The sequence below is a fragment of the Choloepus didactylus genome, chromosome 20 (genome assembly GCF_015220235.1).
Source record: "Choloepus didactylus isolate mChoDid1 chromosome 20, mChoDid1.pri, whole genome shotgun sequence".
Classification (NCBI taxonomy): domain Eukaryota; kingdom Metazoa; phylum Chordata; class Mammalia; order Pilosa; family Megalonychidae; genus Choloepus; species Choloepus didactylus.
Genome location: NC_051326.1, coordinates 28121192 through 28265370, shown reverse-complemented (window position 1 = coordinate 28265370; position 144179 = coordinate 28121192). Strand labels below are relative to the sequence as shown.

The 144179-nt window shown below is 46.4% G+C and overlaps 2 protein-coding genes across 2 annotated transcripts; one reads left to right on the top strand and one right to left on the bottom strand.

Moving 5' to 3' along the window:
• The first annotated feature begins 27891 nt into the window (after positions 1-27891).
• LOXL2 (lysyl oxidase like 2) lies at positions 27892-121749 on the top strand. The gene is made up of 14 exons (XM_037813045.1): positions 27892-28043; positions 59865-60310; positions 65593-65768; positions 80166-80377; positions 84608-84830; positions 87676-87859; positions 95438-95589; positions 102089-102256; positions 104903-105068; positions 107421-107664; positions 113963-114078; positions 115177-115313; positions 118426-118537; positions 119301-121749. The coding sequence occupies exons 2-14, from the start codon at positions 59956-59958 to the stop codon at positions 119378-119380; spliced, it is 2325 nt and encodes a 774-aa protein (XP_037668973.1). The 5' UTR covers positions 27892-28043; positions 59865-59955; the 3' UTR covers positions 119381-121749.
• R3HCC1 (R3H domain and coiled-coil containing 1) lies at positions 121299-129844 on the bottom strand. Its single transcript, XM_037812777.1, has 9 exons — positions 129840-129844; positions 129357-129781; positions 128971-129097; positions 128393-128530; positions 127040-127649; positions 125924-126096; positions 124543-124613; positions 122998-123093; positions 121299-121604 (listed from the first exon to the last, which is right to left on the bottom strand). The coding sequence occupies exons 1-9, from the start codon at positions 129842-129844 to the stop codon at positions 121474-121476; spliced, it is 1776 nt and encodes a 591-aa protein (XP_037668705.1). The 3' UTR covers positions 121299-121473.
• Between the last annotated feature and the right edge of the window lie 14335 nt (positions 129845-144179).

Here is a 144179-nt window from a genome sequence, read left to right as displayed (position 1 = left end):
TGATGGTGCCGGGGGCAAATGAATGTATACTTTGGATCCTTGGATAATTGTATGTTGTATGGTATGTGAACAATCACAATAAAAAAAAAATGTAAAAAAAAAAAAAATCAATTGACCAGAACCCTCGATCTTGGAGCTTGCTCATATGAAACTTGTTAATGCACAGAGGAGGGGCTAAGTCTACTTATAATTGTGCCTAAGAGTCTTCCCCAGAGAACCTCTTTTGTTGCTCAGATGTGGCCTCTCTCTCTAAGTCAACTCTGCAAGTAAACTCACTGCCCTCCCCACTGTGTGGGACATGACTCCCAGGGGTGTAAATCTCCCTGGCAACATGGGATGTGACTCCCAGCAATAAACCTGGACCCATCATTGTGGGATTGAGGAAGACTTCTTGACCAAAAAGGGGAAGAGAAATGAAACAAAATAAAGTTTCAGTGGCTGAGAGATTTCTGATAGAATTGAGAGGTCATTCTGGAAGTTGTTCTTATGCATTATATAGATATCCCTTTTTAGTGTTTTAGAATAGCCATAAGGAAATGTCTGAAACTGTTGAACTGCAACCCAGTAGCCTTGATTCTTGAAGATGATTGTACAGCTATATAGCCTACATGGTTTGACTGTGTGATCGTGAAAACCTTGTGGCTCCCACTCCCTTTATCCAGTGTATGGACAGATGAGTAGGAAAATGGGAACAAAAATTAAATGAATAATAGGGGATGGAAGGGGTATGGGATGTTTTGGGTGTTTTTTTATTTTTATTTTTATTCCTATTTCAAGGGAAGTAATGAAAATGTTCAAAATTTGTGATGAATGCACAACTCTATGATGGTACTGTGAACAACTGATTGTACACTTTGGATGATTGAATGGTATGTGAATATATCTCAATAAAATTGAATTTTAAAAAAGTATAGGCAAAACAAACAAAAAATCAGTTGACCATAATTGTGAGGGTTTATTTCTGAACTCTTAATTTTATTCTATTTGTCTATTTGTCTGTCCTTGTGCCAGTAACATGCTGTTTTGATTACTGTAGCTACAAAGTAAGTTTTGAATTTTGTAAGTTTGAGTCCTCCAACATTGTTCTTTTTCAAGATGATTTTGGCTATTCAGGGACCTTTGCCCTTCCATATGAATTTCATGATTGGCTATTCCATTTCTTCAAGAAAGCTGTTAGAATTTTGATTGGGATTGCATTGAAACCATAGATCACTTTGGGTAGTATTGATATTGTAAAAATATTAAGTCTCCCAACCCATGAGCACAGAAGATCTCCCCATTTATTTAGGTCTTTAATTTCTTTCAGCAATGATTTTTGTTTTCCATGTACAAGTCCTTTACATCCTTGGTTAAATTTATTCCTAGATATTTTATTCTTTTAGTTGCTGTTGTAAATGAAATTGTTTTCTTCTTGATTTCCTTCTCAGATTGTTCATTGTTGGTATATAGAACCACTACTGATTTTTGCATGTTGATCTTGTAACCCACCACTTTGCTGAATTCATTTATTAGCTCTAATAGATTTTGTGTAGATTCTTCAGAATTTTCTATATATAAGATCTCATCATCTGTGAATCAGGAACATTTTAGTTCTTCCTTTCCAATTTGGATGCCTTTTATTTTGTTTTCTTGCCTAATTGCTCTGACTATCACTTCTGGTACAATGTTAAATAGTAGTGGTAAAATAGACATCCTTGACTTGTTCCTGATCTTAAGGGGAGAGTTTTCAGTCTTCCATTGTTGAGTATGATCTTAACTGTGGGCTTTTCATATATGCCCTTTATCATGTTGAAGAAGTTTCCTTCTATTGTTAGTTTTCTGGGTGTTTTTTTTTTTTTTTTTTTTAATATCAGGAAAGCAGGTTGGATTTTCTCAAATGCCTTTCTGCATCAGTTGAGATGATCATGTGATTTTCTATCCTTTATTCTATTCACATTGTGTTTTATATTGAATAATTTTCTTATGTTGAACCACCATTGCATTCCCGGAATAAATCCCACTTGGTCATCGTATATAATCTTTTCAATGTTTGGTTTACTGGTATTTTGTTGAGGATTTTGATTCTATATCATAAAGGATATTGAGCTGTAATTTTCTTTTCTTGTGATTTTTTATGGCTTTGGTATTAGGGCAATGCTAGCTTTATAGAATAAGTTAGGAAGAGTTTCCTCTTCAATTTTTTGGAGTAGTTTGAGAAAGGTTGGTGTTAATTCTTTGAGTATTTGGTAAAATTCACTAGTAAAGCTTTCTGGTGCTGGACTTTGTTGAGAGATTTTTGATTACTGATTCACTCTCTTTACTTGTCATTGGTTTGTTGAGATCTTGTATTTCTCTTGAGTCGGTTCAGGTAATTTGTGTGTTTCTAGCAATTTGTCCATTTCAGCAAGGTTATCTGATTTGTTGGTGTGCAATTGTCCTTAGTATCATTTTATAATCCTATAATTCTTTTTATTTCTGTAAATCTGGTTGTAATGTCCCCCATATCATATCTGATTTTGGTTCTTCGTGTCCTCCATCTTCTTTCTTTCTTTCTTTCTTTCTTTCTTTCTTTCTTTCTTTCTTTCTTTCTTTCTTTCTTTCTCTCCCTCTCTCTCTCTTTCTTTCTTTCTTTTCTTTCTTTTTTTTTGTCAGTCTATCTGAAGGACAGTCAATTTACTGATCTTTTCAAAGAACCACTTCAGTTGCATTGATTCTCTATATTTTTCTATTCTCTGTTTCATTTATCTCCACTCTAATCTTTATTATTTCCTTCCATATGCTCATTTTGTGTTTAGTTTGCTCCCCTTTTTCTAGTTCCTCCTGGTGTGAGTTAAGTTACTGATATGAGATTTTTCTTCTTGGGTCATATGGTTTTCTGTCTGCAAACTCTTAACTCTGCTCTTGTAGTGCAAAGTGGACCATAGGCAAAATGTAAATGAATCTGTGTGGTGTGTTCCAATAAAGCTTTTTTTTTTTTTTAAAGAAACAGGTTGTGGTCCAGATTTAGCTCACAGACAGTGGTTTGCAAACTCTTACGCTAGACCATGTAGGGAAGGAACTTCTTCATCTAGAATATCTAAAATAGCATCCTTCGCCTTTCCTTTCCTTCCATACTCCTCTTCTGCATTCTAGACCTTTATTTCTATTTCCTACCAGGTGTCACCTAGATGTCCTATAGGATCCTGAAATTCATGTCCAAATTTGAACTCCTTGTCCCCCACACCTCCCTCGTCTATATGTTAGCTGGTAACTCTGACCAGACACCTGGCACTCATTCTAGATAATTTCCCTTTTATTACCCCTCACTCTTCATGTATCAAATCCACCACCAAAATCTCTCTTAAGCCTATCTCATTCTCTCCTTCCTTAAGTTAATATCCGTTTTATCTTTCACTTGTACTATTTCAGTAGCTTCCTTACTGGCCTCTCAAACAGTGTTCATTTCAACCCCTTCTAATCTGCCACAAGAGTGAGCTTTCTAAAAGACATTTGACTTAAGTTTCTCTGTGGCTTCAGGACGAATTCAGAGACCTTATACTGACCCTCTGTGGTCTCATCCCCTACCTGCCTCTCCAATCACTTCCTTTCTCAACTTTGCTTAGCTGAGCCAAATAGGGTTCCTGAACAATAGGGTTCCAAATAGAGTTTGCTGTTGCCTCAGCCTTGAATGTTTCTCTATAGGGTCCATACAAAAAGATTCTTTAATATTTAGCTCAAATATTACCTGCTCTTGGGAAGACTTGATTAACTGTGCTCATACTCTTCTTTCTGCTCCTGTGGCACCTTTTCAAAGTATTTATCATTACTAGCATCTGTTTATGTCCCTTCACTACCTTCACCCTCTGCCCCACCCCCAAAACTAGAAGCTCTTCAAGAACAGGGACAATGTGTCGTCTTTATTTATGTGTCCCTGTGGCCTAGCATAGTGCATCATTTGTAGCAAGTGTTTAATGAAAAAAGCTTAGCGTTCAGAAAGCTCTGGTCTTGGTGCAGAGTTAGAAGGCTTGGTTTGAACCCTGGCCCTTCCATTTCAAATGTGGCCTTCAACAAGTCATTTTACTTCTCTGGACTTCAGTATCCTCACAGAAAATGAGAATAAAAATTCCTGTTATATCTCCTTTATGGATATATAGGAGATATACATATATCTGGACAAATATAGAGAGTTGTTATAGTCATTCTTTTCCAATCCAGAATTTTATTTCCTAGTTTTTTTTTTTTTTTTTTTTTTTTTATATAAGGTCCAGGACTCAGCCTCAGTTATCCTACCTGCAGAGTTTCCTCTTAGCCTGACCCAGAGACCATGTACATCCCTGCTCAGCAGCTGGAGGTCCACCTGCTGTACAGCTACAGAAAGGGATGCTGCCACCTAGTGGCTTATTTAGGAGTCATTTTATTGTGGAAGCACAGAGACGGCATATGAATTTACAAAGTCATAAAGATGGAAAATGCAAAGCTTTCCACTGTCCCTCTCTTCAAATGAACTTCTAGAGGAGAGCTAGAGAGATGTGGCTGTGTGGACAACAAGTTCCCCTGGAATAATACAGCTGAAACTGTATTATCAAAGCAGAGTTTGGCTTAAGACCTGGAGAGCTGAGGAAGGAAAAAGGGCATGTGATTGCCAAGATGGTTTAGCTTGACAGACCTATCCCTCAGTCTCACCCATCTGGATCCTAACCCATGGCTATGAGGTGTTGGTGGCAGACTGGAGAGAAATTAACTTCAATCGACAAATTGAAACAATAGGTATTTATTCACGAAGCATCTTCTAGGAAGAAATGGTTCTTATGATGAAATGGTTAACTGGTATATTGTGGGACTCCTCCTTATCAATGTAGGGAAACTAGTATGAGAAACTGACAAATTTACTATCATAGTAGAGGAATTTAACACACTTCTCCCAGTTATTGATAAATCAAGGAACAAAAATCAGTTCATTTACTAAATTTAAATAACATAATAAGCAAGTTTAATATAATGGACATTTATGGAACACATACTTTTAAGCACATGTGGAACATTTGCAAAATTTGAGCTTCAGAAATCTTGAACAATTATTTGCACATTTTTGACCACACTATCATTAGGTTGGAAAGCAACAAAAGATAACTTTGAAAACTCTAAGTATTTGAACATTTTAAGACATTTCTAAGTAACTCATGTGTCAAAGAAGAAACCATATTAAGAAAGAGAACTGAGCATTAAAGAAATATTGTCTCAAAATTTGTTGAATGCAGCTAAAGATGTGCTTAGAAGAATATGTATATCTTTAAATGTATAGTAGAAAGCACAAAAGATAAAAAAAATTAATGCGCTAAGCAGAAAAAGAACCTTGGAAAGATGTCCCTGATGTATTTTTAGGCAAAAAAAAGAAAAAGTAATAGGAAGCAAATAATAAGCACAGAAATGAGGGGATCAGCAAAGCTGAAAGTGGTTCTTTGAAAAGACTTTTAAAATAGACAAATCTTTGACAAGATCATTCAAGAAAAAAAGAGAAGGCCAAAATAAACAATTTTAGGAATAAAAAGAGATATGGCACATATTTAAAAGATAACAGAGAACTATAAGCAAATTAATGCCACCAAATTTGAAAACCTAGATGAAATGAACAAGATCTTGTAAAATATAACTTACCAAAGTTGATTCAAAAAGAAATAAAGAACTTGAACGGTTGTACGTTCATTAGAGAATGAATTAGTAATTTTATATCTCCTCACCAGATTCAGGCAGTTTTATAGGCAAGATCTACCAAATACACAAAGAACAAATAATTCCAAGGTTATGCAAACATTTCTGAATAATATAGAGAGAACACTGCCCAGACATCAACAAAAGATCAAAAGGCGTACAAAGAAACAGGAAGAGATGGCGCATTCAAAGGAACAAATTAAAACAACAGAGGAAGCACAAACATTGGAATAACTAACGCTTCATCACATAGAAATGCTTTTAACCACAAAAACTGGGAATAATCTGAATGTTCATTTACAGTGGAATGGTATAATAAGTTATGAATCGCTACAGATTATTGCAGTTATTAAATAATTAATTAGGCTTAAATGTATTGCCTTGGAAAGATGTCTCTGATGTATTTTTAAATAAAATGAACAAGTTGCAGGGTAATTTTTATACTATTAAACCAGCTTTTTTAAAAAAAGTATTTATATAATCCATACGTTTTGATATACTTGTATGATACATCAAAGAATGGAGTTATTTATATTAGTCCCTCTTGGCTATATTTGTTGCAAATATCTTTTCCCAGTTTATGGCTTGTGTTTTCACCTTCTTTAAGCTGGATGTCTTAATATGGACAAAAGTTCTTTTTATTTTAATTTTTTAAAAATTTTTTGAATTTTTTGCTTGAGATTGTTCATATACCATACAATTATCCAACGATCCAAAGTGTACAAAAAATTGCCCATGGTACCATCATATAGCTGTGCATCTATCACCACATTTAATTTTTTTTCAATTTTTAGAACATTTTCATTACTACAGAAAAGAAATAAAGACACACGCAAAAAAGGTAACTCATATCCTCCCATACCCCTAACTACCCCCTTTCCATTACTGATTCATAGGATTGGTCTAGTACATCTGTTACTGTTAATGAAAGAATGTTAAAATACTACTAACTGTAGTATATAGTTTGCAATAGGTATATATTTTTTCCTATATGCCCCTCTATTATTAACTTCTAGTTATAGTGTCATACATTGGTCTAGTTCATGAGAGAGATGTCTAATATTTGTACAGTTAATCACAGACATTGTCCACCACATGATTCACTGTTTTATACATTCCCATCTTTTAACCTCCAGCTTTCCTTCTGGTGACATACATGACTCTGAGCGTCCCCTTTCCACCACCTCCACACACCATTCAGCACTGTTAGTTATTCTCACGATGTGCTACTATCACCTCTGTCCATTTCCAAACGTTTAAGTTCATCCTAAGTTGAACATTCTGCTTATAATAAGCAACCATTCCCCATTCTTTAGTCTCGTTCTATATCCTGATAACTTACATTTCATGTCTATGAGTTTACATATTATACTTAGTTCATATCAGTGAGACCCTGCAATATTTGTCCTTATGTGTCTGTCTTATTTCACTCAATATAGTGCCCTCAAGATTTCTTCATCAACCCATTTTTTTAAAAACGGTTTTGTTCACACACCTTATGTTCCGTCCTAAGTAAACAATCTATGGCTCCCTATATAGTCACATATTTATGTATTCACCACCATCACCACTATCTGTATAAGGACATCTCCGTTTCTTCCACAAAGGAGGAGGAAGAGTCAAAGAGGGAAAGAGAGGCAGGAGAAAAGAAAAAAAGGAAGAGAGAAAAACAAAACATGACAGCTAGGAAACAACAAAAGTAAAGATAGCATTAAACTAAAGTAGAACAAAGAGTCAAACAACATCACCAATGGCAAGAGTCCCATACCCTTCCCCTATGCCCCCCCCCCATATGCTTTTAGCTTTGCTATATTGCCTATGTTATATTAAGGGAAGCATAATACAATCTTTCTGTTAACTATAGTCTCTAGTTTGCCTTGATTGTATTTTTCCCCCATCCCACCCCATTTTTAACACCTTGCAATGCTGATGTGCATTTGTTCTACCTCATGTAAAAACATATTTGTACCTTTAATCACAATCATTGAGTACCTTAGGTTTCACTGAGTTATACAGTCCCAGTCTTTATCTTTCCTCTTTCCTTCTGGTGTCCCACATGCTCCTAACCTTCCTCTTTCAACCATATTCAAAGTCATCTTTGTTCAGTGTACTTACATTTCTGTGCTATTATATCCCCAAATTGTGTCCCAAATCTCTCACTCCTGTCTTTCCCTTTCTGTCTCTAGTGCTTCCTTTAGTGTTTCCTGTAGAGCAAGTATCTTGTTCACAAACTGTCATTGTCTGTTTGTCAGAGACTATTTTAAGCTCTCCCTCACATTTGAAGGACAGTTTTGCCAGATATAGGATTCTTGGTTGGTGGTTTTTCTCTTTAAGTATCTTGAATATATCACCCCACTTCCTTCTTGCCTCCATGGTTTCTACTGAGAAATCTGCACATAGTCTTACCAAGCTTCCTTTGTATGTGATGGATTGCTTTTCTCTTGCTGCTTTCAGAATTCTCTTCTTATCTTTGATGTTTGATAATCTGCTTATTAAGTGTCTTGGCATAGGCCTATTCAGATCTATTTGGGGTACGCTGCACTTCTTGGATCTGTAATTTTATGTCTTTCATAAGAGATGGGAAATTTTCGTTGATTATTTCCTCTATTATTGCTTCTGCACCTTTTCCCTTCTCTTCTCCTTCTGGGACACCCATGACACATACATTCCTGTATTTCATTTTGTATTTAAGTTCCCAGAGACGTTGCTCATTTTCCCATTCTTTTCTCTATCTGTTCTTTTGTGTGTAGGCTTTCAGTTGCCTTGTTCCCTAGTTCCTGAGAGTTTTCCTCTGCCTCTTGAGATATGCTGTTGTATGTCTCCATTGTGTCCTTCATCTCATGTGTTGTGCCTTTCATTTCCATAGATTCTGTCAGTTGTTTTTTCAAACTTTCAATTTCTACCTTATGTATGCCCAGTGTTTTCATTATATGCTTCATCTCTTTTGCCATGTCTTCCCTAAACTTTCTGAATTGATCCAGCACTAGGTGTTTAAATTCCTGTATCTCAGTTGAAGTGTAAGTTTGTTCCTTTGACTGGGCAATAACTTCACCCCTCCTAGTGTAGGTTGTAGTTTTCTGTTATCTAGGCATCTGGCCTCCTTGGTTGCTCCAATCAGGTTTTCCTAGACCAGAACAGACTCAGGTCTTGGAAGGAGGCAATAGTTTCAGATCCCCCTGAGGGTGTGTGTTAGAAGATTGGTACACCCTGTGAGGCCTCAAGTCACTGTGCTTTTCTGCCCAGCAGGTGGTGCCTGTCAGCCTCTCACTCCTGACTGGTGTAAGGAGGTGTGGCCTGTGGCTGTTTTCCCCCAGGCTCTGGGGCCTGATTCTGAATGGAAGGCAGGTAGCAGAGCTTGGCACCACCTCTTTCCTCTTAGGGAAGATATACCCCCTGGGGGGAGGTCATTTGCATTTGAATAGTCTCTGATTCTGCTATCTCTACCCTTGTCTGGGTCTGAGTGCTGGGAATGGAAAATGCCTGAGGCTTTCTCCAATGAGCCATAAAAGGGACAGAAAGACCCCCTTCAGGGTCAGTCTGTGGTCCCCCTCAGTTTCACCCATCGGCCAGAGACAGCACCCAGTCCTCTGGGCTCCCCCTCCCTCCCAGAGAAGTTCTCTGGATTTCCAAGATCAGTTATCACCAAAAGCCTCTGTCTGCTTGTTGGGGATTTGTAGCTTGAATTGAGCAGTCCATGCTTGTTAATTAAAACCCCAGTTGGAGCTCAGCTGAGCTATTATTTGCTTTCTCAGAGAGTGCTGCCCTCTAGCACAGCAAAGCTTTGCAGTTTGGGGGAGTGCTGCTCTCTAGGGCTGTGAAGCTTTGCAGTTTGGGCCATGGGAGGAGGGGGCTCCTGGCTCAGATCTGCAGTTTTTACTTACAGATTTTATGCTGCAATCTCAGACATTCCTCCCAAATCAGGTTGGTGTATGATGAGTGGACAGTCACATTTGTCCCCCCACAGTTATTCCAGATTATTTACTATTTGCTCCTGGTTGTTTATTAGTTGTTCCAGGGGGACTGACTATTTTCCACTCCTCTCTATGCTGCCATCTTCCTCCCTTTTATTTTAATTTCTTACTGAAAATTAGAATGCAGTAAAATTTTAATGCAGTAAGTTAATAAAGAAAATTTATTAATTCTGTGGTTAATGCTTTTGATATTTAGTTTGAGGAATTCTTCCTCACCACCATGTCAGAAGGGTAATCATTTACCCTGCTCTGCTACCCACCTTCCATTCAGAACCAGACCCCAGAGCCACAGGCCACACCTCTTTACACCAGTCAGGAGTGACAGGCTGACAGGTGCCACCTTCTGGGCAGAAAGTTTTCAAATTTTGACTCTGACATTTATTAATACCTCTGGAATTAACAGTTTGAATGGTGATAAGTAGGAGTCCAATTTCAATTTTTCATATGGATAACTAAATTTCCCATCTCTATTTATTTAATAGTCCCCCCCCACCTTGATTTGTTTTGCCATCTGCCACATATCAAAATTCCATAAATGAGTATGATTGTTTGCGGGCTCTCTCCTCTGTTTCATTGTCAATTTGTCTATTCCTATGCCAATCCCATACTATACATCTTTATATCTGGTAGATCAGTTCTTCCCACTCCATTCTTCTTCTTAAGAAGTATCCGGACCCTTCTTCATCCTTTGCTTTTCTTTGCCATCTATAAAGTTTCTGTTTGATTTTTACCGAAATGGAAATAAGTCTATAGATGAATTTGGGGATAATTAACATCTCTGTGAGATTAAGTTTTCCTAATCCATAAACATGAAATGTCTCAAAAAGAGATGACAAACAATCCAGAGAAAAGTGGGAAAATAAACCCAAAGATAAAATGAAACGTCATAGAAGAAAAACACATGTGACCAATAAACATTGAAGAAATGGTCAACTTCACTAGCAACCAGGGAAATGCAAATGAAGAACACAGTGGAATATCACTTTGCATGAATTCAAATGGCAAAAATTAAGATGTCTGTGTTGATCAATGGAATCAAATAGACCCTCAGATCTGTGGTCAATTGATTTTTGACAAGGTTCCCAAATCCACTAAACTGAGACAGAATAATCTTTTCAATAAATGGTATTGGGAGTACTGGATATCCATATCCAAAGGAATGAAAGAGGAACCCTACCTGACACTGTATACAAAAATGAAACCAGAGTGGATTAAAGACCTAAATGTAAGAGCCAGTGCCCTAAGACTCCTAGAAGAAAATACAGGGAAACATCTTCAAGACCTGGTGATGGGAGGTAACTTCTTAGACCTTATACCCAAAGCACAAGCAACAAAAGAAAAAATAGATAAATGGGACCGCCTCAAGATTTAATACTTCTGTGCTTCAAAGGATTTTGTCAAATGGGTGAAAATGCAGCCAAATCAATGGGAGAAGATGTTTGGAACCCGTATATCTGATAAAGTTTTGATATCCAGAATATATAAAGAAATCTCATAACTCAACAATAACAAAACAAACAACCCAGTTACAAAATGGGCAAAAAACATGAATAGAAATTTCTCCAAAAAGGAAATACAAATGGCTACAAAGCACATGAAAAGATGCTCACCTTCACTGGCAATTATGGAAATGTAAATCAAAACCACTATGAGATATCATCTCACACCTATAAGAATGGCCACTATTAAACAAACAGGAAACTACAAGTGTTGGAGAGGATGTGGATAAATAAGATCACTTATTCACTGCTGGTAGGAATGCAAAATGGTAAAGCTGCTGCTGAGGATGGTTTAGCAGTTCCTCAGAAAACTAAATACTGAGTTGTCCTACGACCCTGCAATTCCACTACTCAGTATATACTCAAATGATCTGAAAGCAGGAACACAAACAGACATTTGCACACAAATGTTTATGAAGGCATTATTCACAATTGCCAAAAGATCGAAACAATCCAAGTGTCCATCAACCAATGAATGGATAAACAAAATGTGGTATAAACATACAGTGGAATATTATTCAGCAGTACAAAGGAGTAAAGTTCTGAAGCATGCAACAACACGGATAAACCTTGAGGATGTCATACTGAGTGAAATAAGTCAGACACAAAAGAACAAATATTGTATGATTTTGCTAATATGAACTAATTATTATATGTAAACTCATCATAAAACTTGGAATATAAGTTATCAAGAGACAGAATTAGGCAAGAGAATGGGGAGCAGTTGCCTGATATGTACAGAATTTTTAATGAAGTTGAACTTAAATGTTTGGAAGTGGATATAGGTGACAGTAGCTTGTTTTGGGGATTATAAGTGATAGTGCTGAATTGTCAATAAATATGGTTGAAAGGGGTGGTTTAGAATCATGTATGTCACCAGAAGGAAAGCTAGAAATTAAGATATGGTAATGTATAACACAGTGAACTTTTTGGTGCACAATGTATAGATTAACACTACAAATATAAATAAGTTCTTTCATGCACTAGAACAAATGTATAATAATTATACAAAGAGTTAATAATAGAGTGATATATGGGGGGAAAAGTACCTATTGCAAACTACAGACTATAGTTAACAGCAATATCTTAATATTCTTTCATCAACAGTAACAAATGTACCACAACAATACTAGGGGTCAACAATGGGGGTGTGCCGGTTTGAATGTATTGTGTCCCCCAAATGCCATTATCTTTGTGGTCTTGTGGGACAGACGTTGGTGCTGGTTAGATTTACTTGGAATGTGCCCCACCCAGCTGTGGGTGATGATTTAGATGAGATGTTCCCATGGAGGCGTGGCCCCGCCCATTCGGGGTGGGCCTTGATCAGTGGAGCTATATAAATGAGCTGACTCAGAGAGAGAAAACTCACTGAGTGCAGCTGTGAGTGATGTTTTGAAGAGGAGCAAGCTTGCTAGAGAGGAACGTCCTGGGAGAAAGCCATTTTGAGTCCAGAGCTTTGGAGCAGATGCCGGCTGCCTTCCTAGCTAGCAGAGGTTTTCTAGACGCCATTGGTCATCCTCCAGTGAAGGTACCCGATTGCTGATGTGTTACCTTGGACGTTTTGTGGCCTTACGACTGTAACTGTGTATAACCCCCATTTTATAAAAGCCTATCCATCTCTGGTGTTTTGCATTCTGCAGCATTAGCAAACTAGAGCAGGGGGGGATAAGGGGTATGGGATTGTTCTGGTTTGCTAATGCTGTCATTAAGCAAATTACCAGAAATGGATTGGCTTTTATAAATGGGGTTTATTTGGTTACAAAATTACACTCTTAAGGCCATAAAGTGTCCAAGGTAAGGGGGTACCTTCACTGAAGAATGGCCAATGGCATCCAGAAAATACTCTGTTAGCTGGGAAGACCCATGGCTGGTGTCTGCTCCAGAGTTCTGGTTTCAAAATGGCGTTCTCCCAGGACATTCCTCTCTAGCTGCAGCTCCTCAAAAATGTCACTCTTAGTTGCTCTTGGGACGTCTGTCCTCTCTGAGATTCTCCAGAGCAAAAGTCTGCTTTCAAAAGTCTCCACAGTAGTCTGGACTCCTCAAGATGATTGTGTAACAGTGTAGATTACAGGGGGTGGCAGTGTGCTTATGAAAACCCTGTAGATCACAATCCCTTTATCTAAAGTATGGATGGATGAGTAGAAGAATGGGGACAAAAACTAAATGAAAAATAGGGTCGGGGGGGGATGATTTGGGTGTTCTTTTTTACTTTTGTTCTTTATTCTTATTCTGATTCTTTGTGATGTAAGGAAAATGTTCAGAAACAGATTGTGGTAATGAATGCATAACTATATGATTGTACTGTGAACAGTTGATTGTATGCCATGGATGATTGTATGGTATGTGAATATATTTCAATAAAACTGAATTTAATTTTTTAAAAAAAGTCTCCAAAATGTCTCTGTAAGCTGCAGCTCCTCTCTTGGCTCCTGTGAGTTCTTCAAAGTGTCCCTCTTGGCTGTAGCAAGCTCGCTCCTTCTGTCTGAGCTTATATAGTGCTCTAGTAAACTAATCAAGGCCCACACTGAATGGGCAGGACCACACCTCCATGGATATTATCTAATCAGAGTTTTCACCTACAGTTGGGTGAGTTGCATCTCCATGAAAACACTCAATCAAAGAATTACAAACTAATCAACACTAATATGTCTGCCCACACAAGATTAAATCAAAGATAATGGCATTTTGGGGGACATAATACATTCAAACTGGCACAGGGGTATTTTGGGCTTTCTTTTTTATGTCTATTTTGTTATTTTTCTTTTTGGAATAATGGAAATGCTCTAAAATTGATCGTGATGATGAATGCACAACTAGGTGATGATACTGAGACACTGATTGTATACTTTAGATGGATTATATGGTGTGTGAATATATCTCAATAAAATTTGCAGTAAAAAAAATTAAGATGTCTGATATGCTTTACAGAGAAAGTGGATCATCTGGATCATGTATAACTTGCTGGTAGGAGTGAAGCTGGAACAGTCACTTTGGTAAACAATCTGGAATTATTGTGTATATTTGATATTTATACATCTCTGGCCCCAGAAATTGTAGGGGTTGTAAAAAATTCAAATTTGGGCATCTGGGGTCCAAATTAAAATGCATATACTTAATACTTCTTGATACTTCTTACTGCAGCACAAGAATTTAGGGGAAGAGTGTTATTTTTCCTTCATGACCATAATGTTCAAATTATTACACTGAACTTGATACACCTACAAAATGTAACCCAGGGAGAGTGTGACATCAGCCAGATGGTAGAGTAAGATACTCTGGGCAAATGCTCCCTTTCCCCCAACAGAAACAGTGAAAAGACAGAAATGAAAAAAGCCAAAATGGTCAGAACCAACTTCCCCAGAATTCTGGAAGGTTCTTAAGGGTAAACAGCACCAAGTGAATATGGAATCAGGAAAAGGAAAGTATAAAAATGGTAGGAAAGCTGCAGGACTCTGTCACTTGTCCTGGCTCTCCCCCTTCCCCAGCTTCTGGCAGTGGCCTGTGTTCCAGGGTGGCCATACAGGTTCCTAGTGCAGGCCCCAATTAGTGTGTCTGCATGTCTGCCCAAATCCATTCCCCGAAACTCTGACTAAAGATGATTGTTAGTTTGGCCTAACCTGGAATTTATGTAAGGCAGAAAAACTGGGCACAGAAGCAATGTGGAGAGTGGCACAGATCAGAGCAAACCACAGCCTCCAGGGGTGAAATATTGTGGCTGAGACATAAAATTCAGCCCCTGGGACCTGGGAAGAGAAGCTGGAGAGAGCTTTTTTGGAAGAGGAACTAAGATATCAAAGAGAATTTGTGTATACCAGGGAATTTTTGAAAGCTACCACATAGGTCTGGAGCAAATGAATACAAAGAAAGACTGGAGAAGAACCTAAGTATTCTTGATGGCCTGATCTATAAGCTCAGTATATACTAGGCTAAGAATTAATGGAGAGCCTCAACACTGAGCCAATCTACACAACAGCCTTCAACAATGAAAGAGAAGGAAGGAAGGAAGGAAGGAAGGAAGGAGGGGGCCAAGAAAACCTGGAGAAGGGGGAGAATCTGACTTCCGAAGTTGCAACATCAAAATAATCAAATGTCTAGACTTCAACAAAAATCACAAGGCATACAAAGAAACAAGAAAAAATGGCCCATTCAAAAGAACAACAAAAAAAGTGAAAAAGTGAAAGAGACTGTCCCTGAGGAAGCTTAGACATTGGAATTACTAATCAAAGACAGACATTAAGTCAACTTTCCTAAAGAAATTCAATGACGTAAAGGAAAACATGGACAAAGAACTAAAGGAAATAAGAAAAATGATACATGAACAAAAGGAGGAATTAGACATTTTCAGAAGGAAACAAACAAAAATACTGGAGATTAATAGTACAATAACTGAAATGAAAAATTCACTAGAGGGGCTCAATGGCTGATTAGAAAAGGCAGAAGAAAGAATCAGTTCAAGATAGAACAGCTGAAATTATTCAGGCTGAGGAGCAGAAAGAAGAAAGAATGAAAAAACATGAACAGAGCCTTAGGGACCTGTGGGACACCATTAAGCATACCAACGTACACATTATAGGAGTCACAGAAAGAGAAGAAAAAGAGAAGGGCAGAAAGAATTTTTGAAGAAACAATGGCTGAAAGTTTCCAAAATTTGATGAAAGATATGCATATACAGATAGAAGAAGTTCAATGAACTTCAAATAGGATAAACTTAAGGAGATCTACACTGAGACATGTTGCAGTCAAACTATCAAATGCCAAAGACAAAGAGAGAGAGAATCCTAAAAGCAGTAAGATAGAAATGACTCACCAGTTATAAGGGATCCTCAATAAGATTAAGTATTGATTTCTCATCAGAAACTATGGAGGCTGGAAAGCAGTGGGTTGACATATTTAAAGTGCTGAAAGAGGATTGTCAACCAAGAATTCTATATCTGGAAAAACTGTCCTTCAAAAATGAGGGAGAAATCAAGACATTCCCAGATAAACTAAAGCTGAAGGAGTTCATTACCACTCCTACCATACAAGAAACACTGAAAGAAGTCCTCCAGCAGAAAAGGAAAGGACGACAACTGTAACTTGAAGCCATATAAAGAAATAAAGATCCATGATAAAGTTATCTACATGGATAAATATAAATGCCACTATAATTATATTATTGGTTTGTAACTGTACCTTATTTTTACTTGATCTAAAATACAAATGCATAAGAAAATCATCATAAGTCTGTGTTATTGGGCCCACAAAATATAAAGATTCAGTTGTGGCAAGAACACAAAGAGGGAGGGACAGAGAGGTATAAGAGCAGACATTGTGCATGCTATTGAGTTAAGTTGATATCAAATCAAATGTGATTATTATAGATTTAGGATGCTAAATGTAAATCCCATGGAAACCCTAGATGGCTAATGAGAAGAAAACAGTAGAATAAGACTAAATGGCCAGAATTATGTATGTTGAGCCTCAGGAAGCTGAGTTATTTTGTAACAGCTCAGGTGGCTCCAGGAGCCCTTTGAGGGAAAACAATTCCAGTTCCCAACATGGAAGTTAATGTGGAAGAAAGGGGACCCACGTTCAAAGACCGATGTGTTGGGTCGAGGTTCCCTATGATGGTCTCCTAGCAACGAGGGGAGGCTGATGACTGGAGACAGGTCTCTTTGGACTAAACCTGGGCCCCAACTGTTGATTTTCCTTGGGTTTCTCCCCTCTTAAAGATCACCTAATAACTCTGAGGCAAATTTCACTCTTTAGAGCATTTTCACATTTAATTTCTTTGGCTTTCTCAACAGCTCTGTAAGGTACATGGGGAAGATGTAATTATTTCTCAATCTACAAAAAAAGAAAACCAAGATTCAGAGAAAACAGAACAACACCATTTTTATAGCCAGAAGGGGCATTCATTTGACCAATGCAACCCTTGTTTAGTGAGGAGAAAACCTGGGACAAGAATCCAAGTGCCCTCCACGACACCTTTCAGTCACTCTGGGGAAGCAGCTCTGGCTTCCAGAGAATGAGGATGAAAAGAGAGATAATATCTTAGTATTATAATGAGAGTAGTTTGATCCTGTGGGCCCCCTTAAAGGGTCTAGGGACCCCGCAGTGGTTCTGGGACCACACTTTGAGACAACTTCTACTCTACAGCCTTAGGGGCCGCATGAGGTACATCCACAGTGGGTGGCGACTGGAGGACAACCAAGGCAGTCGCCAAGGAAGAGGCAAGTGTGCTGGGGAGACAACCTCTGAGCTCACCGCACTTCTTAGGGTATCTTCTGTGCATCAGGCAGTGGGAGGTCAGAGAGCAAGGCCCTGAGGGCACAGGGAGGGGGCCCGGGTGTGAGGCAGATGAATGTATCAGTGGAGGGGAAGGGACAGAGAAGCAAAACCCCTCAGGGTCGCAATGTTGGCCGTGGACCAGAGACCTGGGGAGGAGGCACCCCTTGTGGTCCCTGCTGTTTTGGAGTCCAACACTGTAGGGATTGGGGGGCTTTTTTTCTGCACAGTGGCTTCCTCTGAGGTTCCCCCCTCCCCAGTTTCTGGCTGGCTGGCCCTTTAAAATAAAACAAGGGCCCACTGCTTGCTGGTGCTGGTCCTCCTGCCCCAGGAGCCGGCCGGCAGGGAGAGCGGGGTTTGCAGCTGCCCTGCCTCTCCTGTGGTGCTGAGCTGGGCTGGGCACACAGAAGCCTCATAAATACCAGTGGCTGGAATGGCAGGGAGGCGGGCTGTGTCCTCAGCCAACCCCGCATCACCTGGGCAGGCAGCTGGACTCCTTTCCGGGAGACCAGCGAGCCTCTGCTGGGCTGCGGCCTGGAGCGTGGGCCCTGCCAAGCGCCAGCCCGTACCTCTGCAGAAAGGCTTCCATTTTTGTCTGGCACACCCCCTCACTGCTTTTGCTGCGTCTTTGAGACAAGGTGGTCAGAGTTGGCAGAAGCCAGGTGTCTGGGAAGGAACTTCGAACCAGTTTCTTTTTGTGCTACCCCAAAGTCTCCCCCTTTTCCCAGCAAGAGACTTTCTAGGTGGAGGAGACAAGTGGGAAGGTGAGGGGAGGAGCAAAAGTATAACGTTGGCAAAGCCCCTCTTCAGGACCCCTCATGCCACATGCTGTGCCTTTTCTGAATTCCCAGGTCCACTCTATCCCCACTCCCTGTTCCCGGATTTCCTGGGCTCTTCCTCGAGGAAGAATTATGCTGGTTTGCCAGGTCTGTGTATTTCTCATGCCACTGCCACCTGCCCTAGACTGGAAGGCACTGTCCCTTCCTCCCTGCCTGGCTAGTCCCTACCTTCCTCTCAACTCCTGCACCCACCCACCCAGCCCCTCGTGGATTCCATGCAGTCCCCAGGGAACTCTCCCATCCCTCTAGTCTCTGCTCACTACATGGTGCTGGGCATTTTGCAGTGAATCTCATGCCACTTTGTTTTGTTATTTAATGTCTAAATGATCTTCTCTCCCAACTGGAATGTAAGCCCCTTGGGAACTGCATCAAGTTTTATTCATTCCTAGCACCTCCCCTTTCAAATTCTGCCCATTCCAAACATACACACAGACTCACACACTCACACCCATGCACACACATTTATGCACATACACACACTCGCACATACATGCACACACACAGGGAGGTACAATGACACTCAAGGGGCTCAGTGAGAAACACTCAACTTGAAGCACATCTGTATCAAACATGTCACCTCTGTGTAAATTGTTTAAAACTAGCTGACATCTGCCACGTGCCAGGCACTGCCCTGAGCACTTCACATGCATTATTTCATTTCAGCCTCACAAGAATCCTATGAGGTACTTTCCCATTTTACAGGTGAGAAAACTGAGGCACAGAGAGGCCTTGCCTCAGTTCACACGGCTAGTCAGTGGTGGGGCTAGGATGCAAACCTTGGCAGTGTGGCTCTAGCTATTGTGCTCTTAACCGCAGATTATATGGTGGTGCCCTTCCCCAGACCATTCTCATCTTAAAAGAGGACATAATGGTGCAGATGGGGGTCACTGGGGTAGGCCAAATTTCCCCCTCCTCCCCCAATGATATCCATATCCAATCCCTGGGATCTGTGAATGTGCCCTTATTTGGAAAAGGGTCTTTGCAGGTATAATTAAATTAAGGCTCTTGAGATGAGGAAATCATCCTGCATGAATCAGACAGGTCCTAAATCCAATGACAAGTGTCCTAAGAATTACACAGGGGAGATTTGGCAGAAGAAGAGGAGGCAACGTGTGGAGTGTTGTGGCCACAAGCCAAGGAAAGCTGCAGCCAATAGAAACTGGAAGAGGCAAAGCACAGATTCTGTCCCAAGGCCGTCTGAGGGAACACAGTCCCAGCTGCCCCTTGATTTCAGACTTCTAGTCTCCAGAACTGTGAGAGGATAACTTTCTGCTGTTTAAAGGTAACCAGTGTATGGTAATTTGCTATGGCAGCCCCAGGAAACTAATACAGGCACCAAAAGGACTAACTTATAAGTCAACTTTACTATGGAATAATCTAAATAAAATTTATCTATTTTAACTGCTCAGTTTGATGAGTATTGGACAAATATATACCACAAGCAAGAAATAAAACATTTTCATCACCCCAGAAGTTTCCCTCATGCTTCTCCCCAGTCAGTCCCCACCCAACCCCAGACCACTGCTCTGCTCTCAGTCACTGTCGTTTAGTTTTTGCTTTCCTAGAGTTTCATATGACTGAAATCATACAGTATGTTACTCTTTGGTTGTTGACTTCTTTTGCTCAGCATACTTTTTAGATTCAACCATACCATTGCATGTATCAGTAGCACATTTCAAAGGGATTAATTTTTAATGGCAGGATTTCAGATGCTGTAATCCCCAGGAGAGGAGAGGATGCTTTTTTTGTTTGTTTGTTTGTTTAGGAATAGAACTTTCCTTTGCTCCTCAAATGGTACTAACCCTGCTCAGGCTTCGAGGCAGGGGAGACCCTGGGTAATAGGCTAAACTCGAACAGAAGGGGATTCCAAGCTCTGGAAGTTGTTGGAGGGGCCGAAGAGCTACCCCACAAAGGGCAGGTGAGTCATAGAACCGTGGGCTATACTTTTCTTCTTTACAGCATGTAAAAGATTGCCCTGCTTTAACTTCTTCACTAGAAAAGGATCTGAGATGCTTTGAGCTTCTCCAAGTAAACTGGTTTGTGCCCCCAAACATGCTGCCAGTAGGATGGTTAATAGTAAACTAAGGAAGGGGAGAAGAAAGAGATGGGAGAGGATTTGTCCACATTGTGGGACAAAGAATGATTTCATCTCCTAGAAAATAGATTTTATGAACGAAATTACACTTTTTTAAAGATGAAACTGTTGTGTTTCCTGGAGGAAAGGAGGAAGAATCCCGACCATTCCTGACATAAACATGCACAGTTTACAATTACACTTTTTGAGATGCGGGACTCTTCTCGGTCTCAGGAGACCTGGGTCGGGGTCTCAATTCAGGGCGGTGCTAACCCCCTAGGGACCGTGATGAGGTCGCACGCCTCTCTAAGTTTCTGGTTCCATAAACGAGGGGCTTGGACCAGATGCTCTCAAGTTTCCCGGTAGCTCTAAAATCCTGGTGGTTTTGAAACTTGGCCCTGAAGAATGCGAGCGCTCATTGCTGTGAGAGCCGTGTGCCACTAGGGGGTGCTGCCTCCTAGGAGGAAGCCGAAGTCCCCGTTCCCACCCGCCTCCCCCGCGGGGCTCACACCCAGAAGTGGTTGTGATAGAACATTGCAGGCTTGTGACGAAGAGAAACACGGAAGCCAGATTAAATAGAGTCTGCAGCCTCTGGACAATGTAGGATCACCAAAGTATGTGAACTATGCATTTCTCAAAGGTGGGGCCACCAATTTGACAATCTAGGAGTGGGCTCTGTCTCTGTCACTCTGAGGGGCCAGGAAATGCAGAGCACGGACTTTACAGGAATGAAAAGGGGAAACTCCCTGTGGGGGCATGGCCTGTATGGTGCGGCTGGCTGCAGAGTGCCTGTGGATGAGGTCACAGCAGCCAGCCAGACATTTGCTCAGTAACCAACCTCATTCCTTTAACTATGACCCCCTCACCCAGGGCCAGAAGCAGACAAACCCAAGGTTAACGGAAAAGACACAAAAGGTGGCTCTTAGCTATGTCACCTAAGGAATGCAATGGGAGCGGAACCGTGGGTTCTGGTTGATAAACGAGGGTTTGTATTTACTCTTCTCTTTCTCCCTCCCCTCCCCTTTTTTTCCCCTTACTGAAAAAAAAAAAAAATACTGTCTGGCACAGATTATGAAAATCATGATTCCCAATGGAATCTGTGCTGTCCTATTTTATTGAAATTACATTGAGTGAAATAGCATCAGGCTTAAAATAAGAAACAATCTCCAACTCCCACAGCTGTTCTTTTTATTTTCCTTCCTCACTTTCCAAAGCTACACCCCCGGGGACTTGTGTTCCCAGCTGCTTAAGCTCTAGTATAAAGGCCTGATTTCTAATGGCAACCGCTAAAACATTTTCTGGGGGTCCAGATGCCCAGGAAAGATCTCCTGGCACTCCCCTCATCATCCCCACCACCATTTTCCTGCTGGAAGTCTGGTGGCCTAGGGTGTAATCAACTGTCTTTCTCTCTCCAGGAAACAAAATTTTGTTCATGTACAGGGTGCCCACCATGGCTTCAACCCACGCTAGATACTATTAGGAAGACCAAGATGTCAAAAATTCCTGCCTTGGAGGGGTTTTGCAATCTGTTTGGGATTATTCTTATGGATAATCAAATGTCAGTGTCAGACATAATGGGTGAAACACACTCAGCCCTACCTTCTTTCCTGTTGTCCACACAAATATACTTGCCAGACCGTATTTCCTGATCTTTGACACATAAAATATTATGACTTAGGCAAATAAATTCCCAGCAGAGTGGTAGAGATAACGCATGCCTGGACATTTAAAGACAGGGGAACTGAGTCAGGGAGTGTTTCCCAGAGGAAGGAAGACTTCAAGTGTGGCTGGGCAGTAGTGGCTGTTTCAGAGGGACAGCCCAGTTAATTGGCACGTCCTTCCTCATGAGGCAGCTCATTTCGTGCTCTGGTGTCTGACTCGGCAATGCGTCAGACAAGGACAGAAGAAGGCTGGCTCTTGAATTGGGAACATTCCTGAATAGAGACATTTCTGTCTGTCTGAAAGTCAGTATTGAAGCCCAGGGGGCCTGTGAGATGGTCAGTTGGGAAACTGTGGCGGAAGGAGTGGTATCAGGTAGAGAGGGCGCGGAGATCCGCCCCGAAGGAAGTCGGCCAGGTCTCCACAGTGGACAATGAAAAACCCTGGGCACAAACTTGCTTTTTTCTCTTTTTTTTTAAATTGTAAAAACAGCATTACAGCATTAAAGGCAAACAGTAAAGCACTCACATCATTAGATCACACTAACATATTTCTTGTCCATTTTCTGGCACCTTTTGGCTTTGTTCAAGCTTTTACAGATTTTTACAATCTGCAATGATAGGGAAGCTGACAACATGGATTCTGATTTTTCACTTTGCTTGTAGCTTCTTAAGTATTTTTATATTTCCAGATATGCCTTATAATTATAGTTTTATTAGGTGTATAATATTTTATTGTATGAATATGCCACAATTAATTTAATCATTATCTTAATGTTTAATATGTATGGTATTTCCATTTTTTTGTTCTTTAATGCTTAATGCCTCCTACATACACTTCAATCTTTTGAATTACTTCCTAAGAATACATTCCCAGAGTACCATTCCTGAGACACCATTCCTGAGACAAAGTGTCCCTCTTTCTTTCCTTCTCTTGCCCTTTGACCTATATTTCCAAATCACTCTCCCAAAGGGCTGGCCCAATGTTTGTTGTTCGAAGCGCTGGTGTTCAAGTCACCACAAACTTTCCAGCATCAGGCTGGTTGTTTGTTTGTTTGTTTGTTGGGGGTGGGGGTTCTTTCAACTTAACAAGTATATAATGTGGAGCCTCTTCTAGCTGTCCATAAATTTGAAGAATTAGCTTATCCATTCTTATTAGTATAGGTGATTGTTTTGGTTTCCTTTGCTGCTCAAGCAAATACCATGCAATGGTTTGGCAGAACCAATGGGAATTTACTGGCTTATGGTTTTGAGGCTAGGAGAAGTCCAAATCAAGGCACCATCAAGGTGATGCTTTCTTTCCGAAGACTGGCATTCAGGGGCTGGCTGCCAGCGATCCTTGGTCATGGCTCTTCTGTCACATGGCAATGCACATGGTGGCCTCTCTTGGCCTGTCTCTGCTCTTCCAGGTTCCCGGCTGCTCCCTCTGTGGCTTTCTCCCTTTTTGTCTTTTATTCTGCTTATAAAGGACTCCAGTAATAGGATTAAGACTCAACCTGATTGACGTGGGCCACACCTTAACTAAAGAACCTCACTGAAAGGTCCTAATTACAATGGGTTCACACTCAAAGGAATGGAGTAAGTTTAAGAACATGTTTTCCATAGCTCCAAACCACCACAGTGATCATTAATAATACCAGCTCAGACTACTTCCACCTCAATTGTGGGTTATTGGCTTTCCAGTGTTTTCAGTTCAGTCTGATTCACTTCAACAAACACTGAATGCCTGCAGTCTGTGGAGGGCACGCTTGGGCCCCCAAGGAGGATCTGTGACAAGGACTCATGGTTTCTCTGCACAAGGAGCTTATAATCCTACAAAAGAGATAAAACAAATACATGAACAACTGTAATAAAAGTTAAATAGTGATAAATAGCTCAGGCATGAGACAAGTGCTGTGGATCGCAGAGGAACATGGCTTTCTCTGCTGGGCTCTTCCATCCTCGAGTGTCACATGCCCCCCACCCCCAACTCCCTCCAAGCCTCTGCCCCAGTGTCACCTCACTGCTGACCTTCCTTTGCTCCAGAGGGAATAGCCCCCCACCCCATGCTTCCTTCACCTTCTATCCTCCTTACACAGTTTTAGTTTCCTTCATAGCACTTGTCACCACGTGATTCCCATTTTGAATATTTTTAATGTTTGGTTGCTGTTTGTTTTTGTTTTGTCACTCTCCCCACTCTGGTATATAAACTCCATGAGAGCAAGACTGATTGGAACATTCGCCGGGGCTTCATTTGAGCCTTAGGTTATATTTCCTGGGACATGCAGTGCCTGTCGCAATGTAAATTGGTCCAAATTTTGTACAGTGATGTGGCAATACAGCTCAAGAGCTAAGGAAAAAAATAGAGTATTCCGCACCCTTTGACTCAAAATTCCAATCCTGGGATAATTCCAGTGGCCTCTGCAGTGGATAGGAGGGTGCCTCCCCTCTGCCTGTGAGGGGTCTGTAGGTCTCTGAGGGAGATGCAGGGGGTCGGCAGCAGAGCAGGGCCTGGCAGCACCGCATGAGCAGATGTGATAACAGCAAAAGTTTATTGTACAAGTACCACATGCCAGGGACTGTTCTAAGCCCCTTATGTGCACCCAGCACATTTATTCTTCTAGCAACATTTTGCTTGAAGTGCTTCTTACAGATGAAGCACCTGACAGGAAGGGAGTCACTTGTCCAAGTCAGTAAGTTATGGAGTCAGGATTTGAACGCAGGTATTCTGACTTCAGGAGAGTGCACTAAATCCATTTTATAGCACTGCCTTTGCAACAGTGCAGGACCTGGGGTGGGAGTGTGGTGGGGGGAGAGCTGGACATATGGACTTACAGACATAAGGCATGTGGTCATAATCTTATTACATCTAGAACAGGAGTCTACTGTTTTCCTGATTTAACAAAAGTACATCAATAAACTACTCTGTGCAAGTTTCAAATATTCATTTTCTCTTTGGAGTGGGGGCAAAGTGAGGAAGGGATTGACCCATGGAGGCTTCCAGTACCAGGATGGGGCACTTAGTACTCGCAGGAGGGGTCAGGTACCCTTTAGTTATCCCAACTTGACCACCTGCCAACTCTGTGACTCTGGGAAAATTACTTAACCTCTCTGAGCCTCAGCTTCCATGTCTGTAAGAATTAGCAGCAACCATATAGTGGCTGCTCAATAGATAAAACTTTCATAAGGATAATTGTCACGGTATAATTTATAATTGCAAAAAGTTATAAACAACTTGATATCCAATAGTGGGGAAATGACTGTGTAAAACATGGTAGTTTTAGACCCTGGGAGAGTCTAAAACAGTTAAAAACTACATTGCAAAGTGCATACAGAATAATGTTGTAATAAAAGCTGTATATAAAAACTGTATCTACAATTTGGCTTAAAAATATCCAGAAGGAAATATCCTAAAATGTTAGGGGTTTATTTATGGGCATTACGACATTGGGTGAAAAGTTTCTACATTATACTTTTTCACATTTTCTGAATGTTCCACGAGGAATTTCCTTTTCTTCATAATCAGACAAAACATTGTTTACAGAATTGGTTTCCTTTCCTTTTATACCTTAGTGGTTAATACTTTAGCAGGAAGGGGCAAGACTAGAAATGGAGTGATCAGAGGGAGGGGAGCAGGGAAAGGAGAGAGGGGACAGTTTCTTTCCACTGTCATTTATTGAGCATCTGCCATGTGCGGGGTTTGTGTAGGGTGTGCACAAGGACAGATTTGCAGGGACCTTGACACTGAGATCTCAAAGAAAGAGATGTCTGCTGAGCAGACAAGGCAAGGGAACAGCAGGTGCAAAGACCTTGCAATATGAACCAGTGGGAAGAGTTGGGGGACAGTAAGTGGTTCAGTAGGGCCTATGGGGGAGAAAAGAGAATGTGCCTGGGAGACAGGTGAGCTAGAAATGACCCTGGCAGGCCTGTAAGCTGTATCAAGGAATTCAGATTGCATCCTGAGGGCCCTGGAGACATAAGTGGGTATTTTTTTTTCAATAAAAATTTTTATTGAGATAATTGTAGATTCACTGGCAGTTGTAAGAAATAATACAGAACTATCTCTTGTACTTTGCCCAATTTCCCCCAAAGGTGACATTTGCAAAGCTTTAGCTCAATATCATAATCAGGATATTGACATTGATACAACCCGTCGATCATATTCAGATTTCCCCAGCTTTACTTGTATTCATTTTTGTGTGGGTGTGTTTTCAGTTCTGTATAATTTTATCATCTGTGTAGATTCACGTGCCCACCACCACAGTCGACACACTGCAGAGTTCCCATACCCAAAGGGTCCCCGTGTTGTCCTGTTGTAACCACACCTTCCTCCCTCCCACCCACTTCTTCCACTGCAGGGTTTTGAGTAGGGAAGTAACACGGTGAAACCTGCACCCATGGGGGGTTGTTTTGGCTGTGACCTGTGGAGGGAGGGTCCAGTTGTGGTAAAGATTGGGATTGGGGACAGCAGCTGCAAGGCCATTAAAATAGCCAGGTGAGAGAGGCAAGGAGGTCTAAGTGGGGATGTGAATGGGGGCAGGTGGGAATTACTAGAAAGTAGGGTAGAGAAGTAAGAAATGAAAGGAGGGAAGGAAAGAGGAGGAGGGGAGAACAGAGGGGGAACAGTGTAAAGGAAAGGGCAATAAAAGGAAAAGAAAACCCAGTGCCTACCGGGTTTGCTGATTGATTCAAAGTGGAGGGTGAAGAGGAGCCCGAGAAGACCTCATTGCTGCCTCAGAGACTCGGGGGGGTTGGGTTGTAAGTGGCAGTTGCCAAATTTGGAACTTGCTAAGTTAGTGGTGGCCTTGGGGATATCCAGAGGCCCAAGGGGAAATGTCCTGGTGGCTGGTGGATTTACAGCCCTGGAGCAGAGGAGAGACATGCGGGCTGGTGCTGAGATTTGAGCTACCACCCGTCACCGCTGGTGACATGGCGTTTGACAAGGGAGAAGAGAAGGGGACTGAGGTAGTTGCCAGAAGAATCAACACCCTAATGCAAAGGACAGAGTCTGACTAAGAGGAGTTTTCAGTCCCCGGGGGTTCTGCCTGCACAGAAGCCCACACTCCTGTTCAAAAGCTCCTGGGCCTCAGGACACTGGCCTGCTACAAACCGGCCCCTTGTTTCAGAGCTGGCTGCCTCCAGCCTGGCAAAACCTCACTCTTGCTTAATGAGCCCTGGGAATGTGCACAGACCTCCCCTCCCACTGCCCCCAGTGTGAGCCAGGCATGGAATGTCGGTCAGAACCAGGAGCCCTCCTGCACAATACACACCCCCTAGCTGGGACTTGTTCAGCCGCCTGAGCACTGGGCTGAGGAACCTTAGAGGTCACTGAATCCAAAGCCTTCAGTTTCCCAGCGAGAAAACTCATCCCTGAGGGGAGAGAGGCTTGGCCATGGTCGCTGATGGGATTTGCTGAAGGGAAGGGGGCTGCTTTTTTCTCATATTCAAGATGTGTTTTTTCCCTAAAGGAGAATGGGAAGAGGAAACCCAGGTGGGATGGATTCAAGTTCCTGAGCGCTCGCGCAGCAGTTTTTATTGAGCATCTACTGGGCGCCAGGCCCTGCTAGACTCTGAGGGTAAGGAGATGACTTAGGCTCTAATACAGTACTAATTCTGGTGAAGGACGTCAAAGGGTTAAGTTCAGGGCAGCGTGGAGGGGGACAGAGGAGTCACCCCAAGGAAAAGCCCTCTCCCTGGCCTTTCAGGCTCCGGAAATCTGGGCGCGAAGAGCCTGGGAAGAGCTGGCCCGCCAGCGCGCAGCCTCCCCCGCAGAGCCCCTGCGGCCCCGGGAGTGGCCGCTCTCGAATTACAACAAAAGGGGCTGGAGGCCGGACCCGCTGCAGCGGCCGCCTTCGGGGAAGGGGGTGGGTCCGGGGAGGGGTTTGCCGTCCGACTCCAGTTAAAAGTACTGGGAAAAGAGTCAGCCGGCGACTCCAGCGCTCGGCTTCCTAAACTTGGAGCTCGCGTTCTGCAAGGGTCAGAGAATTCCGCTAGCCTCCGCTGCTTGGGAAAGAGGGTTTAGGGCCGCAGAGAGGGGCCACCGTGGAGAGCCCGGACCCAGCCAAGCCGCCGCAGACCCCTGCCACCAAGTAAGAGCGCTCCCTGCGCTTCCCCCTCCCCACGCACTTCGCGGGAAAGAGGGAGCGTCGGGGTGGGGGGCGGTGGTCTCCAAACCCCATTCACTACAGGGCCGCCTCTCAGCTGAGACGGCCTCATCAGAGGGAAAACCGGAGTGATGCGAGGAACGTGCAGACTAACTGGTTGCTCTCCGGACTCGGGCGGACCCACCCAGCCCCACCTCCCCTGAGCCTGGCGGGGCGACGCATCTGGCGCTCCTCGGGGCGATGCAGCTGGCGCGCTCCTTGGTCGCCAGCGGCGCCGGTGGGCAGGCAGGACAGAGCCAGTCGCGCCTCGGTGCCCTAGGGGGTGCAGCGTGGCGCCAGGGGCACTGGGGGCTGTGACTGTGCCGGGAGTTCTGAGCTCGCCGGGGACGGGGGCGCCCTGGAGCGGCCTCCCGAACTGGCTTTAGGGAAGTGGAGCGCGCGGGTTGGGGCGCAGGGGGCGGCACTGCTGCGGCGCCTGGGAACTCTTTCTCCCCAGTCTTCCGGAAAGGTTTGGTTGAGCGCGGGAGCGCCTGGAGTCCTGCGGGCAGAGTAGCGGTCTGCACGCCGGTGTTCACTCCCAAGTCGTCCTTGCTCGTCCGGGGACCAGGGAACCTCTCTTATCTCCCTCCTCTTTGTTATCACAGAGAGACCCTGGAGTGGGAAAGAACCGCACAAGTAAACCCACGGATGGTGGTTGCGGGACATCCCAGCGCCGGCAATTTTTACGCAGGCGCTTTGGCCACTGCACCTCCCCCCTCAACCCCACCCCACCCCCCTCGGCACCGCCCGCCACATCTGGGAGACCTCCGGGTGTAGTTCCTTCCCGAAGTGTCCCTGTACTGAATAGAAATGATTGAAAGAAATAAGGGAGATTCTTTCCTCTCCATCACCCCCCACGCCAACATGGCAAAGACCACCAAAAAACAAGGTGTAAAGGGGGCCTGGGTGGAACAGGGGTGGTGGTGGGGAATACTGAACCTCTCAATAGGACTAGGAAACCTCAAGTCTTTATGAGAGGAGGACATGTGTTGAAGTCAAACTGCCCAGATCTTAAAAATCGGTCCAGTTGTAAGTGCTGAAGCTCAGGGCCTTTGGATTAGTCAGTGTGGGGACTGGAACCCAGATCCCTTACTCCAGGCCTCTCCCCTGCACCACTGTTAGCCTATCTGTCCTGGAATTCCAAAAGCCCATTGTTTACTTATGGTGCGGTGGACAAAGTATTGTGTACTTAATGGTTAGGGATCCGGCTTAGAACAGAATAAGAGTTCATTTTCCTGGTCAGTTCCCAGACAAATGAATGAATGACTCACTGGACACTGCGATGGTTAAATAATTCTTCTCCCTCTCCAATTTGCCCTTTCCTCCTTCCTGGTCTCTAGTATCTGTCCCTGGGATGACCACCAAACATGACAAAGTATATGCACCCCATGGGTCCCTGGCGGCTCTCAGGGCCACCTCATCCAAGGGGATTGGATCCAAGTGTGTGTGTGTGTGTGTGTGTGTGCATGCATGTGCATGCGCATGCAGGCTTTTGTGCAGCTGTTTGTCTTCCTGTGACCTTGTGTTAAAAATGACTTGGTCTAAGGTCACTTAGCCATTAAATGACAAGCTGAATATGAATCTCATGTCTGAAGGCAGCAAAGCATGCACTTGATATTACAGATTAGTTGACATTTTGATGCATCACAGGCATAGGAGATTCTGCAAAGACGCCTGCTTTTATCTGCTTTCCAGCTGGGCTCCTTGACTGGCCTTTCCTGGCCTCCTCCCAAGTCCTTGTCCTCTGACGGCTCGATGACCAATGTGGAAGGGCCTTGTGAAGGAAACAGATTTTCTGTGGTCTAGAGATGACCATCTGTAAAGCATCCTAATGTCCCAGAAAGTTCTGTTCTGTTTATTTAAAATTGTTTTTATCCTGAAAATTTCGAATATGCACAAAAGTAGAGAGAAGGGTATAATGACCCTCCATGAACCTCTCACCCAGCTTTGATAATTATCAAAAATTTGTCACACTTGCATCATTTATCCCTTCTTTCTTCACTGAAGTATTTTAAAGCAAATCTCAGACATCATGCCATTTATCTCTGTATTATTTCAATGATCTCTAAAAATATTAAATAACTGTAATGCTAATGTAATGCCTTATAAAATTAATAATTCTTTGGTATTATATAATACCCAGTCCATATTCAAAAATTTCCCATTTTTCTCCAGTTCTGTTGGTTTGTGTCATTGCTTACGTTCAAATTGTGTTATTCCTTTTAAACCACTTTTATATCCACTATGCCATTTGATTCTTAACAACATCCCACAAAATAGCGAGGTGGGTGTTATTGAATCATTTTGCCCTGAGGAAACTGGCAAACAGATAAGACATCCAGATTACAGAGCTGGCAATGGGACCTAACCCAGCCTCTTCATTCCTGGACAGCAGTGGTTCTGTTTCTCTGTGCTGCTCATGGAATATCAGTTTCTTTGTGAAGAGTTCATCTTAGCTCTGGCTTCAGCCTGGGTTCATCACTTCCTATGCACCTGCTGTCAGAAATCCCTGTGTAAATATTTAGTCATTGACCATTTGGTGCTTGAGATAAATAGTGGCAAAGTTAGGAAGCCTGGGTTTGTTTCCCAGCTTATTGACTAACTGTAAGAAAGCAACTCACCTCTCCAGGACTCAGTATTGCCCTCCCAGATCCAGGGAATGTTATCCTTCATTAGCTGGCTCCTAGGTCTGAAAGTAGGATGTGTAAAATAATTGCAGCTGGAATTCCTTGTAGTAACAAAGGCCCCAGAAAGAGGTCTAGTTGAGACCACTCACCTGCCTTGGAGCACTGCCTGAGTGTGTTGGCAGCTGGCATCTTCTGGCTGAAGCTCCTAAATTCTGTGCTTAAGAAGAGGAGCAGAGGCATGGGCTTCTCACCCAAGTCCCTGGTTGATGGACAACTTTATTGATTAGTCTGATAAGAATATAGAACATTAGAACTTTTTACTTCTAGCATTACAATTACTTGTGTTTTGGAAGTTTGCTTTGGAAATGAGGTGATAAAGAAATTTTTATACCTTATTAATGAGACTCATGAGTTGGAATTCTCTTTTCTTGGCAGGCTGTATGAGAAAAAGAAATCTCTTGTTACCCCACTCTTAGATTTTCTGCTGTTATGTTTGTTGCCCTGAAATAGAGAATGAATAGATCCTCCGTAAAACAGCCACGTAGGGACAGAGGAGCAGGTTGATCCAATCCCATTATTCAACTGTAAGAACTCAAAGGGACAAGGCATTAACCTTAAGCCATGCTGTCTTCTGGCAGCCGTAAGTTCTCTTCCCCTTTAGCTAATAGGCTGTCTCTGTTGGGAGGAGAATTTCTAGGTGATTCACATCAGCAGCTGCAGTTGCAAAAGAGTTATTGCTTCCTTCATGTTACAGTTTTGGGGGCCTATAGGACGTATAGTTCCCCACTCCCAGGGGAAAATGGCTGCCTGGATTTAGAAAAGAAGCTTGTAATTATTATTCATATGCCTTTGGAGAAAGGTGTTGGCAGTCAGTCAACATGGCAGTGCCACACAGACCCACATGCACCCAGACCATGGGTGGGCCTTGAGGCCTCGGCTGACATGGCCTGAGCCTGCCCTATGCAGGGCCACAGAACCAGCAAGACTAACAATTGTGGGCTGCAGAGGGAAAGGCCAAGCCAACAACCACAGCGACACATCAACGGCAAATACACTGTTGATCTTCTAAGTCTTCAGTTTTGTCCTGGATGAAGCAAGACTTCAGAGACCTCTTGCCCTAGTGATTCAACAGATTCACTCTGCTGTTGGATGGGGGAATGCTCAGCAGTGACTACAACCTGGCCTGTTGTGTTGACATTTTTGAAATGTTCCAATACTCAATGTAAAAAGCCATGATAGTGGCTCTTTTACAACTTTACCAATTATAGAAAAATGATTTTCCCCCTTCTTTATAGAAATCTCTCTCTCTCACACACACACACAGACACAGACACACACACACACACATGTGCACAGACACACACACCATCTGCATTGGAGAAGTCTTTAGTCACCAGCACCATCATTTCAGCATACCACTTATTTGAGGATGATAAGGCATGATGTTGTCATTTTAGATAAGTTTTCTGTCCAGCATTTAAAAATTTCATTTGTACTTCCCCTGTGGGAAACAATATGACCAAGCAAGTTGTGTGTGGCAAAGAAGTATATAGTGCAGAGACTGACCCAGCAGATAATAAGGATGTGATTTGGATCAGTTAATAAGTTCTCCTGTCCAAGGCTTTCTGATTCCTTCACCTGGGTGAAATTTATATTATATGCAAATGAAGATGTTTTCTTTTTAGTCTTTTCATAGTCAGAATCCTTGCTGGACAAGCAGACATAACTGCCCCAGAGGATGTGTCTGTGGCAACAGTTCTTGTATGTCCTCTTTGTAGTGTTGCCAACAAAATGCTGAGTGTTTCTGCAAAAATAATGTGGTTTGCCTATAAAGGGTTACTCTATATGAAAAAATAACTTATATTATGATTTGTGAGCAGCTTAATTTGCTCAATTACTTTATAGTGTCCTTCTTGAACTAGGATCCATGAACTTCCCCCTCTCCCCCCAGCCTTGTCCCAGGGCACACATTGGTGTACAAGGATAAACATTAGGACATGATTCCAGAGTGCCTGCAAGATTCAAAGATCCAGTAAGAAAAATATTTCCCTACATATCTTTCTAAAACAAAGATAAAATTGGGTAAAGTACGTTTTTAAGTAAAACTTTTTAAAATTGAAGAACAACATACATATGTAAAATGGCAGCAACCCTAAGTATACATCTGGATGAACTTTTACTAAGTGAACATGCCTTTAGAACTACCATCTAGATAAAGAATAGAATGTTACCAAAAGTGCATGCATTTTAAAGGTAAAACGTGCTATTTCAAATACATTTCATGCCTGCATCCAGCTGCTTCAACTACTCCTCAAGATCTTGGGATTGGATGCTCATTTTCTCTGCCAGAGGGGAGTTGGAAGAGATGTCTGAAAAGCAGTTTATAATCTGGAAGTCCATGAGATTAGTTGCGAGATTTAAGCAGCTTCTCTCCTTCAAGCACCTAGGGAAGGTAATATAACCTGCCTGGGCTTTGCAGGTTTCCAGGAGGCCCTGGGTTATTTCAGACGTGCTCTACCTGCTGCCTGGTTTGCTGGTCTCCCCCCACTTACTGAAGCTTGTACACCTCGGACACCAGTACTAGGATGCATTCTTCCAGTATCTCCTGCTCCCTGGGCTCGGGGCTCATACCCATCTGGCTGGGACTCCTGCTCTTCTGTCAACTTCCGTAAGTCTTAAGAACTGAGTGAAAAACTCTATGGCTATGTCCTGCCTTCCTGTCTCACTTTCCATCCTCCCTCCTTCCCTTCCTGCCTGGTCCTCCATCTCTTCTTAACTGAAATGATTGATTAGTGACTTGCTTTGTGCCAGACACCCTGTCAGGCACCGCAGGAGACACAAAGATAAATAAGGCATGCTGTTTGACATGTGTGTTTTAAAATAAATCTCCAGACAAGCCTGATATTCTGATGCTTGGTAGCCAACCCACATGGTGCCCTCTCAGTGCCAACAGCAGCCTTAGGGCACAGCCAAAGAATTTGTGGGGTTTGGGCTTGTTGCAACACAGATGGAGAGAGGAAGAAAATTTGTCAGGTTATCTGGAATGGCAAAGACTGTGCTCAAGCATGCCCATAACTAAATCTTCAAGAATAATTCTTTAAAATACTTTTAAGCTGCCTTGTATTCCAGTGGTCTGTCTGTCTGTCAGCACTCTGATAAACATGATGCTTAGGGGCTATTTTAGTGATTAAGAAGGAAAAACTAAATTTTAGACAGCAGTGAAACTCTGTAGGGTCTGTAATCCTTTTCATCGGCAGTTGGGATTTTCTTAAATTGCTATTTCCCAGGTGCTTTTTCTTCCCTATAACTCTCGAAGCCATGCCCCGATATCCACCCCACTCCCACCACTTGCTCAGACTACCTGCAGCAGTCTCCTAACTGGCCTGTCTTCCCTTGGTCTTAACCCACATGCAGCCATCCTCTATACAATAACCAGAGGGACCGTGCCAGAGCTGGGGTTGGCAGGGTTTTTCTGTAAAGGGCCAAACAGCAAATATTTTAGACTTTGTGAGCCATACAGCCTTTGTTGCACCTACTCAATTCTGTCATTTTCGTATGGCAGCAGCCACAGTCAGTACATTTTAAATGAATGTGGCTGTGTTCTAAGACTTTATTTACAAAACCAGGCAGCGGGCTGGATTTGGCCCACGGACCGTAGTTTGCTGATCCCTGCTCTAGAGCACAGATCTGCCTGCATCATCCTCCTGCTTAACTTCCATTGGCTTCTCATCCCCCAGAGGAAAACCTCACATTTCCTCATGGTCTCTGCGTCCTTTTCCATCCTCACCTCTTCCACTTCACACCATGCTCACCCTCCCAGTCCTGCCACTCTTCATACTGCAGTTCTGAACCACACATGGTTTCCAGGAGGCCCTGGTTATTTCAGACGTGCTGTACCTGCTGCCGGGTATGACTGTCTCTCCCCACTTACTGAAGTGTGTACACCTTCAACAGCCCAGTCTCCTCTCTGGTCCCCACCCAGTCCCCTCACTTGCCGTCAGATGGTCTTGGCAACTTCCCCTTGTTGAAGTCATTTGACCTTAGATATATTAGTTGATTTTTGGACTTTAAGTTCTAGTCCATTGGTCTAGATGTCTATCTTTATGCCTGTACTATACTGTCTGGTTTACCATTGCTGTATAGTAAGTTCTGAAATCAGAAAGTGTGAGTCCTTATACTTTGTTCTTCTTCGAGATTGTTTTGTTATTCTGAGTCCCTTGTGATTTGATATGAATTTTAGAATCAGTGTATCAATTTCCAAAAAGAAGTCACCTGGGATTCTGATAAGGATTGCATTGAAACTACAGATCAATTTGGAAAGAATTGCCATTTTAACAATATTAAAGTCTTCTGATCCATGAACATGGGATGTTTTTCCATTTACTTTGATCTTCTTTAATTTCTTCCAACAATGTTTTGTAGTTTTCAGAGTATGTTTTTCACTTCGTTTGCTCCTAAGAGCTTTATTCTTGTTGATGCTGTTGTAAATGGACTTTTTTAAAATTTCATTTTCAAAATGTTCATCACAATTGTATAGAAACACAATTTATTTTTATATATTGATCTTACCTTGCTAAAGTCATTTGTTAGTTCTAATACTTTTTAGAGGCTTGCTTAGGATCTCCTATATACATGTTTGAGTAGATTTTTTTTTTTCATTTTTATTGAGATTGTTCAGATACCATACAATTATCCAAAGATCCAAAGTGTACTGTCATTTGCCCCCGGGTACCCTCATACAGCTGTGAATCCATCACACTTAATTTTTGTTCAATTTTTAGAAACTTTTCATTACTCCAGACAAGAAATAAAGTGAAAGATGAAAAAAGAAAAAAAGGAAAGGAAACTCTAATCCTCCGCATCTCTAACCAACCCCTCTCAATTGTTGACTCATAGTATTGATATAGTACATTTGTTACTGTTTATGAAAAAATGTTGAAATACTACTAACTGTAGTATATAGTTTGTAATAGGTATATAGTTCTTCCCTATATGCCCCTCTATTATTAACTTCTAATTGTATTGTCATACATTTGTTCTGGTTCATGAAGTGATTTCTAGTATTTGTACAGTTGATCATGGACATTGCCCACCATAGGATTCAGTTTTATACATTCCCATCTTTTGACCTCCAACTTTCCTTCTGGTGACATATATGACTCTGAGCTTCCCCTTTCCACCTCATTCACACACCATTCGGCACTGTTAGTTATTCTCACATCTTGCTATCAACACCCCTGTTCATTTCCAAACATTTAAGTTCATCCTAATTGAACATTCTGCTTATACTAAGCAACCACTCCCCATTCTTAAACCTCGTCCTATATCTTGGTACCTTATATTTCATGTCTATGAGTTTACATATTATAATTAGTTCCTATCAGTGAGACCCTGCAATAATTGTCCTTATGTGTCTGGCTTATTTCACTCAGTATATTGCCCTCGAGGTTTTGTCATCAACCCATTTTTTTTTTAATATGGTTTTGTTCACTCACCATACATTCCATCCCAAGTAAATAATCGATGGTTCTCTGCATGGTCATACATTTATGTGTTCACCACCTTCACCACTATCTATATAAGGGCATCTACATTTCTTCCACAAGGCAGGAGGGAGAGTCAAAGAAGGTAGAGAGGCAAAAGAAAGAGGAAAAAAACAAATGACAGCTAGGAAGCAGCAAAAGGAAAAATAACCTTAAATCAAAGTAGAATAAAGAATCAGACAATACCACCAATGTCAAGTGTCTAACATGCCTCCCCTATCCCCCCCTCTTATCTGCATTTACCTTGGTATATCACCTTTGTTACATTAAAGGAAGCATAATACAATGATTCTATTAGTTACAGTCTCTAGTTTATGCTGATTGCATCCCTCCCCCAATGCCTCCCCATTTTTAATACCTTGCAAGGTTGACATTTGCTTGTTCTCCCTCGTAAAAGAACATATTTGTACATTTTATCACAAATGTTGAGTACTCTAGATTTCACCAAGTTACACAGTCCCAGTCTTTATCTTTCCTCCTTTCTTGTGGTGTCTCACATGCTCCCCACCTTCCTCTCTCAACCGTATTCATAGTTACCTTTGTTCAGTGTACTTACATTGTTGTGCTACCATCTCCCCAAATTGTGTTCCAAACCACACACTCCTGTCTTCTATCACCCTGTAGTGCTCCCTTTAGTATTTCCTGTAGGGCAGGTGTCTTGTTCACAAAGTCTCTCATTGTCTGTTTGTCAGAAAATGTTTTGAGCTCTCCCTCATATTTGAAGGACAGCTTTGCTGGATGTAGGATTCTTGGTTGGTGGTTTTTCTCTTTCAGTATCTTAAATATATCACACCACTTCCTTCTTGCCTCCATGGTTTCTGCTGAGAGATCAGCACATAGCCTTATTAAGCTTCCTTTGTATGTAATGGATTGCTTTTCTCTTGCTGCTTTCAGGATTCTCTCTTTGTCTTTGACATTTGATAATCTGATTATCAAGTGTCTTGGCATAGGCCTCTTCATATCTCTTCTGTTTGGAGTACGCTGCGCTTCTTGGATCTGTAATTTTATGTCTTTCATAAGAGATGGGAAATTTTCATTAATTATTTCCTCTATTATTGCTTCTGCCCCCTTTCCCTTCTCTTCTCCTTCTGGGACACCAATGATATGTACATTATTGTACTTTGTTTCATCCTTGAGTTCCTGGAGACATTGCTCATATTTTTTCATTCTTTTCTCCATCTGCTCCTTTGCATGTAGGCTTTCAGGTGTTTTTTCTCCAGTTCCTGAGTGTTTTCTTCTGCCCCTTGAGATCTGCTGTTGAATGTTTCCATTGTGTCTTTCATCTCCTGTGTTGCGCCCTTCATTAGATTCTACTAGTTGATTTTTTGAACTTTTGATTTCTGCCGTATACATGCCCAGTGTTTCCTTTACAGCCTCTATCTCTTTTGCAATATCTTCTCTAAACTTTTTGAATTGATTTAGCATTAGTTGTTTAAATTCGTATATCTCAGTTGAAGTGTACGTTTGTTCCTTTGACTGGGCCATAACTTTGTTTTTCTTAGTGTAGGTTGTAATTTTCTGTTGTCTAGGCATGGTTTCCTTGGTTATCCAAATCAGGTTTTCCCCTACCAGAACAGGCTCAGGTCCCAGAGGGAAGAAATATTCAGTATCTGATTTCCCTGTGGGTGTGTCTTAGAAAATTGCTCCACCCTTTGATGCCTCAGGTCACTGTGCTTTTCTGCCCAGCAGGTGATGCCTGTTGGCCTATAATTCTTGACTGGTGTGAGGGGGTATGGCCATGTTCCCCTAGGCTCTGGAGTCTGGTTCTGAATGGAAAGGGCCCCATCCCTTTCCTCCTAGAGAAGACAGACCCCCCAGGTGGAGGTCATTAGCATTTCAGTGGTCTCGCTCTCTGCTTGTGCTGTCTCCACCCTTCCCCGAGTCACAGCCCTGGAAACTGAAAATGACTGGGGCTTTCTCCACTGAGCCAAAAAAGAAACAGATAGTCCCCTTCAGACCCAGTCCAAGGCGACCCTCCGGCTTTCCAAGGTCAGTCATCACCCAAAGCCTCTGTCTGTTTTTTGGGGATGCGTACCTGTAGTGAGCAGTTCACACTCGCTACTTAAAACCCCAGTTGGGGCTCAGCTGAGCTGTATTCGCTTGCTGGGAGAGAGCTTCTCTCTGGCACCACGAGGCTTTGCAGCTCGGGCTATGGGGGAGGGGTCTCACGACCTGGTTCCGCAGGTTTTACTTACAGATTTTATGCTGTGTTCTCGGGCATTCCTCCCAATTCAGGTTGGTGTATGATGAGTGGATGGTCTCGTTTGTCCCCCCCGCAGTTATTCTGGATTATTTACTAGTAGTTTCTGGTTTTTTGTAGTTGTTCCAGGGGGACTACTTAGCTTCCACTCCTCTCTATGCCACCATCTTGCCCCTGATCCTTGAGTAGATTTTAAACAAACAGTATGCATTTAAGATATGTGCTGGCTGAGACTAGGGAACAACAAATACAAAGGCACGGAAGTATGAAAGCAGGTATCTTCTGGGAACCACGAGCAGGTCAGCGTGGCTAGAGCTCAGGGTAGCAGGTTGAACCTAGTGATTTTTCTGCTAAAGAGAGTGGAAGCATCTTATAGCCAACAATGGAAGCCATGCCCTGTCCAGAGATGTGGTAAGAATATTAGAATCACCCTTAGAAGGGGTCCCAGGAGAGGCTTCTGATCAGCACTGATGACAATGGCTCATCTCTGGAGATAGCTGAGAAATTCTGTCCCCCTCAGTTAAAATAAGAGCTTCTTGTTCCCTTTGTATATACACTACCCTGTGGATGCCATTATGCTGCAGAATGATCCCTGCTGACCCAGGACCAGCTGGCATTGTGCAGCCGAGGCTAGCCAGCTTTGGTGATGTGGCGGCTGGTGCCTGCCGCTCTTGCTCACTGGGCTTCTGAAAGGGAGCCAGAGCTGCTTTGGGCAGCAATATCTAAGATCACAGGCTCCTAATGGACTCTAGACGAGCACTCCCTGCCCTGTGCCCCCATACAGCTAGACATTTCCAGTCGAGTCCAAGATGTGGCCGTGGTCTCTGTAGCCGGCTGTCCCTTCCTTCATTGGCTCCTCATTGGGCTTGGCTTTCATATGAGCACAGGCTGACGAATCGACTGTTGGCCCAGGTTTCATGGCTTGGAATGTTTCCTTGGCCTGGCAGCTTCTGGAGGCACAAAAGGTGTACGAAGCCAGGGATGAGTCCTGCTATGATGAGACCTACCTGAGGCCCAGGGGAAGCTGAGAGATTGGGGAGGGTTTCATCTACGACCTGGGCTTAGGAGTGTCCCCCTAGCCACTTTTGAGGAGCCAGCTCTTAGAAAAACTGAAGTTTGTACACCTCCTCCAGCCCAGTCTTCTCTCTGCTTTCCAACCACTACCCTCACCTTACCCCCAACTGCCCGAGCCCCTCCCTGCCCCAGGGTCTGTGCCCTGGACCAACCCTCTGCACTCCCCCTTCAGGAATTTGCATGCAGTAGGCAGTGTCCTTAACCGCATTTCTGCCCCTGGAAACATTGGACTTGCTTACAGCGATTAGATTGCTCACCACTTTTGCTTACCATTCCAGACCTAGCTTCTGTTCTGCTCCTGGTGCCTGCCTTTTATGGACTTTAACATCTCCCTCAAAGTGGAATGGAAATTCAGACCAACTTGGCTTCTGATTGTTAGCCCTGGGAAGCAGCGTGTCAGTGTGTGTGTGCGTGTGTGTGTGCATGTTTGTGTGAGAATGGTTAAAACCTGCTGCCTAAGTGGTGTGCTAAGAGTGGCCAATGAGTATAGTGTCACCCCCTCCTGGATTTTTTCCAGGTTGCTCCTGATTTTATAAGTCTAATAGCACTCGCCATGAGCCCGTAATTCTTCTGGGCATTTTACACACACTTCTTATTTAACCCACAAAGACCCTAAGAGATACAGATATCCTCATCTCCAATTGCAGAAGCCAGATTTGAACCTGGGACCAGTCTCAGAAGCCAGCACCATGTTCTACCCATTATTTTGTATTATCCTGTAGTCCAACCATGTCTCATTTGAGGGAGGAGGGGTGGATTGTTTGAACTCCAGCGGACATCCTCGCCTCACATCTGTTTCCTCTATCACTCTAATAGCATCGCCAGCAAGCAGCAACACTGATTTTGGACTTTCCCTGCCCCTTTTGGGCTATGTGGTGCCAGGCTCAGGGGACTGTGGCTCTTACTCACTCAGTCTCAGCAGAGGCTTCTGCAGGGACCACATTCTTTTCAGATCAAAAAGTGCTAGAATGTTTCAGCAGGAAGGGATCCTGGAGATGGACAAGGCCAAACTCCTCACTATATGGAAGAGAAAATTAAAAAGCTGCCTGCTGTCCTCTAGCTGTGTAGATCCTAGAGCTCTGTCATCTTAAGAGGCTGTGGTCTGCCGTTGTCCAGCCCTGGTCCTTAAAGAGGGTCCTGCTGCAGGGCAGTGACTAAGGGCTTGTTGTCCGGTGTGACAGCGTGGGCTAGCCAGGGCACTACAGCCCTTTCTGGGCATGGCTGCCCTCACTAGGAAGTCTGGGCAGCCTCATCTCCTCCCCTCCCTCTGCTCCTAGTGAGACTAGGATCTTGGCCTGCTGTCCCTTGTTTCGGAACCCATTTTTTTTTAATTTTTTAAAAAATTTTATTCTAGTAACATACATACAACCTTAAATTTCCCCTTTTAGTTATATTCAAATATATAATTCAGAGGTGTTAATTACATTCACAATGTTGTGCTACCATCACCACCATCCATTACCAAACCTTTTCCATCAACCCAAACAGAAATTCTGTACCAATTAAGCATTAATTCCCCATTCCTCACCCCCACCCCAACCCCTGGTAACCTATATTCTAGTTTCTGGCTATGTGAATTTGCTTATTCTAATTATTTCATATCAGTAAGATCATAAGATATTTGTCCTTTTATGTCTTGCCTATTTCATTCAACATGTTGTCTTCAAGGTTCATCCACGCTGTTGCATGTATCAGAACTTCATTCCTTCTTATGGCTGAATAATATTCCATTGCATGTATATACCACTTTTGTTTATCCATTTATCTGCTGATGAACGCTTGGGTTCCTTTCGTCTTTTGGCAATTGTGAATAATGCTGCTATGAACATCAGTGTGCAAATAGCTATTTGAATCCCAGCTTTGCAGTTCTTTTTGGGTATATACCTGGAAGTGGGGCTGCCAGATTACATGGTAATTCTACACTTAACTTTCTGAGGAACCGCCAAACTGTTTTCCACCATGACTGCGCTATTTTTACATTCCCACCAACAATGAACCTAGTGTGCCTATTTTTCCACATCCTCTCCAAACTTGTTACTTTCCTTTTTTGAGGGAAATTTGAATGAAGGGAAAGTTAAACCCTTGGTCTCAGCTTACCACCTTGAATCGGAAGCTGCTTTATATAGTCGAATGCTGTCATTTCTTTATTTTGTCCCTTCTTTCCTTCCTTCCTTCATCCATCCATCCATGTTGATTGAATGCCAACCATGTGTGCCAGGCCATTTCTGGGCACTAGAGGTGCCAGTGATGAGCAAAACTAAGTTTCTTTCCCTTATGGAGCTTACGTTCCAGTGGAGAAGAGAAACAATAAACAGATTACCAAGAATATAATCACACAATGTCAGATGCATCTCTTACAGACACTTTATTTGGCTTTTGCTTTCTAATTCAATCTCAGAGTTTCTGGCAGGCACATTTTAAGTGTATGAAAGTATATGATTAGCCACCCTAGAAAACAGACTGGTCAAAATGAGATTCCACCCAGAGCCGAGGTGGACTGTGGGGGGAACCCTGATTGGTCATAACAAATTATGCCAACAAAGGCCTCTTTCTGGAGGCTAAAAAAAATTCGGCTTTAGGCCTACCTTCTTACCATCTCGCTGTGCCGGGAGCAATACCACTCTGTGGCCAGAAATAGACGGTGGAATCTTTGGCCAGGGGCCAAATGGGGCGCCTTGGCCAAGCCTGGTTTCAAAGTCTCCATTCTTGTCTAATGAGGTTCAGAAGAGCACCGCTCCCCACCCGCCCCTCCCGCCCACCTCATTCTCCGCGCACCCCCCATTCACCCAAGACAGCCATGGAACACAGGAACGTCTTCCAACTGGGGCCAGAAGCGGCACCGGACCCCAGCTGTGAATGACAGCCATTCACCCCTCCCGCGCGGAGCCGGAATCCCAGGCAGGGAGGGCGGGTGGCAGTGCCCCACCCCGTCCCCTCGCCCCCCATCGATCGGAATGCCGGCATTCGGCAGAGAAGCCGCGTGGGGCAGTGCGTCTGGGTGACGGAAACCAGCGGAGCCGCGCCCTCCACTTTCACCTGCGCGGCGCGCGCGTCCTTGTGCGGAGCGGGGCGCTGTGCCTGCCCGGGGAGCGGCACGTGGGTCGCGCTGCGCTTCCTGTTTGAGGCGGGCAGGACCTTTACCGGAAGCTCAGGGCACACGATGTGGAGTACGTGCTGGGAGGACTGAGTCGTTTCTTTGCCCACCAGGGGCCTCGGACGCCTGAGGTCAGTCACGCAGCGCTGCCGCCTGAGCCAGGCCTGCTGAGCGAGGGTCCTCTGCCCCAGCTGTTCTTGCTGAGGGGGCAGTTGTGAGGGGCAGGTTGTGTTAGAGCCGTTGGAAAAGCTAAACGCACTCGGCACTAAGCACAAGTACAGCGTATAGTTCTTACCATGTGTTTTCCCCGTTATCTGGGCCTGATTTGTTATTGACGAGGAATCAGCTGGTCTCACCCAGGTTTGATTGGACTGGGTGTCAGTGGTAAGAGTCCATGGTTTGTTGTATTTAAGAATGGATTGGGGAAGTCAATAGCCACTTGGCTTTTCAGAAAGTATTGTTAGGTAGGGGAGTTCTGCAACACAGAATTCCTCTTTGCAGGTGGATGATGAAGTGATTCAAAAGTGATTGCTTTCCAGATCTAGTTAAGACTAGAGCAAATCAGGCCAAAGAGTAAAGGTTGAAACTGACTGTGTGTTAAAAATTCAACTTCCTTGTGAGACCAAGGGAAGAGATGTTTATTTGGTGTAGGATCTATATTTTCTAACAATATAACTTCTACAGTCCATTTGTTCAAACACTACAATTACATGGAACTTTGAATAGGAAGTGAGCTATGGTAGGTCTGTATAAATTAGAATGAAATAGCAACACATCCTAAAGTAATTTGGGTGGAGAATAAAAATATATATTCGGAGCCTCCCTGAAGAGCTGGGGGAGGATGCAGAGGGGTTGGACTTCCTCACCTGGATTGTTGCTGATGTTCTCACAAACACTGGGGACTGACGGCTTGATGTGCTGAGCCCTCTGTCTTGGGGCTGGCCCCTATGAAGCTTGTTGCTGCAAGGAGAGGCTAAACCTGCTTATAGTTGTACCTAAGAGTCTCCCCCTGAGTGCCTCTTTGTTGCACAGATGTGGCCCTCTCTCTCTTAACTAAGCCACCTTGGCGGGTGATCTCACTGCCCTCCCCACTACGTGGGACCTGACTCCCAGGGGTGTAAATCTCCCTGGCAACACAAGATATGACTCCCGGGATGAATCTGGACCCGGCATCGTGGGATTGAGAACCTCTTCTTGACCAAAAGGGGGATGCAAAATGAAATGAAATAAAGCTTCAGTGGCTGAGAGATTTCAAATGGAGTCGAGGGGTCACTCTGGTGGACATTTTTATGCACTATATAGATAACACTTTTTAGGTTTTAATGTATTGGAATAGCTAGAAGTAAATACCTGAAACCACCAAACTCCAATCCAATAGCCTTGACTTTTGAAGATGATTTTATAACAATGTAGCTTACAAGGGGTGACAGTGTGATTGTGAAAACCTCGTGGATCGCACTCCCTTTATCCAGTGTATGGATGGATGAGTAGAAAAATGGGGACAAAACCTAAATGAAAAATAGGATGGGATGGGGGAGGTGATTTGGGTGTTCTTTTTTTATTTTTATTTTTTATTCTGATTCTGATTCTTTATGGTATAAGGAAAATGTTCAAAAATAGATTGGGGTGATGAATGCACAACTATAAGATGGTACTGTGAACAGTTGACTGTACACCATGGATGATTGTTTGGTGTGTGAATATATCTCAATAAAACTGAATTTAAAAAAAAAAGTGATTGTGTTCGTGGGAAGAAAAACTTTTGAGTAGCTCCAAGGAAATCTTGATATTAAGAGTTTTGGGGGTAGGTCTTTCACGTTCCTTCCTACACAGAGTGATGCAGCTGTCAAGATAGTAGCCTAAGAAAAGGACACTGGAAATTCAAGTTTTGAATTTTCTCCTTTTTCTCTTAGCACCCTGTTGGGTCAAAATTAAATAAGGCTTCACAGAGGATTTTCAAATATCTACCCATTATTAGAACAATCATACTCCTGGAATCATTAGAAATCAGGATTTCTAGCATGTACTGGAAATTTCCTAGGGCAACAGATGTTTCAGGGCTGAAGGTGTCCTCCAATGACTGATGTCTGTGGGAAAACTGAAGTATCATTTTTCATGTTCAATTGAGAAACTTGAGCAAGGTCAAGGTTTAGAACCTCTTTCTCTCCCTCCAACCCCACCCTCATCCCCAACTGCCAGCAAGACTAGCAAGTCTTGGTGGACTTAATCCCCTGCTTAAAAGTCTTATTTACAGACACTACAGACTCCCTGGAGCTCCTTCCTATCAGACTCAGCACAATTTCGGTCACCCACCCAGTCTATAGCACATTTGAAGACATCTTTTTATTTAAATCATTAAACTTTTCTCCAAAATCTCCCAAATCACATATTGTTCGGGGCAAGTGTACATGTCTAGTTTTCAAGTGAATTGTTGCAAGAGCTGGATCCAGGAGTATAAACTAGGCTTAACCTTGGGAGCACCCAGTCCCCCAAATAACACCTGAGGAAATCTGAAGAGCAGAATTAAATACAACCAATTATATTATGGAGCTTAGCATCAACCAAGACTGTGCTTGGCACTTGAAGAGCCTAACCCAAATCTAGGAGGCAGGGTCTGTTTAAACCAAGATATATTAGCTGACGTTTTTTCTTTGACTACCTACTGTAGATCAGGCACTTAAGAAACATTGTGATTTTTTTTGTTTGTTTTTACAACAGTCCTGAAAAGTAGGCATTTCTTGTTTTCCCTTAAAAAAGTTATTTTTCAATACATACAAATCTATGTTATAGATGAAATATTGAGACAGAGAATCTAAGTGTCCCTGAGGTTACAGAGCTAATAACTGGTAGAAATGGGATTTGAACCCAGTTCTGTGTGACTCTAAACCACCAGTCCATGATGCCCACTGGCCATAGAGGGGGCTTCGGGTCTACCCGTTCGTCCTGGAGGAAGCCTGGGTGGACCGTGTGAATGGATCACTGCCCTGGACCTCTGCTCAAGGCCCTGGGGAAGGGTGATTCCTCCTGATGTTGTCATCCTTTCCCGACTCGCCCAGCCTCCCACCCTCCCCTCCCCTGACCTGGGGCACTGTCCTCCTTGTTGGCAAAGCAACTGTGTCAGTGTTGTTCCTCCTTGACTGGATTGAATTGGCTGTAAGAATGTCCGCCACAGCTCAGCCAATAGACCAGTGAGAAAATATCAGGAGAGATAATTTACCACTTTCTGATATGCCATAGTCACAGCCAACTTTTTGCTGGCACTCTGACTTTTCTTAGCATTAGTCAAATACTGCAGTCCTTGGGCATCTTGCCTTGAGCCCTCTGATTATGACCCACTCCTGGGCTAAATGGTGTGAATAATTAAAGACCATCTGCTGCAACCATTCCTAGACTTCACTTAGATGAGATTTTAACAGGTGGGCTTCCTCTTGTGGAACTTGCAACTCTGCATGCCTGGAGAGAACTGCTGAAACCGGAGGCTGGTTTGGTGTCTCAACTGAGCTGCAGAAATTCCCGGGTGTGTATTTCTTGTGTTCTGCTGACCCAGTTGGCAGGCGCTCTCTGCTTGCGTTTAGAGTGGAGGATGCCCCTGGAATTTCCATGATGTGTGGTGATGCAATCTCACTGGCATAGCCTCTTCTCGGGCTGGTGATGTCAAGGGACGCCCTTGTAGGTCTTCAGTGGTGAATGCAGAGAATGGATCTTCCTGCAGTCCCAAAACTCTCCCAACTGTGTTATCAGATAGATGTCTCCAGCAGGCTTTTGGATTTGTTTCATGAAATGAAATCTCTGAACAAGGACTGATAGAGCATATGTCAAGAAGAGCAATAGGCCCTCAATTGATCCAAATGTCACCAAATGTCCAGAAGAGCAGAGAGAGAACTTACCATATTTATTGATGTCTAAGCACCAGAACAGATAAGAGACATAGCACACTTCTGTATGGTTTTCTTTCTTTCGTCCCATTCAAGTTAAAATTCAAGATTTTTTGTTTATTTTTGTTTTTTAATCATTTGGCTCTTAGTACATTTCCCAACTAGGCTCAAATCCTTTACCCCAGAGCAGTCTTTTCAAGCAAATGGGCTACCAGGTTGGTTCCAGAGTGTTCTTATCTCAGTAACAGTGACCATAACAATGAGTGAATAAGGGTATAAACTCTGATATCTGGTTACCTGGGTACAAACCTCAACTTGATCAGTTTTAGCTAGGTGATGTTCAGAACATCAGGTAACCTTTCTGTCGCTTGGTTTCTCTTCAGGGGACTAGGGGTGCTGATAGTGCCTGGCTCAAAGGGTTATCTGTGCTCTCCAGTATGACAACCACTGACGACTTGGGCCCTGGAGCCCTTGAAATGTGCTGCCTGAAAGGAAATGCACTGTGAGGGTAAAATGCACACTGGATTTTGAAGTTAGTACAAAAGAAGAATGTAAATATCTCAATAATAAATTTATGTTGATTACATATCAAAATGATAATATTTTTGATATATTCGATTAAATAAAATATATTATTAAAATTAATTTCACCTTTTTTTTACTTTTTTAACGTGGCTACTACTAAAAATTTTTAAATTACAAATGTGGTTCACATTACATTTCCACTGAACATTACTGTCTAGACTAGAGGATTAAATGAGTTAATACAGATGAGGAACCAATATATATAGGTTTTTTAAAACTGCAGCTTTCTCTTTAACAGAATCCCATGTTCAGCACCAGTCCATGTGGTGTCTAGACTGCTGTATAAAAATAGAGGGCATCCTTTTAGAACAAGGTGTGGGTGTGTGGGAGTATAAATAAATACATAAAACAGGCAGAGAAAAAGAAAGTTTATATGTCTGTGGCTGGAGGAAGCTGCTGTGGAATTACCTCACCCTAATCCTTGCACAAGAAGTTTACCAGACCCCAGAAGGCAAAGCACATTGCCTCGCAGTACCTTCTAATACACTGCACACGCTGAACCTCTTAGGTTACCCCATAATCCTTCCTTCTGCCTTCCTGAGGCTGTCATCTATTTGGATATGGCCTTGGAGAGGGAGTCCAGTACGCCTGGAAGGTCTGGGACACTGGAGCAGGAGGTAATGCCCAGACACCTCCTAAGCCCAGCTCAGAGATACTGTAAGAGCCAGAGTGGGCTCCTCAGAGGAGGTGGGACTGGAAGAATCATTATTCTCTGTCTGTCCCGTGGACCCTCAGACACAACTCTGGGCTCCTTCTTCTTACCTGCACCTGTTGGCAGTTCTTACTGCCTCAGCCCTCAACATGTCCTTCTGGGCACCCGTGTCCTACAAAGATTCCAGAGACTCACTCCTTCCTTTGAGGACAAGCAGCTGTGTGCAGCCAAGTTGGCACATTGCTAAGAAGTCAGCTCTGTTGGGTGGGGATTGCCCTCCTCTTCTCTCCTGGGTCCAGCCTTCTAACCCATGGCTCTGGAATAGACATAAGCATCTATAGGGGTGAGATTTTTATGATCCCAGGGAATCTTCATTTCCCATAAATTACCCCAACATTTGCCCACCACCTTTGCTACCCAGAGTGAATTTCAGAGATAAGTAGGTACCTACGTCAGGTAATTTGAAGGGCATGGAGAAGGTCCGCCAACTCATGAAAAATCTTATTGCCCTGACTTCCAACATTGTAACAATTTGAAAAATTCATATCTAGGAGTTCCCTATGAAAACATAAAAGTGCCCTGTCCCAGAAAAGTAACTAATTTCTTCCTTAATGTCTTAGATTCCTTAATGGGATAAACTCATAAGGAGTGGGATTATCCACTTGCTTTTCAATATAATTAGATCAGAGGAAAAGGGGGAAATTTGAAAGGGTGTAAAAATTTAAATAGGAATTTATATGTATCCTCTCAGTAAATGTTGATTGAGTACCTACTGAGTACAAGGCACAGAACCCCCAAAATCAGGCATTTTGGGTTAACAAGAAGGAAAGAAGAAAACTAATATGAATGAGTCTGTGCTCTGTCGGGATTTTCACATATTATCTCATTTAACCATCATCTCACACACACATACTAACACACTCACACACAAACACAAGCTTGTAAAGAATGTTATTTTCTATATTCAGAAGAGGAAATCGAGGCTCTAAAAGAAAATTGCCCCCAAATAAAGAGAGCTAAGAAGAGGTGAGGGCAGGTCTCAGACCCGGCTGCTCTGATTCCAAGATGCCTGACGTTGCCTCTAGGGAACCAAATGGTGCTGACAGGTGGCAGGAGGAAGAGATGCTAAGTGGCAAGAGGGGCCGGAGGCTACCTCTATCACCCCACTTTAATAGCCCTTTGACCTTGTTTTAAATCCCCTATGAGGAGGCATTCAAATATCAGATAACCATCAGATCCATAGCCTGTGCAATAAGAGAATGGGGGGTGGGGCAGCCCCGGAGAAGGAGTGGTGCGGGACAAGCACACTGGGGTTCAGCGGTGATAATGGGGCGTAGCCCTCGCCGACAGACTTGGAAGGTGCACAGAGAGCCAGGTGACCGAGAATGGGTCATGTTAGCAGCAGGGCATTGGCCGGGCAGCAGGGAGCCATCCAGGCAGGAAGCACTACTGAGGCCTGGCAGCAGAATCGGGGCCACCGATAACTGGTCCAGGGTTCACAGTGGGAGGGATTCAATCCCTGAAACATCTTCACGAGAGCAAGGCAGGACTCAGGCCTTGAGAAAGAGACATGGAGAGGGTACAAGGGAGGCCCTATCACAGGAATAAAGCCTGGTTACTAGAACTGCGACCCAGGCCAGACCAGGACCTGCAGTAAAGCTGATTGTGGTGCCACCATCTTATTGTGTGGCACTACTAGATTTGGGGCAGAGCGTGGTCAGCAGTGGGGAGACACTGAGGTTCTACCTGTCCAGGCTCCAGGATGTGGACACAGAGATTTGTGCGGACTCGGGCTCCTACCAAAGCCAGCCAGGCACTGCACAGGGGGAGGGGTGTGTGTGCGCGTGTGTGTGTGTTTGTGTTCAGGGTAGGGGGTGGGGTAGGAGGGAATACAATTAAAGATGTAAGACATGGCATTATCTTTAGGGACTGAACAGTTTTCATTAGGGTCACTTGAAAAGAATTATAAATAACATTAAACACAATACAGTAGAGTCACAAGACACTACATGATGAATTGTTAAATACATGGTTCAACGATGCAAACACTGAGTATTTTGAGTTCTGAAGACTAGTTTAAGAACCTAGTTTAAGATCCTTTTCTGCTCTGAGGCTCTATTTGCTTTTTATGAATTGCAGTGGAAGTGAACCACATCCCAAAAGAATACAGATGTTCATAATAACCTCAAAACCGTCACTTTGAGGGGGCAGATAACTAGGTTTTAGAAAATTTGATGAAATAAATAAATTCCTCTTCCTTTGAGGTGTCCCCCTATCCCCTGTATCCCAGGGAATGCATTTTACCTAAATCTAACTGGGAAAGAAAATTTCTGAACTTCATTGGTTTGGGTTTGTAGCTTGTAGTTTCAGGAATAAATTGCTCTGCATGAAGCAGCCACCACAGTCTTCTCACCTAGGCCTTTTCAGACTTTAGTGGAGTAATCGCATGTTAGAACCAAAAAGGTACTTAAGCTCCTCCATCTAGTGCCCAGAATGGCCCATGTCCAGCACACACGCAGCTACTCTCCCACCCAGCCCCCGGCTGCCATCACGAATCCGTGCCAGCACTCTTGCCCCTTGGGTCCTGATGCCACTCAGCGCTCCAGATAGCCCCCGCCAGCTGGCTGGGTTTGACAGGCATGAGGAAATCTGTTTGTCTTCCTAGTCCAGCCTCCTCATTCCACTCCAGAGGCTCTGGAGGCTGAGAGTGGCAGGCACGTACCCAAGACCACAGAAAAGACTGAGAGGCTGACTTCTTCTCACAGTCCCTTGCTGAACTTTGGGCCCAGCATGATGCTTCAGGTATTCTGTAAGCTGACCTCAGCCGGGAACTTAGAGCGACAAAATAAGGACAGACAGGGACAGCATAGGAGATAGAACTGGAAGCCAGGAGCCTCACGGTCAAGACAAGGCTCTGCCGGGTACCAACCATGTAACTTTGGGCCAATCAATTGAACTTCTTTTATCTGTAAAGTGAGTTGAGATTGCCTTGATGATTCTGTATTCTCTCCCGGCACTCTCCAGACACTGTGTTTCAGTCTGAACCTTCTCTTTTCTGTCCTCTGCACTGTTTATTTCCACATCTATTGCTTTAGGCACAGCATTTCCTCTAATCTTCTAAATTCCATCTTTTTTTTTTCTCCTACTTATCTCACCCAGCCCAACTCAAGGCCATCCTCCTTTCACACAGTCTCTCCTGACCATTGTGATGTAGTGAAAGGAGTCCTGGACTTGGCAACCAGGATACCCAAGTCATATTCCTTGCTTTTTCACCCGCAGCTCTGTGATCTGGGACAAGCCCTTCCTCTGTCTGGGCATCTGGTCAGTTGGCCAGCAGAGTCCTTCCTGGCTCTAATCTCTTATTTTTGCTCCAGCTCACACTGACCTTGCACCCATAACTCCTAAAACTCCCACAGTCTGGACTCTACTATTTAATACTTCAGTAAATACTAACTACCCTTATAATTTTCCACTCTAGATAGGAAGATAGGACTGTGCTGGTTTGGATGTATTGTGTCCCCCAGAAAAAACCATATTCTTTGATGCAGTCTTGTGGGGCAGACGTATTAGTGGGGATTAAGTTGGAACATTTGCATTAGGTTGTTTGCATGGAAATACGCCCCACCCAACTGTAGGTGATAACTCTGATGAGATATTTCCATGGAGGTGTAGCCCCACCCATTCAGGATGGGCCTTGATCAGTGGAGCCATATAAATGAGCTGACAAACAGAAGGAACTCAGTGCAGCTGAGAGTGACATTTTGAGGAGGAGCTACAGCCAAGAGGGTCACTTTGAAGAAAGCACAGGAGCTACAGATGAGAGACAGTTTGAAGACAACCATTGAAAGCAGACTCTTGCTCTGGAGAAGCTGAGAGAGGACAGGTATCCCAAGTGCAACTAAGAGTGACATTTTTGAGGAACTGCAGCCTAGAAAGGAACATCCTGGGAGAAAGCCATTTTGAAACCAGAACTTTGGAGCAGATGCCAGCCATGTGCCTTCCCAGCTAACAGAGGTTTTCTGTACACCATTGGCCATCCTCCAGTGAAGGTACCCGATTGTTGATGACTTACCTTGGACACTTTATGGCCTTAAGACTGTAACTGTGTAACCAAATAAACTCCCTTTATAAAAGCCAATCCATTTCTGGTGTTTTGCATTCTAGCAGCATTAGCAAACTAGAACAAGGACCAACCCAGGAGACAATGGGGGAATAAAGAGGACAGAATTTGCATTCTAGATGGGGAGATTGGACCCACCCAGCAACAATGTCAGTGCCTCCAATTTCTTCTCTCTCCCACATACTGGTTCCATACTGGTTACATGATGGGCACACAGTGAAATACTCATTACGTGCAATGATTTTTCCTTTTATTTACATAGTGCAATTTATAAAAATTCTCTGAATTGAAAGGAACTGAATAAGAAGAAGCACATGGGTCGGTCACGGGAACTAAGAGGTCATGTAGAATATTCCTCTGTTCTTGCACCACTTCTCACCTTCACTGGGTGAATAAATCCAGAGAGGGAGCTTTCTTTGTAGGGGCTACCAAAATCCAGTCAGCAGCCCTGCATTTGTTCAATGAAGAAAAAAAATGACATCTGCGGTGGTTTGGGAGATGTACATACCCCTAAAAACATGTTCTTAAATTTAATCCATTCCTGTGGGTGTGAACCCATTGTTAGGATGACCTTTTGATGAGGCTTCTTAAGCTAAGGTGTGACCCACCTCAATCAGGGTGGGTCTTTATCCTATTACTGGTATCATTTAGAAGAGAATTAAATTCAGACTGAGAGAAACCACAGGAAGCAAGAAGCTGAAAGGGAACCCAGAAGAGAAGGGAGAGACCAGGAGACACCGCCTTGTGGCTTGCCATGTGGCAGAGGAGCCAAGGATCACCAGCAGCCAGCCCCAGAACACCACAGTGTTAGGGGAGAAAGCATTGCCTTGCTGATGCCTTGATTTGGACATTTTCCCAGCCTCAAAACTGTGAGCGAATAAATTCCCATTGTTTAAGCCAAACCATTTATTGGTATTTGCTTGAGCAGCACAGAACAACTAAAACAACATTTTTCAACTCCTCTAAGATGATTCTTTCTGGAAGAAGCACATGTGTAAAACAAGACATTTATTATTGTCATTACAGTAAAAAGCAGGAGGAATCTTCCTTTCTTGTTTGAAGTTTGGATACAATCCATCACTCTCCTCTCTGAGTTCTCACGACTGAGTATTGACGCAAAACACCAAAGGAGGATCAAGTCTTACATTGATAAGGCTGAGATTGGATTTTGGCCAAAATGGGGTTTCCGCCCCCCAGGAAAAAGTGAGGCTGGGGTAATAAGGTTTCTTCTTTGCTTTGACACTGTTTTCTTTGGCTGAATACATATTATCACAGGTCAGAATTGATGTGCCTATTTTATGGATGAAAACTGAAGAAAGGGGAAATGGTTTTCTAGGGCTAATAGAGTGGACTCATTGTGCCAACCTGACTACAATCTCAGCTTGCACCTGGTGCTCTGTTCCCTTTTGTGAGGGCTTTGTGGTTCTAAATAAAAATTGTTTATAAATAAAAATGCTCTTATCAACCATCAGTCGGCAGGGCCTGTGGTCTGCCCTGCCGCCTCCTCCCGGTCCCCCAAGAGTGAGGAGGGGTCCACTCGGAGCCGTCCACACGCTGTCCTTAGCAAACCAATTTTTCATAAGGGCCTAATGTGTTCCAGCTGCTGCGCCAGATCCCTGGATCCAGGCCGGTCTCCGTTCACCCACAGCATCGCTACCCGCGGGAGGAAAGCGAGCAGAGACGGGCACAGCTGCTCCCACCCAGTCTGGCACGGCCTGGACGTCGGTATCCTGCCCGGCCTCGCTCGCGGGGAAGTGGGTCTGGAGGCCGCCAGGGGGCTCCGCGCGCGGCCCCTGCGCGCTCGCGGTTGGTGCGTGAAGCATGTTCCCGCCGCGCGCGGTCGCTGGTCCCCGCGGGCCCCCATCCCACGGTAACAGTGGCGGGTCGCTGCCGCTTCCGTAGCTGAGATGAGACCTCTTATCTATCGCCTGTTCCCCTCCTGCCGTCACGGGTCTCCATTCTAAATGGGACCATCACAGTCGCGGGGCGGCCGAGGCCTTGGAAGGAAGACGAGCTGCAGCCATTGCTGTAAAAGTGGGACCATCCTGGAAGGCGACGGCCGGCTGAATCCGAGTTGAAATAAAAGTGAAGCTGATGCTTGGGAGGAAGGGACAAGCCTGCGGTCTGAAGGGAGTGGCAAAATGAAGCCAGTCCCCTAGAAAGAGAAGCAGCTGGTGAGGAAAGATGCAGTGGAATTCCACTCTCCATCCAGGGAGGCCCTGGTTTGGACCTTGGCTTCTGCCCAGCAGTTCTTTGCTTCTGAGGGTTGAAATAAATCTTCCAAAGAATAAGGAAAAGATGAGCACCTCAACAGATACACGGGTTAAAGACAGGAAAAGATTATCTCCCCAAAGAAGAAATACTGGTGGCCAGTAAACATAAAAGAAAATGCTCAACAGCATTAATAACAAAAGAAATATTAATTGGAACAAAATACCATTTTTGCCTATTAAATTGAAAAGGGATTGAAAACATGGTCATAGGCAAGCTTTTTGAGGTTGTGGGAAAACCACATACTGCTGGCAGATGTGTAAATTGGTGCAGCTTTTCTGGAGAGCATTTAGTATATTTTTGCAAAACTGTTGGCTCTTTTCATACCCTTTGACCCAGCAATTTCACTCTTAGGGATGTATTCCAAGATTGCACAAAGTTTTAGTTGCAAGGATATTCATTTCAACATTTGGGGCAGTAAATATTTGGAAACGTGTGTTTGCATTTCCTGGGGTGCCATGACAAATCACCATACACTTGGTAGCTTTAGAACAACAGAAATCTATTCTTTGCAGTTCTGGAAGCTAGAAGTTCAAAATCAAAGTGTGGGCAGGGCCATACTCCCTCTGAAGGCTCTAGGGAAGACTCCTTCTTTGCCTATTGCAGTTTCTGGTAGATACCAGCAATCTTTGGCATTCCTTGGAGTGTAGCTGCATCACTCCAATCTCTACCTTCTTTCCTGTGTCTCTGTCCAAATTTCCCTCTTCTTATAAGGACACCAGTCATAGTGGATTTAGGACTCACTTTAATCCAGTATGACCTCATCTTAATTGAACTTGTTTCATCTGCTAAGACCATATTTTCAAAGAAGGTCACATTCTGAGGTTCTGGGTAGACACTAGTTATAGAGGATTTAGGACCCACTTTCCTCTAGTATGACCTCAACTTAATTGAACTCGTTTCATCTGCAAAGACCCTATTTCCAAATAAGGTCACATTCTGAGGTTCCAGGTAGACAGGGACTTTGGGGAACACTATTCAATCCAATGCAGGATGGGTTAATGAGTTGACAATGATCCAGGAAATACCCCGTGAGAGAATAATGATGCTTACAATATGCTGTCAAATGTAAAAAGCAGTTTTCAAAGCAGGATATAGAAATGACTCTGGTTTTGAAAAGGAAATATAAACAGAAAAAAAAAAAAGATTGGAAAGGTGTACACTACAGTGTTAAGAATGGTTGCCTCTTCCTTTGGCTCATTTGTATTTTTCAAGTTTTTATCACCAGCTTGTAGAACATTTTCAGTAAGGGAGTGGGGGGAATAAAGGTTTTTTTTTTTTTTTTAATTAAAAAAAAAAAGAAGAGAGAAGCAGCTGGGTCTAATATATTGTAATTCCCCAGAGGAGGGTGTAGGAGAAGGCCCCACACAAAAGGAATGATACCAGTAAAACTTTCCTAGGGAAAAATTAGGACTTAAACATTGAGAATCCAAGAAGATGGGTGGAGCAGTTTATGGTCATGCAAACCCAGGGATTAAGATTTCTTTTTAAAAATTTCAAGATCACATTTTTCCCCCCATTTCTTTCTTAGATAGGATTAAAGTGGCTGGAGGCCTCTGCAGCTCCATGAGGGGTTGGGGGGTGGCAAGTCCTGGGCTGGGGCGAGGCTACTGAGAGGCCCTAGCTCCGAGTGGTGAAGGTCACACAGCCTCTCGCCTGCATTCAGACCCACTTGCCACTTACCATCATTGCAACCTTCTCTGTGCCTCAGTTTCCTTCTGGAAATAGCAATAGTGCCTCCTTAATTAAATGAACAAATCCACATAGAGTATTGAGAACATTGCCTGCCAATGGAAGGTGCTTTATAGTGTTAGCTTCATACTTGCTCAAACTTTGTCACTCTGTGTGTCCTTTGGCAAGTCATTGACATCTTTGATTTCTGTAAGATGAGAATATAGCAACAGGGCAAAAGAGTAAAAACCATGGTAAATTCAAAGTCAGGTCACCTAGGCTCAGTTAGTTCTGAGAACTATGAACATTTACTGACTTCCTGTAGGCAATCCACAACTAGGCTGCCAACACCATGGGAGAGAACATGTCTGATTCACTCACACAAGGGCCTGATATGTAGTAGGATATCAATGAGTGTTTATTGAATAAATGAATAAATTTGGTACTGAGAACAAAATGGTTTTAGATATACTTCTTTGTACATCATTTCCAAATATTTGGGAGTCCCCTAGTTCCTCTTTTGTTATTAGTTTATAACTTAATTCTACTGTGGTCAGAAACATTCTGTATGATTTCATTAAGTTGTTGAGACTTGCTTGATGGTCCATTTAGACCAATCTTCCATGTTTTGTTGAAGTGCGTCCATATTCTGTGGTTGTTGAATACAATTTCTATAGATATCGATTAGGTCAAGCTTTTTACCCTCCAGCAGTTTTATTGAGATATATTCACACACCATACAATGCATCCTAAGTGTACAATTAATGGTTCACAGAACATTTTTATTACTAAAAAATAAGTAAAGATAAAAATACACCCAACACATCCCATACCCCAGAAACACCCTCCACCCCACCCCCATTATTGACCCTTAGCATTGGTGTGGTATATTTATTACTGTTGCTGAAAGAATATTAAAACATTACTGTTAACTATAGTCCATAGTTTGCAATTGTGCCAGTTTGAATGTATTATGTCCCCCCAAACACCATTATCTTTGATGTAATCTTGTGTGGGCACATGTATCAGTTTTGATTAGATTGTGATTCTTTGAGTGTTTCCATGGAGATGTGCCCCACCCAACTGTGGGTGATGACTCTAATTGGATAATTTCCATGGAAGCATGGCCCCACCCATTCAGGGTGGGCCTTGATCAGTGGAGCCATACAAATGAGCTGACAAACAGAAGGAACTCAGTGCAGCTGTGAGTGACATTTTGAAGAGGAGCTACAGCCAAGAGGGACACTTGAAGAAAGCATAGGAGCTGCAGATGAGACACAGTTTGAAGACGGCCATTGAAAGCAGACTCTTGCTCTGGAGAAGCTGAGAGTGGATAAATATCCCAAGTGCAACTAAGAGTGACATTTTTGAGGAACTGCAGCCTAGAGAGGAACATCCTGGGAGAAAGCCATTTTGAAACCAGAACTTTGGAGCAGACGCCAGCCACGTGTCTTCCCAGCTAACAGAGGTTTTCCGGACACCATTGGCCATCCTCCAGTGAAGGTACCCGATTGCTGATGTGTTACCTTGGACACTTTATGGCCTTAAGACTGTAACTGTGTAGTCAAATAAACTCCCTTTTTATAAAAGCCAATCCATCTCTGGTGTTTTGCATTCCGGCAGCATTAGCAAACGAGAACAGCAATAGGTGCATTTTCCCCCATATACTGCTCCATTATTAACTCCTTGTAAAGTGATGTACATTTGTTCTAGTTATGTCAAACTTTTTAATCATGTTGTTCAATTCTTCAGTGCCTTACTGAGTTTGTTGTCTGCGTCTATCAGTGACTGATAGAGGTATATAAAATCTCTCATGATGATTATGGATATCTATTTTTCCCTTTTAGTTCTGTCAGTATTTATTTTATATATATTTAGGCTTTAGAATCATTATATTTTCCCCATGGATTGATTCTCATCATCATAAACTGTCCTTTTTTGTCTCTAGTAATATTTCTTGTCTTAAAGTCAACTGTAATTTTGTGTATAGTACCAGCTTTCTTTTGGTTGATGTGTGCGTGTTATATCTTTTCTATCCTTTTAATTTAAACCTCTCTGCATCTATTCATTTAATATGTCTCTTGTAAGAAATACAAAGTTGGGGTTTTTTTTTAATCCAGCCGGCAATCTTTGTCTTTTAGTTGGACTAATATAATGACTGATATATTTGGGTTTAAATCTTACCATCTCACTATTTTTTCCTGTCTGTGACACCTCTTTCATATTCCTTTTTTTTCTGCTTTATTTCTTTAATTTTGGATTGTTTTTCTAGTTATGTTTTAATTGCAGTAACATATAACAAAATTTGTCATATTAACTATTTTAAGTGTACAGTTCAGTGGCATTAATTACTTTTGCAATGTTGTGCTATCATCACCACCTTCAATTATGAAAACTTTTCCAACACCCAAACAGAAACTCTGTGCGTATTAAGGAATAACTCTCCATTACCCCTCCCTCCAGGCCGTGGTAGCCTCTAATCTACTTTCTGTCTCTATGAAATTGTTTATTCCAGATATTTCATGTAAGTGGAATCATACAATGTATGTCTTTTTGTGTCTGGCTTATTTCACTTAGCATAGTATTTTCAAGGTTCATCCATATTGTAGCATGTATCAGAATTTCATTCCTTTTTATGGCTTCACAGTATTCAGTTGTTTATCCATTCATCTGTCAGTGAATGGGCTGTTTCCAGCTTTTGGCTATTGTGAAAATTGTGAATATTGCTGCTCTGAATGCTGGTGTATCACATTGTCTTAGTATGCCAGAGCTGCTGTCACAAATGCCACACAAGGGTTTGGCTTAAACAGCGGGAATTTGTTGGCTCATGGCTTTGAGGCTGGGAGATATCCAAAACTAAAGTGTCAGGAAGGTAATACTTTCTCCCAAAGTCTGTAGCATCCTGGTGGGGCTGTCTGCAATCTTTGGGGTCCCTTGGCTTGTGTCACTGCCTCCCGTCACTTGGTGATGTCCTCTCCTTTCTTGCTTCTGTGATTTCCTAGTCCTCTTTATGACAACTCCAGTAATTCAGATTAAGACCCTCCCTCATTCAGTTGGGTCACACCTTAACTAAAAATAATGTATTCAGGGGTCCTATTACAATGAGTTCACACCCACAAGGATGCGATTAGGTTTAAGAACATGTGTTTGTTGGGGTACATAATTTAACTGATCACATGGATTAATTGCTTTTAAATAATTCCATCATTTCCACCTGTTACAAACCTGTTAGTACTTCTTGTTTTGTTTTTGTTTTTACTATTTTTATGGTGGCAACCCTAAAGATTATAATATGCCTCTATTATTAGACTTATTAAAGTCTGGGTCTTAGTGAACATGAAGATGTAAAAAGTTAGGGAGAAAGAGGAAGAGTGTGCTGGATGCCCCTTCAGACGGGCTCTCCACTCTCCACCATCCCCCATACCCGGGAGGCACACCTATTAGGTGCCACCAAAGGGCTCCCCGCCCTTGGCTTCCAGTTGTGTTTGCCCAATAGGAGGCGCCAGAAAGAAATGAGAAGAGGAGAAAAGTGAGTCTGGGTATACAGATATCCCCCGTTCCTTCCCTTCTGGGTTGCTGTGGGTTGGCTCTGAGACCCTTTTTTGACGGCCACAGCCCCAACAGTGGCCTTCTGGGTTTGGCCTCTCTCCCTGGTTCTGGTACCACTCCCTCCCCTTGGCCCTTCAAGCCTAGGGAGGTAACAGCTCCCTGCTATTGCGGGCCCTGGGGTATGACACTGTCTTTCGTTAATGTCCCTGAACTCCACCTACATCTCTGTAAATCATCTTTTTAAAAACTCTCCTGGAATTTGGTTTGTGTGTGCTCTCTGTTTCCTGCCAGGAACCCTACTGAAACAAAAGCATTTCAGAGAGACAGGAAGGCCAGTGGGCAGAAGAGGTGGGAATTCCTGGACCTGTCTGTCTGAAATGTGAGGTGGCAGAGGAGGGTAGGTTGGAGGGTGGACTGTGAGGAGCCTTGAATGTTAGGCAAAAGAGTATGACGTCCCTGAACATTTTGTAGATATCCTAATTTAATACATCTCTCCTCCTTTCCAGGAAACTCCCGCTGCTTCCCCCGTGCCCTGCCTGCCCCTCCTAACTGCCTCAGTGTACCCCCTCTGTCAGATCCTCCCGCCAGAGGACAAGGATGGAGAGGCCTCCGGGCTCCTGCCTTTGCTGCTGCCTGGCCGTGCTCTCCCTTCTGCCCTCCCTGAGCCTGGCACAGTACGAGAGCTGGCCCAACTACCCCGAGTACTTCCAGCAGCCGGCCCCGGAGTACCACCGGCCGCAGGCGCCCTCAGATGTCGCCAAGATCCAGCTGCGCTTGGCGGGGCAGAAGAGGAAGCACAGCGAGGGGCGGGTGGAGGTGTACTACAACGGGCAGTGGGGCACCGTGTGCGATGACGACTTCTCCATCCATGCCGCCCACGTGGTCTGCCGGGAGCTGGGCTACGTGGAGGCCAAGTCCTGGACTGCCAGCTCCTCCTACGGCAAGGGGGAAGGTAAGGCGCTCTGCTTTGGGACTGAGCGGTAGTGTCACTTGGCTAAACCCGGGAACAGTCCTGCCTGAGTTTTACCTGGTAAAGGTTAACCGGGCTTGAAGTCCTCATAACTCACCATATAGGACAATCTCCCATGGCTGTCCCACATGTGCCCTGTGGAAAGGCAGGTATGGGCAGAATGACCAGCTGTCCTGATTTGTCCAGGGCTTTCTTGGTTTTAGCACTGAAAATCCTACATCTTGGGAAACCCCTCAGTCCTGGTAAAAAGGAGGCTGTGCTCATTTCTCCAAGCCTCCTGCTCTGCCCAGGGGCTGCATCGGCCCAGGGGAAGTTGCACCTTTCTCTAAACCAGTCCCTCTAAACCAGTCCCTTAAAGAAGGGCCTTTCGCTCTTTCTCACACAGGTTCCCCATGTGCTAGAGTTCTCTGACCCTGCCCACCTTTCTGCCCATGGAGAGTTCACAGTTTAACACTCGCATGCGTTTGAGGGCTTGGCCATGAGGAAAACAGAGGGGTTTTTTTTTTTTTTTTTTTTTTTTTCACCTTTGGCCTTATTGTTTTCCCTCTTATCAACTTCGAATCAGTCGGCTTTTAAAATAATTTGTCATAAGAGCTTTGAAGGAGGGCAGCTCTTGGAACCCAATGGTGCTGACCTGACTATATGATTTTGAAGAAGGCACTTGTCCTCTTTGGCCTCAGTTTCTCCATCCAGATATTGGACTTTCTGAGAACTTTTGACACTCTGATAATCTGTGGTCCTTAGTGGGGACGTAGACAAGGGTGAATTAAAGGATATTATCTAAAGAAAAAAACGGCTCCAGGAGTTAAGGATTCCTCATCCCTGGGTTAAGCAGTCTCTCTACCTGGCAGAGATATTGCACAAGGCAGCAGGCTGGGGTCTGGCTGCTGGATTAAAGCAGCAGTTCCCAAAGTCCTGTCCTGGACTGATGGATTAACGCCATGCTGGCTGCCTTAGAGTCACCTGGGGGGCTTAAAAATACAGAATGTCTCAGACCATAAGCCATCTTGTTCTGGTTTAAAAGGTCTGGGCTGGAGCCTGGGACTCTGAAGCTTTTTGAAGCCCCCTCCCTCCCCAGCCCCAAGTCATTGTGGTACAGAGCCAGGTTTGAGAGACATTGAAATAGATGACTGTGTGGTCCCTTCAGCCATGCTTTCTGTTATTTTATAAATTATAGGAGAAAGGAAATGCCAACTCACATAAGTATGTCTCACGTCAATGCAATTAAAAATTTCCTGTTGGAATAACAAGGTCAAGAGGCTTCACTTAGAGGAAAATGTTCTCTGAAGTTGACTTCGGACTGCTTAGTGGTAATAAGAGCAAAAGCAGCAAGAAGAAGTTGGCAAATGCTGGGCTTTCAAAGCTCATTTCCTATCTTATTTTCAAAACCTTGGGCACTTCTACATTATTCCCCATCTATGTTCATTCTGCTAGCTGAGCGATCCAGGGAGAACTTCAGATTTATGTATATGCTTTCTATTCCAGGCAATTATTATTATTATTATTATTTTATAATAAGTTCTTTCTAGTGACTGTAGGTTTTTCCCAGAACAACTTTATTTCTATCCAAACTTAAAATGTACCTCTCACAGACAGCATGGCTGTGATTCTTCTCCAGCAGTGATCACCTCCCCAGGGACAGGCACAGGGTAGCCGGAGAGGTGGGTTTATCTGGGTTGAACTTTGCCATGCAAGCGTGATGGGGAAACGTTCAATGGAGTTGAGTGTTTATACAAGGAAGTGATTAAAATCATGGTCCATGGGCTCTAAGCTGGGTAAGGAGAAAAGTATTGACATGAAGGAGTAGAAGGGCCATGAGAAGCTGCCAGGATCTATGGATTGTAGGATTCTGTTGGGACCAAGGTGCTAGAAAGAATGTGCTAGAAAGATTGGGAGAAGGTAGAACAGGGAGCAGGATAGCTGAAATGGAGGTTGAGGAGGGGGCACAATTACTGGTAATGACAGGGTCTAAGCTATGACCCTAAGAGAGTTGTTGAGGTTGGGTGAAGAACAAACCATTGGAGAGTGGGAGTAAAGGAACTTAAGAGGCCAAGAGTACTGAAAGGTCATCCGTGTAAGTATTGAATCATCAGGAATTATGACCAGAGTGGTATCAGAGAGAAAACAGGAAAAAGAAGTGCTCAGAAATAAAAACTGTCATGTCTCAGGGCTTTAAGAGTTATGCTCTCTACATAAAGTTAAACTTGGTTTAAGTGATGAGAGACCTTATAAATATAAAAGTATTCCCATTTCATCAGCATCAGTCCAGGGTTTTCAGTGCTGGCTACAGGGAAGCCACTCAATAAATACTGGCTGATTGATCAATTGAAATTTTGGTTTGGGGAATATAAAAAACATTTAGCAAAACAGTATTTGAACACAGAATGTGCTGGCTGCCCCGGAGCAGGCTGCGGTGGGGTTTAGGCTGACGTGCAGGCTCTGTGGTTGGGCTAGGACCCCACAGCTCTCCCGTGAGAGGCTGCCCTCCAGGAGTTCCCCTCTGAGGTTTGTCCTCTCTCCACACAGGAGAGGTTAGTCATGTTGTAGTAATGAAGCCCGGTGGAGCACCCCAGGGCCGCCCTGGTTTTCTAGCCTGGCCTGCCAATGGGTCTCTTCTCCCAAAGTGCCTCTGAGCTCAGGTCAATTGTGGGCCCTTTTAAGGAGTTCTGGAGGAGGCAGCTGCCCCATCTCTTACCCTCTGGGTGGGTCTCACAGCAACCTGAACCTAAAGTGGCTGCTCACCTCCATCTGTCAGAGCCTTCAGAACCAAGAGGCTAAGCCCATTTCCAACCAAACCCCACCATTCTTCGGATCAGAGTGACACAACCTCCCGATACCTACATGGTTTCTATACTGAACAGTTTGATTGCCCTGGCAGAGCCCAGGCATTCAAATGCAACTTTATTTATGATCTTTATTTCCTAAATGGTTTTTTAATTTGTTTATGCATCTCTTCTTTCATCAGGAGAGGCATTTTGTAGAATAAATGGGTTGAATAAGAAAAATGAAATTTTGCTTCCGATTGACTGGCTTTTTGTGTCCAAAGTTTGAGCCTCGTCTGTGTCCCAAGTACCACAGTCCTCCCAGCTGTGAGATAGTATCTATTGAACTGGGCCTAAAACCACCTTCTACATAGTAGGCAGAACCAGAAGCTTGTGGCTTTTGAATCCAATACAGTATAGTTGATGGGCACTAAGTGTACAGAAAAAAAAAAAAAGTCAGTAAATCAGACCAAATTAATCTGCCATGCATGATGGTGTTGTCTTGGGCTAAATAGAAATTTATGTTTCCATTGTCTAAGAAAAAGTAATTGGCTGAGCATATGTAGGGAGAAGGTTATCAAGGGTCCATTTAAAGTACATAAGAAAACAACTCTTTTGGGTAACTTAGCTCCCATTAGCACTCCCGGATGCTGATTTCAAATGTTCCTTATCACAAAGTGTAGTTGGTTCTGTACTATCTCTGTTTTGCAGTTCTTCATGATTTCTTTAACCGTGTGCTGGCCTGTTTCACATCTCCTTAACCAGTGTGGTTTCTTTCATGGAAGATGGAATAAGGACACTGCTTCTTCTTGCCCTCTCTGTTCCTTCAGCAGTTTTGCTACACAAGGTTCCAAGGAAGAGGCCCCTCTTCAGACGTGGAGGGTCATTTCCATTACTAGTACTTAGCAGGACAAACATTGGTTTGTTGTTGAAACAGCAATCGATTACAGGCCGTAGGTTTCAGTAGAACTTGAGAGCTTGGAAACCAGGCCAAATTGAGAAACCAGTTGGAAAACCTCAGCCCAGATGTTTTCAATAAGCTCTTTGTTTCCCACAGTGAGTCTGAGGCTCCCTCGCTTTGAGCCCTGACCAACCATCCATCACAACAGACATGTTTCAACGGGGGACTGGATGTCAGGAGATGGCCCTGTGTTCTCCTTGACCTTAAAGAGTCTCAGATTCTCTTTTTTGGTTTTCTAACTCTGCAATGGGAGTGTTTTCATCTGCTTTTTCCTCACATCATGGAATCAGTAGAATTCCTTGTTTTTCTGGTTGACTGGAAAAAGAAGGGGAAAAGAAGGTTGAACATATACTAGGCATATACATTGTATCATTGAATCTCCATAGCAATCTGCTTATTGAGTATCATTATTTTTACTTTAGAAATGGGAAACATGCTCGGATGAGTAATTGATCGACTTACACAGTGCCCTGTCCATGCAGCTGGAATTCAAACCCAGGTTTATCTGACTTGACTGTAAAATAGGCTGCTTTTTTTTTTTTTTTTTTTTTTTTTTTTAGTGGCACTTATAAAAATCCCTATTGGAAAACTCTCTAGTACTCAGTCAAGGTCAGATGAAGGAAAGGTGGTGAGCTGAACTCCAAGGCTGCCTCCCAGGCAGCCTGCCCTGCTGACACCTGCCTCCTGCACCTGAGAAGGTGGCTCTTTGGGCTGGTTTAAGCTGATCATCTCTGAATCAGTGGATGGGAAGCATCAGGAAGAGAATGGAGCACTGAACCAGGTGTTTATAGGGGCCAGCATTCTGATGTAGGTGTGTGGCCTTGCACCAATGAGTTACCCTCTTTGAGCCAGAGCTCTGTTTTCGTGAAATGGGAATTATAATGCCTGCCCCATCCTCTTCCCTGAGATATTGGGAAGGTCGAGGAGGTAACATGTGGAAACGCCTTAAAAACTTTAAACCCTCTATTTCAGGAAAGCTGACAAAATGGACAACTTAGCTTTTTCCTGAGGGGTTAGAGTGCAGACTGCTGCAGATAAAAGGTGACTATGGCACAAAATCATCATCATCATCACAGTCACCATATTTAAGTGAAACCAGGCACATGGCATGTGTTACAGCTAATCCACACCCAGGCATGCAGTTCAAGTTTTATTATCGTTCCCACTTACTGATGAGGAAAGGAAGGTCAAGGTCATACAGCTATGCTGCTGAGCCATAATTCAAACCCAGCTTTTTAACTAAAGTCCATATACATTCCACTATGCCAGGAGATTTACAGGGCTTAAACCTGATTTTGATTCTAATCACGTTCAATCCACCACCTCCCCAGATCACATCAGCTGCTTACTCTGACAAAGGAATCCAGATAACTTGGAACTACAACCCCTATCTGAACTTAATAAAAATCATTTGGTGACCATGTACAGCTACCAAAATTGGGGAGGGGGGAGGTCTCTTTCTATGAAAGACGTTGATGTCCCCAAAGACTCAAACCCATTTTGATGCAGCACTTGGTTTCTCTCTTCTCTGCTTCCCTCAGGACCCATCTGGCTAGACAATCTCCACTGCACTGGCAAAGAGGCGACCCTCGCAGCCTGCTCCTCCAACGGCTGGGGTGTTACCGACTGCAAGCACACAGAAGACGTGGGTGTGGCTTGCAGTGACAAAAGGATTCCTGGGTTCAAATTTGACAATTCATTGATCAACCAGATAGAGGCAAGTCATATGCTCTTGGTGTCACTTTTCTTCCTCTGTTTAACTCATTTCCTCCCTGCTGGTTTCAAGGAGTGCCTGTGAGCACAAAGGAGGGGACCTAACCCAACTTGGTTTGGTGTGGGGCAACTTACGGGAGGATTTCTGGAGAAGGGGATACCTGAGATGCATCAGTGAGGAAAGAGCATTCCAGACACAAAGACAACTTGGGCAAAAGCACAGAGGTGCAGAGGTGTGAACTGGGGGTAAACAGGTCTGCACTGATCAAGTGTGGATGTGGGAAGGCTGTGAAGTGAGGATAGAAAGATGGGCATGTTCCAGAACTTGCCCTTTGGGTTGGGAAAATGTATTAGTTATCAATTGCTGCATTACAAACTACTCCATATTTTAGCAGCTTAAAACAACAAACATTTGTTATCTCACACAGTTTCTCAGGATCAGGAACTCAGGAACAACAGAAGTGGGTGATTCTGCTTAGCTTCTCCCATGAGGTTGCAGTCAAGCTGTCAGCTGGCTCTGTGGTCACCTATGGTTCCACTGGGGCTGGAGGATCCTCTTCCAAGCTAACTCATGTGATAGTTGGCAGGTTTGATTTCTTTGCTGACTCTTGGGTGGGGCCTGTAGTTCCTCACCATATGTGCCTCTCTATAGGCTGCCTGAGTGTCCTCAAGATATGGAGGTTGTCTTCCCCCAGAGTGAGGGATCCAAAAGAGACAGAGAGAGAACATGACAGAAGCCACAGTCTTTTATAAGCTAATCTCAGAAATGATAAACCATCATTCTGCTGTATTCTCTTGATCACACAGGTCAACCCTGGCACAATATGGGAGGGTACTACACAAGGGGAATAAATACAAAAGATGGGATCTTTGGAGACATCTTCGAGGCTGGTTACCACTGTATAGTTGCTCTTAAATCTAGCTGGAGATGACAATCATTTTGATTCAGACCTGCTAAATCAAAATCTCCCTCTGTGAGAGAAAGGTTTTTGTTTGTTTGTTTGAAGATCCCCCAGATGATTCTGATACTGCCAACCTGACCCAAATCGGCATTTGGGAATGGCAAAAGGACGGGTGACTCTTCTTCTAAATTTATGACTAAATTTAAGATTTAGCTCTTCAGCAAGTACTTTATCTAAGCAGTTAAATTCACAAGCACCTCCTCTTCCACTCTTATGCACAATGGATGTGGGACATGGGGCCAGAGCGGTAGGCAACCAAGACTGCTTGTCCTCAAGGAATATATTAAATGTCACTCCCAAGGGGCTGTGGGATCTGCCATGAATCCAGACCAAGGAGCCTCCCTTGTCAGACTCCAGCTGACCCCAGGACTAACGCTGAGGAAAGGTGACTCTTGTAATTGTCCTTTTTGGGCTCCAGAAGACATGCTACCCAGACTGTGGTCTCTACATTTTCTACTCATGACTCACCCTGCCTTGCTCTCTTCTCATATGTTCCTAGAGTACACCAAGTGCACTGGGAACTTGTCCAAGTCTGCAGTATAGTGTGGAAAAGAATTTGGCCGTAGACTTGCCAGTGTTCTCTCAGGTGAAAGAATGAGACCACTTCTACTCAACACTCTTCAAATCCTGCTGTTTTATTTGGGATGAGTAGACGAGATCATTTTAGAGTTTATGTATTTTATTTAATGTTCCAGTTCCTAATGACACCTTTGCTTTACCATGAAATTTATGATTTGGAGGATGGATTTGTTCAGACTAGTTTCACATTTCATCCCCTTTCTTTAATACCCACTTATATGTATCTCATCTTCCCAATGACATTGTAAGATCCTAGAGGGCAGGAGTTATATCGTATTCATCATTGTACCCAAAAGAAATAACACTAGGCACGTAATGAGGACAATATCTCTCTTTCCCAAGTTTTCTTCTCCCTAGGAATTTAAACCAAAGAACAATGTCTCCTTAGGTAGAGAATCTCTCAAGATAAAATATTAAACTGGTGAGAAGCACATGGAAACAAGTTATTTCTTCATATCATTGTCCTGTTTAACAGGACAGAGAGTTTGTTTATAATGTCTTGAATGGGCCTCTGCTCAGCCTAGCACCTCAGGATAGGTCACTTGGAATATCAAGTAGAGATCAGGCTTCTTGGCACAAGAAAGTCATTGATGGCTTGAATAGAAGAAAGGTGGGCGGAAACGTTGGTAAATTTTAGGTTGGGAAAATGAGAAGAGTCATCTGAAAGTAGAAAAAAAATGACTCTGGAAAAAGGACCCCGTGAGTGGCACTGCATAAGACAAATATTTGTTGAGTATCTTCTATGTACCAGTTTCAATACTTAGCATTTGAAGGGGAAATAAGACAGGGCACATCAAAAAAGAACCATAATTGGGTGGAATTAGCATAGAAATGAGTGGGGAAAAATATGTTAGAAAACACTTTTATTCTGGAAGGCCAAGATTCCAAAATAGGAAAGCGCGAGCCCCTGCCTTTATTTTGGACATTTGCGGGGTGCCTATTGCACATGCATCGTGGTTTAGAGTGTTAGGAAAAGAAAACATGGCCCTTGTCCTCCAGGACCTTAGAACCTGAGAAGACAAGCCATAGAAAAAGCTGGAAGAGCATTCCAAGGCAGGGAGCACTGAACATAAATGAGTTTACAGTAATCCAGAGAGGTCTGGGGAGTCATCTGACTTGAAGGATGGGATGACTTCCTCAGCCTTTCATGTTTCACATTTTCTTAGAAGGCCTCCCTCTTGCTGTCAGAGCAAATCAGACTGGGTACTGCAAGTCATGCTGGAGCTTTCCTGTCCAGCCACAGACGCTGAGGGAGCTTTCAATTAATGAGCCGTTCCCTGTGACCTCTTCCCTTTGGTATCTGCTGAAAGTAGATCATGAAAAGGACTAGATCTCAGGGTGTCTGAGGGGAATCTTTGTGAGTTCCCAGAAGGTTCTTCCATCCAGGGCTTTATGGCTAAAGCTCACACTTACTAACAGAGCTGGCCTTCTGGGTAGGGCACCGCCCAGGCCACCTGCAGGGAGGATTTGTGGGACGCCGAGAAGTTTCTCCAAAATACCTCATGCAATAGCCTGTGTCACTAGCTGAAGTCATGGAATCATTCCTCTCGGCTAATTTAATGTCTCCTATTAAATTTTTGTGAACAAGAGGAAGAGATGAAGGTTTGGTGGACATGCCATTAGGGGAGTCAGAGCATACTGCCTAATGATACCCAGGGAAAAGTGTTTATTGATTAGTGTAGATGCAGTGAACGGTCTCTAATGGTGTGCTCTAGGGCTCTGCTCCTGCCTCCCCACCATGCATCAGAAATTTGGCTGGAGATTAAAATGCCTGCTGATAACATGTATGAGAGATGCAAAACTAGAGGAGATTCCTGGGATGTGAAATTATGGAATGAAGATTCAGAAAAACCTCAGTTGGTTGAAATAATAGTCCCAAACTATAACATATTAGGGATGAATATAAAGTCTTATATTAAGGTTCAGGAAAAAAAAATCAGCCACGAAAGGGAAGACAGGGAGAGGGACTGAAAAGCGGTGATTATAAAAAAAATCCCTTGGCGGGGTTGAATGACTAAAATTTCAGTATGAGTCAAAAGTATGATATGGCCATTAAAAAGTGGATGTAAATGTCTGCACTTTGAGAAGAATTACTTCCCTAAACTCTGCACTTTTTGGACAAAGAACAGAGTATAGGTTTCAGTTCTGGGGCCATCTCTTATCCAGGGTACCCAGAAGAGGGGTCACCAGGATGGAGACAGGTCTGGAAACCACATCATATGGGGAACTTAAGATGTTTTGTTAAGAAAAGAGATTTTGGAGGAGGAGAGCATGTCGGTTCTTTTCAAATATTTGAAGCACCATCGTGGAGAAGACTATGTCTTATTTTAACTCCCAGAACTAAAACCAATGGGAAGATAATGGAAAGTAGATTTCAGAACCCTGGAACACTTAGAGCTTACCCGCGATGGACTGGGCTCCCCTAGTTAGTGGAGAGCTCCTTGTCTCTGGAAAAGTTCCAGCAGAAACTGGGTGACCTGCCAGGAGCATTGCAATCAGATTCTTAGATGGGGAAGGAAGCGGGACTAGGTAACTGTCAACTTTTACAGGCCGTTGTTGCTCAGCGTCACTCCATGCAGGGGGCACCTATTCCCTGGCTAGTGGAGCTGACACCATTGTTTGAATCGGTGTCACCCATGCCCCACACACACGGAGAGGGCACGCGGACTCGGAGGGATGCTGTGGGTGCTCGGCTCTCTCCCTGTCTCTTCAGTGGCCTCTCCCGGACCACAGCCTCAAAAGCACGTGCAGACTCTGTGCCCTCACTCTGCCGCCTGACAATGTGAAAGTTAGATCCCTCCCCCTGACTTCCACCAGTTTGGGGAGGAATTTGTGCCCATAAATTCAAAGGTGGTCAAGAGTGAAGCATGGTCAAGAGTGATGTGCCTGTTCACTCTCAGATCATTTCTAAAAGTTCATCTTTCTCGGTGTCTTGTGACTTTGGTGTGAAGAACTGGGTTAATTCATGTGATGAGGGTGGGCCCCGAACTGTAATGCTGGGGGCTGGGGGAGGTCAGGGACCATTAGACAAGACCTTCACTGCCTTGTGCCTTCTCCAGAGTGCACTGAGGCTCCCCAAGCAGAGAGTGGAAGAAAACTGTGCATCAGTCTAGACCTAGTTCAACCCCCTCTGGGATGCCAGGGACATGAGTCACCAAGTGCTGGGGCTGATGGAATTTTCACTTGATGAGCTAGCTGTGTTTCAGTGGACTCCCACGTCTGCTCCGGGCATCCTTCGGGACTCCTTGCCACTTCATAAATTCACTTTTGGAAGACAGAAAGAGCACCTTCTTCACATGAATGACTCCACCAAGGGAGATTTCACATGCTTGTGACCCTGAGCTACCTATTAGACCAGGAGCCAGAATACTGGGTAAATCCGTTCTCTTTAAAAGGAGTGGGTTGGATTCAATTCCTTCCAAAGATGACAGTCTGTGCTCTGGAGTGGCAATGGTTTCTCCATTAGAATGACACAGCATGCGCTCATTTACAAGGTAGTTTTAAATATTCTGCAGGGAAAACAGATGATTTCTAAAAAATAATCTACAAACTATTAAGTGCTGCGATCAGTTAGCACTGGCACTGAGTCACCAACCTTGGTTTGTTTCATCCGGGAGATTAAGCAGGCAGGATCTGAGTTCTCCCCTTTTCTGACACAGGCTATGCTGTCACATCTTGCCGTGCATGCTAACTTTTAAACCCCAGAGGTAGAGGTGCGGGACCCCTGGGCTCCAGTCCCATTGGAAACTGGAACTTGCTGCTGTATGCCCTGAGTGGCTGACTTTTTTTGGGTCTCTAAACATCCTCCTGTAAAACTGAAGTTTGGCTGGTTATAAGGAAAATGCATCTTAGGTCTATCTTCAAGAACTTTTTAAACGGAGGTAAGCAGGAACGACTAATAAAATGTGAAATACCATTGGTTCCAAGTGAACAGATCTTTTTTAAACCAGAAAACAGAGCCCCAACTAACTCTTCCGGGATTTCAGAGGCTCTTAATATCCTGCCTGTGGCGGGTAAGCAAGTTGGAAAAAGCATTAGATAAGGAGAGATTACAAATCCAGATGCCTTTTTGAGCAAACCTCTGTACACGGACAGTTTTGCACATTGTTATGCAATGTGCTCATAGAAATGCTCATGGCTGGGTCCATGGGTAGTTAGAACAGGGAACGTGCTAGTCTTTTCTTCATCTACCCCACCCCCTACCCCCACCACAACCTACTTTCCTACCCACTTTTTTTTTTTTATCATCATTTTATTGAGATATATTCACATACCACGCAGTCATACAAAACAAATCGTACTTTCAATTGTTTACAGTACCATTACATAGTGGTACATTCATCACCCAAATCAATCCCTGACACCTTCATTAGCACACACACAAAAATAACAAGAATAATAATTAGAGTGAAAAAGAGCATTTGAAGTAAAAAAGAACACTGGGTACCTTTGTCTGTTTGTTTCCTTCCCCTATTTTTCTACTCATCCATCCATAAACTAGACAAAGTGGAGTGTGGTCCTTATGGCTTTCCCAATCCCATTGTCACCCCTCATAAGCTACATTTTTATACAACTGTCTTCGAGATTCATGGGTTCTGGGTTGTAGTTTGATAGTTTCAGGTATCCACCACCAGCTACCCCAATTCTTTAGAACCTAAAAAGGGTTGTCTAAAGTGTGCATAAGAGTGCCCACCAGAGTGACCTCTCGGCTCGTTTTGGAATCTCTCTGCCACTGAAGCTTATTTCCTTTCCTTTCACATCCCCCTTTTGGTCAAGAAGATGTTCTCCGTCCCACGATGCCGGGTCTACATTCCTCCCCAGGAGTCATATTCCACGTTGCCAGGGAGATTCACTCCCCTGGGTGTCTGATCCCACGTAGGGGGGAGGGCAGTGATTTCACCTTTCAAGTTGGCTTAGCCAGAGAGAGAGGGCCACATCTGAGCAACAAAGAGGCATTCGGGACCTACCCACTTTTTAAGGCTATTTTGCATAAAGCAGTTAGGTTACCAGAACTAATTGGAAATTTGAAGCCTGTGAGATTTAGGAGTTGCCTACACACTGAGTGACCTCTGAGGGTCAGTTTCCTCTTTGTGACACTAGGCAGCCCACGAGGTCTTGAGAAGCAGACAGAGGGACAAGGAGGACCAAGCTTGGAGAAGGTCATTCATTTCCATCAGAGGGAAAAATCTAGTACCCTTCACCCTCCTCCCTTCTCAGAGGACTCTGGAAACTGAAAGTGCCCTTTCTTGTCCTGTGAACCTCAGGTCAGAGCTGCTGTGAATTTTTTAAATTCCAGGATTCAAGATTTTTATTAGTTGCAGTCAGCTGCCAGAGGCTTCAGGGTTGCTCTCTGAGTGGCAGTTTTATGTCAGCATCCGGGGCCTCCTAAGGGGCTACAGCTGGGGGCAGCCCTGGCGCCTGCACTGAAGTAATTAACTCCAGAAAGGTCTGAGCACTCCCCTGCTGGAGGTTAATCCCCCACCAGAGAATATTTGCACCAGGTTGTGCTGCAGTGGTTTCGAGAAGAAAAGGGAGTCTGTTTTCATCTCTGCAAAGTTTAGAAAGTGGTGGCCTCTCCAAGCCTGAATATAGACCTCCTTCCCCAGAGGGCCACAGGACGGCTGGTAGACCTCCCTCTGTGGCGGGAAGAGAAATGGTAGCAAGTGGGCAACTTGCGCCGGACCCTTTAGCAAGGGAGTGAAGGGCTGTGGCTAAAGCCCACTGCCTCTGAATTCCCGGGAACGCTTAACTGCCAAGCTGGGCAATTAGCTGTGGCTCTCATGGATTTTGTCTTTCCTAGATCACAGGGAGCTTGAACAAGAGGGTGTATGAGATCCTGTCTGGCCCTAACACTCAACAGTTCTAGTTATTAGAGCCAGTGTGTGTTCAGGGCTCACCAGCCACCACAAGGGACCCAAGAGAGGTAGCCGTGAGGTGACCCAGTTTCCTAACCGAAAACAGGTCACAGAGTGTGAAAAGCAAAAGGGTATTTATGGAGATAACAGAATGAAATATTTGAAATTGGGCACATCCTGGCAAATCAAGGAACCTGGTTCCTGGCCCAAGTGTTGTACGTAAAACTTTGAAAAGAATAAATTACGTTACAGTTACTTGTGAAATTAAATAAATGAGTAAGTAGCATTATAATCACTTTGTGGATGAGATAAAAGAATGAAGTGTATGTAATCAAACCTGGAACAGTGTGGGTTGGATGGTAAGTTGTGTGGGAGTCTGCAGAAGGAAGAGATTAATGGGGAGAGAACAGGAGGGTGGGATGCCGTATGGAGGAAGTGGGGGTTCGAGCCAGGCCAGAGAAAGCCTCTCTGTCTTGGAGTGGATCCATTCTGCAGGCCTGTGACATGGCCAGCCCAGGCTGGCAGTGTCCGGTCCGGCTCTGCATTGGGCCTGAGTGGCTCTTTTGAGTTATCCCAGCCATGCCAGGTGGCCAATGCCAAGGAATTCCCCCACTCCATCCCCTTGAGGCTGTTGCTAAGACAGCTAGGTGATTCATTCATTCATTCATTCATTCAATATTTTTTAACGCTTGGCTCTGAGGATAAAGGGATTGACAAAGCAGACAATCCTGTCCTCTCAGAGTTTTATTGCCTAATACTGGAGAAAGACAATTTCACAAATAAGTACTCCCTTTCTGTTGTGGTGATTGTTATGAAGGAGAAGTACAGGTACACGAACGGGAGATGTGGTGGATGAGCAGGCCTGGTCCAGGACTCGTCTCTTCTGTGGCCTCAGCACCCCTGCCAGGGCCTGGGAGACGGCTGGGTCCAAGGGCCCAGTTGCTGGAGCAGGTGTCTCGCCAGCTTCCTGCAGACAGCAGGGCTTGCTTGTTCTCCAAAGAAGCCTCTGTCACCTACCCAAGTGCTCCCAGGCTGGAAAATGAAACAGAGAGCATTCAGTTTTCCACCAGTGTTGCAAAGCTCTTGATTTATTTGGCTGTCGGCTTTATCCTGTCATGGCTTTAGCATGACCTCAGCTCTCCATGCCTACACCTACCTCAAAACTCCCTCCACCCCAACCGGTCTCCATCCCTTAGAACGGAGGAACGGCAGTCATTGGAATTCCTTCTCTCTCCCTTTCATCCTTCTGACTCAGTCAGAAGTCACAGGCCAGAAAAATGTACAGGCATCTGCTTCAACTATGAAATCCTGATTTGCTAAATCAAAAGGGGATAGTTACATTGCTGCCAGACTCTCCCAATACAACATGACTCAGACTCTTTACAGGTAAGACCCACTTAGCTAAACCGTCAAAATGAGTGCTGAGGATCAGATCAGCTTTTAATTCAGATCTATAACTGTTTATTAGCTCAGGAGACAAGTGAATGTGTGGACCAGGTGCAGATGCTCTCCTGTCTACCCATAAGCACACAAGTCATGCTTATATTATGAAGAGAGGCAAGGACTGGCTAGCTGTTTATTTTCATTAAACAAAGAATAAAGGGAGTCTTTATTAAAATTTTGTCTTGGGAGCCCAACATTTCTAGCTAAGCTGAATTCCTGTTGTAGGAATTTTAAAAATTATCATTGGTTCATGCAAAAAATATTTGAGGCCCCACTGTGTGTCTGGCACTAGGAGTGTGGGTAATACAAAAATGAAGATGGCATTGCATCTACAGTCCAACCAGGTGGTAAAAACATGTAGAAAGAGAAATAATAAAGTAGTCAGTATAGGTCATGGATGAAATGAGTGACTCAGAAAGTAAATGCTAAAGGAGTAAAGAAGAAACCAAATCTTCATGGATGAGTTGTTTGGGGGTGGAGGGGAGCAGGAATCTTCCTGGTTGAGGTGATGCTGTCTTCTCCCCACTGGAGTAAGAACAAGGGACTTGCCTACCTGGTTCACCTGTATGTTCCAGACCTGGCATAGTACCGGGGGCATAGGAGCACTCATATATTTTTCAGTGAATGAATGAATGAAATTGACCATGAAAGTTCATAGGATTCTGATAGCTAGAGAGAATTGAAGAGAGAGAATTCCAGGGAGTGGCTCGATGTTGGAGCTCCCTTGCTAGAAAAAGGAAAAGGAGGAAATGAGCTTAGAGGGACAGACTGGATCAGATCAGACAGGCTCCTGACCAGGAGGCTGAGTCAACTTTATTCAGCAAGCACTGGGGAGCCACAGGAAAGTTTTGAGTAAGACCCCTGAATAAACAATGGCAAAAGTGGATGAAAGTTTTGGCAGTATGTGAGGGGGGACTGGGTCTGTGATTAAATCAGAGATGAGGCGAGGGGCCTAAATGAAATGACAGAATTATAATGCCTTTCATTTACTATCACCATTCTCATTGCACACCTGACTAGAAAATAGAAGTGGGAATGGAAAGGTCATGGAAGGACAGAGAAGGTTCTGCTGAGGCAGAATTGGCTATAAGGGTAAAAAAGAGAAAGGGTAAAAAAAAAAAAAAAAAAAATGCATGCAAGATTTTTAGTCTGCAAATCTGGAAGGGTAGAAGCCTTACTGGATGAAATGAGGAAAAACTGAGAACATCTTGGATGTATTTTGTTAGAGGAGCTGGGGAAGGTGCCAAGCTGGCAGTTGGAAAAATGGGTCTGTATTTGGAAGACCATTTTTTCAAATAACTGGAGCAAAGAAGGCTGAGGGCTTTGAGGGCAAGATGCAGGAGCCTGTAAGTAACTGGGGGAGGGGCAATGCTCAGTGAGTGCAAGTTGTGTAGAACTTACAAGCCTGTGCGTTCTAACTGGGATGTTGGCATAATGATATGTTTCCCCCACATGGTCCTCCCAGCCCAGCAGCACTCTGGGTATGACTTCTCAGGTGGGAAGGCCTGGGCTGATTTTAAACTACAACCTCTAGAATGGAGGGAAGGAGATAGTTCACGAGGGCTAAGGTTGGGCTTTTGCAAAAGTGCCTCCCCAGGAGGCTCTCTGCCTGGTGCTGGTATTTTAGATGAAATTGTAATGTGGATTCTTGCAGTCTTGCTTGCTTCTTAATTTGTCTCCCTCTGTATCTTTCCCTGATGCAATATCCAGGCAGACTTTCAAAATTGGTGATTTTTCCTCATTGGCGACAGCCCCAGACTGTCACATTGTGGAATCTGCAAGTCATCCACAGATGCTGCAAATTTTAAATGTTGTGCAGGCATAAACCTGCGAGTCTGAGCCCTCGTGCTCCTTCCTCAGCCTCTTTCCACTAACCTGCCAGGTGAACTGGGGGAAGTCCCATGCTTGGCTGTGCCTCAGTTTTCCCCGTAGCCTCAGGCCCTCCCTGTGCACGTGACGAGGACTGACTAGGACACGTTTCTGTTTCCGAAGTTTCCGTGAACTCCTTGGAGGGAAGGAAGGCTTTTGGAGGCCTAGGACCCTATTTTGTCCATGGCAAGAAAGACAGCATTCAGACTTAAATTGTTAAAATTAACCAACTTTAAAAAATATAGAGAGGATAAATTTGTGATTTTAGCCATTTTAAGTGTACAATGCTATGGCATTAATTATATCCGCAATGCTGTGCTACCATCACCACCATCCAGTACCAAAATTTTTCCGTCACCCCAAACAGAAACTCTGTACCCATTAAGCCAACTCCTCATCCTTTCCCCCTAGCCCCTGGTAACCACTGATCTACTTTCTTCTCTACTTTAATTTGAATTTTAAAATGTGCCAGGCGCTTTGTGAGCTTCTGGTCTATTGGGCTTAATTTAAAACAAGCAAGTCTAGAGAACCATTCACTTAAAAATACATACGTGAATATTTCTTGTATGTATGAATATATTTTAATGTTTCAGCCCTTCTCTTCTCTTTTGGGAGTGAACTTCTGGGAAAAAGAAGTCCCAATGCTTGTGGTTATGGGAGGGATTCCACAGCAGTGAAGTAAGGTGGGAAGTTATGTGTGTATGTGTGTGTTTTCTTACAAAGAGCTCTCCGAGCAGCCTATATAAGCTGATAAACTAGCAAGGAGCGCTGACTGTGAGCCACGGAGGAGTTCCCTGCTCCCTGCCCTTGGCCTGAGCACAAGAGCAGCTGGGAGCGCAGCTCTCCCTCACGTAGCTGCCGCGCTCCCTGTTCTGACTCACAGCTCCTGGCTCCTCCAGGCGGGGCTCAGAGAGGACTTCGAGTGATCCCAGCCCCTGGCAGGCCTGGAAGGGACCCCACAGAAGGCCAAGGCCCAGGCCCTGCCCTCTGTGGGTCCATCCCAGTGCCAGGAAGTTATGGAGGTCATGGGCTGTGAGGGCGAGAACGGCTCAGACACCAGCACCTGCACGCCTGGAGCGTGGCTTGGAGCCAGAACTCAGCTTCATCCTTGTTTACCTAGCTTATAAACCGTGAACTTGGACAAGTGGGAAAAGCTCACCGAGTGTTCTCATTTTGTTCCACCTGTAAAATGGGTATAACATTAGCTACCTGGTAGGTTCTCATGGGGATGGAATGAGGTCAGGTTCTTAGCGCAGAGCCTGATGTGTAATTAATTAACTGGTGTTTGATACTAGATGACACTGTAGTCGTCATGCTCCAGGGCCTTTGTCCTCCTGCTTTAGCAGGGGGGTGCTGAGGCTTGGTCTCCTCTCCAGCACGGCTGCGCTGTTGCCCCACAGGGTGGGGGCGGGTGGCTGTTGTTAGGGAAAGGATCTGTGGATTTAATAAAGCTGGCCCAGCCTTCCTGCCCCCGGGAAGCCGCAGAGCTGATGTTTACTCAGCAGTAACTTTCCTTCTCGGCATTACGCGGGGCACACTGGAATCCCAGCCGGCCTCCCGAGGTGGGCAGAACCACAAGGGGGCCGGCGCCCAGGCACGGTTTACACCCCAGGCCCTTCCTTTCTTGGCTCCCCACCACCACCCCGTCCACGTGTCTTGATGGCACGAGGCCTGTGGCCTGAATGGGCTGTAAAGAATCCAAGATCCAGGCTGGGAGACGTGACCCTGCCCCTGGCGGCCTTGCTTCCACTCTGCGTGGAGAGGGACCGGGGCCAAATACCATCACTCTGGGCCCACATGCTTTCCACGACCTTGTAGGACTTGCAGAGCAAGGTCTGGCTTTGCACCCTGAGACAAGCGGCCAGGAGACGAATCCCTGGGCACCCAAATAATGGATCTGTTCAACGTCGGGGTTCATTTGCATCCTGGCTGGACAGGGGCTTGGGGCACCCGGATGCCTCCCTGCCCGCCCCACTCTGACCGGTCCCTCCTCTCCCGCCCTGTCCTGGCGCCCACCTTTCTCTCTGTGGACCTCAGAGTGTTTCTCACGTGCGATCCCAGGCACTCCCCTGGGTGGTCCAGGGGAGGAAACTGGTGCCAACCAGTTTTCTCACATGGAAACTAGCGCTGACAATAGGGACCTCACCTGTCATTAGGTTTGGGGATTAAGTAAGAGAGTGCACATGGGACACGCAGCACAGGGCTTGGCACTTGGTGAGTGCACTGTGGCAGCTTTGTGATGTTGTGACTTGTTGTATCTGACTGTAGAGCTGGTAGAATCCGACATGAAGATTCATGGACCATATATATCTTTGTTTATATAGTAAGGCCCAAATTATTTAGCCAAGTGCCCACAAACCCATTGTCAAGGGACAATGTTAGATTTATTTTTTAGGTTTTAGAAGGAGCTCTTTGGAGGCTGGTCCTGCGGAAGATGGATGAAGGGAGAGAGATGGAGGCAGGGGCTCAGGGACCGTCACGAGAGCTGGTGATGGATGGCCTAACTAGGCAGTGACTGGGACAGAAAGAAGAGGGGCTGGAAGGGAGAGGTTCAGGAAGGAGGTTCAAGTACCATATTTAGGGGCCCACTCAGCATGCGTTGGGAAAGCATAAGTGTCACTGTACCTCCAGGGGGTTTCTGCATTTCTCTCATCCAGCTTGGCATCTCCAGGCCCCCCTCTTCTGCCAGTTCCTGGGGACTCTGAGGCCTAGGGGGTGTTCAGTGTCTGAGGAGGAGGGAAAAGATCCCTTCCCGCCTCCCTGCCCCCCTCAGTCTCTTCCACTTCCTCCTGTCAGGGTCATGCCAATTACTCCTTCCCTCCAGGCCCGTTCTCCGCAGGTACCTGCTACCCGGGCCTCTCCTTCATTCACTGCCACAGGAGGATGGGTGGGAGCAGGAGGAAGGGGTTTCCCAGGGTCTCCCTTCCTTTCCTGGCCACAGCCAAATGATTCTGCTCAACCCTACTTCCAGGTCCCCAGGATGCTCCTCACTCCCAGGCAGGTGTGGGTCCCCTGCACACAGCACACTTAATGCAGGAGCCCCTGGTTCCTCCCCCTCAGCTTTCTCCCCAAGCTCTGTTCCCCACCCACACCTTCTCTAGGGCTTCTCCTGGGATTTTCAAACTGAGGCAATCCCACCGCAGTGGCATCTCCAGTCTCAGGTCCCGAGGCTCACCTGCCTGAAAGTGACGCTGTGCTGAAAGATTGTGTGGGGAAGACATGCTCACACACACTTACACTCACATGGACATGCACACACACACACACACACACACACGCCTGCATGTGCCTATGCACATGCTTTGGAGTAAAATGCAAAAGGTGAATTGTTTTTAATATAGAATATGAAAATTCACAAAGCTGTGTTTATCTCCTGTGTTCTTATTTTGAGAATAAGAGGAGCAGCCCTCCAGCCTCCACATTCTTTGGTAGGATATGGGAGAGGCTCCTGGAGCCCTCCAAGTACCCTCTGCTGCAGGTCACACCCCGCTTCCCCTCCTTGGGACCCTGCAGCCTCACTACCCACAACTCAAAGCCACAGCAGTCAAGTCCCAGGAGGCAGCACTGACCACTGTGGCTCTGAGCTGCCCGAGGGCAGAGGCAGGAGGCATCACTGACGGAGGACCTCAGTGGCGCCTCTCCACGGCCAGACCAGCCAAGTGACCCCATCCCTCCGCGCCTCCCTCTTCCCAGAACCTGAACATCCAGGTGGAGGACATCCGGATCCGAGCCATCCTCTCTGCCTACCGCAAGCGCACCCCGGTGATAGAGGGCTACGTGGAGGTGAAGGAGGGCAAGACCTGGAAGCAGATCTGTGACGAGCACTGGACTGCCAAGAACTCCCACGTGGTCTGCGGCATGTTTGGTTTCCCTGGGGAGAAGAAATACAACACCAAAGTGTACAAGTAAGCGGGCTGTGTGCAGCTGGGGGCTTCCTGGGCTCTTGCTCTTGCAGGGCAACGTGGGCACAGGTGAGTCCTTTCTGCCGCTGGTTGTAGCGGGATGAGCTGGCTGGTGCAGCAAACCTGCAGGAGCCCGAGTGGGCTGGCTCCGTGCTGCAAGGGTGGCAGGCACAGTCCTTTCCTTAGAGGAGCTCACGCTCCTGTGGGGAGAGAGACTCTAAACAACTGGTTGGAGTAGAGTGAGGTAAAGGCTACAGGAGAAGTGTAGTGCAAAGTGTGACCAGCTCAGAAAACCTCTCAAAGGGTGCCTACGGGTGACCAGGTAGGCAACACCAAGCCTGGGCAGGCTGTTCGCTTCTTGAAAAGAAATGTTTCCCTGCCCTCAGCAAAATGTTTTTCTGAGAAATCGGGAAATTTCTGCCTCTTCTAGGAATTGAGAAACTGATAAATTCAGTTTGGTTTAACAGATTCCAATTAAATCTTACAACCTTGTTGTGATTGCCAAGATTTCTGTCTCCCAGGCAGGTGGAAAGAAGTGGATAGTAAGGGGATGTAGAGTAATTTGACCAGAGGGGTGTCCAGTGAAAGAATTTCGGGTGCTGTGACAAGCCGGCAGTGGGAGTGCACACGATTGGGAGTGGGGTCTTCCCCTCTCCTCTTAGTGATGTGTTGTTAACTAACGCGTATTAGGTATTGTTGTTAACTAATGTTTATTGGGCACTAGCCACTGGTATTAATTATTTAATTCTCACAGTCACACTAGGAAATTGGGGTCTCTTTTAGAGTGGAGGAAACTAAGTCAGGGAAAAGTCATACAACATGTAAGTGGCAGATCTAGGACTCAAACACAGGCAATCCGGCTAAAGGAAGTAGATTCACAACACTGCCTTCTTTTTCTTTCAAATCAGAGGAAGCCTGTGGAAAGATAGGTGGCTTCAAAGTCAGGAGTCCTGGGTTCAAGCCCCAGCTCTCCCTCCACTTCCCTGCGGGTGCAGGGCAAGTGGCACCCCCACCGAACCCCCGGGCCCTGGGCCCTATCCTGCCTGGCTATTGGCCTGCTAAGGCTAAGCCCGTCTGAGCTCTGATCACATCCCTCCCAACTGGATGGTCTCCTCTACACCCCTGGGAATGGCCTCAGTGGTGGTTCCCACCCCCATGCTGCCCCCAGACGTGGACCAGACCTTCTTGTTTGCACAAGGGGTCCCATCCTCCCCACAGCTGGCTAACTCTTTCCCTTGGGACAGCGCTTCAGCTTGTCCTTCCAGCTGGCAGCCCAGAGAAGCAGACACCCTCCCCTGACAGGCTTCCTGCAGGGTTGGCCTGACCAGAGCCCCGGGGCTCGTGCAGGTCCAACCCGGCCTGCGGCTGGACCCAGGGGGGCTCCCTGGGAGGGGGAGGTCAGCCACCAGCATTTGAAAATTGTTTCCCCAACTGGAGCCTCTCCAGGGTGCTTTTTCTGCTTTTGAGGAGGCGAGTCTCAGACCCAGTTTCAGCAGCTGGGCCACGTTTAATGCTCTCATGTGACAGGTTTGAAAGCCCCTCTCCCTGTTCCCCACACCCCCGCGTCTGTTGGCTTTGCCTTCTCAAATCAGAGCAGGAAAAGGCTTCCAAGGCCGGAAGGCATCCAAGGATGGGGGTTCTCTGCCGAGATGCAAGATGCTTAACAGATGCTGCCTGAAACCAGCCCCTCCTCCCACCCCCTTGCTGGGGACTGTTGTCCTTCACAGTGACAGGGCAGGATGGAGGGAACCAAACCTTCTCAGCTGATCTCTGACGTTCTGCGTCAGTGTCTGGGACTCAGAAGCCACAGTGAGGGTGGACACTCTGCACAGTCCCTGAAGCAGTGTTTCCAACTGTGCCCCAAAAGAGAAAGGCAGCCTGGAAAGTTTTTGTGCCTTGGTTGTGCAGTTAGGGGCTGAGATGGCAGCAGGCTGAAGGTATGGTTAGCAGAGAATAAGGACTCCTAGAGCTGGGTGAGGCCTCGGAGCTCTCCCAGGCCAAGCCTACCAGTCTGCCTAGGAGGAAACCGAGGCCTCGGGGCCAGTGGGTCGGGGGGTGACACGGCCAACTCCTGGCATAGCCTGGAGATAAGCCCAGGTCTGCTGCCAGGGACACAGACCTTCTCCCGCTTCAGACACCTTCCAGCTCTAAGCCTGGCTGGAGGCAGGGCCTCCTTACACAGCTCGTGCCCCCCGTCCCACCCCACCTCAGGGGCTTGCTGTGAAGTCTGAGCAGTGGGCAGGGCCGGCCCTGTGGAGGGGGCATCAGTGGGCTGTGCTCAGGAAGTTGAGGACAGTGGAGTTCTGGAAGCCACAGTGGGGGCTCCCTGCACAGTCCCCAGATCAGTGGCCTTCTACTCCTGGTTTCTGGTGCCATCTTTCCCCATCGTCCTGTCATCCTTCCTACGGCCTGTCAAGCTGTGGCTGACATCACACCCTGTGGCATGAGCAGTGGCCTCCCTGTGCACTGCCCACTCGAGGAAGGAAGTTGTTTTAGAAGTCATTCTCGAGCTGGGGTGGGGATTTGGTATCCACCCAGGCCCCTAAAGGGCTTCGCAGCCTCTGAAGCTAACCTGGCAGAGTCTGTGGCCCCAATACCCTGGGGGTCCCCCCAGCACCCTTCTGGAGCTGGCTCCTTCTGTGTGACTTCTCAGAGGCCTCAGAGTTACCCCCACGCCGGCAACTGCTTCTCCTCCCCTCCAGTCTGGGGATTCCAAGTGGGTTATTCCAGGTGGATTATCTGCATCCACCCCAGGGGCCTCTGCACCCTCAGACTTACCCCACAGTGGAGGCAGGGGCTCCTCACTCAGGGTGCTCCCTCCCCTGCCCCTGGCTTTGCTGTCGAGCTTGACCTCTGTGCGGGGCTGGGCAGCCGTGGGGGTACCTCACAGCTAATGAAGCTTAAGGCTTCAGGGCTCCTCAAAATCTGGCTTCACTCTTAGCTGGAACTTTCATTTTGATTTAAACAGGCCCAGCTCAGTGTTCTTCCTAATACCCAGCCATGGGCGTAGACACCCCTTTCACAAGCCAGCTCCTGCTTGGCCAGAGGCTGTCCCCCATTGCCGGTCACCGTGCCCGGAGCAGCCTATCCACGCGTCCTCCCCATCGCATCTGCAGCTCCGGGGGCCTGTCCTGAGTGGAGCCGCTGGGAGGGGGAGGGTCTGCTGCCTGGTGGAGGCCTGTGGCGGCCATAGCGCATTCCCCTGAGCTGATGTAAGAGGGAAGCGGGGCTGCCTCTGGAAGGAAGGAGCGTGATCTCTGGGCAGCTCTGTGTTTGCTCTGGACTTTTCACTCTGTATCAAGAGCCCAATGTGTCTGTTCCTAGGAGGGGGGCTATTCACTGAAAGCTGGGAGCAAGAGGATTTTCCTGAGCCAAGTGCATGCTGGTGAGAATTGACCAGTCCTTCACCAGCTGATATCCCCGGAGCCTGTTCTCCAGCCCAGATGTGGGGACGTAACTGGGAGCAAGCTGTAGGTCACACTTCCAAGAGCGGAGGCCTGGCAGGAAGTGGGAGGGGCAGTGGTTCCTGGGTTATTAATAGTTCTCTTGTGTAATTCTCTGCTCTGGGCTGTAGCTACGGTGGGCGTATAGCCTGAATTTTCCAGAATAGTCCTTATTTCAAATCTTCTGTGTCATTGTGCCCACAGGTACACTGTAATTGTTACAAGTCTCAAGTGTTGGTTAAGGAAAGATGGTGGTGGTGGCTGTAGAATTTATCCTTCCTCTGCATTCACATCTCATCACTCTGAGACAAAGCACACACTTCCAGGCCTGCCACGGCCAGCAAGGAAGAGACCTCACTTTTGCTCCCATCCAGGGGTCAGCCTGCCCAGAGAGGGCTTACCCCTGGGTGGGGGGCAGAAGCACTGTTTGTGCTCTGTCTGGCATATGCCTGGTTCTGCCAGGCAGGGATGAGCACACCGGCCCCAAATTGCTGGAACAGAGTGAGAGGACAGGGTGTCCTCCCCAGCCCTCCTGCCTTCCAAATGCTACCTATCATTTGAGGCTTGTCTCAAATCCTTCCCTGCCCTGCAGGGCCCAGCATAGACTAGGTGCTTGTAGAACGGACCGTGATGGAGACCCATCTCTGAAGCAGGGCTGAGCTCAGGATGCCAGGGAACACGTCCGTACCCCAGGACCCAGCATGGTGGCTGGCCTAGAGCAGATTTGTGGGAAGACTGAGGGATGGGTGTCCCAATGCTCTGGTCACCGGGTCTTTCCCGCCCTCTGCAGAATGTTTGCCTCCCGGAAGAAGCCAAAGTACTGGCCATTCTCCATGGACTGCACAGGCACAGAGGCCCACATCTCCAGCTGCAAGCTGGGCACCCGGGTGTCACTGAACCCCACGAAAAATGTCACCTGTGAGAATGGGCTGCCAGCTGTGGTGAGTTGCGTGCCAGGTCAGGCCTTCAGCCTTGATGGACCTTCAAGATTCCGGAAAGCCTACAAGCCAGAGGTGAGAAAAGGCAGAAGGTGTGACCAGTTGGCACCTGTATGGGTGGTGAAGGGGCAGGAAAGAGTGAGGAGAGCCGGGCCCAGGCTGAGACCAAAGACCACTCTCCAAGAGGGCAGGAGGGCAGAAAGACAGCAGTGGATAGTTAGTTCTAGAACCTAGCAGAGGCAGCCTCACCAGTAGGTGCCACCTCTAGGGTGTGATCAACAGCTGGGCCTCTGCTGCAAATCATCTGCACCCCCACTTGTCCTTCCACCATTATTGCTTCCCCCTCTGAGAATGGAGACCCCTCTGTGGAGCACAATACCTGGAAGGAGGAGAACACCTCTTTTCCAGGTGTTACAGGTTCTTTGTGCTGTCTCTTCTGACCCAGCACATACGCAATGTAAAGGGGGTAGGCCAGACAGGGTCCCTTGTGCTCCTGCGGAGTTCCCAAAACAAAAGCTAATTTTGGAACTGCTGTAAACTTGATAAACCCTCAAAAGAACCTGAAATCAGCTTCAAATGTTTTGAAACACATTTGGGTTGGTTCTGCAACAGAAAGGATCAAAGTTTTTGAAAGCTTTTACCAAGATAGAAAAGGATAATCTACCACTACCACGTCCGTGTGATCTGTACCTATTAGTCATGTTATATTTGTGAACCAGCACCTTTGTGTGCATGTGTGTGTGTGTGAGAGAGTGTGTGAAAGTGCATGTGTGTGTGAGTGTATAGAGCGTGAATGTGCATGTGTGAGCTAGTGTGTTCAAAGAGATGTAGGGCAACATCTGCTCATATAAATTAGCACCCCCATTTCAACTGACTGCTTTCAGAGGAAGAGTGAATTATCCTGACCATGTGTTGGCTAGACCCATCCTCTGAAAAACAGAAGGGGCACTATTATGTCTTTCTCTGTAATCGTTGAGGCAATTAGCTTTTCTTTTCCTATCTGTCTTTTTTCATATTTCCACCAAAGGGTCCCTGTAATTTGTGCGTTCTAGAAAGTGCTGGCTGGGGCAGGTGGGTGGGAATAGTACATGGGAAGAGGCGAGGGAGGGGCGGCAGAGGTATCTGGTCACTTATCAGGGGACAATTCCCCGTCAGATAAAATCTCAGTACTTAGGAATCACCTTGGCAGGAATGAATTCAAAGTCTGCTCCGAGGAGGAATGGGGTCGGGGTGAGGGATAAGAGGGTCAGAGGAGGGGGAAAGGCCCGATGGGGTTTGAGTCAGGCCCAGGCGGAGGGGCAGGAGGAGCAGGGGGTGAGCGGCCAGCCCCTCCCCAAGCCTGGCAGGTTTGGTTCCTGCATCGTCTCTCCTCTGTCCTGCTCCCTTCCCCATCAACGCCTGAAGACATGCTCTTGGAGAGGATGTGATGGAAAAGGGAAACCAGGGCGAGAGACTGGATGCAGCCCCTCCCGGGCTGGTGTATTTTGACAAAAGACAAAGCCCCAAGTGAGAGGAAGGAAATGAATGTGTGATTCCAGCTGTCACCTAGTGCGTGTGGGAACTCTCCGGAGTGCCTCCTGGGGTTTCCAGGGATGGCCCCTTGGGTGAGCCAGCTCTGCCTCCTTGGTCCCTCATGCAGCATGCAGACGTGACCACACCTTCAAAGGTGTGCAGCAGGCGGCCGGGGCCCACGTGGACAGCCACTCCCAGGCCCTCTCCAAACCAGCCACCCTGCAGCCCCGAGCCCCCACCTGCCCTCGCCTACTGCTTGATTCGAAGGCCCCCGTCCTTTCTACAGCCTCAGCTGGAACCTCTAGGCTTTCCTCATTTGTCATCCGTAATACCAGGTCCCACTGTTTTGGAATTCCTCTGCTGTGTGGTTTAAAGCAAAGGAATCAAATTCATACCAAACCAATTAAAAAAAAATAGAGCGAAAGAGCCTTACATCACATTTTCCCTCTGTTTCTTTTTTTTTCTCTCCAGGGCCAGCTGACTTGCCTGGCCACTGCTGGGCTGATGCAAAGTTATTTGACACTCTGCCTCCATTAGGCTGCTTGATGGGAAGGGGGCCCTGGCTTCCGTGGCTTGGGAAGGAAGGTGGAGAACAGAGGCTAGGGCCAGGAGTGTTAATTGTTTTGCTTTGTCTTTGAAAGCTAGAACGAAGGTTCCTGAAGCCACAGGGCATTTTGCACCCACCCTCGTCCCTCTGTTCTTCTCCCCCAGTGCCAGGGTCAGAGCAGTCCCTGGGGTGTGGTGACCCTGGGTGATGTCACAGCATCCCACCCTGCCATGGCCAGACACAAGGTGTGGGGATAGGTGGGGTGTCATTTTATGAGATTTGCACAGGAGTAACAAACGCTCTCCACCAGCACCTTGACACCACTGGGTTACGCCTTACAACATGGGAGCCGGGTCACTTGACTCCATCTGCTCTCATACCCTGGTTTCTGGGCGTATGTGTTGGGCAGAGGTGGGGGGTGCTCAAAAGGTTGCCAGGCTTTGACTTATTACTGACACCTCTTTCTGTAGCTCTACATCTTGAGGTTCTGGGCTAAGGGGCGGAGGGAAGTGCTGATGGGGAGATCATTGAGCCGGGCATGGGTTGAGGTGATGAGGGGAGAGGAGAATAAAGCAGCCGTGCTCGTGGTCACAGCTAAGGACGAGCTGATGGGCTCCCCAGGGCTCCAGGAGCCAGGGAGCTGGCACCAGAGCAGACTGTATAGTGAGTACACACACACACACACACACACACACACACACACACACACACACACACACACCAAGCTCAGTTTCAGCTCCTAGACTGCCTGCCTGGGCTGGGGGTGGAGGTGGAGAGGTGGGGGGAGGGGAGCGTGCCTCCCCAGCTCCCACCAGCTGGAGCATCAGCTTCTCCACTCAGCAGGACCGTGTGTCTCCCCAGCAACCCCTGGTGCGGTTGAGAGGTGGTGCCAACATTGGAGAGGGCCGCGTGGAGGTGCTGAAGAACGGAGAGTGGGGCACCATCTGTGACGACAAGTGGGACCTGGTTTCGGCCAGCGTGGTCTGCAGAGAGCTGGGCTTTGGGAGTGCCAAAGAGGCCGTCACCGGCTCCAGGCTGGGCCAAGGTAAGGAGAGGGCGGGTGTTGGCGTGGCCTCTTCCTGGCTGAGCTTTGCTGGGTGAGCGCAGCCCCCTGCCGGGTGCCTGTCTGATGGCCTTGTGCTTCTTAGGGTCTCCTTGCTCCCCACCCCCTTCAGCAGCTACGGCTCTGTTAGGGAAGTGCGGGCCTCTCCCCAGACAGAGATGGAAGGGATCTTAGAGAACACTGTGTGCAAACTCCCCATTTTATGGATTTGAAAGCTGAGGCCCATAGTAAATTGACCACAGTGAAACAGCCTGTTAACAGCAAATGAATACTTGAGCTTAGGTCTCCCTGCTCCTAACCCAGTCTTCTCCACCAGCCCATGCTGAGAAAGCCTGGGAATTCATCAGATAGTGGACCAGCCCTGGAGGCAAAAAATCCCAGATGTCTTCTTGCTTTTCCACCCCGGTGCAGCACCACGAGCATTTCTCCCACTGACACTGGAGAGAGGGGGCAGGAAGCCTTGTACCATCTCTCACAACACACGAACAGGAGGGGGCCTGGTTTTTATTAAGTGTCCTGAACAAATTTTTCATTTGAGCAAATATCAAAAGTATAGCAGGCTTAAGTGGATCACTCTGTTGAGAGAAATGTGCAAACACGGGACTACAAATCGTTTCCCCTCCCTGACAAGGCCCCACGAAGACCACTTATCCTTTCAAGCCCTGGCTTTTTAGAAGGGCAGGCGTTCACCCAAACAGACTCTGCACCCACCCCGGAGACCGCCCAGCCCTCCCCCAGAGAACTGCGGTTTGAACGAGGGGCATCACTGTCGTTTCCTGGAATCTTGTCAGTGCTGCCCCGCAGGGAGGCTGCTGTGGACGGGGCAGGGAGGAGGGGGAAGGGGCTGCGGCAGGGGTGTGGGTGGCCTCGCCTGTGGGGAGAAGAGGTTTCCGTCCTTTCGGAATACAGCCCTCGCCCCTCAGAAAGGAATGTGGTGAGGTCACTGCTCACAGCCTGCAGGAAATCATAGTCCCTGTCTCCCGGGGCCTGAGCTCCACATCCACTGGTTTCCTGGTGGGAAACTAGAATCACAGGTTTAACTTAACCTCCAACTCGATTAAAGCATATGGCGCTTTTACACTTCTAGAAGTAGAGCTCATCTCTCTGGGGCCATTTGTTGGTTCTTTTTACACTCTGTCCATGCCCAATTTTGGGGGGGGGAGGGGGTGTCAACTCTTGTGTGCATATGTACGTGTGTGTTCAAAGAAAACTTTACTTACGAAAACAGGCGGCAGACCAGACTTGGCCTTGCGGGTTGTGGGTTGCCAGCTCCCATCTAGAGTTATTAGTAGCAAGTTAAACTTCCTCAGATTGTGTTCGGTTGTGAAGTGGATTTTCTTTTTTAATTAGAGAAGTTGTAGGTTTAGGGATCAACTCTTAATGGTTCCCTGTGGTTGCATGGAGGACAGCTTTCTAGTGGACTGGAGTCCTGGATGTCACTGCTGGCAAGGTCCTTAGGTGACACCTAGGACAACGGGTGAGGAAATTGAGACTCAGAAGGACACCTGACTTTCCTGAGGCCATGCCCATAGTCAGTGTCAGAGAAAGACTGGAATCCACGTCTTCTCACTTTCAAATTTGGCTTTTTTCTTTTATACCCACTTTGGCCCAGTCCTACCTCCATTCTCCGATCTGTGCAAGCTTCCTAGGTGTGCACTGAAGTTCGGGGGTCAGGCACAGATTTTGATGTAGCATCCTCCTGGTGTGGCAGCTTCAGTTTGTAACATAACAATTCTCCTCTCCTGGTCATGGCAAACTCGTCGGGTCCCATTGGATCTTGAAAATTCCCACAGTCCATTTTACTGAGTGGCTAACATGTCGATTTGTGCTCTCCCAGGGCCCACGGAACAAAGATCACTCATTCTGAGGAATAAACAACCACTTGCATGACATAAACATTCCATTCGCCATGGGCGTGTGCTATTTGACCTAATTATTTCACTGGCCAAAGCAGCCAAAGGTTTCCACGGCATCAGGGCCTTCTGGATCCTGGGGAAAGAGACATTTCAGTTGACATTTTCAATGCGGTCCTTGAAAGAACCATTGGATGATTTATTATCTTCTGCCCTGCTAGAAAGGGTCGACTCTAGCAGGCAGAAAAGGAAAAGTACTGCATTCAATGTCAAGTGTCCATCCTGGCTCTAGCTGGCACACCAGGCAGCCACACCCAGAGCTAGGGTCGTGAAAGGGTGAGACCCAAGACTCCCAGCCTGGCCCTGCCGCTCACTTGCTCCGTGGCCTGGAGCAACCCTCTGGGCCTCCGAACCTTCACTCAGAAACCAGGCGGGTGGATTAACAATGTCTGAGGTTCTGATTGTTTCCAGACTGGGATTCTCTAAGAGACCTGTTCTTATCACCAGGTTGAATGTTAGGTCATAGCATAAAAATGTTTTATGTTCCCGGAACTCCCCGCAGACATCTGCGGGCTACTGCACCGCTACTGTCTGTCCACCCATCCGCCTCTCCCCGAAGCTGAAAGGGGGATAGGGGTAGGGCCTGTGGCTTTTATCTCTGTGCCCTTATTGCCATATCCGTGCCCAGCACATAGCACTGAAGATTAAAAATGAGGAATGAATGAATGAATGAATGAATGAGTTCCAATTGATTAAGTTGGGTCAGCTGAATGAACACAGTGAAGAAATTTCAACACTCTAGAGCAGAGCTGTTCAATAGAAGAATAAGGTGAGCCACATATGTATCTTAAATTTTCTAGTTACCACGTTAAAAAAAGTTAAAAGAAACAAGTGAAATTGTTTTTAATAATGCATTTTATTTAACCGAATATATCAAAAATATTATTTCAACAGGTAATAATATAAACATTAATGAGATATTCCCCCCCCTTTTTTTTTCACTAGATCTTTGAAATCCAGTGTGTATTTTATACTCACAGCACATCTTAATTCTGATCACTCGCATTTCGAATGCTCAATAGCCATGTGTGGCCAGTGGCTGCAGAACTGGACAGTACGGGTCTAGAACAGAGACTTTAAAATTCTTTTGCCTACAATCCACAGTAAAGAATATGATACAGAACATGCTACACACATAAAACTGAAACAAAAGGTTCATGAAACAATGCTTACTTTTACAACATGTATAACATCATGGCATTTCTCATCATCTATCATGCTTTTTAAAATCTGATTGCAGCCTACTAAATTGGCTGTTCAACCTGCTAATGGGTCTCAACCCCCAGAGTTGTGCTTTAGTCTAGCAATCAACATTTGTTCATGTTGATTATTTGGTGATGATGATTATGATGATAGTTACAATGATGATAGCAAATAGTTATTGAGCAATTACTATGTGCTGCATTCTGTTCTAAACACTTTGCTTATCCTAACTCATTTAATTCTCACAACAACCCAATAAATGAGGAAAGTTGGAACCAAACATTAAGTAACTGGCCCAAGGGTAGACCTGCATCCTGGAATGAAGACTTCATTTATTCCACAGGCATTTGTAATAACGGGTTCCGCTCACCAGGAGCTCAAGCGAAGTGGGAGAAGTAAGAAATAACCCCAAAGATAACTAACAAATAAAAGATGGTGCCTAGGAAATACTACTGACAATAATGCCCACCACTCACTGACTCCCTAGTAAATGCCAGTCACTAGATGTACTTTGTCCCTTTCATTCCTCATAACCTCAGTGCTGCAAGAAGGATATTATTATTGTCCTATTACTGTTGCTCCAGTGAGTAAAGCAGAGCTCAGAAAGATTTCATCATAGCCCGAGGAGACCCAGGCTGAATTCAGTTTCAGGCTTACTGCAAAACTCATTGCGTGACAAGTGAGGTATAAACAGTAAACCCTGTAGAGGTTTAGATTTAGGTGAGGTCCCTTTTAAGCTGAGCTGTGGAGGAGAAGGGATTTGAGCAGCTCCTCAAAGACAAGCCTCTCCTCAGGTAGACAGAAAGGAAAACACAGCATTTACCTGGGACCAGAGTGCTCAGCTCTTTCCCAGAGTAAACCTCTTGCTCTTTTCCAGCATAGGGTTTTCTCTCTCAAGTCTCCTGAATGAACTTCAGAAATATTTCAAGATCATGGCTGTAGGGTCAGACTGCCTGGTTCGAATCCTGGCTCCACCCCTGGGCCAGTTACTTAATGCTTGGTTCCCAGTTTCCTCCTGTGTTGGGTTGCTGGGATGATTAAATGAGTTGGTATAAACAATGTGTTTAGAATCCAGCACGCAGGAAGTGCTCAGTAAATGTTAGCTGGCGTCATCGCAACCATCACCATCATCGTCATCAACAAACAAGCCTCTGATCTGACACTGGCTACCCCAGTCCCAGGTTGCTGCTTATTTCTGCGGAGATCTTAATCCATGAGCTATGGCCCTTGCTTGCTTCAAGGGCTCTCTTTAGGATCTGTATTTTGTCACAGCTTTTCCATTCTGTGTCCTTCTTTGACTGCTTCAGCTATTGTCACCAATGTGCTTTTATAAATGTTTTAAAGTTTTATAAAATTCAAGGGAGTGAAAATTTTCATCACTTACAGATTTCTCAGGAAAATCAAAACTTGGCTCTTACCTATAATCCTAGGTTGCTCCTGGAAGTTATTTTTTCCCTTGGTAAGCCTTGATATTGGGGGTCTCCAAAAACCCCAGACAGGGCCAAAGACCCTCTGTTGGGCTCCAAAGCACTCACGGTCCCCTCCATATTGAATGTTTATCTCATTATATTAGTTGTTGTGTGTCTGCCTGTCCTGTGAACTGTGAGCTCTTTGAGGCAGGGCCTTGCCTTATTCATGTTTAAATCTCCAACACCAGGCACTGAGACTGACATGTAACAGGAGCTCAACGAATCCAACAACATCCATTTAGACGCTATGTATTACACCTTTGTTCTAGTTTGCTAATGCTTCTGGAATGCAAAACACCAGAAATGGATTGGCTTTTATAAAGGGGGGGGGGGGCATTTTGTTACACAGTTATGGTCTTAAGACCATAAAGTGTCCAAGGTAACACATCAACAATTGGGTACCTTCACTGGAGGATGGCTAATAGTGTCCAGAAAACCTCTGTTAGCTGGGAAGGCACGTTGCTGGCATCTGCTCCAAAGTTCTGGTTTCAAAATGGCTTTCTCCAAGGATGTTCCTCTCTAGGCAGCAGTTCCTCAAAAACATCACTCTTAATTGCTCTTGGGGTGTTTGTCCTCTCTTATCTTCTCTGGAGCAAGAGTCTGTTTTTAACGGCCGTCTTCAAACTGTCTCTCATCAGCACCTACTCTCTCAGCTTCTGTGCATTCTTCAAAGTATCCCTCTTGGCTGTAGCAAGCCCACTCCTTCCGTCTGAGCTTATACAGTGCTCCAGTAAGCTAATCAAGGCCCACGCTGAATGGGCAGGGCCACACCTCCATGGAAATTATCCAATCAGAGTTATCACCCACAGTTGGGTGGGTGCATTTCCACAGAAACAACCTAATCCAAACATTCCAACTTAATCCCCACTAATATGTCTGCCCCCACAAGACTGCATCAAAGAATATGGCTTTTTCTGGGGAACATAATACATTCAAACCGGCACAGCCTTCCTATTTGCTGGGCACTGTTGAGACCACAAAGGGGAAAACGGGTGTGTCCCTCCCTCGTGGATCCTCCAGCCTGGTGAGGAGGACAGACAGACATTAAACAAATAACCACCTAAATTCAAGGTAAATTAGAGGGCTGAAGAAGGGGCTGTGCAAGGGGACCCAACTTAGCCTGGGCTGTCGGAAAAGAATCACTTGGGCTGCTGTAGGGAGAACAGATTGGAATAAGCAAGAGGGGAGGGAGATGAGAGGCTATTGCATGAATCCAAATAGGAGATGGTGGGGTTGAACCAGTGTTGTGGTGGAAGAAATGGGGAAAAAAAAACCTAATCCAGATTTTGGAGGCATGAACAGAATGCAGGGTAGATGGGTTGTCGGGGGTACCAGAGGTGACCTCCGGGTTCTGGCAAGAACAACCTGGGGATGAAGGTGCATTTCTGAGATGGGGAGGCCTGGAGGCGAACGATCATACTGCTGGCCTTGGAAGCCGAGAGAACAAAAACAGACAACTCTCCAAGGTGTTCTCCCTGAAGGAGAGGAGAGTGATGGGCCAAGGGAGGTGTGGGGTCAAGCAAGAATCATCGTAAAGTTGGTCATTTAGAGCAGGCTAAGTGCTGGGGGACAAGACCCAAACAAGAGGAGGATGGCGAGGCCCGGAAGAGCACAGAGATGGCCTCCAGGCAGGGTCCCGGGGAGGTGGGGGTAGGTGCAACCCAGGGAACCAGTAAGGAACTAGACTTTGATGCCTCCTAGTGGACTAGAGAGAGAAGGGGGTATGTGTTGGCTCCACTGGGAATCCTCTCCACAGCAATGTGAGGTTCACTCTTGTTATCTCAGTGCCTGTAACAGAAGCTTCCCCACAGGCTCCCCATGGGTGATTTGCTGGGTGTCTCCCGTCGACCCCTCCAGGTCCCCTCTCCATCCTTGCCTGTATTGTCCAGTCCCCCAGAAGGCTCTGTTGGGTTGGCTGATGAGCACTGGCAAGAGACTGGGGTGTAGGGAGAAGAGAGAGGCCAGGGTTTTCATTCTCCGAGAGGGAGGGCCCCACGGGATGTCCTCCACCAGTGGTAACCGCTCTTATCAGGCGGCCTCGCCATGCAGCTCTTCTTTCACTGTCCTGGTTCAGATACTGTGCACCCCCCACCCCCAAAACATCCACACAGTCCTTGTGGTGGCGTCTGTGCCCCATTGTTCTAGCCCCTGAGTACTGGACTATCCTTTATGATACCCCTATATCTGTCCACACCTTTATTTTAAAAATCCCTCTTTGTAACTCTCCTCAAATCATCTGATTTAAGTATGACGTCCGTATGCAGGGACCCTGACTGATAACAGTGATAGTCCTCTGTTCAGATTTGTAGATGCATGGAACGTTGAAGTTATGAAGGAAACTTAGATGTCATTTACTCCAACACCTTCACTTTGTGATGAAACCAATACTCAGAGAGGCTGTAATTTGGCCAAAGTCACATAGCAAGTTAACAGCATACTCTATACCATCTTATGTGAGAAGTGAATTCCAAAACAAAAAGCAGTGGTTTACTTGTGGATCACACTCCCTTTATCCAGTGTATCAGTGGATGAGTAGAAAAATGGGGACAAAACCTAAATGAAAAATAGGGTGGGATGGCGGGGTGATTTGGGTGTTCTTTTTTATTTTTATTTTTATTTTTTATTCTTATTCTGATTCTTTCTGGTGTAAGGAAAATGTTCAAAAATAGATTGGGGTGATGAATGCACTATATGATGGTACTGTGAACAGTTGATTGTACACCATGGATGATTGCACGGTATATGAATATATCTCAATAAAACTGAATTTTTTTAAAAAAAGGCAGTAGGTTAGCATGAGAAACCTCATCCTGGGATACATTTTCTTCTCTCCCTGGGGTCACTGAGCTGATTATGGGAGGCAGCTAGGACAGTTTTAAGAATGGAAGAGGCATACTAATTGTTTGGGACTTTCTTTCCAATTCCAGAAAATTTTCTCCAGAGATTCTCACAGCCTGTTTATTTTCCCTCACCAGGGATAGGGCCCATCCACCTAAACGAAATCGAGTGCACTGGGAATGAGAAGTCCATCATAGACTGCAAATTCAATGTCGAGTCTCTGGGCTGCAGCCATGAGGAAGATGCTGGTGTGAGGTGCAACATCCCTGCCATGGGCTTCCAGAAAAAGGTCAGGAGACTGGGCGCCTGGAGGGCACTGCATTCGGGTGTTGGTCACGGAGGCCCCAGGAAGTGTAGACCAGGTGGCCTCACCCTGAAGTTTTCCAGCAGGTGGTATTAGGGTGCTCCGATGACGGACTCAGGAGGCGCTCGGCTCTCCCGTCATCACCACTAATGGCACTGTCAGCTAGCACGTGTAAGTTTGTCCAATGAGAAACATCTGTAGAAGCACCACCCTGAGTTCCTTCCCATGGCGGATGTTGGGCGTCCGTGGTGGGCCACGCCCTGCGTTGGAACTGGACACACACATGCAGTCACAACTCAGTCCTTGCGGCCAGGGGCGCAGCACCTGCGACGCCCTGAGCACAGGCCCTTTCCGAGGACCCAGAGGAACCACATCCGACAGCAGGCCCACAACCACCCAGAAATGTAAGCAAAATACAGACAGTATTTTGGAAAGGAAAGCTATTTTGGTAACCAGAGGGAAAGAAAAGGGATCCAAATGGCACTATAGCCACAGACACCCCCTTCTTTCCTGACACAGAGTTCTAAAAACTTATACTGTGTCCTCTAGCTTGGGTGGCCTTGCCCAAGGAGGCCTAGGAGACAGTTGGTCCATCCAATCCTACCAAAAGGCAAAGTAACTCCCATTTAGCCATTCACTATGCCCATGAATTTGTCTAGGTGTTGCATGTCATCCAGCACATGGCTAGCATGTTGGGAGAGTTTCTTGAGTGCTTATTTTTAAATTAAGCAAATGCTGACGCCAGGGTGCAGGGTGGTTCCCCAGCCTGGCCCCTGTGCTGGCAGCAATTCTTGGTCCTGGCACCAGCAGCCTAAGGTGCCACCCAGCTGGGCAGCCATAACACATCTCAGGCAATTCACCACCCAGCGGGGCCAGAACATGTGGACACCAACAGCCCTTGGCTGAGCCAGGCATTCATTTGTGGGTGACCAAGAATGGGGGGTCACAACCCCCGCAGCTGTGAGGAAGGCTCACAGTCTGTAACTACCCATCAGCATTCTGGGACAGCCACAATAAAGCTGTAAAAAGCCTTGCCAGGAGTCCCAGCGTGCTGTGGTGCTATTCTCTTAAGACAGGTAGGAGTTTGGTGGAATGAGGTTTTCAAACCAAATGAGAGACCTAAGCCAAAGAAGTGGAGGACTATGTTCTGATTAGTAGATGCACCTGAGCCAGGTGACAAGTCATGACAATGGAAGAGTCACGGCCCCAACCAAACAGTCCTCACCCTTTCCTCGGGGCCCTCTGGATTCCCTGCCCTCCAGCATAGGGAGCAGGAGAATGTTACACTCGGATTTACTTAATTCTATCCTCCTGGGAGTAAATGGGGAAAACCACCTAGGAAATAAATGCACATAGGCTGTGGGAATTGCCTTGCAATCTGCAGCAAGGAAATGCATGGCGTGGTGTGTGGCCCCAAAGGGCCTTAGCAAAGACACTGGGTGGAATCTAGAATCCCGAGTTTTATCCCTCACCAGCTGTGTGAGTCCAGCTGGCTTATTAATCCCTTTGAGTTTTCAGTTTCCTCCTCTGAAAATAAGGAAGCGAGAGACATGATTCCCATCTTCCCTTCCAGTCCAGAGTTCATTAGGAAACTGACTTTTCTAGACAGCTAGTAAAGGCTGCAGGCTTGGAACTAGATGGTTTTGTCTGTCCAGTAACAACAAAGCCTCATTTCTCTAATTGCTGGGAGAGAGGAGCCAAGGTGGGAAGGCTCTGGGAAGGGCAAGTGGGTTTACCAGATGAGCTCATCTACCCCAGGGGATGCACCTCCTTTGCCGACCTCCGTTTGCCCTCTGAACTGGGGGCCTGGCCCTGGCTTGGCAGCAGGATCAGGCACATGTGTGGGATTTGAGTTGGAAAGTCGCCATGTTTCCTTTCATGTTCAACATCTGGATTATGTTACTTCTTCCCCTACCCTACCACCTCCAAAAATAGGTGTGGGGCTGGATAACCACAACTTTATCAAAACATGGCCCAGCCTTGCAATACTCCAGTGTCAGGAGGTGTTTTGTTTCCCAATTCGTGCTCAGAAAAATTTAGCTGCCCACACTCGACTCCCTTCTTTAAAACCCCATACTTCTGCCATAGAGAACCAAAGGAAGAGGAAAACGGAAATGTCTGGCTTGTTTTAAGAAATTTTGAGAAGGGCTGACCTTCCCCTGCTTCCTCATGGCTTGGATGTGGTGTGGCTGGGTGAGTGGAGGGTGACACCCAAGATACCGGGTGATGAGAAGGGAGGGCCAGGGCCTCTTGGGGTTCCTCTGACACTGGTGAGGTCAGAACACCTTCAGCAAGCAAACCAGGCAATTCCCACGGTGTTGCCCCCTGCAGTGGGGCTGAGAATGCAGAACTGTGTCCTGGGCTGAGTCAGAACTTCATTGGCAGCCACTCCTGTGCCCTTCTGATTTTCTCTGGGAAACAGGAAAAGTGCCCAAATGTGTCCTGAAGTGCCTAGATTCCTTCCAGAGCATTCGAACCCTGCTCCCTGCCCCAGGGGCTGCTCCAGGCCTTGAAGAACCACTGCAGGATCTGGAAGCCTTGGGAAGCACTTCACAGAGAGGTCCTAGCTTGCCCTTGTGAGCACATATCTTCTTTGTCCTGGAGTTGGTGTGGCAGCTGTGTTCATCAGCTGGAATTTCTGAGATTTTCCTCAGCTTTAGAACCCAAAACAGGGATACTGCCACGCAGCCATCAGACTCTGGGATGCCACACAGGCAGCTGTGGGCCGTGGAAGAGGGTCCTCACGGACCTCCCACAGGAAGCCCGAGAGACAGGACCTTAGACTTTGAGGTGAGTGCCCCACTGCCCCATAGGAGGAGGAAAAAGGGTGAACCACGGGCTTCTTCAGCATCCTCCATTCTAATTAATCGTTCATTGACCTCAAGGGGGCAAAACAAAGCTTTTGTGAGGCCGCAGCATCTGAAGGGGGCGCTGGTGGGAGCCCCCTGCCCCAGGTGCCATCAATAAGGCAGGGCTACTCTGTAGGGAATTTAAAAACAATAATAAACCCTATTAAAAGTCATTCTGCTTTTTATTGGCACCATGTGCTGGCCCTCTAAACTGTCAGTGCTAACTCCTGCCCACCAGCGGTCCATGCCCCACTGGCTCATGTGGTACAGAGGTGGGGCAGAAGCTGGGAAACCGTGCTTGGGGAGAGAGGAGAAGGGGACAAGACCTGGACCTCCCACAGAGAAGGGAGCCTTAGCTTCAGGCTTCCCGAAGCCAGAACTCAGGTTCTGACAGCCTAGAAGCACACCTGCAGTCTCTATTGCAGTGCCCACTGCGTCTGTCTGTCCTTTCTGGACGCACAGTTTCATCTGACCCATGTCCAGGCCAGAAGGCTGGAGGTTCAGGGGGCTGGGGCAAGGGGATGTGAGGGAGGAGCTGACGACTGCTCCCCACCAAGACTGAAGCCGTGCAGAGGTGACAAGACGTGGTTTCCACAAGGGACAATGTTGGGTGCTTTAGCAAGTTCCCTAAGCATCAGGGGTCATTCCAGACCCCAGAACCCCAATGGACAGTAAACACCTCAGAATCCAGGGCCTGGACCTCCTGCCAGGAGTGCTCTGTCCCCATCCCCACTCTGAACACCCCTGCTGGGTGCTCAGTTCTGTTTCCCCCAAGCCCTGCAGTTACAGGCAGAGATTCCTGCTTCAGACGAAGGCTTGGTGGAGAAGGGCTTAATCAGGTGGTTGGAGAGGGTCTGGTCTGGTAGTTAAGAGACACTTGCCTCATCTGAGTCTCTGCTTTCTCATCTGTGAAATGGGGGTGACCAAAGTGCTGCCTCCTAGGTTGTTGAGAGGGTCCAATGGGCTCATGTCCATAAGGACGTGTGCCGAGCCAGGGACAGTGAGTGCTCCCCAGACCTCCCAGCACCTAGCACAGTGCCTATCCTTAGTAGGTGCTCAATAAATACTGGACAAAAAAATGGATCAGGAGAAATCCAGGCTGCCCAGGCACAATTAACTGGATCTCTTGGAGTCCGTGTTACTAGCAGGAAGCTCAGTAAGCACACAGAGGAAGTGCACAGTGAAATTCAGGCCTTGGTTAAGGCTCATAAGCCGAGGAATAGACCTGGAGACATCCTCGGTGAGTTGACATGCCCACATGGCTGACGTGCTATTGCTCTCCTTCCCCGGGATGCTAAAGCTGGGCGTCCTGCCTCCTGACCAAGACAGGCCATTCTAGGGCTTCCCCAATGGCTCTGCTTGTCTTCCATTGTTTGTGTTTTTACAAAGGTCCAAAGATATGTTAGTCATGGTGAGGTATAGCCCACGTCCAATCCAGGGTCCAGTGTCCACCTAACCCTGGGCTCTCAGCCTGGAGACACCCAGGAAAACAAACCTCAGCCTCCCTCAGGCCAGACCTCTTCTGAAGATGGGTCTCCCCACCCTAACAGTGATCACGGTTATGATCATGTCTAACATTTCTTGAGTATTTATTGTGTACCAGACCCTTCTGAGCCCCATACATGAATGCTCTCATTTCATTCACCTACTCGGCAACCTGGGAGGTAGATCTAGCACTGTGACTGCCTTGGCTGTCCGTCTCCTGTCTGTCCTTATTGACCCTTGTATCCCTAAGTCCACAATTAGATCAAGACCCGTGTCCCAGGGTTGGGCTGTAGCAGAGGACTGGGGAACCAACAGCAAAATGTGCTGAAGATCCCAGGAGTGTTTGCATTTTCACAGAGGGTTTCTGGAGGTGCCATGTCTTCTAGAGGTGGGAACTGTTGGCATGTAATGGGAAGCAGGCTAAGATATCTGGGTTGGGAGTGAAGGTTGCATTTTTAGACACCTTCCCCAAACTCCAGACCTGCCTGCTTGACCTCGTATAAGTTGGCCCTTGCTTTCATTCCATAAGGTTGTTCACTTACTCATTCATTCCAAAAATACTCATGGAGTGCCTAATATTTCTGAGATACTGTCTCAGGTGTTGATGTCACAATAAATCAAACAGATACAGCTCTGCCCTTTGGAGCTTATTTATAGCAGAGGAGATGGGTGTTAAATTATTATTAGTTAAATCTTCATTGTCATAAATGCTAGGACAGAGACATATATATAGGGAGCAATAGAATGTGTCGCTAGAGCACTGACCCCAATCTGAGGGAAGCTTCGTTGGGCCTGGGATCTGAACGATGAGCAGGGATTGACTGGGCCATGATGTGAAATGCGCCTCACTGTGTGATGGGGTCAGAAAACTGATGTAACCCCAAACTGAAAGAAGGCCCACGTGCCTGCACGTCAGAGAACAAGGACAAGGGAGACAAGAGATAAAGCTGAAGAGGAGACTAGGGAGAAGGCTGGGAAGCCACTCATGTAGGGGAGTGACATGATCAGATTCATGTTTTCAAAAGATCATTCTGGCTTCTGAGTAGAGAATGGACTGATGAAGCAGGGGAAAGATGAGGTGCTTACTCAGCAAGAAGTGACATCCTTGGAGAAGGAAAATAGGGCTGAACGATGAGCAGGGATGAGCGCATCTGTGTCTCCTGGGCCATGATGTGAAATGTGCCTCATTGGATGGGTTGGGTGGATTGGAGAGAGACTTAGGAGATCAAGCCTATAGGATGAAGATTTTGACAGGATGTGGGGGATACGAAAGAGGATGATACCAAGGACTGCTCTGAGATTTCTGACTTGTATAACAGGATAGATTAGGGATCAGCAAACCATGACCTGCAAGCCAAATGCAGCCCTCCTGTTTTTGTAAATAAAGTTTTATTGGAACACAGCCATACCCTGTCATTTCTGTATCATCTAATGGGGATTGTCTGGCCCACAAAGCCTAAGATATTCACTACCGAAAGTTTGCTGACCCCTGGGATAAATGGTGGTGACTTTTACTGAAATAGAGAATAAGGAGGGTGATAGAGAACAAGTTTAGGGAGAGGAAATAAGAGGGCAGATTGAGAAGTGGGGTCTCCGAGTTGTCCAGGTGGGACTAGCACAGGCAGTTGATTCATGGATCTCAGAAGAGAGTTCTGGGCAGGGCAGGAGAGGATGGGTGGGAACTGCGGGAGGAGATGAGGTCAGAAAATGGAACCAGTGAGGCAGAGGGTGTGGAGAAGAGCAAAGGGCCTGGGAAGCATCTTGGAAAATTCTAGAATTTGAAGGCCCTCAACCACATCTTTTCAAAGCATCTGATCCTAAGAGCGATTTCCCTCACGGGGTTGGATTGGGAAGCAGCAGGGAACAGAGTCAGATTCTGCTGTGGTGCTCAGTGGGGGTCAGAGGACCCCCCCCCCCCATAGCTGCAGAGGCATCTGTGGCCTAGGGGTGGGGACCATTGCTTAAGACCATGCTGGGCACCGTGCTGTGTGCAGGACGCTCTCGGTGGATGCTGTTCAATCTGTGGGTGTCCCACACAGGAAAGACCGCCTGGCTCGGGGCGTGGGAAAATCAGGGCTGAAGGCAGTTTGGTGGGGCTCTCCCTTCCCACCCCCTCCGCCTGGTGACCGTGCATTCCTTTCCGTCCACAGCTGCGCCTGAACGGAGGCCGGAACCCCTACGAGGGCCGGGTGGAGGTGCTGGTGGAGAGGAACGGGTCCCTCGTGTGGGGGACGGTGTGCGGGGAGAACTGGGGCATCGTGGAGGCCATGGTCGTCTGCCGGCAGCTGGGGCTGGGGTTTGCCAGCAACGCCTTCCAGGTGAGAAGTCCCTGCCTCGGACCCCGCCCTGCCCTTCATTCTATTTTTTTTTTTAATTAGAGATGCTGTGGTTTACAGAACAATTGTGCATAAAATCCAGGATTCCCATATACCCCCCTATACTTTCTTTATATTTGTACTATTAACTATATAGTCCATGGTTTACTTAGGGTTCACTTTGTGATGTGCAATATCATGCATCTTTTTCTTTATTTCATTTTTATTCTAGAACTATATGTACAGCCTAACGTTTACCCCTTTTACCGCTTTTAGACACATCAGCCTTGCCTGGCATCGCTGTTGCATTAGCTGTGCCTTCCTCCCTCTACCCCTGTCCCTCTACCCCAAAGAGTAATTCAGCTGAGGGCCGCCAGACTCTGAGTTTCTGCCCTCCTGTCCCCAGCTGCAAGGCAGCACAGGAATGACAAGTAGTGCTCGGGCTTTAAAAGCACCCCATTCTGAACACTAAACTCCTTGTCAGGAGACAGGGGTGGGGTGGGGAGGAGCAGAGGCTGGGGTTCTATGACCTGGGGCAGAGCAGCCACCCTCCCCGCCTGCTTTCCTCCCTGGGAAATGGAATGAATAATCCCAGCTCCACAGCATCTTGGCTCCAAATGCATTTATTAAGCTTCTTACAGAACTGGAAAATGCTTTGAGACCCCCGTCTTGCTTTGCAAAACCTTACTCCAGCCCTGCTTGCAGAAGGGTCTTTTAAGAAGAGAAGGGGTATCTGTGATGATGAGATCTGGCATCTTGCTGGGCCTGTCTGTCTCCCGTGGGCCGCCTGGGGCCCAGGTTTCTTGGAGGGGAGGTGCTGAGTCCTCAGCAGAAGCCCTGAAGCAACTGGGGAGCTGCCCAGTGTCCCCTGCCCCTCTCTGGCTCCTTATTCCAGCACCCCGGAAGGAGGAGGCCTCCGGTGCAGCTGCTCTCATTCTCTGGGAGCTCAGCTTCCCAGGGCCACAGAGTGTGTCTGCTAATATTGTCTACGACAACCCAGGGCACTCTCTAATTCTCCGGTGAAGTGGGAAACAGCGTCACAGCTCACCAGGCAGCTGCCCAGCTGTTCTCGTTCCCTGTCAGCTCTTTCGTAGGACACATGGGCCTGTGCTCTCGGAAACAGACTCTAGGTGGAGTGGGGCAGGTGGGCTGTGTCACAAAGTGGCCTGGGGCCCTACTCTGGCAGCCCAGCTCCCTCAGGCTTGATGATGGCCACCAGCTGGAGTCGTGAAATGGGCCTGGGCCTGATGTCAGTCCTGAATCTTCCACTTATTACACATCCCAGCCCCTCTCCAGGCCGGGCTGCTCATCTGGAGAATGAAGGAGTTGGATGAGATTCCTCCAAGGCCCTTCCTGTTCTGTTGAGCTCTCCTCTGAGGTGCCCAGAAAACTTCCCTGAACCCTGATCCTGCCTTGGGTTCCAAAGCCCAAGAGACCTCAGGGACGAGGCACCCTCCTGTGTCCTCATCCCCGCTCTGCCCTCAACTTCCTCCCTCTGTTCCTCCTGTTTCTCTGCTGGAAACTGCTGGGAAGTGTGAAAGTTTATACTAACAGGGTTTTGACATCCCATAGATCAAAGGGGCCTGTTTTAGTTTCCTAGGCTGCTCAAGCAAATACCATGCAATGGTTCGGCTTACCCGATAGGAATTTGTGCGCTCATGGTTTTGAGGCTAAGATAGAAGTCCGCATCAAGGCATCATCAAAGCGATGTTTTCTTCCTGAAGACCGTGGTGTTCTGGGGCTGGCTGCCAGCAATCCTTGGTCCTTGGCTTGTCACGTGGCAAGTCACATGGCGGCCTCTGGTCTCTCCCTTCTCTTCTGGGTTCCGACGATGTTCAGCTTCTGTCTGCTCCCTCTGTGGTTTTCTCTCGGCTTCTTGCTTCCTGTGGCTTTCTCCCTTTTTATCTGAATTTTGTTTTGCTTATAAAGGACTCCAGCAACAGGATGAAGACCCATCCTGATTGAGGTGGGTCTCACCTTAACTGAAGTAACCTCATCAAAAGGTCCTACTCACGATGGGTCCACACCCACAGGATGGATTAGGTTTAAGAGCATGTTTTTCCGGGGCACATGCAGCTCCAAACTACCACAGGGCCCAGTAAATCTTAGCAACATGAACTCTGTGTAGAACCATCTATTCATTGCTTTCCCCAGAAGTGAATCCAGATATTAGACTTTATGTCATATCTAACTAATTATTGACATAGGTAAATAGATTTCTTCTCTCCTGCCAGCTCTGATCACTGTGTGGTACCCTCCTGGAGCACTGGGTTGAGGGCTCTGAGATCACATTCTGGCTTAGAGGAGAGTGTGCTGTGGTTGATTAGCAATGTCTGTCTTGGGCTCAGGGTGAGGCAGGGGGAGCTGCAGGTGCTTCCCATTCCCGACATGCAACTTTGAACAACTGTGTGACTGCAGCTTCCATAGACTTTCCCAAGGGGGAGAGCGGTAAAATCCAAGTGCTAGGGTCAGAAGACCTGGATTTCAACTGCATGATTTGGATAAGTGGCTCTCTGTGCTTCAGCTATCTCCATCTGAAAAATGAGATCATAAAACCTTGGGATTTTTTGTGGGACTGAAAGTTGGTAAAATATGAAAAAGTGAAAATTCAAGGTGCCGGACTGACCATTTTTTTGTTGATTCATCCAGGAGACCTGGTATTGGCACGGAAATGCCTACGCCAACAGAGTGGTCATGAGCGGAGTGAAGTGCTCGGGCACGGAGCTGTCCCTGGCTCACTGCCGCCACGACGGGGAGGACGTGGCCTGCCCCCAGGGCGGGGTGCAGTACGGGGCCGGAGTGGCCTGCTCAGAAAGTGAGAGTCCCCCACTCCCTGCCAGGCCCCAGGAGAAGCCGTGTCTCAGCAGTCACTCCATGCAAGGCCCTGGGGCCTCCGCCGTGGGCTGAGCAAAGGGGGAGGCAGAGACTGATTCTTGTTAGGTGACAAGAGATGGGGAGGAAAGAGACCAGCCCTCATGCCCCAACCACCAACCTGGCCTGTTGACAGAGGGTAAAAGAAAGTCGGAGGGAGGGACTTGGGAGTCTGGGAGCACTATGTTCAAATCCCAGGGCCACTGTTCACTCTAAGTGACCTCGGGCAGATTATGTGGCTAAGGACTCTGTTCTCATCAGTTAACTGGAGGAGGTAATACTTTCCTGGGAGTGTGTTTCTGAGGTTAGCGAAGCCAGTGAAGCATAGAAGGCACTCTGCCCCCTTGCCTTCCAGACTGTTCCATAGACCGCTTCCTTTTTTCACACCCTAGTGGTAATTTAGCTTCCTGGTTACTCCCTGAGAATTATAGAGAGACTGAAAATATGGAAGGGAAACCCCCAGCCAGGATTCAGAAGGGCCTGTCTCTTGAGGGTCCCCTTCCAGCTGACAGAGGACCAGCCCGTCGGCCTTGTGGCTGTGCTGCCCTCCTAGGCGTAAACCCCACCCTCCTCACCCCCGGCCTCATAAAACTACACTTAGCCACCCCTGTCATGAATCTGGGAGGTGAAAAAGACCCAGGATCAGGCCAGAGAACTTGAGACCAGACCTGTTGCCTACTAGCTGCTGTTGGCTAAGTTAGTTAATTGCTGTGATCCACAGTCGCTTTGTTTTGTTTTCTAGAAACTGGAAGTTAAGTGGGACAATGGATAAATGTGTGTGCTTAATAAACAAATGATGCAATGCCAATTATGCTCGTTAGGGAGACGGTTAAACCTGAGCTCAGTCAGTTCGATTCTCACCAACCCCTTTTGGACTTATTTAGCATCTCCAATCCTCTGTAAAGCAGGGTTCTCCAATGCCCAGAATGAGCTTCTCTGGGGAGACATCACAAGCTCTCGTGTCCTCAGAGGAGAGATGGCGAGGCCACCACCCTGACCTGCCTCCACGAGGGAGAGCACCTGTGCAGGGAGACGGCAGTCACACACCCTGTCAGGGGCCTGTCCTTTGTTTATTAATTTATTTATATTCTTAATATCCCATCTTTTCCAAAAAGAAATTAAAATAACATAAATCTAAATAAAGTTAGCTTAAATTAAAAGCAGATTAAAGAAAGGCAGTTACCAGCAAAAGGATAGTGGCTTAAAATGGAGCCAGGAGAAGGGTTAATAAAAAAATTAGGTACCATACACTACCTCTAGGTGGGTCATAAATCTAACAGTGGGCTTCCTAGCAGCCAAAGGAAAGAGGGAAACCTGGTCACTAATATAATTTACAGTATCCATGAGATAGAAACAAGCCCATTAGTTAAAAAAAAAAGCCCCTTCTCTCAAGGACCTAGAATTATGAGATGAACCATGCCCTGGCCATCCTCATGGAAGACCCAAAAATGAGTTTTCTGGGGCCATTGCTCTGAACTCTCTCAGTTTAGGATAAGTAAATCAAGCCTGTTTTAAGAGATATGCACCTAGGGAGAACTTTCATGTGCCCAGCACTGTTAGGTGGAGACTGAAACAACCTATAAAGAAGCATCAGGGCCTTAAAAAGCCTTTGTCCCAGCAATCTCCCGTATAGAAACATACTCTAAAGAGACAAAGCTATATACACAGATTTACTATAGGATGTTTATCACAGCTTTATCCCTAACAGTGAAGAGTTCCAAACCAGCAAAATATCCAAAAATATGGGATAGGGTTATAAATGAAATATTATGTAGCCATTAAATGAACATCGTAATGGATATTTATTAACATGGAAATATATCAAGATGTATTTTAGGGGAAAGAGTATAAGCAAACTACAGATCTACATACAATATTATACATGTTGGAAAGTGTATTTATGTAATTCCCGGAAGAATCAGACCCAGGTCTTATCAGTGTCTCTCTCTGGGTAGCACAGTTCTGTCGTTGTCATTGTTGTTTTTACTTTTTATTATGGAAGATTTCAAGCCAACTAAAAGTAGAGAGAATAATATAATGAGCCCTCCTATATCCCTCACCCAAATTCAACAATTGTCAACATTTTGCCAATCTGTACTGTTAAATTGAAGAAGTGTCATTAAAAGGAAGGAGTAATTTGGGGTAGGGTTAGCAAAGAAGGTGACCTTGAGGAGATTTTGAGCCAGTCCGAGAAGGTAGTAGTAAGCAGGGGTAGGGGTTTTGTCCCAGCCCAGAAGTGAAGTGCTCAGGGCAGAGTCTCTTGGCTTGTTTGAATGCCGTATCTGCCCCTCCCCAGCCGCCCCTGACCTGGTCCTCAGTGCGGAGATTGTCCAGCAGAGCACCTACCTGGAAGACCGGCCCATGTTCATGCTGCAGTGTGCCATGGAGGAGAACTGCCTCTCGGCCTCGGCCGCCAAGACCGACCCCACCACGGGCTACCGCCGGCTTCTGCGCTTCTCCTCCCAGATCCACAACAACGGCCAATCTGACTTCCGACCCAAGAACGGCCGCCATGCTTGGATCTGGCACGACTGCCACAGGTAAGCCTCCCTCGACTGCCGCCAAGCTGCCCCTGCACGACACACAGCAGAGCCACCGAAGGGGGACTCAGAATCCCCAGGGTCACTCGGAGAGAGTCAAGAGGCCACAGTCCAGGGGGAATGGTTTTCCCAAGTTGGAGTGAGTCGAGTCTGCCACGCTGGACTTCCACATTTACCGAGGCCATTCTCCACCCCCAACTCCCCTGGCCCACCTCACCTGCCCTGAGCCCTGCTCTCTGTCTTGCCTCCAATACCTCTTACATCAGGAGAAAGACTTTGTTTTGAGTGCACAATGTCCCCTTCCCTGTGCTCAGACAATGGTTTTAGAAGTTGTGCCCCTCTACAAGTTTGTGCTCTGAAGGGTGCTTTGGGGTTCTACAAATGTTTGACTCTGATTTCATTGACAAACATGTATTTCAGTGCTAGTATGTATTTTAAATACCTCTAGGAAGACAATGGGTGTGGAGACAAGAGTGCTAGCCTAGGAGTCAGAAGAACGGGTCTCTAAATCCAGCTGTGCCCCCAGCTGGCTGCGTGAGGGTGGGCCTCGAGTGGCCCTTGCAGCTCTGTCAGTGTGTGCATCTGATCCCAGGGCCATGGCCCCTGGGCAAGAACGGGTGGAATCCTAGAGCCAGCCCCAGCTGGGGCCAACAGAAGCCCCCTGCCCATCCCTCTGCCTTCCCTTTATTCCTTTTGCCTTGACTTCTGATCTCATCCAGAACCTGTGGCCCCTGCTTGTTCACTTCCTCTTGCTCAGCCCTGTCGGCAGTGGGAACGGAAGCAAGCATACTATGGAAAAGAAAGTGAGGGAGGCCTCTGCCGTTCAAAGGCAGCAGGAATCCCCTGGAGAGGTCCCCAAAGGTTCACCCAGTGCTTTCCCTCCTGTCTGCCACAGAGAGCCCCTCTGTAAACAAAGCATTGGTGCTGATCCCTGCTTCTAAAAGTGAGGTCCAGAGACTGGCGGCTTTGGCATCACCTGGGAGCCTGAGAAATGCTGAATCCCAGGCTCCACTGCAACCCCAAGGATCAGAACCTGCCTTCCCACTGCATTCCCATGGGATCATCTGCACAAAGCCCAGGTCCAGGTGATCTCCAGGCTCCCTGCCAGCTTTAAAATGTGATCACTGTTAGAAGCAGAGAACTATCATTTATTGACCTCTTTCTAAGTGCCAGGCTCATCTAACCCTCATTTTCATTGGTAAAGAAATGGAGGCTCAGCCTTTATACAGTTTGCCCAAGATAACACAAGAAGTTGCAGAGCCAGGATCCTGACTCAGTCCTGTCTCCGAAGTGTATGCTCTTTCTATTACCTCTGGTGGCTCTTTTTTTTTGTTTTTTTATGTTTTTTAATTCAGTTTTATTGAGATATATTCACATATCATACAGTCATCTGTGGTGTACAATCAGCTGTTCACACAGTACCATCATATAGTTGTGCACTCATCACCCCAATCTATTTTTTTAACATTTTCCTTATACCAGAAAAAGTAAAAATAAGAATAAAAAATAAAAGTAAAAAGGAACACCCAAACCATCCCCCCATCCCACCCTATTTTTCATTTAGTTTTTGTCCCCATTTTTCTACTCATCCATCTATATGCTAGATAAAGGAAGTGTGATCCATAAGGCTTTCACAATCACACTGTCACCCCTTGTAAGCTACATTGTTATACAATCATCTTCAAGAGTCAAGGCTACTAGGTTGCAGTTTGATAGTTTCAGGTATTTACTTCTAGCTATTCCAATGCATTAAAACCTAAAAAGTGTTATCTATATAGTGCATAAGAATGCCCACCAGAGTGACCTTTCGGCTTCATTTGGAATCTCTCAGCCACTAAAACTTTATTTTGTTTCATTTTGCATCCCTCTTTTGGTCAAGAAGATGTTCTCAATCCCATGATGCAGGGTCCAGATTCCTCCCTGGGAGTCATATCCTGCGTTGCCAGGGAGATTTACACCCCTGGGAGTCAGATCCCACATAGAAGGGAGGGCAGTGAGTTCACTCGCCGAGTTGGCTTAGCTAGAGAGAGGGGGGCGGGGCACATCTGAGCAACAAAGAGGTACTCAGGGGGAGACTCTTATGCACAATTATAAGCAGATTCTCTGCTGACTTTTAATCAAAAGTCTCTCAGGCTTCTTTCTCACATCACAATTTATGGCCTCGTCACATTCCAAACAGTTTGGGGGTAGAGTTGTTTAACCTGTTTAAAAACAAAAGACTGTGATATAATTTAGGGGTGCTGTTTTCCCTTTCTAATTATTATCTGAATTCTCTGAAAGCCCTCATTAGCCAAAGAAATTTTGGTCCTTCTATAGAAGCATGTCAATCTAATTCAGGGTATAAGCCAAAGGGTAGAATTAAAGCCATGACAATGCTGGTGCCTGATGTCCCTCGGAGGCTGTGCGGGTGGAAGCCCTGGGCCTGCAGGGGCTGCCACTGCCTGTGGGTCTGTAAGTAGACGGTAATTGCATCTGTGCCCTGCATGTGGCAGCCCACCCACAGGTGACGTGGTAGGAATCTGTGTGGCATGTACTTCTCTCCAAGGAATCTGTCTCGTCTCTGAGAATAGTCACGTGGCGACATCACTGAAGTGTTGCTTCTTGGGGTCTCTGATCTCTGACATCACCCCCAACCCCTTCCCTCCATCCTTTCCCTGTGGTCTATTTTATTTCTTTGCTCACAGATGTTCTAGTCGACAGTTCGGGAGGGATGGGTGGGAAGGAAGCTGCTGGCTAAAAGCAGATGTCCCTTCAAGCCTCTCCTCCTGGTCCCTCCACTGAGAACCTGGGACCCTGAGCTTCAAGGATCAGAGCAGGGCTCCAGGTGCCTTCTTCAGGCTCTGGGGAGGACCTTTCAACAGGGCTCCTGGCCCCAAACCTCCGCTGGGTCTCTTTGGATGTATGAGAAAAGCTGGCCCTTCCTTCCCTCAAAAAAATATTTGTAGAAGACTCTACATATTGTTTCAGCAGATTCATAGACATCCAAAGCCCACCTGGGGATCCCAGACTCAGAACCCCTGCCTCAAATTAGTGAGTGTGGAAAACAGTCATTCGCAATTTAATTGAAGCTACAACAAAGTACAGAGTTAGGTTCTTTGAAAGTCCTAAGATGAAAGACAAAGATTAGACACCTACCCACCACCTCAAGAGTTTCCCAGCTGACCAGAAAAAGAGGAAACATCTTCAGGGTCTCTCATTTGCACTCTGGCCTGTGGTTGATGAGCTCAATGAGGTCCTTCCTTGATGAGATCCACTCGCAGGTAGTGGGGCCACACCTGCTTAACTGGTGTCTAACGTCACGGCCTTTGATGGGGCCTTTGATGGGGCCAGATCTACCCAGGGTCTGGAGCTGCCCTGCCCTTAGTGGATCTCCATCTCCGCTGTGCCTGAAGGGCTCCAAAGGCTCGGCCTTCACCCTGGGGAGGCCCTTGCAGACGAAGGAAGCTGGTGAAGTGGGGAGATGGAGGTTCTAGCACAGGGGTTACAGCCCTCCCAGTCTCTCTCAGGGGAAAAGATGAGGACCCTGCTGCAGAAGCAAGACTTCTGCTTGCTCCACCCTGACTTTTCCATGTGCTCAGCAACCCCTGCAGGAGCCAAGCCCTGCAGCTGGGATATGGGCCAATCTGTTAGCCAATTTGAGGCCCTCATCCCATTAAGGGGCTTTGTTCCTCCCAGGGGACTGCCTAGCACATGGGGGTGTCAGGATGGAGCAATCAGAAGGCCTTCTGCCCTCTGTGCAGCACCTCCTCAGACTGGAAAACATCCTCAGTGTTCTCTGCAATGAGCTCAGGAAGTCAGGAGCATTGCCCAGCCTCCGCGGAGCCCCTGGCCAGGACTGTCCGTTTTGGAGGCACTAGGGATATGTGGCAGGACAGGAAAAAATGCAGATGGAGAAACATCTCATCTACAATTTGCATTGGTTCTTTGGTTGAAAGTTTCATTTAGGCCCCCCAAAGACCTAGAATAACAAAGAACACACCCAATCTTCCCATCTTTTTCTGAACTAGCTTTTGTTGCAGTTCAACTAGTTCTATCTCTTAGAATAAAGAGTTCTGTGATCTTATGGTTTAAGCCCATCTTCCATTTTCCTAGATTAGAATGACGTACATCAAGTGTCAGGTGATTCTCCTTTTTGGGTTCTGGAATTTCTTTCCAAGTCTGTGTTTCCGTCTCTCTACCCCATGGATCGGGCTTCCTTTTAGACTTTCAAAGGTCAGGACACCCAGCCTGGAAAGAGAAAGCATGTCTTCATCAGCAGCACACTCCTTCCCATCTGACAAGCACTCCGGGTCTGGATTTCTGGAGTCGGGAGTATGCGGGGGGAGGCGGGAGGAGGTGCAGGCAGCCCTTCAGGCCCCTCCATGCAGCCAACTGGAAGCAAGACATGGCCCAGGGATGATGTCCTCAGGCCTGAGAGGAAAGCAGAGGGCTCCAGGACAGAAGCTAGCTAACACTGGGAGGCTCCGAAACTGGCAGTTTCCCTCCCAGGGTTCGCAGGAGGAAAAACTGAAGAGCTCTGGAAGAATCTTAAATCAAGTCTGCAGGAAGCAGCAGGACTCGGACAAGGTCAGCCTTGCAACAGTCCATTTGGGGGCTCCGTCTGAATTCTGTTTAGACAACGAAACATAAACCTATTTCTCTTCACTCTTTGCAGTCAGTAAACATGGAAACATAAGCTCCTCTCCAAACGGCACGGACATATTTTAGGCAGTGAGTCAGACCTCATGTCTCATCATGCTTCTTCCAGAAGCCAAAATAGACTCCCTCAAAGTCATCGCCTCGACGGCCACAAAATGCCTCCTTGTGAATATTCTCACCAGGCCCCTGGCTCAGCACCATTTTGCCCAGAAACATGAATGACCTGGGGAAAGTCCAAAGCTGGTGTTATTTTTAACACAAGCAAACATAGGAGGAAAGGAAAAAGAGCCTCTAATCCCCTCTCGGAAAGCCCATGCTTTCTGTACCCCTCTTCCGCCAGCTCCCGGCCACAGGAGGAAGCCAGGGTGGGCCTGGCAGTAGCGGCGGAGTCATGGGAGTAATGGGAACGTTGACAGCCACCAAACACGCTCCCTGTGACAAGCCCTGTGTTGGGTCTTGTATGTGATTGATCTTACTCGATTCTTACCCTGCCCCAAAGAGTGGGTAACATTATTATTCCTGCCCCCTGAGGAGGGGAAATAAAGCAAGTGTCTCTCAGTCCCCAGGCCTTGGGACCTTGTTCTTTAGTTTTTCCCAGTTTTTCAAGTGTCCCTGTAATGACAGAGACAAGCATGTTTGCAGAGTTGCAGATGCTGGTGACACACACGTTGCAGCTTAGGATGGGACTAAAGAAAGCCCCCTTCCTCCAGCCCGGGCCTGCCCTGACCCAGCCATGGTTCAGGAAGTCCCCACAGCAGAACTCAGCTGCCAGGGCTTCCCCTTGTTTATTCTGAACAGAGATTCTACATCTGTTCTCGATGTCATGTAAACTCTCAGCTCGCTGAAGAGTGGCCAGGGTGCCCCGCTTCTCCCATCTCACGCTGGCGCTTTGTGTCTCTCCCCGAGAATGACGCACTGCACCGTCGAGGGCTTTTTCCCCCTCTGTATTTTATTTGCTGAATGCAAGGAACAGACTTCCTGCTGCTCGGCTGGCTCTTCTCAGCTGCTGGGGCGACCCCCACGTTCCAGGGTCCAGGAGGTGACGCTGCAGCCCATTCAGGGCAGCTAAGGCCCCCCGTGGTTGGCCTGGAAGCATCCACTTCTTGGAGTCACTGGTGTATGTGTGTCTCATGCCCTGGTTATTCCCATTTTTTCTTCCTTGTCTCTCCCCCTTACTCTACTTACCCCCCTCCTTTTTGTTCTCTCCCCTCCTACCACTTTTAAACTTTTATAAAAAGACTTGAAACTTTGATTTTTATTTAGTCTGGAGAAAGTGCACTAAGTAGAAATGGGTTGTGAGTCCCACATTACAGTTAATGAGGGTCCCTGTTTATTAAAAAATAAGAGCTTAATTTATTGAGCATATTGTATGCCAGGCCCTGTGCTATCCATCTTACCTCCTAATACCCTCAGCACCCCGTGAATTACACTCATCTTTATTCCCAGTTGTCTGACTCCAGCACCCATTCTCTTAAGCGCCACGTTTCCCAGCATCCGCTTCTCCCCGTCCCTCATGCTCTCGTTCCCAGTCCTCTCGCTCCCGGTCACTCCTTTGGACCCTGTTGTTATAGGTCCTCCCGGGGGTAAGGGACCAGCTAGGCAGTTGCTTGAACACAGTGGTAGCTCCAGAAACTGACCTTGCAGGCCCTTTCTCTCCCAGGCACTACCACAGCATGGAGGTGTTCACCTACTACGACCTGCTGAACCTCAATGGCACCAAGGTGGCAGAGGGCCACAAGGCCAGCTTCTGCCTGGAGGACACGGAATGTGAAGGAGGTATCCTGTGGCCAGGGATGGGGTGGGAGGTGTTACAGGCTCACATGTAGAGGGAAGGATCTCTAAGGTCCTTCATGGCCATGGCTTGGGGCTGGGGGATGTGGGCAAGACCCAGTTATAAAAGGCACCCGCATCCCCCAGGGCTGAACTGGGAGGTCCACACAGTCTCCAGGGTAAGGTCCAAACCCTCTAGCCTGACACCCATACCCCACACGGTCTGGCTGCCACAAACCTTTCTTCCTATAAATCACAACGCCAATTGACCCGTACCCTACCTGACTCTTACCCTTGAAGTCCAAGCTCAGGAGACCCCTAGACTCTCTCGGACTCCCCCAGGCAGAGGCAGCACCCTGTTCTCCCCTGCTCCCCCTAGCTCAAGCCATAGCTGCACCGGAATGACCTGTTTGCACATCTGTGTCCTGACACGACTGTGGGCTCTCCCGGCAGACACGCTGGTTCCGCTTGGTCTAGCCAGTGCCTAGAAGAGTGCCCCAACATGGTAGCCACTCGGCTGGTCATTCACTGACGTGGCCGCAAAATCAAACAGCAAATGGTTTTTGAGCACCTACCATGTGCCAGACAATGCACTGACTCAGTCAGGGTCACAGAGAGAAATCAGACATGAGCCATACCCCAGAGGAGGGAGACAACACCCACATTAAGCGAAATAATTGACACAGAACTTGCCCGGATAAGTATGCAATTAATTCCCAGGCTAATGGCACAGGCTTAAGTGCTGGGATTTCCCAGAAAGGCCGGCGTGGACCAGGGTGGTCAGGGAAGGCTTCACGGAGGAGGGGGACTTGACCTGGGCCAGAAGGGAGGTGTGTGATATGGGCAGGGATGAAGTGGAGAGATTCCATTTGAAGGAGAGCAGATCAGAAACCCACCCGGGGCAGCAATGGGATGCCAAGCCCAGGAGAAGCCGAGGTGGGGAAGAGGGACGCTGTGAACTCGGGGTCGGGGACCAGCACACACACGGCAGGACTGCCAGGCCCTTTGTGAGAAGATGGTATATAAAGGGCAGAGGAAGGGGCTTCGCACAGAGGGGCCATGGGCAGTTGGTGACAGGACTTGCCTTCTGCCCCGCCCCCACAGACATCCAGAAGAATTACGAGTGTGCCAACTTCGGTGAGCAGGGCATCACCATGGGCTGCTGGGACGTATACCGCCACGACATCGACTGCCAGTGGGTCGACATCACCGACGTGCCTCCTGGAGAGTACCTGTTCCAGGTGAGGGGAGGGGGAAGGTGGGGGAATGGTGGAGTCCAGGCCAGCGAAGTGCAGGATCCTCCCCCAAAGGCCATAAAGGGTTGGTCAGGGAACCTGAGTGTGTGAGGCCTGAGGGGTGTGAGAAATAGGGAGTGGGGACCAGAGATGCCTAAGACTTTCACATTCATTCAGTTAACACCTGGTGTTTGCAGATCAAAATGCATCTGCAAGCCAGGTTGGTCCTCAGGTCAGGGATTTGTCCCACGACTCTGAGGCAACTCACAACTTTTACTCAGCTACATTCTCATCCCAACCCCAGTTTCTTCCAGTGCCCTCACTCGGCCTTGGGTCTGTGCGGTCAAGGCTGAAAGCAGTGACAAGCCATGCACCATCAAGAGTGTCCATGACTTACCTCTCGCAGAAATATTTGCCTCATAAAGGAGGATCTGTGAGAGGGTGATCTTTGCTTCAAAGAATCAGATCTATAATGGTGGAATATCAAACACCAGGGACAGCCTATCCAAGTGTTTATTTTCATGGCTGCTTCCCAGGGGCTCCACATACTCTGCGGGGGTGGAAGGCCAGGCCTGGGGAGCAAACTCGCCTCCCCACCTTCCTGCAAACAGCCGCTAGATCCTTCCAGGGCACTAACTGGTGGGAGCTGCACTGAAGGGAGACAAGGGGCTGCGTATTCTCTGTGTCCTCCTTCTGGGGCATGAGTGAGATTCTGCCTGCCAGTGGCTCCGTTTTGCCCTCTTATTCTCTCCCACATCCCTGCCCATCTTGCTTTCAAGCTGGCCCAGTTGGGTGGCCAAATGGATGACCAGAAACGTGTCATTCTGCCTTGAAAGCTTTCCCGAGGGGGGACTCAGACAGCTCAGGGCTGGTCCCTGGTCCCCAGGCAGCACCTGCAGAGAAATGACCGCAGACAGACGTTGAAAGATTTCCTGGGCAATTTCAGAGGCTGGAAATCAGACAGCCAAGCCCTTTTCCACCCACAGCCCAGAACCACAGACCTGGAGAGGCCCAAAGAGCAGTGTGCACTTTATTTAAAAAATGAATATCTGTGTCTGTGAACATGTATTCAGTGCGTGATGGCTCGTGTTTGAGGTTTGCATCACTTTGATGGGCGAATCTGTATCATTGTGTATTCTGTCAAGTGCCAGCTATTTAATGATGTATTGAATATTTATATGATGTGCCAGGCACTGCCTGAGCCCCACAAACGTATTCTCCTTTAATCTTCCATTTAAAATGGCATTACTCATGTCCTTATTTTCTAGCCAATGAAACCAGGCCACATCAACTCTAGATTCTGTTCCTGACCCCTAAACTGTACAATCAGCAAATTAACTCATTAGGGGCATGTTAATGCCTCTGATTAATCTAAAATAATATTTCCCTTGAGATAGACACAGCCCTTTAGATGTGTGAAAGCCCTGGCCTGGAAATCCCCTGGCCCCATCCCTTCCCATGTGAACCCAACCCCCCACCTTCATTACGGAGGACTGAGCCTGGCCAAGGAGGAAGTGGCACTCAACGCAGAGAGGCCTGGTGAGCAGTGTCTCAGAGGCAGGGCTCAATTTGTTACTAGGCTCCTGGTGACCCTTTTTGAATCCTCTTTCTCGTTTCCTGGATTCACAGCAGATTTTTCTTCTGAGAAACCAAAGCAATTTTCTTCAGATCCTCATGAGAATTAGGACCATAAGAGTTGAATGGCATTGTGGAGGCCATCTTTCAGCCCCCCACCCCAAAATGGGCCAAGCTGGCCCCGATAGCCCTGATGCAATTCCTCGTTGTGCCACCACCCTGTGGCTGCACTGCCGGGCAGCCTGGATGGGGTCCGCAGTGGCACGGCCATCCACACCACTCAGGGAGGCAGAGCCTCGTGTGCAAGTGCCTTCAGGAGACCTCTGGGTGGGAAGTTTGTTTGCCCTGTGCTGTGTGCCATGCACGGGCAGGGGATCGCCAGGGTCATTGGGTAGAAAAGAGATCAAAGAAAAGGAAGGCTACCCCAGAGCAGTCATTTACCTTCCGTGGCTGAATTGCGGGGGACAAATGGGACAGAGCCCCTCAGATCAGGACCCCAAAATGGCCCTCACTGTGCCAGGAAACAGGACCAGAGGTTCTGCTGGCCTCAGTTTCCCACAACATATCTTTGGGCAGGTCCAGCCTGCCTGCCTATCTGAAGGAAAAGTCCTGTAGGCCACTAAACCTAAAGAACATTCCATAATCAGCAGCTCGTGCTTGCTCGGAGGGAAGGCCTGTCATTGTGTCCTCCACACCATGGTCCACAGCCCCAGTTACAGCTTTTGTCTCTTGACCCCTCTCCTCCCTTCCCTTTCTCTTTTCTTCCACGTTCCTCACCCCAAATCTCCTCTCATCGGGCCCCTCACAGAAACCCTCTCACAGTGATGACCCCGTCTGCTCCTGCTCCTTTGGCCATGACCTTCTAGTTGGGGAGAGGCGGAGGAAGGGGGTGCAAGGGGGGTCTAGTCTCCACAGCAGTCCAGAGCCCCAGGGCCTAGAGTGGCAGAGCAGGAAGGGGACTTGGAGATCACCCGGTCCAGCCCATCCTATCTCAGAGGAAGCACCGAGGCCCAGAGAGAGGGCGAAGCCTGTCCAGTGTCACACGGTGGGGACAGGCATCCAGGCTCCCAACCCCCCAGGGCAGCCCTTCCTGTCTTTCACACTGCAGGCTGTTGTCCCCACCCATCTCTAGCACCTCCCAGCCACCAGCTCCCTTCTAGCTCTCTTCCACATCTTCCCCAGACCCCAACTCTTGCCTCTCTACCACCTTCAAGCTTCCTGGAGCACCCAGGAGAGGGTAACACCCTTTTTTACGGCCTACTCTTGGAGGGCATGTGTGTGGATTACACTGGGACAGACAGTGGTATGCGGAGTTCTCACCCCTGCAGGCCATGCTCCTATCTGCCTCCCCCAAGGACTTTCCTGGGACCCACAGGCTCCCGCTGGCCCACCTTGCCCTTGGATTACAGCATCTGCCATGCCCCCTCTCACGATTCCACCCTGGCTCTGGAGGCCGGGCCGCTGTCTTGCAGAGACCCTGGGCCCGGGGAGGAGGACAGCTGAGGAGGACGTCAGCAGGCCCTCTGACTTGACTCTTCCCCAGGTTGTCATCAACCCCAACTACGAGGTTGCGGAATCTGATTACACCAACAACATCATGAAGTGCAGGACCCGCTACGATGGCCACCGCATCTGGATGTACAACTGCCACATAGGTAAGGCCCTGGGTCCTGCGGGGGGAGCTCCTCCAGCCTCCTCAGGCCTACAGCCCCCTCCCCACAGCCCACCCTCCAGGGAACAGGCAAGAGATGCCCAACTTTCTCAAGGAACCAGAGGCAACCTCAAAATTTGGGTAAAGAACTTGGGGAATGGAGCCAGCACCACATTTCCACATGCAGGAAGGAAGCCGTAGATAGAAAAGGCCTGGATGGAGACTGAGTTTTCACTCCCAGCTCTGGCCAGGAAAGAGGGCAGAACCGAATCAGGCCAGCCCTGTGCAGACCCCAAAGCTACTTCAGGGCTGGAGCTGAGGCCACCAACTCATGATGCTTGTGACCTCAAAAATGTGGGCATCAGCAGTTTGTGGGCTCCGTGTGTCAGGTATTACTCTGTCGAGAACTGGAGGTTAGTGAACCATTGTTACTTCTAGTTTCTAATAAGGAAACATTTTCCTTGGATTATATGACTTGGGGGACAAAAGGGACAGCAGAGCTTTCCCAGGAAAGCTTCTGTAGGAAAAGTGATGGGTCTCACTCTTGGTGAAGGTCAAAATACAAGTACTACATTCATTCACTCATTCATTCATTCACTCGGCTTCTACAGAGCACCTGTTATGTGCCCAGTCCTAGAGCTCCCAGTCCTTGCCCTAGTCCCAGAGGAAGCCCCCTGGAGATTGGGGGCTTGAGAGCTCCCTGGAGCCAATTGCTCTGGCTTGGGCCAAGTTTGCCAAACTCTCTTTCCCTGATTCCCACCCTTTAGGTGGTTCCTTCAGTGAAGAGACTGAAAAGAAGTTTGAACACTTCAGTGGACTCATAACTAACCAGCTCTCCAAGCGTTAAGGAAGCAGATGTGGCCACCTCCTGTCTTTGGGCCATGCCACATCTTTCCTGGAATTTTCCCTCAATAACTGCCACACTTCCTTGCCTTCCTCTCCACTCCTCGCCATGCTCTCCGTTCAGCCCAGCCCTCCTCCCCTTCTCAACCCCCTGCAGGAGGGAGGGGATGCTCCTGACATTTGCTGGATGCTGCTGCCTGACGTCTGGAGCCTGGGAAGGCCCGTGGGGGCCAGGGCGAGGGCTGGGCCTGGGGCTCATCCACTGGGCCGTGGGGGCAGCGCCACACCGCGCCAAGAGCCAGACTTGTCCAGGACCTCAGGTGCACAGGTTCAGCCCTTGACTCCGGTTGTCATCAGCTTGTCCTGTCCAAGCCACAGTCCATCCAAGTCTGACCCCACCCAGTTCACCACAGATCATGTCTATGGGACCATTTTCTTCTCAGTTTATATGTGGGCAAATTTGGGCTCATCAACCCAGAAGTGGTCAGGCTGAATCCCATTTCTCTTCCTCTTTTCCAGCAAACTTGAATATGTAGACCTTTCTTCCAACTCAACAAACTGCCTCTACTCTAGTCTATTATATTCACATATATAAAGAACACTGCCACCTTTCCGATTAGGTGAGGTCAGTGTTGGTGCTTCTGCCCCACCCCCTCTTTTTCAAAGATACCATTATGATTATATTTTCACAGACTCTGAAATACAAAGTAATTTAGTGGCATTTAATATTGGGCATCCGGGCCTTTGAAAGAACAGCTCCAAAGAAAACCCACCCACCTGTGTGTCTCACCTTTTTGTTGTTCCAATTCTGTGGGTAACTGATTCAGTGGTGCTATAACCAGGGTCCTGGGTGATGAGGACACTCCCCAGACGCCATGTACCATCACCAACACTTAAATGTACTTGAAACGTCAAATGAAAGATTTATGATATGCATCTTGTGTTTCATTTGCGCCACGCCACCCAGCCCCTGAGCAGCTGGGTTTCTTTTTTTAGTCAGCAACAACGAAGGTTCAGCTCAAATCCACCAGCTTAAGGTTCCGCCCCTGCAGAGATGGGTTCCTAATGCCCTTCCAGTCCTGTGTGGCCGCAGAAGGCCTTGTTCAGTACAGACCACAAAAGGGAGCAGCTCCTGCCTTCTGAGAGTCTAAGGACATCAGAGAAAAACAGCAGAAATACAATGGCAATAACTTTCCTTGAACTGCTGTTGTGTTTATGGAAATTTGTTGGGGGTGGACGGGGAACAATAGCATGTGAGGACCAGATGGACATCTACATTTAAGCAGTCACTAGATTCCCCAAGGACAGTGCTGGACCTTGCCTCTAAGGAAGCCAGTGGTGACACAGAATATGTGTGTCAGCAGAGCAGGGGCTCAGAGGTCTTCAGGCAGTGGCAGGGCCAGAGCCAGTCATTCTCTCACCCTGATACCAGAGTACACACTTGTGTCAAGAGCATGCCAGGGCCCCAAAATCAGAGGGGTCCACATGACCCCAAAGCACCAGTTAGAGTCACCTTGGCATTAGGTCTGCCCATACTCGAAGGGACCCTGCCCAGGAGGCAAACTCAGCACGCATTTCACATTTCACCTCTAGGCTCTGTTCCCACTGATTTCTGCAAGGAGCCCTTCTGTCACCTGCACCAGACAAATAACAGGACCAGCCCTTGGCACTGCCATTAGCCCCCAGCTCCTCTGCAGCACAGGATGGAAAGTTGGGGAACCCAACCAGCTGGGGGAGACTGGCAGGTATCACAGAACAGGGGCAACCTCACCCTAATACCTGTACAATGACACACTCTAGGCCCAGCTGGGATCCTCCAGGCCCAGCTCCTTGGGTGCCCAATTTCCAGCAGGCCCAGGCCTAACAAGGGAGATTGGACAGCACCCCCTAGTGTCCACAGCAGACCATCACATTTTGAAGCATTCACATTATAACAAGTTTTATTTTTTCTCAACCTCTCCAACTAGACCAAACTAAAGCCCACCACACTCCACAGCGAAGCTCCCAGCACAGGGCAGCTCTGGCATCTGTACAGGTTTTCTGTGTTGGGGCACCAGGCCTAGGGCCTTGGGTGGGGAGCCAGGCCTGCCGGGGACCTCAGGGCCCTGGCAGCTTCTCCGCCCCAGGCCGCTCTTTCTTTCGGTGTTGGAGCCCCAGGGCCCGGGCCACCAGCCTCCGGGCCACCGCTGTGTTTGTCTGTGGTCTCTCCTTCGCCAGATGCAGGAGCTCTAAAAGGAAAGCACAGCATTGTGCACCTAATTAACAGCACTGAATGGAATATTTGAATGCGGTTAAAAGGGAAAATTTTAGGTTGAATATGTGTTACTAGAATACAATTTAAAAAAAAAAATCCATAGGACTGTACACAAACAGTGAACTCCAAAGCAAACTATGGACTATACTTAATCATACAATTATAAAGATTTCTTTCATCAATAGCAACAAATGTACCACACTAATGCAAGGCATTAATACTAAGGTGGGATATGGGAACTCTGTATTTTATGCATGATTTTTCTGTAAACCCACGTCTCTAATAAAACAATTTAAAAAATAAAAATAATAAAATGAAGCTTAAAAAAAAAAAAAAAAAAGGAAAGGCCCACAGGGTGAGGACTCACACCCAAGGCTCCAGCTGCCTCTGAGCCCAGCTTTAATTCTGCATCTGAGGCTCCGCTCAGCCCACAGGTGCCAGATGCTAGTGAAGGGGGCTCCCTTGGAGGCTCCAGGCCTCACCTGACCTGGGCCCCTGTGGGGTCCTGACCCAATCCTCTCACCTCGCTGCACCCTTGTTTCTCCTTCTGTAAAATGGGGGTGAGCAGGTGTTAACCCTGTCCACCTCCCAGCTCTACATGGAGAGCTCCTTGGGAGGAAACTCACATCAGCATGGGACATCTGGAACTCTCTAACCTACAGACAGGGTATTTTTTGTCCCCCAGAAGCCAGGGACAAAGCAACATTAGCATCCACGAGTGCATGGCTGCCCTCAGCAGGCCTCTTCCCCACCTGGTTTGCCAGTCAGCCACAGAAACCTGGCCTCTGAGAGCCTCTTCCCTGCTCTCTAAAAGGATAAGAGGACAGGGGAAGGAACTAACATTTCATTTGGCACCTCTGTGTGCCCATCACCATTCTAGGCAAGTCTCCTAGATTATTTCACTCAATCCTCCAGGCTATTCTTTATGATCTGGTTATTTTACAGATCAAGAAACCACTCGCAGACGTTAAATGACTTGTTCAAGGTCAACTTAAATAAGTGGCAGAGCCAGGATCACATCCCAGGCTGACCCCAAAGGCCAAGCTCTTTCTATTGCAGATCCGGTTTCCATGGGCCTACGCAGCAAGACCAAGCATCTCCCTAACAACACCCACAAGAGGGTGCGAGTGCTGTGGCAACCCCCCAAAACAGAGCGGCTGTCAGTTACCACCCTGTGATGGGACCCTCACTCCCTAGGCACCCCCCAGTCCTTGGGAATGGGAGGAACGCAGCCCCTCCAGCTGAAGCCCAGGGGTCCTAAAGAGCAGAGAAATGAAGAAGTGGGGAATGAGTCGGAAGGTGAAGACCCCACCCTGCCCAAACTCGCACACACACCCTTCTCACCCAGAAACACATGGCTTCCTTACTTGGCTTCTGCAAGGCTTTGAGCTTTGACTGCTTGGTTCCTTGTGTGAGGGGCCGGATCTTGAGCACTGAGAAATCTCTAGTCAGGGCTTCTGCAGCTATGGAGAGAAAACAGATCTGGAGACATCCTCAGACTCCTGGATGAAGCACCTCTGGCCCCAGGGGCACATGTATCACCCAAACTGATGCTACCCATCAGTGCAGCCCATTCAAGGCTCAGGGACGGGGCTGCTCTGACTCCACTCTGTTGGACAAGAGACAACTGCCACACCCAGCCCTTGCCCTCCAGAGCCCCGCAGGCCTGCGGGAGGGATGCCTGCACTCTCAGACGGAAAACTGCGCAGAACCCAGCTTCCCCACACTCCCGCTGCTGATCGGGGGCTGCCCAGCCAGGCTACAATTCTGACTTCAGGAGAGGCAGGCTCCCTGCCTTCCAGTAAAGCCCAGGATCTTACACCACTCAAGAGCCTCCCAGGGGACCTGCCCTCACCGCCCTGAGTTACACTACGCAGTGAAGCCTTCAGGACCATGGAGCACTTTTACAGCACACGGCAAGTGAGAGACAGAAGGGGTTTCAGGTCCAAAACACCCACTGTTTCACACACGAGTTAACAGGCCAGGGCTTGACAAGTCCACACAGTTTATGGCAGAGCTAAGGGGACAGCCAGGGACCCACCCCTAGCCCAGTGCTCACCAGCTGGCCTCCTGGCCTTCTCTCCCTCCCTCCTTTTCTGCAGGCTCCCTCTCCAGAGCCTGAGCCTCCACCCCACTGCTCCCTAAACGCCAGCCCCCCTCCGTGAAACCTCACGCTCTCCTGAGGACTGAGCCCCCACCAGCCATGGCTGCTCCCGTGTACGGAGGCCATGGTGTGACAAGCCCAGCCAAGTGTGTGTGATGGGAGGGTACTATTCATAAACACACAAAAAATGGCAGTGGTGTGACAGGGGCAATGGACCCTGGCAGCTCAGGAAAGTGGCTGAGGGGAGAAGGAACATAAGTTACAGTTAGGAGACCTGGGTGGTATCCCCAGCTTCCGTTCTGAGAGGTTCTATAACCTTGAACAGACCATTGATATTTTGGGAATCTCAGACCCCTCAGTAAAATGGAAGTAATTTCAGTGAAAGCTGACTCAGAATGCATTAGCTTGCGCATATGAAATTGCCAGTATTTGCATGCTTTTGACCTATAAAAAACAGCCATTTCCTATGATTTATTTTAATATGTGGAAGTACCTAGGCCATGACAAGTGCTTAGCAAATGTCACCTGAATCTGAAATCCTGAAATTGAAGGCACTAACATGAATATGAAAGGCTAAGGATTTATTACTGTGAGCTTCCTGGGACAAGGCCCACTCTGCTCCCTCTCGGATTTCGGGATTGGGCTGGTGGGAGCAGAACCCCAGGAGCCTGCCTGGTCAGCTTAACCTGCACCCTGGAGATGGGCAATCCTCCCCCCAGGGAAACCAAGCCTCCCCGGACTCCAAGGGTCCTTCCCCTCTCAAGGGTGGTCAGAGAAAGGGCTGAGCCCACAGTGCAAGCCCCATTACCTGACTCCAGGCAGGGAAAGATGCCGAGTGCGTGAGTGTCATCCACCCACTGAATCTTGAAACCCTTCTCCCTGTGCCAGGGGAGAGGAGACAGAGTGGTTATGAAAGCAAATGATCAAAGGCCTTTCCTCTTAGAATCCTGGGAGGTGGGAAGTTCCCTTCTACCTCCAGGCTTCAAACACTACAAGCCCAGGACAAGTTCTGGTCTCTTGTGGAGGAGACAACCAGTTGCAGCAGTTTCTCTGAAGACCGTACAATTAGCTTCAGAAAGACAAATGTCACCCGCGTTAATCTGTCAGGTGTGTCCCTGACTCCAAGAACTGAAGCAGCCAGGACTCGAAGGGTTCTTACAGCCCAGTGCCCAGGATGAAGAAGGTTCCCACAGGCACTGTCCCAGCCAGGCCAAGGGCGTGGGCTCCAAGGCCTGAGATGACAGGGTTTATAGGGTGAGGGTGGGGGACGTGGCAGGACCTAAATAAAGTGTAGCAATGTTACTGTTCCCAGTGAACCTTTAATTCTACAGCTCAGGAAGGCACCACCAACTCCATGGCCTGTGAAAGGCAAAAAGCAGTTCTGGGCCTCCCATTCAGCTCCTTTGGGGGCATTGCCCACCCCAGCTGAGGCATCACCAGTGTCCCCAGTCCAGCCACACCTTCAGGGACAGAGAGCAGAACTTCTCAGGTGCCACCCAGCTGGCCTGTCAGCTTTTCTCCCTCAGGCTCAGGGAGGGTAAGGGAAGGCTATTTGAGAAGCAAAGAATCAGAAAAGAGGGCCAAGAAGAAAGGGATTTTAAAAAACTAAGCAAGAAAAGAGAAGGGGAATCAGAGAAAGAAAAACAAGGAAGAAAAATAAAAAAGGAGAAAAGACGAGGAATTTGGAGAAATGGAGAAGGAAAGCCTTTTCTCTCATTATATCCCAACTGGTTCCCATTTCCACCCCGACTCACCCTACTGGGTTGTTCAAGTCCAGTTCACCCCAGAAAAACATTCCTGCAGAGACGGGCCTTGGTCTGCTGGGATGCAGAGCAAAGGCAGGTGAGGGGGCTGCCAGCTGCCCCACGAGCCTGATAGAGGGAACCCCTGGTCCTGGCAGGCATGAGCACACATGGGATAGGGATACACAGCTCTGCACCAGCAGACCAGCTCTGGGGCCTCTGGAATGTGCCTACAACCAAACAATCAGCTCCTCTCCTCCCCACGGTCAGGGCCAGCAACTCCCCGGAGCATAGAGCCCAAAGCAACCACCTCCACCTTCTACCTTTCTAGATCATTAGGCACAGAGAGAGGGACTGGCAAGTGTCCCCAACAACAAAGGGATTTCCTAGACATTAGAAGGCAAACACCCCCTCTCCACCACCCCCCACAACCCCGCCAGCACTCACTGGAACTCAGAAAATGCCGCCAGAAGGTCCTCCGTCTTGAGTGCTGGTTCAAAGTCATAGATCTCCACCACGTGGGCAAAGTCCTTCTCGCCAGGCAGCTCCTCTACAAAGGAGGATGTGTCTACATGGATCTTCTCTACCTGAATCTCCTTTTCAGTCAGGTTGTCTGTTATCTGGGAGAGAACAGACCCTTCAGCAAGGCGAGCTCTGCCTGGTGCAGAGACCACACGCTGAGGGTGCTGCAGGCTCCTCCTGCGGCAGGGAAGAGAGGGTCACGGGGGGCTTTCCCGAGGGCCCTGCCCAGCAGTAATCTGGAGAAGGTGGCAGGATGGCACCCTGGGCTGCAAGAGCAGTAAGTGTGAGTTTTAGGAGAGGTAACTTACTTTTATTGAGTTCTCACTGGGAAATGGGCACTTAAATATATCGTTTTCTATAAACCTGAAAACAACACTCAATAAACCCATTTTAAAGAAGGGGAAACTAAAAGTCAAAAAGTTAAGTAATTTTCCCCAAATGACACAGCAAGTAAGAAAAAGAGCTGGGCAAGTCCAGAGCCTTCCTTCCCTGTTAGTGATATGATATTAAACAAGACTTTCTGGTCTTCACTCCTCATCTATAAAACAAGGAAAGGTGCCCGCCTTCCCAACCCAAGGCCAAAGCCAGTCTCAGGAGCAGACACACAGTTCCGTGGTTGTAACACAAACCTTCCGATATAATAGTAATTTTCATGACCACCATCTGTAGTGTTACAACGCATTTCCACTTCCACTATGTTACCTTGTGATGTATCATTATTATCTGCTTTTCTTTCAGATGAAGAAACTGATACTTAGAAAAGCAAACTGACTTGCTCAAGGTCACATTGCTCCTAAATGAGACCCAGCTCCACACCTCCCCTGACAACTCTTCTCTGCCCTGCGAGTCCCAACTCCTTCTGGCACGATCCCTGGGTCCCTCCCCAATCCTTCCTAAAGTACCAATTACCACTACCCCAGCCCTGCCTCATGCACGCCACACAGCCCCCGCCCATCCACACCAGACCCTTGTCCTCGTCCACCCAAAGCTACACCCACCTCACTTCCGCCCTCCCTTTTCCGGGCTTAAGAGCCTCATCACCTCCTGCAGCAGCTCATTGTAATCGTCCTCAGAACAGCCGCCACGCTCCACCTCCTCCGCCTCTTCCACCTCTTCCTCTTCTTCCTCCTTTGCTGCTGTGCCCTTCTTCAGCTGACTCCCATTCCCCTCTTCCAAGTTCAGCTGCAGGCTGGACACAAGCTGCTGGGCCATCTCCAACCTGTGTCCCGCCCCTGAGTGGCTCTCGGGTCCTGGGGACTCAGTGCCCGCTGGCTCCCGCAGTGGCTCATTCTCACAACTTTGGCCCCAGCCCTTTAGGTCCTCCGTTGCCTGAGGCATCGATCTGGGGGGTCCCTGATCAGGGTCAGGGTCTCCAGTGTCAACATCTCCAGACTCTTCTGGGACCCCGCCAGCCACAGCCTCTCCCTTGAACCCGGGAGCCGGGGTTGGTGCCTCTTCTCCTTGCCTGCACAACACCCGGGGCCCATACAAAACCTGGTCTGGCTTGTGTCCACGATGCCAGCGGCCGGCCCTCGCCCCCCGGGGACCAGCGGCTGTTCCCTGGTTTGAGCTGCGCCGAGGACCACGGTACTTGCCAGGGTGGGAGGCAGGAGGGTGGCAGGGGCCAGAGAGGCCATCTGAACTGGGCAACCTGGAGCAGGAACAGGAGGAAAAAATCAGTGGCGTTTAAGCCCAAAGGAAAATGGTTTACAGGAGCCAACCCTCATTTAGGCATAAGGCTCTCAAATCAGCATCACACCAAATCCAAAGCCAACATGATCCATGAAATTCTCAGGAAGGCATTGTGTTGGAGGCTGGAATACCATCTCTCAAGAAGTCAAAAGAGTCAGTTCTCCCCCCAGTGTTATGAACCAAATTAGAGATAGCTGGATCTTTGGTTAGGCACCAGGCAAGGTAAATCTTTGCACTTGGTAAATGTATGTTAGCAGAAAAGTATGTAACTTTATGCACTAGGATCATAGTTATTATGAGAGTGAGCTCGTCCTGAGAGATGCATGGAAAGAGAGACGCTCAAAGCATCGTTGGATTTGCTTCTGTTTCCTGGTCTCTCTGGGGCACAAGCTCATCGGGAGGAACTGTTTGGCAGACTCACCCTCACGACTTAGAACACTGTCTCTCTCTTTCTTTTTCTGCCCAAGAGCATAGATCAATTTGCATAAGTGAATTCCACAAAAATGCATGTCACCTCCACTGCTGAAGCAAAGGGCAGCACTAAATTTAAGCAAGTGAGGCTGGGGATAGAGGCAGCAGCCGGGGGGTCCCCAGCTCTGGCTCCCTGGGAGCCAACAAGCGTTGCCCTCCCAGGGGCTGACCAGCTGACCCAACCACCCACAATGAACCGGGAAGGACCCTCCAAGGCAGCAGGATACAGACCTGATGTCCAAGTGACAGACGACCGTCCTCCTCCTCCAGCCCTCCCCAACAGAGAAGCTGCTCAAGAGATCAAAATTCTCTGCTGTTCTATGGATCAAGTACCGGAGGCGACTGGAGAGTGGGGGGAAAAGAAGCACCCTAGGAAGGGACCGGAAGGAATGCTGAGCCGGGGCGCCAGGTCCACTCACCGGGGCCTGACCCGTTCCAGGTCCACTGCCAGCTTAAAGGTGGCTTAGCACGAGGCTCCCTCTGCCCCCCCTTGGACCCCAGTCAGACTGCAAAGAACTGAGCATAGAGATTTTCACAGCAAGGATTCACAGGGATTCATCCCCAGTCCTGCTTGGCCCCCTCAGTCTCCAGGTGCTGCTCAGAATTACAAAGAAAAGATGCCACTGGGAGAGACTAAGGAATATATATTATTAAGACTAAAGGTCAAAGTCTGAGCCAGCTGCAGTTCAGTTCCTTGGATGCACCACTAGGGAAGAGGCCATGGGTGGCTCTGGGCAAACCCTGCCCTTTCTAGGAGCAAAGTGGGCACAGGCAGCTGCAGCTCCTCCACTGCCCTCACCCCAGCTTACTTTGACAGCTGCTTCTGAAGCAAGAAGCGGTCCAGCTCCTCCTGAATCCGGTGGACAAAGTCATTTTCAGCTGAGGAGAGGAAGACACCATCCAAGCAGAGAAGGGCCAGGGTGACGGTGGGAGAGCCTGCGGGGAAGATGGGCGGGGCCCGGGGTAAGAGCACAGATCCTGGCTGGGCCCCGCACACACACCCCGCAAAGTCAGTGGTGAAAGGGCCTTTGAGACCATCTGGTCCAACGTCTCTCCTTTTACTGCGGAGGAAACAGGCTTAGAGGAGGGGAAGTGACGTGCCCACAGTTCCCCAGGCAAGTCGAAAGAAGAGAAAGGGAGGGGTCGCCTCTTTCTACTGCACCACTAAGTTTAATGCCAAGGGATGGCGGCGTACCCCGCGCTTCTCTCGCTTTCGCAGGGGCCTCCTCGGCCAGCCCCGTCGCTTGGGCGGCTGCAGGGAGGGACCCGGAGTCCCGGCGGGTCGACGCCGGCGCCCTCGGGAAAGCGGGAGGATCGGGCGGCGGCGGGACTGGGTCCCCGGTGGGGCTGCCTCGGGCCTGCCCCTCGCGGGCCCCGCGCCCTGCACCGAGTGCTGGCGGCCCCGAGAGTGCAGCCCAGTCGCTGCTCTCCGGCCCTGGAGCGAGGGGGGCCCGGGCGCGCGGGGAAGGACCCGGAGGGGGGCGACCCCGCCCAGCGGCCGCACTCACCCGGGTCACAGCGCCGCGTCGCCGCCGCCCCAAGGGTCCCCCGCAGCCTGCGTCCCCCGGCGCCGCGAGGAAAGGCTGGGCCCTCGGCGGAGCCGCAGCGCCCCCGCGCGGCCTGGGGGAGGCCTCGCAGGCGCAGCTTAGAAATCGGATCGCTAATGACTTATCCCCACGACATGGCGTAGGTATTTTATTCATGAGGAAAACTTGACCAGAAAGGTAAAATAACTTGCCCAAAGTTGCACAGGTAGAAATTCTAGATTCTTGCTTTGAGAAGAGACGGATCGGATTCCAAAGTTTCTGCTCCGTAATTTTTGTCTCCATGATAGCGCACTGTGTTCCAGAATGAATTAAGTTCAGCAAACGCTTTTGAGTGGCCACTACATGCCAGGTAGGGGAGGTAACATTTTCTGGACCATTGGGCCCCTCCCTAGGGACATAAGAGGAATAGGGAGGAAGGAAATTTCTGAACACCAAGTATTTCAGCACCTTTTGGCCTTTACTCCCCTTCAGTCTCCCTCATTGACAGAACCTGCAGAGAGCAACCTAACAACAAGGGGTCTTTGACAAGGTGTGCAAGCCTCGTGGGTAACTGGGGCTGGGTGGCCGCTAGCATGGTGATTTTCAGGCCATCAAATTTCACTACTCTGCTCTATCTGGAAATAACTCCATCACCATCTGAAATGACACTTGACATTCTGACCATCAGACAGCCTTTTGGAGGGACTGTTACAATCTAGAAGACCTGTTCCCTGAGAGATGTTAAATGTAAGCCATTGATCATCCTGAACCCAGGAGCTCAGAGCAAAGCAGGGCCCTGAGCTAATAGCTCTGATGGTACAGGGATGGGACTGTCTGGGTGGCCTGCAGTAGGGCATATGGGTGGGTTGGGGGAGGGGGAAATTACGTCCCTGGAAAGGCCAACTGGAAGAAAAGGACTGGGAAAGGAGAAATGAAGAAAAATTAAAATGTATTTTGCTCTCTCACAATTTTTCCCAGAGTATTTCTAAGAAAGCTGGTGGTATTATACCACATTTACAAAAACTATCTCCCCAGATAACCACCAAAAAGATTAAAAAGGATTTAGAATAAAGACAAAACCAAGTTCAGAGAGAACTCAGGGAGCCAAGTGACGGGTCTCCTTTTGGAGCATGGTTTTAGAGGAGATTCTGAAGACCTGATGGGCCCCCTGTGCCCAGCCTGGGGTCAGAAGACGGGAGGGCAGCAGTCAAGACAGAGAACACTGATCTGGAGTGTAACCCCAGCAGCCCCACCCACACTCCCTGCTTGCTTAATGGACATTGGAGCAGGACTGGAGAGAGTGCCGATGGCCACACGGTGGCGCTGTTTTCTCTGACCAGATTTCCTTGACTGGGAAGTGTGAGATTACGAGGCAACCCCATGTAGCAGCTACGGACCAGCTATGAACCGGGGGATAAAAATCTATGCTGACTCAGGAAACAGGCCCAAACTTTCTCAGCAAAGTGAGCGTCTCTCTCCAAAATGGAGGAACAAACTCAAAACCCAAGAAACAAGCCATGCCCTCACCTCTTAACAGCTGGTCCGTGGTAGAGATATTCAACAAATTTAAAGAGATGGTACAAAGCTCTCAGAGGAAGGCTGCCTGTGAACCCAGTTTCGACCACACCCTCTTCAAGAAAGTCAGATGCTGAACAGACAAAAAAGTTGTTGGCATCCAGTCATCCACAATGCCCACACTAATTTGTGGCAAATAGCAGATGTGGATAGAATGGTCCATATTCAAAGGTGAGTAAACAGAAAGCACAGAGGAGTGTGGAATTTCTATAGAAAAAAAAAAAAAGTAGAAGAAGAAGTAGGAGGAGAGCAGAGCAGAAAAAATATGATGAGTATTTTGAAAGATTCCCTTTGAGAAAACTGAAGAAAATTTCAGTTAATAACTGCTTCCAATTCTCAAGGAAATCAGAGAGAGCATAATTTCCATGTCAAAATGCATAAACCAATGGACTTGAGATGAAAAGGGAACTATTCAGAGTCCTTCTTCATAGAAGCAGCAAAAATTAGAGTCAACAAGGCTGAAGACAAATTAGTCAACAAGGCAGAAGACAAATTAGTGACATGGAGTAAAGAATTAAGAGAATAAAGGTAATTACTGTTTATATAAAGTTTAACATACAAACTACACTCATTTAGTCTTTGCAGCAGCCGGTTCAGGTGGAAACTGTCACAGTTTACTAAGGGGAACAAACTGTGGACTAGCTGAGGGGTATCCAGCTACTTAATGCAGAGTTGGGACTCAAGACCATGTCTAGCAGATTGCCAAGCCCATGCTCTTAAACACCACAAAGCTCTCCATCTTTAGAATGCTGTTAGCATTATCTTGACGCTATCACAAATAGCCAGGCACAGAAGTCAGGCAGTAAATAAACTAGTTGAATCCAATCAGGTGGAAGGGCATCCTGGGTAAGTGCTATAGCACTTTACACAAAATGGTTGAAAGATTATGAAAGGGGACATAAGATTACAAACAGTCCCATGAAGGGGTGGACCTGGGAGTCCCCTGCAGCCATAGGGACTCTAAATAACTTCCTCTGCCATGGATGGGATCACCTTGGACACCTGGAGATCTGAACTCTATGTCCCAGTCTCATATCTCCCACTCTAAGCAACCTTAGCCTTCCTGAGCTAGTAATATATGGGCATTGAATTGTCTACCCAGTGACTTCAGCTTGCTTGAGATGACACATTGTTCTCTTAGTGTGTAAGAGTACGTTCAATCCCAGTAAGGTTAAGTTTAAGAAGACTTAGTTTATGTTTGTTATTTAAAGTGCTTGTAATGTTACATGGTTTGGGCATATTAGAGAATCTAACACATTAGTTGGTAATTCCAATTTAACATGTGAAATTGATCTCAAACTTACAGTTTTAAATGGGAAGATGTAAGATAATTTGATTAAGTTTGTAAACAGTATCATAATGTTAAAGAAAACTAAATTTACAATATTTTAAGATCAACCAAGAGTTAAGTACAGCACATAGGAAGGTTTTGCTTCATAGGTATAAACCCACCAGGTCATCTATTTGACATATTAGGAAAAAAAGCAGTATCTCTGCTTCTGAGATGATGAAGTAGATACACTTTTCCCTACTCCTTCTGCTAAATACAACTAAAAACCCTGTATGTTGTATATAAAACAAACATAAGAAGACTCGTAAAGGTGTAAAGACGAAGGAAGACTAGTTAGGGATCTCAAAATCCAAGGAATGACACTGTGTTGAGTTCCCTGGATTTTCTTTTTGCCCCGTATGCCCAACTTGGAGCTGAAGAAACCAGCAACCCAGAAACACCAACAGACACAGCCAAAATAAAAAAAAAAAAAAATCCCAACAAAAGCATTTTCTCTCTAGTCAAATAACCAGGAAAGGAGCAGCCTAGCAAGACAGAGAACTTTGAGACTGCTGGTAAACCCCAGTCAACCACCATCCCCACCCACGCCAGCAAAGGCTGAGAGGGGAGTTTAGACATCCACCCTCACCAGGTTGTAACAGGGCACCACAACCCCCACACCAACATGAGGTCACAGAAGGCCAACTAGGGAGCCAGGACTTTCATCCATGCCTGATGATAATAAATCCATGCCTGGTGGTAATAAATCTACCCACCCCTGTGGTGTCAGTAGAAACCATGTGAGAAGCCTGGGTTTCCATCTAATTTGGCAGTAACAAGGCACCCTTTCTTTTCCTCATTGTCTGATATGGTTCTGAATAGATGTAGGAAAAATATTTAAAACAATCATATTATAAGTGGAAGAGGATAAAGAGATGTAAAAGGAGGTAAGGTTTCTATACTTCACTCAAATCGATAAAATGCTGATACCAGTAGACTGCGATGTTATGCAATACCTAGAGCAACCACTAAAAAAAACTATACAAAGATATATACTCAAAAACACTATAGAGAAATCAAAATGGAATTCTAAAATGTTCAAATAAACAATAGGAAGACAGGGAAAAATCAGAAAAAACGAAAGCGGAGAGAACAAACCAAAAACTAAAATTAATTGGTAAACTTGTATATCAATAATTACACTAAATGTAATTTGTCTAAGTACACTGTATTAGAGTTCTCTAGGGAAACTGAATCAATGAGATATCTAAGAATATAAGATTTATAAAAGTATCTCATGCAACTGTGGGTATGCACGAGTCCAAATTCCATAGGGCAGGCAGCAAACTGGAAACTCCAATGAAGATGTTCGATGAACTCCTCAGGAAATGAACTGGGAACTTCGACGAACTCCTCAGGAAACACTTCACTGGTCAGCCAAAGAAGAAGTGAAGGTCCTCTATCTGTCTCGCTTAAAAGTCTTCGACTGATTAATTGGATTAAATCCAGCCAACCGCATTCTCTCATTGTGGAAGACACACCCTTCGTTGACATCATTAGTCACAGCTGCAGTCAATTGACTGATGATTTAATAAACCAGCCTATTGGTTTATTAGCCAGCTACAAACATCCTCACAGCAATGGTTAGGCCAGTGCTTGCTTGACCAGACAGCTGGGTACCATCATCTGGCCAAGTTGACACATGAACCTAACCATCACAGTCCACCCCTTGTCAGCTTGGCAGTTATACACATCACCTAAAACCATACTTTATCTCTAAATAGAGAATAATAACAGACATATATTTCACCTAACAATACTATGCTGTGCAGTGTACAACTGGAAATGCACTAAATCTCTCCAGAATAGGGTGCAAGTCCTTGAGTGACATTAACTCTTAAAATTGATTTTCTTTAGCTTAAATGTAGCAAAATGAATAATACAGCTTATGCCATATGATAAAGGGATAAGACAGAGAAAAAAGCAAAGATATTTGCTTTACAGACAAATATAAACATAATCATAACAAAACAAGGAGGAAATATTCATACCATCATAGTCCTCATTTCTGTAACTGGTCACGTGGCCATAGTTCATATTTATCACTACCTTCTTCCACTACCCATTCCATGTTCCCTTTACCCTCAGCAAGCATGTCAGCTGGCCATGGTTCTTTGCCTGGTATAGTGACTCAAACCTTCATTCCTGAAGTTTCTTGGCCATTGATAGTCCTGCCTGGATGGGTTGTTGCAGTTTTCCATTGACTTTAATCACAGGGCATGGACTAGGGGATCTCCTGTATTCCAGGAAAACTCTTTTTTGACTTCCATTGTGTAGTTGCAGTGCTATTTCCCCTTGCTAGTTAGGATCAATCACCCCAGCCAGTACAGTAATCCCCTTCCTTGCCTGTTGATTCAGAGGCATAAGAAGACCAAAGTAGCCAGGTGGCAGTCTTAACTTCCAGTTCAATGGGATTATTGTTGTGCTTCCTGGTGGAAGCACTTCTTTTGGAACAAAGACTTGTAGACTAGCAGAGCTTAAGCTTTCAGGGACAGGAAGCAAAAATTTACCTAGTGGATCACTAGGAGTGATAGTGAGTGGTGCCACTCCTGTTCCCACCCCTTGATTCCTGGACCCATGAATCCTGGCTATGGGAGAAACAGCACCATAGAGTGGATGCTGATTCAGAGCATACACAGTCTCCTGGAGAACACTGCCCCAGCCCTGCAAGGTATTGCCACCTAGTTGGTGCCATAATTGAGACTTCAACAGGCCATTCCACTGTTCTATCAACCCAGCTGCCTCTGGATGATGGGGAACATGGTAAGACCAGAGAATTCCATGAGCATGTGCCCATTCCCTCAGTTCGTTTGCTGTGAAGTGGGTTCCTTGGTCAGAAACAATGCTATGTGGAATACCATGATGGTGGTTAAGGCATTCTGTAAGTCCACAGATGGTAGTTTTGGCAGAAGAATTTCGTGCAGGGAAGGCAAACCCATATCTGGAGTATGTGTCTATTCCAATAAGAACAAATCACTGCCCCTTCCATGATGGACGTGGTCCAATGTAATCAACCTGCCACCAGGTAGCAGGCTCATCACCTCGGGGAATGGTGCCATATTGGGGACTGAGTGTGGGTCTCTACTGCTGGCAGATTGGACACTCAGCAGTGGCTGTGGCCAGGTCCATGTTGCTGAGTATGTCTATTCCAATTATGCCTTCTGGCACTGGGGCAATAACCACAGAATGGGTCCAGGGACCCACTGGACCCACTGTGAGATGGACCTAAGCTAAGATTCCATCAATCACCTGACCTCCATAAGCCTGAACTCTGACTGGTGGACCAGAGTGATGTTTTGGGTCTCCTGGAATTAACATCACTTCTGAACCAGTGTCTAACAATCCACAAAATATCTGATCATTTCCTTTAGGTCCCCCTGGAGAAGGCTGGGAGGAAGATTAACAGTATAAGTTTTTGGCAGTGTAACAGGGTCCTTCCCCAAAAGTACCTGGCTGTTCTAGTTTGCTAATGCTTCTGGGATGCAAAACACCAGAAATGGATCGGCTTTTATAAAAGGAGATTTATTTGGTTACACAGTTACAGTCTCAAGACCATAAAGTGTCCAAGGTAATGCATCAACAATCAAATACCTTCACTGGAGGATGGCCAGTGGTGTCCGGAAAACCTCTGTTAGCTGTGAAGGCATGTGGCTGGCATCTGCTCCGCAGTTCTGGTTTCAAAATGGCTTTCTCCCAGGACGTTCCTCTCTAGGCCACAGCTCTTCCTCAAAATGTCACTCTTAGTTGCTCTTGAGGTGTTTGTCCTCTCTTAGCTTCTCCGGAGCAAAAGTCTGCTTTCAAAGGCCATCTCTAAAATGTCTCTGTAAGCTGAAGCTCCTCTCTCAGTTCCAGCGCGTTCTTTAAAGTGTCCCTCTTGGCTGTAGCAAGCTTGCTCCTTCTCTCTGATCTTGTATAGTGCTCCAGTAATTTAATTCAGACCCGCCCTGAATGGGTGGGGTCACACCTCCATGGGAGCTATCCAATCAGAGTCATCACCCACAGTTGGATGGGGCACATCTCCATGGAAACACTCAAAGAATTACACTCTAATTAACACTGATAGGTCTGCCCACACAAGATTACATCAAAGATAATGGCATTTTGGGGGACATAATACATTCAAACTGGCACACCGACTTCCCCTCATTCAAGAGGCTCTGGATCTGTAAACTGTCTCAAGTCTGGGAATTGATTGAGGGGCCGTGACTCTCTGTTTTTGTAATTCAAGGGAGACTTTTGTTCACTTGACCTAGAATTATTCTGCTTATGTAGTTCAAACAAGAATTTAGTCAATTGCCCATCTATTTTACTACTTGGTAGTCCGTGATCTGCTAGCCAATGCCATAAGTCTCTGTGAGTCAGATTATTTTGATTGCTGCTTTGAGCCTGTTTTCCAGTATGGTAGCCATGCCCACCTTGTCTGTGGTGATTAACTGCAGCCACTTGGCTTCTGCCGACTTGGGATCCCCATTGTGTTTAAGGATTCCAGCTCAGTGATAGCAGTTCCTACAGTAATATCTGACCTACAGAGAAGGGCAACTACAGAGCTCTTCAGGGATGATGGAGCTAGTCTCACAAATTTATTCCTCACAGTCCTGGTAAAAGGTGTGTCCTCTGGACATTCCAGGGGTGTGTGAGCAGGTCTCCCATGATAAATTCACTCTAACATTCCAATCTCTCTAAGCCTTTGAATTCCCTCCTCCACATTATACCAGGGCAGTTCTGGCATTTCAACCTCTGGTAATCTCAGCCACCTTTTGATCTATGTTTCAGCCAACCAGCCAAACAGTTAACACCCTTTCTAACCCCTCAAGCTAAAACACTGAATGCAGAATCTCTGCTTAGTGGGCCCATATCAGTAAATTTAGCCTGATCCAACCTTATATTCCTTCCACCATTATCCCACACCCTTAATATCCATTCCCATACATATTCCTCTGGTTTCTGTCTGTACAAGTTGGAAAACTCATACAGTTCTTTTGGAGTATAGTGTACTTCCTCAAGGGTCACACTTTGTTCCTTTCCCTTCTTGGCCTGTTGGGACTTTAGTTATAGGTCTTGAAGCAAAAAATGGTGGTGGGGGTGGGTCATGAAAAGAATTAAAAGTATCCCTCAGCCATTTACCTCAGGACATTCTGTTGCATTTTCATCTCTTAAAACAGGATTAATCTCTCCAGAGGAGTGAGGGCTGCTTCCTCAGGGGAGGTGATTACAGAATTAGTGGCACTGAAGGGTTAATCTCTTTAGGTGGGGGTTGGATGGCAGGCTCCTTAGGGCAGACTGGAGGTGGGGAAGCTGTTTCCTCAGGACAGCCCTCTACAGGTAAATCTAACAATGGCTCAGCAGAATCCAGGGTTCCAATGTCCTCACTGCCATTACTATCAATCCATATGTCCCCATCCCAAGTTTTGGGATCCCATTCTTTTCCAATCAGTGCCTTTACTTTAACAGCAGACACCCTGAGAGGTTGAGATTTTAGTTTCCATTGTAAATCTGCTACTCGCACAATGAGAGTCTGCGTCTGGTTTTCAGAAATCTCAAGTCTGCAGCCACAGGAAATAAGATTTTCTTTCAGGGCACACATAGAAACCTTTACATCTGTCATACTGCATTTAAGTTTTAAATTGGAAGCCTTTAGCTCATCACTTTCTCTTATAACTTTATCCAATGTAGCTAAGAGCAGCCAGCCAACATCATTATACCTCTTAATTCTGTAAAACTCTGTGAAGGTGTCAAAAACACTGTCACCCAGAGCCTTGCTTTGTACAAGAGTATGCTTAGGAGAATTAAATGCTATTTTGCATATCTCCTTTGCCAACTCACACCATGGACTGTCAGTGCCCTCTTGATTATTAGAAATGAAGTCATTAGTGCCTTTGAATCTAATCAGAGTAGAAAACAAATTGTAAAATCCCATTTTAAGATTCTGTTTCTCAAGAACCACTCCTGGTACCAAGTTGTATTAGTTAGGGTTCTCTAGGGAAACAGAGTCAATGAGAGATATATCTATGAATATATGATTTATAAAAGTGTCTCACACAACTGTGGGTATGCACGAGTCCAAATTCCGTAGGGCATGCAGCAAACTGGCAACTCCAGTGAAGATGTTTGATGAACTCCTCAGGAAATGAACTGGCAACTTCGATGAACTCCTCAGGAAATGCCTTGCTGGTCAGCCAAAGAAGAAGTGAAGGTCCTCTGTCTTGCTTAAAAGTATTCAACTGATTGGATTAAATCCAGCCAACTGTATACTCTCATTCTGGAAGACACACCCTTCATTGACATCATTAGTCACAGCTGCAGCCAATTGACCGATGATTTAATAAACCAGCCTGTTGGTTTATTAACCAGCCACAAACATCCTCGCAGCAATGGTTAGGCCAGTGCTTGCTTGACCAGACAGCTGGATACCATCACCTGGCCAAGTTGACACATGAACCTAACTATCACATACACCAATTAGAAGACAGAGATTGGCAGTCAATTAAAAAACAAGATTCAACTATAGACTATCTACAAGAAACTCACCTTAAATATAATGATATAGGCAGGTTGAAAATAAAAGAATGGGAAAATATATGTCATGCAGACATTAATCAAAAGAAAACAGAAGTGGCACTTCTAATATCAGATAAAGTAGACTTAAAAGTGAAAAATAATTTACCCAGAGACAGAGGGATTTTTTGTGTAGTGATAAAAAGGGTCAATCCACCAAGAAGACATTGCAGTTTTAAATCTGTATGCATCAAACAAGAGAGCTACAAAATATGTGAAGCAAAAACTGATAGAACTGAAAGGAGACAAATACAAGTTATAGTTGGAGATGTCAATACCCCCCTCAGCAATTAATAAAACAACTAAACAGAAAATAAGCAAAGATACAGAACCAACATCATCAACAGAGAGGATTCAATTGCCATGTACAGAACACTCCACTCAACAACAGCAAGATACACATTATTTTCAAGTGCCCAGGGAACATATACCAAGGTAGATCATATCTTGGTCCATAGAACAAACCTCCACAAATGTAAAATAAATGAAATCATACAGAGCATGTTCTCCAGCCATGTGGAATCAAACTAGACAGCAATAGCATCAAATAACAGGAAAATCTCCAAACACTTGGAAACTGAATGACACTCTTCTAAATAATCCATGTGTCAAAGAGGAAATTTAAAAAAACATAGCAAAATGTGTGAGACACAGATATCAGATTCCAGCCTGGTCATTCTGTCTCACTCTCTGCCTGTCTTTGCTCTTGAGAAGATGGCAGCACAGTCCGCCAACTCGGTGCTGTCTGTATGTTTGGGTAACATTTGTCAATCACCCACTGCAGAAGGAGTTTTCAGAAAACTTGTAACTGATCAAAATATTTCAGATAATTGGAGGATAGACAGTGTCACAACATCCAACTTATGAAATAGGAAACCCTCCTGAATATCAAGGGCAAAATTGCATATGAAGAAGCATGATGTTCCTATGAATCACATGGCCTGGCAGGTTAACAAAAAGGACTTTGCCACATTTGATTCTATACTATGTATGAATGAAGGCAATCTGAGAGATTTGAATCAAAAAGGTAGTGAAGTTAAAAACTGCAAAGTGAAAATTGAACTACTTGGGAGCTATGATCCACAAAAAACAACTTATTATTGAGGATCCCTATTATGGAAATGGCTCTGACCTTCAGACTGTGAACCAGCAGCGTGTTAGGTGCTGCAGAGCATTTTTGGAGAAGTCACAGTAAAGCTGCATCCATTCATTGCTGAAGGCCAACAATGATTAAATCTTCACAGTGATGTTCTAGGTGTTTCAGTCAATCAGTGTGTTAAAAGCGTAACACTTCATAGCTCAAGGCCACAACTTTTTTTTCAATTGACTTTTTGTTTTTAATCTTAAAAAATAATTTTAGATGGAAATCAATGTTGTGTTTGGCAGAAGAATTAATAAAAATCTTTGATTCAGACAGTTTATGGGATACATTAAAGGTTCTTAAACAAATTGGACCACTTATCTTGCCCCAATTACAAAAATAGTGGAACAAAGTAGTAGAACAAAAAAATATAGTCTTTTGTGTGTGTTTTGTAGCAATCATTTCTTTCCAGTTTTTAACCTTAAGGTACTAATCCAGTGATGGCTAGCACTCTAATACACTTAAGTATGATCTTAATAACTAATTAAAACATCACATTCAGGCCCAAGCCAATATCTGATCTCACTGAGACTTTTAAATAATCTACCTCTTTATTAAGTCAATATGTATCACCTGATGGAAAAATATCCTCTATTCACCTATACTACCTCTCTTTTTACCCCAGGGCCTTTTATTGAATTAGATATCCCTAGTCAGAGGGGTTCATAATCTTGATTGGAAGTATTTTGATTCAGACATACCCAGAGTGCACACTTGTAAGTTAGAAGGAAAGAAAATGATTTATGATATGGAATAAATCTTTAGAATTAGTATTAATTTTTGTTTATCTAGTTTATTTCATGGGGAAGTTGGTTTTTGCTTGCATTTGGACCATCTTGCCTCTGAAAATTTATATCCAGAAAGGACACTGTATGCTGTTTCATCTTTCGCTCACTTTGACAAATGGGTTGGTTTTATATGCACATATAACCTAAATGTCAAGCATTATATATTGGGTTAGATGGGAAAAAATTGTTTAAAAAGCTGGAAAAAGAGAATTCTGTTATGCTGAAGTCTTTAAATAATATGTTAAGTGTTCTTTTATCACTGTTTCATTTATAAGAGAATATAGGTAATTTCTGTGTACTTTGAGATAACTGTAATTTCAAATTCATTTGGTTATATATCAGAAAATATTGTTTTCAAAATAAACTGGGGAGTATAAAAATCTAAAAACAAATGTGTGAGACACAGCTAAAATAGTGCCAAGGGGGGAATTTATAGCACTAAAGGCATATATTTTAAAAGAGGAAAAATCTCAAATGAAGAGAAATAGGAAAGCCAAGTAAACCCAAAGCAAGAAGAAAATAATAAAGATAAGAGTAGAAATCAATGAAATTGAAAACCGAGAGAAAGAGAGAGAGAGAGAGAGAGAGAGAGAGAAAATCAATGAAACAAAGAACTGATTATTTTGAAAAGATCAATAAAATTGATAAACTTCTAGCAAGACTGACAAGACAAAAAGGAGGGAAGACACAAATTACCAATATCAGGAAAAAAGAAACAGAGGATACCACTACAGACCCTACAAACATCAAAGTAGAAGGAATACTATGAGCATCTCTACACATATATGTTTGACAACTTAGGGAAAAAATACAATCCCAAAATTTACTTACCATATTTCCTTTATTAAACATTTTGAAAAGACAAAATTTTAGAGATTACAGGTTTAGTAAAGGTGGGCAGGGAAGGTGATAGGGAGGTGAGTGTAACTTTAAAAAGCAACAGGAGAGATCCTGGTGGTGATGGAGCTGTTCTGCATCTTGACTGTGGTGGTGGACACATGAACTTACACATGTGATAAGATTGAAGGGAACTAAATACACACAGGCATACACAGACAAATGAGTACAAGCAACACTAGGGAAAGCTGGATGTCAGCCTGCTTGTGAGATTGTACTACAGTATGCAAGATGTCATGATTGGGGGAAACTGCTAAAGTGCAAAAGATCTTTTTGTATTATTTCTTTTTTTTTTTTTATCATCATTTTATTGAGATATATTCACATACCACGCAGTCATACAAAACAAATTGTACTTTCGATTGTTTACAGTACCATTACATAGTTGTACATTCATCACCTAAATCAATCCCTGACACCTTCATTAGCACACACACAAAAATAACAAGAATAATAATTAGAGTGAAAAAGAGCAATTGAAGTAAAAAAGAACACTGGGTACCTTTGTCTGTTTGTTTCCTTCCCCTACTTTTCTACACATCCATCCATAAACTAGACAAAGTGGAGTTTGGTCCTTATGGCATTCCCAATCCCACTGTCACCCCTCATAAGCTACATTTTTATACAACTGTCTTCGAGATTCATGGGTTCTGGGTTGTAGTTTAATAGTTTCAGGTATCCACCACCAGCTACCCCAATTCTTTAGAACCTAAAAAAGGTTGTCTAAAGTGTGCGTAAGAGTGCCCACCAGAGTGATCTCTCGGCTCGTTTTGGAATCTCTCTGCCACTGAAGCTTATTTCATTTCCTTTCACATCCCCCTTTTGGTCAAGAAGATGTTCTCCATCCCACGATGCCGGGTCTACATTCCTCCCCGGGAGTCATATTCCACGTTGCCAGGGAGATTCACTTCCCTGGGTGTCTGATCCCACGTAGGGGGGAGGGCAGTGATTTCACCTTTCAAGTTGGCTTAGCCAGAGAGACAGGGCCACATCTGAGCAACAAAGAGGCATTCAGGAGGAGACTCTTAGGCACAAATACAGGGAGGCCTAGCCTCTCCTTTGCAGCAACCGTCTTCCCAAGGGTAAAACTTATGGTAGAGGGCTCAACCCATCAAACCACCAGTCCTCTATGTCTGTGGTCATGTTAGCAACCATGGAGGTGGGGTAGGCGAATACCCCTGCATTCTCCACAGGCTCCTCAAGGGGGCACTACATCTTTTTTTTTTTTTTCCCTTGTTTGTCTTTTTTCTTTTTTTTTTTTTTAACTTTCCCTTCTTTTTTAACTCAACTGTATGAAAAAAAAAGTTAAAAAGAAAACAAACATACAATAAAAGAACATTTCAAAGAGACCATAGCAAGGGAGTAAGAAAAAGACAACTAACCTAAGATAACTGCTTAACTTCCAACATGTTCCTACTTTACCCCAAGAAAGTTACATAATATAGCAACATTTCAGTGAACTTGTTCCTACTACATCCATCAGAAATTAACAGACCATAGTCATTTCTGGGCATCCCCAGAACGTTAAATAGCTTATCTGTTCTTCTTGGATTATTGTTCCCCCTTCCTTAATTGCTCTCTACTGCTAGTTCCCCTACATTCTACATTATAAACCATTTGTTTTACATTTTTCAAAGTTCACATTAGTGGTAGCATATAATATTTCTCTTTTTGTGCCTGGCTTATTTCGCTCAGCATTACGTCTTCAAGGTTCATCCATGTTGTCATATGTTTCACCAGATCGTTCCTTCTTACTGCCGCGTAGTATTCCATCGTGTGTATATACCACATTTTATTTATCCACTCATCTGTTGAAGGACATTTGGGTTGTTTCCATCTCTTGGCAATTGTGAATAATGCTGCTATGAACAATGGCGTGCAGATATCTGTTCGTGTCACTGCTTTCCGATCTTCCGGGTATATACCGAGAAGTGCAATCGCTGGATCGAATGGTAGCTCTATATCTAGTTTTCTAAGGAACTGCCAGACTGACTTCCAGAGTGGCTGAACCATTATACAGTCCCACCAACAATGAATAAGAGTTCCAATTTCTCCACATCCCCTCCAGCATTTGTAGTTTCCTGTTTGTTTAATGGCAGCCATTCTAACCGGTGTTAGATGGTATCTCATTGTGGTCTTAATTTGCATCTCTCTAATAGCTAGTGAAGCTGAACATTTTTTCATGTGTTTCTTGGCCATTTGTATT

Coding starts and splice junctions, on each gene's coding strand:
- LOXL2 (XM_037813045.1), top strand. CDS start 59,956: ATGGAGAGGCCTCCGGGCTCCTGCCTTTGCTGCTGCCTGGCCGTGCTC. Junction 95,590..102,088: donor CCATGGGCTTCCAGAAAAAG/GTCAGGAGACTG, acceptor TTCCGTCCACAG/CTGCGCCTGAACGGAGGCCG. Junction 115,314..118,425: donor CTGGAGAGTACCTGTTCCAG/GTGAGGGGAGGG, acceptor ACTCTTCCCCAG/GTTGTCATCAACCCCAACTA.
- R3HCC1 (XM_037812777.1), bottom strand. Junction 129,098..129,356: donor GAAAGCGAGAGAAGCGCGGG/GTACGCCGCCAT, acceptor TCTTCCCCGCAG/GCTCTCCCACCGTCACCCTG. Junction 127,650..128,392: donor GTCTGTCACTTGGACATCAG/GTCTGTATCCTG, acceptor TTCCTGCTCCAG/GTTGCCCAGTTCAGATGGCC.